A 144179-nucleotide genomic window follows, 5' to 3' on the forward strand; every position below is an offset into this window, starting at 1 on the left:
AGCCCGGCGTCCGCGTCGTAGAGCCCGGAGCGTTCTCTCAGAATGGCGCATTGGCGCGTGGTCTGTGCAAGCTGCGAAAGGTCCTGGAGGAGCCTGGGCCTGGTCACCTGCTACTGGATGCACCACTGGCCTCCGTGGTGTGGCACTGCCTGCGTCTAGCCGCCTGCTCCGCGCCACAGGACAGGATGCACCTGGTGTCCCGCTGCCGGCAGCTGATGCAGCTCCGACCCGGGGTGCACAGTCTTCCCCGGTCCAGCCCAGGGACCGACTGCGAAGCTCTGCGAGCCGCGACTGATGCGCTCTTTCGAGCAGTTCGTGCTGGGTTACTGCGCCAGATTCTGGACACGTTCACAGACACCCAAAGTCCTCTAGAGAGACTGGTTCAGGCTGCCTTGGCGACGTCCACTATCAGGTCCCTCTGTGATAGCGAAGCCTTGGCAGAGACTCTCCAGATACTTCTCGATGCTTTCCACAACCAGGCTAAGCAGATGATACGGGTGGCGCACTTGGTTTGGGTCTGCTGCCCACAGCAGCAAACTGGCAGAGACTTGGAAGCTGCCGTGGCAGGTCTTCAGAGGCTTGTGATCAAAGTGAAAGAACTCTTTTCACAAAATCCCCAGACGCTTGGCCTGGACTGGAGCCCTGCCACTCTCCAGGGCCTGCTTGAGGCCTGGGCCAGGGAATCCGAACACCTCCTGTCATGCTTTGATGTCGTTCTCAACATTCCAGAATTCCTGAGTGTGTCCATCCAGGAAATGACGAAACACTTGGACTTGTGCACAATTGCTCTGAGGAGCGGAGCGTCCAGAGAGTTTTCCAGATCTGTGGCATTCTTACGCGGAAGAGCCACCCACATAGTACAGGTGATGAGCAGATATGTGGGTCAAGACCCTGATCCTATTTTCCGGAACGGGATGAGAGTCGTGGTTCAACAGCTGGCACAGTCTTCCGTGACCCTAGGTGCAGTCACTGAAGGCAGCAGAGCTGAGGACAGCGCTCAGGACACAGATGTCTTTTTAACCATGGCAAAGCACCTCATCCATGCAGCCCAGCAAGTCCGCGAGGGGCTGGATGGGACCAACCATCCAGACATCCTCAGCCCACTTCGAGTCCAGGTCCAAAGGTTTGATATGGCCAAGGGATGGTCTTATTTTATTCTCCCCAGCCCCCAGCATCCCACAGCTTCTGAAATGAAATACCAGCGGGTACCTGGGTTATGGAAAAGTGGCCCAAACACCTCTTTCCTACCAGTAGAGCAACTTTCCTACACAGTGGTCCCTGGCACCTGCATACATGGGTGGAGATATCCACTCCCTGATGTCAGCAAAGGTGTCACTACTATGGAGAACAGGAACCACCAAATAGTGACCTTACCACGCACCAACACGCCAGAGCAGGGTTCTACTGTGGACACAGTCCAAGAGACCCAGGCTGGGGAAGAAACTCTGGGGCCAGAGAGGATGACAAGACTACAAGAAATCTCAACACTGGCACCCTCGATTATTGATCTAGCCAGGAAGGAAGTCCATAACGCAAACACTGGAAGCGAGGAGCTTCTGGGGGTAGCTTTTCAGCAATATCAGGGTACCAGGGAAGACAGGCAGGGCTTGGTAGCCAGGGCTGGGGACTGGTACCCTCTGTGTCAACAACTATTTTGCCATAACCTAGAGACTGAGTTACCTGGGAGCATGGCAGCATTTGTGGAGCTCCAGCGGGACTTGGCCTTGATGGTTCAAGTAGCAGCTAAAAGTGGCCCTGGGAATGTGGACAAAAAGAGCCCTGACTTAATGGGGCACCCAGGACTGTTTTTAGAGCTACAAGACAGATCAGAAAAGACAGAGATCCACGCTAAACAGCTGTTGGACCAAGTTCTGTCCTCTGATGGTCTCCAAGAGCCCACCCTGAGGGAAGAGAACATTGACAATGGGTGCCTTCTATGGGCAGTAGCTGTCCAAGACCTGATGCAGTGCATGGAGAGACTCAGCAGGAGACAGGGCCTGTTCCTACTGCCCCTGCGACAGGCAGTGAAGAACCAGCAGGGGTTACAGAAAGGATTAGGTCAGGCAGCAGAGATTTCTCAAAGGTTACAAGAGGCTGCCAAGCTGTCTAGTGTTCTGTGTGGGGATGCACAGGTGAAGGGTGAGATCTCCTTTCTGTGCAGGGAAGTTCATGTACTCACAGATGCCTTGCTAGAGGTGGCACACATCTTGGTCTCCTCCCCCAAGCCATGTCCCAGCCTCTCTACACGTTTTGAACTTCTCTGCTTGGAACTCAGCCTTCGGGCCAAGGCCCTGACTGACTGCCTGACCAGCATCAACGCAGCCTATGAGCATATGTTCCAAGATGTCATCAGCAAGAGCTCCCAGAACAGGATAGAAGGAATGTTGTCTACTATCCAAGCTGTGCAGGGAATCATAGCGGGAGGTCAAGAGTCTGAAACCTTCCAGAAAGATCTTCTTGTGTCTCTAGAGAGCATTCTCCTGCTCACTAAGGAAGTGGTCAGGAAGGCCCCTGTGCTCCGGGAGGAACAGAGTTTGCATACGCTGGACTGGCTTCAGTGGGAATGGGCAGCTAAAGTCCACCATGCAGTGACCCAGCTCCAGGCTTTGGAGGGTAGTCATATGGAGGCCTGGAGACTCCTGGTCCAATACTTGAAGCCCAGAGGGGAGCAAGCAAAGCCCCTAGAAGAGGATCCTGTTCAGCCCCCACTCCACTGTAAAGAGGGTACAGCAGGAACCACTTCAGGGGTCAGTGTGGATTCTCAGGGTGCTGTTCCCAAAGACACCCCAGAAAGCTCAGTGGGGACCTGTGCTGATGAGCCAGCTACCACCAGGACCACCACAGCAGACAGGAGCATGGTAGGCTACTTGGCATCATTAATCTACCTCTGCCTGGACCTGCTTGTAGTAACTACAGATCCTAGCACATTCCAGGGACTTGATGCCCACATGTATAATTCACACAGGGCAGACAGGGCAAGCAGCCTATAAAAGCTGAAGCATGGGGATCTGAAACTCTGGCTCACAGCTCCCTCTGCCATGCCCTTAACAAAATCAGAGAAGTCTCGGTGTCATTTAGATTCCAGCATTCTAGTCCTACAGAGGACTAATGAATCCATGAAAAAAAAATTTCCTTCCTTTAGTATCTAGTCTGTGTCCTAAAACTCAAGCCTAAGCTTCTCGTGCACTTTAATGGAATTTTTCCTTATCACTTTGGCCAAACTTTGCTCTGAATGGCAGTACCCAGGTTGCTTATCCACTTTGACCTCTGCAGATGTCACCTACCTGCTCAAGGGACAAGAATACAACTAGAATCACTGTAGTAGAGGAGAAAGGAATTAGAAAGATGCTAGGTATGCTAACTTCTCTCTTACACACCTGTTTCCTTCTAGGGCAACACAGGGACACTTAGCCATTAAGGATTTGAAAGATTTTGTGTATTTCTTCTGACCATAACCAAAGTCATAAAGTCTCAGGCACTAGCCAACATTATTTAGAGCATCAGACAGTTTATACTCTGAGGGCTAGGAAGGTCACATGAGTAAGTCCTCATGTGCTCTACTTTTATACAAGTACAAGGACAAGCTACAGGGGGCACAATCATGTTTTTTCATAGAGGCATGTAAACCTGTAACAGTGGCCACTTGTAATGAATAATTCTTGCCTCTCCACTGAGGAGCAAAAAAATCACATTCCAAGGACAATTCTGTGTTTTTGAAGAAACCAAGGCCACAAGACTCTTGTTTTGCTTTTCTTGGGGTTTTCTCGCAAGCACTCAGAATTCTCTTCACATGACAATCCAGGATTTTATAGATGAGTTACATCATCTACAGAAGATTCCAAAACTCTATAGGGTGTTTCCCAAGATAAATCTGACCACACCACACCATGCTTTATCCTTGCCCTTATTATCCTTTCTTACTTCTTTCTCACCAAAATGTCACTTCCACAAAAGGGGACCCTGTCACCAAAGTAACAGAGAGAATAACATACCGTTCCCCAGTGCTCTAGGCTCGTCTGCTCATCTCTCAGTCTTATAAATGTGAATAGCCTGCAGGCTCCTTCTCCTCATCTCTAGTTCTCCATAGAGTCTCAAGCACACACTTAGAGTCACCCACTCACTTACTTGCCTTCTGTTTCTAACAATGCACCAGAAGCGTCTCCCATAGCTGTAAGGAGGGTTACAGGGCAGGGTGATGTTGGCCACTCAGGTCAGAAACTCTGAGAACAAAAGAACACCACTCTCTTTAAGCCCCATTCTCACTCCTGAAAGGACACCAGCAGGAAGTGCTTCACTTCTGGAGTCTCTAACACAAAGGTTGCTGTCATGGCTAGATCTGGATGCTTAGACTCTCCAGTAGTTGTCTAAAAGGCCATTTCCTAGTTTCCTCACCATATTAGTTGGGGTTTGTATTGCTGAGATAAACATCGTGACCAAATCAACTTGAGAAAGTATTTAATTGGCCTTATGGTTTTAGAGGGTTAGGATCCATGAGTGAAGGTATGGTGACAAAAACCTTGGAGAGCTCATTTCTTTTTTTTTTTTAATTTTTAATATTTTTATTACATATTTTCCTCAATTACATTTCCAATGCTATCCCAAAAGTCCCCCATAGCGCCCCCCACTTCCCTACCCACCCATTCCCATTCTTTTGGCCCTGGCATTCCCCTATATTGGGGCATATAAAGTTTGCAAGTCCAATGGGCCTCTCTTTCCAGTGATGGCCGACTAGGCCATCTTTCGATACATATGCAGCTAGAGACAAGAGCTCTGGGGTTCTGGTTAGTACATCATGTTGTTCCGACAATAGGGTTGCAGATCCCTTTAGCTCCTTGGGTACTTTCTCTAGCTTCTCCATTGGGAGCCCTGTGATACGAGAGCTCATTTCTTGATCTGCAAGTAGGAGGCAGAGAGCATGCTAGGAATGTTTTGAAACCTCAGAAGTGACACATTTAGTGACACATACACATCTTCAACAAGCCCACACCTCCTCACCCTTCCCCACAAGTTCTATTAACTGGGGACCAAGTATTCAAACATATGAGCTTATGGAGGCCAGCCTCATTCTCACCTGCATACTCACTCCTAACTCCAGACCACCATGTCCCTTCTCCATGGTCATTAGTCACTGCTGTTAAATTCTTGGTCAACAACTCTCGATTATTTTCTTCTTCTTCTTCTTCTTCTTCTTCTTCTTCTTCTTCTTCTTCTTCTTCTTCTTCTTCTTCTTCTTCTTCTTCTTCCTCCTCCTCCTCTTCTTCCTCCTCCTCCTCCTCCTCCTCCTCCTCCTCCCCCTTCTTTTAACCTATCCTGTCTCCTCAACTCCTGACAGGCTGGCCAGTGGTGCTATCTAGAAAAAGCCTCTGCCCACCACCATCTGATTCCCTGCATCTTTCTTTTAAAATGATTTTAAAACCCATTAAGAGACTAGGGGACGGCTCAGTTGATAAAGTACCTACTGCACAAGCAGATTTAAAACCCGGATTCACAGATGTGTTACACACTTGCAATCCTGGCACAGGGGAGGGAGAAATGGTCAAATCCCTAGTTGGCTAGCCTAACCTTATCAGAGAGTTCCAGCCCAATGGCAGGTCCTGTCTCAAAAAACAAACAGCTCCTGAGGAACACTGGCCTCCACCTGTGCGAGAACACAGACAGACAGACAGACAGACACAGATACACACACACACACACACACACACACACACACACACACACACACAGAGGGGCAATTAACATCCTCACTGCAGTTTAGAGGCCTTGGTATTAGGAATTGTGTTGCTCTAAACCTCTAACCCAATGCTTTCTTTCAGCACCAGAGTGGCAGCCTATCTCTGCCTCCTGCTCAGATGGACCAGACTGCTCCAGAGGACAGCAGTGCAGACAGTGAGAACAGAATCACCCAGATCACACAAGAGATGGCCACTGAGGTGCTCCTGATGGCTCGGAGCTTGAGGAAGAGTGGACAAGTCTTGGTACTTGATCTTCTTCAGGTCATGGTAGTGGGAGGTTGGTCATCACTGTCATCCCTAGACAGTGCTGAAAGGAAAGGTCACACTGGAGATCTGATCAGTACCCCATCTCTGTAGAGCTCATCTCTTCTCACCTCTCTTCTCCTCCTCTTCTTGGCTTGGCTACTATAGTTTTATCAGTTATGACAGGAAAGATAATTTTGCCAAATTTGGAATGTAGTAAAATTAGTAAATCAAGGAGTCCTTCATTCCCCAGAGCGTAGTGGTGAATTGGTTAAACCACTTTGGCTCCTGGCAGGTCGCATGCGTTCTGCACCCACCCAAGAGCTCTCTGGATTTGAGAATGAAAGACAATCATATGCCAGCTAATTTTGATATGGCTTGAGTGTTCAATAACTGGGCAGTTAATTAGTGATATGGCTTGAGTGTTCAATAACTGGGCAGTTAATTAGTCATTAACTGATTCGCTACAGATGGTGCCAACATGGTAGGCAAGAACTCACTTTTAAAAATTAATTGGTGAATCCCAAATGGGCTACACATGCACCATGATATAAGTTTAGAAGGAGGGGAGAACTGATTTCTTAACAAGCTGAGCCGAATCACATGGTTCCCACACAAAGACTACAACAAAGGAACACAGCTGCTGGTGGGGATTTACTCTGGGCCCTTCTCAAGGTTCCTAGCTGCCCCAGAGAGCTTAACCTCAGGTTCTGGGAGTCCCTGCTGTCCAGACAGACAGGCTGCTCAGGAGACAGAGATTCAGACAGTGGACACTGCCTGCTGCCTACAAGCAAATAATCAAAGGCTAGGGAGAAATAAATTTTGATTTAATTGTTTTTAAGGATAGAAGGGAGTATAACGGTAATTGCTTAAATGTTCTTAAGTATGAAATAAAGAAATTCAGGCTTTTGATCTCAAATGTAGGAAATAAAGGCAAGGAGGGAGAATAAAAGGAATGAGGAAAATATATTATAAGAAATTTGAAAACGTCTATGCCAAGGCAAATACTCAGATTCTGCACAGGAATTCTGGGATTGTTCAACTTGGTATGACAAAAATAGAGTCTGAAACTAGGCTTATACAGTAAGTAGAAGGGAATTTAATTAAAGCTGAGTGCATAGATGAATAGACTATGAAGGATTTTGATCTTAAATTATAGGTCAAAGAGCAGGGGATAAGTGGAAAAAATTATCTCAGACAGATAAAGAAATTTATGTTAACTTGTTACATAAAGAGAAGGGGACATATGTACCCACACAAATATTTACCTCCATAGAAGGAAGGATTTAAATATACTTAGAGGAATAAATAATTGAGGCTTTTGATTATAGATTGAAAAGCAGGGGGTAGGGAGCCTAACCTATCTCAGACATAGAAACGTGGGCCTTGATCTCACTATTAAAAAATAATCATATAAAAAAAACAAATCCAGGAGATAGTGGAGGAGCGCTATCTGAACAGATAATATTTGTTTAATTGCTTTAGTTGCTTTGAGTCGTTTAATTATCAAGATGAAGATGATTATAAGTTTGATGGTATTTATGATATTAAAAATCCTTTGGGTCAGAGGCCATGCTATTAATTTCATTCTATACCTTTAATGATTTTCAGTTACTAGACCAAGAACATGCTTTTTTGGGAGAGAGGCTCTGTATTTGTGTTGACAGGAAATGAGATAAGACTTTGGATCCCTTCCAGAGTGATATGGATCGGATATGACGGGGGTGGGGGAAGACCCCCTGAAGATCTTGGCTACAGAAAAGAAACATTTGAGAAAATCCAACATGATGGGTAATTTGATCTGCTGAGTCCTCCACATGGGAACAGACCAGTAACTGGCTTAGACATAAAAATGTCTCTAGCCAAAACTTCAGCTAAAATGAGACAATAAATCTTGTTGGCTATGGAATCCTTAGATTCATCACACCCTTCTTCATATGACATGAAGATTTATTACAATTGGTTATTGATAAAATTAACTCATAAAAAGACAGTTGTCTTACACCTGCTTAAACAAAGAGCAAAATTTCATCCTTCGCTGATCTATGCATCTTGTACAATCCACATGAATATCTTAACAGTACTAAAATTTTGGTACTAAATGGAAGCTGGGTGTTTTCCTCAGCCCCCACACAAGGAAGGAGATTGTTTCTTGTTCAGCCAGGTTTTTTCCAATGCAAGAGAAAAAGCTCTTAGAGCTGGCTCAAGCTAAAATGAGTACACTTTCATGCAGAAGTAGGTTGAGCCAAGAAAGCTTGGGGCAAGCATTGTGATTTGTCCCTGATGTCTCAGGAGAAACTTATGAAGCAGGGTTTTCCTACTTTTAACATTTTTATCTCTGATATAGACCAAAGATCAGCTCATTGCCTCTGCCAGGAAAGTCTCAGCTTCTGGAAAGGACTTCACCAGACTCATTCACATCATTGCTAAGAACTGCATAGATCAGAGATGCTCTCAGGAGCTTCTGTGTATGGTGGAACAGATTCAAACCATGAGCAGCCAGCTCAGCATCATCTCCAGGTAGGAAGCCGCTTGGGGATGCATAGGGATGGAAGGGGAGTCATGTGTATATGTTTAATGATTTACCGCCCTAGAGTGGACACTGGTCCCTCCCCTATTCAGAACACGGGTCCTTACTTCAGTGGCCCTACTATGCTCACAACACTTCAGAGGTAGCTAGCATTCTGCACAAGTGACTGACACCCTTTCTTTATAAGTGTGTAAATTTTGATAATCTCCTCTGTTTTTATATTAATCATATCTAATGAAAAAACCAACTATTTTTTAAAAACATGGTGCGCAGTGACATTTTGGACAGTGACAGACTTCGTATGTGATTGTGGTTCCATAAGAGCAATCATGTAATGACAGTACAGACATCTTAGTTTGTGGAGATACACTCTGTAATGTTCACAGAAAGACAAAATCAGCTGACAACTCAGTTCTTAGATGGATTCCTATCACTAATTTCTGGGCTGTACATTAATAGCAATCAATCAGGCTGGGCATGGAGGCCATATAATCTCAGCACTTGGAAGTAGAGACAGGAGGATCAGGAGTCCAAGGTCTGCTTTGGCTCCATAGTAAGTTCAAGTCTATTCAGGCTACACAAGACCCTATCTCAACAAAGATACAATGGGTGAAAACAGGAAAACCACCAGCAGGAAGCATGTGCTAAGGTCAGCCCATCTATCAACTGGAGTGGCAGTACACACCTATAATCCCAGAATTTAAGAGCTACCTTAAGGCAGAAGTTCAAGGCCATCCTTGGTTACATAATGAGCTTGAGGTCTGCTTGGGCTAAATGAGACTGTCTCATAGCATCATCCCAAAATATTAATTATGAGGCATTTAATATGCCTCAATTCTGGAGATGAGTCATTTTCGTTAATTGCCTTCTTATAACAGCTCTTCTGTAGATATACATTACACATCATAAAAGAGTTATAAAAGTTTTAGTTCAACCTGAGTCCATCAGACCCTGCAGTGGCACACTGACTAATAATAAGGTCTCACTGTGACAGTCTTACCTATGGTAAAGCTTGGATGTTAAAACTACTGTCAATTGTGAATGAAAGGTCTTAGATATGATACTGGATACCAAGACAGACATGATTCCTTGAGGCTGTAAGTTTTATTACCATGGACAGACAACAGCATAACAGGGGCTGTGAAGACAGAAATAAGAGCCCGAAGGGCAGAAAATGGGAGTCTCTTCTTACACATTTCACAGCATGAGCCTACAGCCGGGCTGGTTCTCAGGCAGGGGCAGGGAAGGGAGTTCAGAGCAGGATGGGTGGTGCCAATACTCACTTTGATATAAGCTCACTTCCCCAATGAATGATCCTAGATCTAGCATCCGGAAGTCTTTTAGCAAGGGACCCATACAGCTGCATTACATTCTCATGGGTGAAAAATAAAAATAACATGCTCAAGCCAATATGCATTTTTTACATTTTGTTTATTCACTCATTCATTTATTTAGTGTACATACACATGCACGTCCGTGCCAGGGAGCACATGTGGAAGTCATAGAACAACTTGCAGGGTGGCTCCGAGGGTAAGAGCGCAGGCTGCTCTTCCAGAGGATCCAGCTTTGATTCCCAACACCTACCTGGTGGCCCACAACTGTAACTCCAGATCTAGATTATTGGCACCTTCTTGGATACCAGGCACACACGTGGCATATGTGTATACATGCAGGCCAAATGCCCACACATATATAAATAAATCTTTTAAAAACAGTAATAAAACTTGGAAACTGTTCGCTAGGAAATATTTCAGATACATAATCATCTCAAGATTATATACCAATATTTTTTTCTATTTAAGACATAGACATAAAAATGACCACCACAGTAAATTAGCTTTTATACTTAAAATGAGACACACACACACATACCCCAGACACAAGAGGCACAGTGCCAAGCAGGGAGGGCTACACAAGAAAACTTACCTGTGTCAAATGGCAGGAGCTGGGGAAACAGGCAGAAGCCTTCCCCGTGGTTCTCATGGGAATGAATGCACAAGGCCAAATGAGCAGGCCGGGCATATGCAGGAAGGATGGTTGACTATGGAAGGTCTGTTTGCAGGTAAGCCATTCATTCACAAATTCTGGGAACTGCTGAGTCATAAGGAAGGCAGTCCCTCCAGTATCAGCCAAGTCCTGAATACAGCGTGTACCGATTTTATCCATGCTTCCATCACAGTTGGCGTCTGTCCTGCGACCTCTCTCTAGTTATTACCATTAGCAGCACACTCTTTGTTTTTGCTAGAGATGCTGTATGACTCTGGTGTCTGTTCTGTGACTTCTTTCCAGGTGTCTCTATTAGCAACATACTTTTTTTTTTTTTGCTATAGATGCTGTGTGACTCACCTTTTCTTGGCATTAAAAGACTTATCTTGGCATTAAAATAAGATTTTCATTTAAAAATGCTAAATTAAGCCCTCAGAACAGTCTTCCTGTGGAATAGAAAGGTAACTCAGTTGGTAACAGGCTTTGCCCCACGTGTGCAGGAGCAGGACTTGATCTTGGTTCCCAGCACTCATTTAAAAGCTGGGTGTGCTGGTGCATACTTCTAACCCAGGGCTGAGGAGGTAGACATGCTGTTCTTCACACCTTGCAACTCTAGCCAAACCTGTAAGCCGCTCCAGGCCCAGCCAGAGGTGCTGTCTCAAAAAAAAAAAAAAAAAAAAAAAAAAGAAAAGAAAAGAAAAGAAAAAGAAAAAAAGAAAAAAGAAAAAAGAAAAAAAAAGTGGAAATCAACTGAGGAAAACACCGTACACTGATCTCTGATGCAAGTGTACACACACACACACACACACACACACACACACACACACACCTGAATATTCTCATCAAAGCAACCCAGCTTTCTATATGGGGCTTACATTGTGAATTCTGGTATTTATTGGCGACTGTCTTTTAACCTGGGATAAAGACTTCTTTCTTCCCAATTCTCCCAGTGTAAAGGCCTCCTTGACGAGAAGCAAGTCCTCAGAGGAGCTCCTTGTTGACAATGCACAGAGGCTCCTCCAGGCTGTCTCCAAGACTGTGAGCGCTGTGGAAGCTGCGTGTCTTCGGGTGAGCGCCACAGGGACCTGTCAAATGGCAGGCTGTCAGGAGGGTACATTCTCTTAGCTTTTCAACTCTGTCACTTTAGCTGTCTCCAATCCTCAGATGAGCCTACCACAGCATTCTGTGCAGCCTTCGCTGTTTTCTTCTGTCTCCAGTGCTCCCCTTTGTTTCATTAGCTGAACACATTCTTTTTGGTTTTGAGATAACATCATAGATAGCCTAATGCTGGCTTCGCACCTAATAGCTCAGTCTGACTTTAACTCAGGATTTTTTGCCTCAGCCTTCTGAGTGCTGAGATTATGAGAATACACTACCAAGCCTGGATCCATGTATGCATGTATGTATTATGTATGTATGATGTATGAATGTATGTATGTATGTATGATGTATTATGTATGTATGATCTTTTTGTCTTTTGTAGGATTTGTCATTTACCTGTGGATTTTTGTCCGCATTTCAATTAAAGTCACAAAGATATTAATTGTAGGTGTTTTAAAAAAATCTTCTTTTCTGATAACATGGCTCAGATATGACTCTAGTTGATTTGGGAGATTTGATTTTTATCTTATTTCTTGACAGTGGGTCAAAAACATCGGGGTGTTTTGTCTCATTAACTTTCCACTGGAAACCTGACATTACATGTAGATTTGTAGATACCAGGTAAGATATCTGTCTCTCTCTCTCTCTGTCTGCCTGTCTGTCTGCCTGTCCGTCTGTCTGTCTCTTCCAGGCCTAGAGTAGGAGTGAGGCCATCTTGTCAGCTTGAGCTGGGGTCTATTGTTGAGATCACTATGAGGGTGTCAGCTTGCTAGCCTTAACTAACTTGTGTTGAGTTTACTGTCCTTTCCTCAGTGGCTGGAGGCTTTCATTCAATAAACAGACAGATTTTGGGAGGGGTTGCTCCTGTCCCCAAAGCCTGCATCTTAGACAGATGTTCTCAGTCGTCTGATCCAGACTGAGCCTTTCTCAGGAGCATCAAGGAGAGGCCTTGACAGCAGACCCTGAGTGTACAGGGACCTTCCTTGTGAATGGGTGCTATGCTCACACGAATCTACATTTGGACCTTAGCGATTTGTTAATTTTATCTTTCAGTCCTGGAGGTCAAAGCCAGTGCCCTCAAGATGCTAGACAGGTACTCTGCTACTGAGTTACATCCATGTCCCCTTTAAAATGATTCCCTAAATCTCTTATTCAATTACATAGCTGCCCTGTCTCCCTCCCATGCTGAGTCTCAATGTAAACCAGTGCTATTCCCATCTTTCCTCAGAGTTAACTGCTTTCCAATACATCTGAGCCTGGACAACTTCACGCTCAGATCTCCATTAGATTAAAAACAGCATAACTTTGTGTATTGTCTGACTTTGTCTCACTGTTTCTGGCTTCCCATATCTTAAATGACAGCTGCAGATAGACAGTGTTTGAATGCCTAAAAGAATACCTCCTCTGGGTGTTAACACTAAGACTCTGGATATGGAAGCAGGCAGATTTGAAGTTCAAGATTATTTTTAGGTACACAATGAATGGGAGGCCAGCCTGAGCTACTTGAGACCTTGTCTCAAAGGAAGTACACGTACACACACACACACACACACTTCTTAGGCCGTTCTGTGTGAGGCCTACCTCTGTCCTTATCACTCTCCCATGCCTGGCTGCTTCTCCTTCAGCCCTGAACTTAATCCTCTGAAGGATGAAACACTTCCACTGTATGGATGCCTCTCTATTTATGATGGATGTATGCCCCCTACAAATCCCATGAATTGAAAATACAGTTAAGTCACAAATACATTCGCCAACATGGTAACCCACACCTGTAATACCATTGTCTCCAGGCTGAGGGAGGAGGATTGGAAGTTGAAGGCCAGACTGGGACACAGAGTGATGAGACCTTTTCTAAAAAAGGAAACAAAGAAGGGGAAAAACAGCTTAATAAAAAATAGACAATGCATTAATAGTTTACCCTAATTTTAAAAAAATAGCTTTTTATTTTATGAGTATGAATGCTTTGCCTGCAGGCATGTCTATGCACCACATGTGTGCTTTCCCCTCAAAGGTCATAAGATGGCATCAGATCCCCAGGAACTGGAGCTACAAATAACTGAGCCAGCATGTGGGTGCTGGGAATCTACCTCAGGTACTCTAGAAGAGCAGCCACTTCTCTTAACTGCAGAGTCATGGCTCCAAGCCCTCACCTAATAGGAACAGCTTAAGACATAATTGTATTTCAAAAGCTGAAATATTGTGAATAAGCCAAGAACCATCTGTAATATAGACTAAATCATACCCAGCTTCCTGCTTTAGTTCTTTGTGTGCAAGATGCAAACAGCAGAAGAATTTAGATGGGATTATTTTTTAACGTGTGTAGGTGCTTTGGCCTGTCTGTATGTCTGTGCACCACATGCTTGCCCGGTGCCCGCGGAAGCCAGCGGAGAGCACTGGATCCCCTGGACCAGGAGTTAGAGGTGTTTGTGAGCCGTCAGATGGGTGCTGGGTCCTCAGGAAGAGCAACCAGTGTTCTTAACTGCTGAGAAGCAAATTTAGGCTGTTTTCAGAACATTTCAGTGGGATAAATATAAAATCTTTTCTACTTCTCATTGCTTTTCCAGGTGGGCGGCCTCCACTTGCCTTCAAACACAATAGTTTGATGGTGTAAAACAAGAGCTGTCATACCAGAAAGGCAGCCCTAACACTCTAGAAGGAACCTTGTAAGAGCAAGTTCCAACTGGTGACCCTGAGAACATGTGTTCAGCATCCCCAGCCACTAGTGAGTATCGACTTCAGCTCTGAGCTGCAGAATCTTTTCACTCTTGCAGGGATTGAGATGGCCTTCCTCAGATCCAGAGGAGCTGGAGGTCGCTGCCTTCTGCACTCAGTGGAAGAGGAAACTACTACAACACCGACTTCAAGAAGCCTCAAATGAAGACTGTGATGAGCTGGGTTTACGAAAAAGAAGCACAAGGAAACTCCCAGCCTTGGCAGCCCTGGTCCAAGAAGCATTGTAAAGCTGAGGAGTCGTCTCCCAGTCGACCTGTCTTGAGCAGGACTTTGGCAGCTTGTGAGGCCTGCCTCTTGGGCTGAATCGGAGACATAGGTATGTGAGGCCAAGGCCTGCTCTTACAGAGCTTCCCTGACAGCATTCCTGGTTAGACTTAACGGGGAATGCTCCTGTCTGTCTGTGATACAGAGAGATTTAAAAAAGAACAGCAGACACTGGAGTGAAGGTGCTCAGAAGAGAGGCCTGTTGGTTTCCTGTTTGGCCCATCTGTTCTTTCACTCTTCTGCTCACCGTCTTTTAAGCCACTTTGCTAATTCCCATATCATTCATACACTTAAAGTATATATATCCCTTAACGGTTTTTAATGCTCATACAGTTATGCAAGCATCAACACAATAAGGCAGTTCTAGAATATTCTAGTCATGCCCAAGAACATCTGTCCAGTGGTCTTCTCCTCTTACCCTGGCCTAGTAGCTGTTAATAACTTTCTGTACTTTTATTTTATAGATTTATTTTATAGATTTATAGACTGGACACTTCCTATAAGTAGAATAGTAAAGTACTTTTCTGGGCTGGTTTACATGCTTCGAATAGATTCTGAAAGTGCATTTGTATTGGCACTTCTTTTCTTCCTAGTTTAGGGACACACCACATCTTACCTACTCAGCAATGGCTGGACATTTGGGTTCTTCCCAATTTTGACTATTCTGAATAAAATTACTATGAACGTAAGTTATTGAACGTACTTGAATGGTGCTGTGGATAATACTTCTGCATTATTCTTTTTTCTGTCAAACATATAATTAATTACATTATGTCTTTCAGTTCTTATATAGTTAGTTTATACACTGATTCTCTCCCACATTATTGTGGCTAGTGGTTCATTAACTTTAATAAACTTCTTAAACAAGCATATTTTGATTTCATAGGCTTTCTTGTATTGTTTTTTATTGCCTACCTCACTCATAGCTGTTTAAGGAAGAAAGACAAGCTGTGTTACTTTATTATAGCCAGAGCAAAAATCCCATTGGGTGGCTTTAATGTGTAGGAAGCAAGTGCAGACCTGAACCTGGGCAGAACAGGAATGCCTGGAGAAGAAAACCCTTAGAGGGAAGAGGAAACAAATTAAGATTCAATAGTGAGAAATTAGACAGACTCATTACTATAACATAAAAAGTATAAAATATAACAAATGATACAGGTAGTTGCCATTGCTACCAACCAGGAGGACACAAATACGGACGCAGAGAACCAAGCTGGAATTGACTTGGAAGCTTCCTGCTGGCTAGAACTCACAATGCCTGATGGTGCTATGCAGCCACCAGAATCACACTCAGATCCTAAGAGCTTCAATATTGATCTCCTGGCAAGATTTGTTTACTGGTGCAATAGTGACATGAATGTTTAGGCAGTAACCAATTGTTTCCTGACTGGATCTGAGAAGTGTCCCACAAGATAAAGTCTGTACCTGGTATTGTAGAACTGGTTAAAACTTTATGTTTATGTGGGTCACTGGCCCTATAAGGAATCTACCACTGATGTTTTGTCAACATGTACTTAAACTACCTTATAAATATTTGTGTTTACACCCATAGATTATTAATATAGATCTTAGCCTTGGTTAGAGAAGCCTATTCTGGCAGAGGTCAATGGTCAAAGCAGGGACTCATAACTAGCCAAAGTGTTGGAATAAGTGTCTGATGAGTGCTTGGCATGGAGGGGACATCTGTGTCACCTCCTCTGAGGCTCAAGGAACATCAAGAAAGATGGGTAGGACTGTGAAAATGAAGCATGGAGAAAAACATAGTGGGGGTACTGAATATGACACAGCCATTACACCAACTCAGCAAGACCAGCTGACCAGTGAGCTCCAGAAGTCCTCATGTCTCTTCATTGAACATGAGCATTGAACAGACTAGGACAGAAACCAGAAACCATCTTAGCATGTTCCCGGACCTTGAAGGGCTACTGAGCATCCCTGCTGCAATGAGATCCCATTTTGACCCTAGAGAGTTCCTACAGTTCATTTCCTAGCAATCCATCAGATTCACATCTTCTAGGCTGAATTAACCTATACCCTGTACACGGCACACATCCAAGGACAGCAATGGATAAAGTTCAAACAAACCCATCAACTTAACATTGTTTAGTTGTGTAGTTCTCCACTGCAAACTCTGTAGATGACATGATGTCACAATGTCAAAAGAATGGACGTTTCTGAAAGCTAATGTTAATAGAGGCTTCCTAGAGTGAAATCAGAGGCAGGAAGTGGCCTTAAGTGCTGCTAATCTATACAGTTACATAAGGCATAATTTCTCTGATTTGCTCAAGAGCAATGTACTGTGCCTCAAGGAAGGCTTGAGATGAGCCCCTTTAATAAATGCTTGCATGTGCACCCGGCTCCACTTGAAATGCTGGAATTAGAGCAAAACAACACACTTCCAGACATACACTATTGGGAATGCTTCTAATTTAAACTGGGCAAATAGAGATTCCAGTACAAAAACACTACAGAAACTTGCAACCGTGCCATGGCAGAAAATCCCAGTTAGAAAACTAATTACTAAATTAAAAAAAAATCAGAATTCTGCCTTTTCCCAAGTGATTTGTTAGCCCTTAATGTTATAGTTGATCGGTTCAGCAAAGTGTACCCTTGGTTGTATTCTTTGGACAAATGAACAGTTTAGTTATTCTAGTAAATTGGTGTAAATAAACCTTCCCAAATGAAACAGTATAAGCAGAATTTCTCCAAAACTTGATATACAATTTGGGGAAATTAAATAACAACACTGGAAACTTCCAACAAAATGCTTTGTCCTGAATAGGGACAGCCTGGGTTTCAGGCCAGATGGATGGTGTTTGTGGGTCTGATAGCAAGCAGGTTGCCAAGTCTGGACATCTTGTCCCCTGCAGCAGAGCCCTTGTGAACAGGGGCCACCAGACACCCTACTCTTATGCACGCTTGAAACTCCATGTGACCCCTGAACCTTGGGTCTATGCTGAGCCCCTTTCTGAATGAGGTGGCTGGGGCAGCAAGCATAGCATAAGCAATGTAAAATTGTCTTAAAATTTGACAGGTTAATATACAAATAACTACTTCTTTTAAAAATATTTTAAATTTATTTACTTATTTATATTTTATGTACATTGATGTTTTGCTTGTATATCTATGTGAGGATGTCAGATCCTGGAATTACAGACAATTGTGAGCTGCCATGTAGATGCTGGGAATTGAACCCTGGTCCTCTGAAAGAGCAGCCAGTCCTCTCAATTGCTGAGCCATCTCTCCAGCCCCCAAATGACTATTTCTTGACTGTAATATATAAAAGAAAATATTATACTGTTTCTTGAAAACACATTATCCTATTTTAAATGCCCCCCCACACACACACACACAAGTGCCTTGAGGAAAAGCTGTACAATGAAGGTAGGTGACATTTTACCTGAACTGAGTGGGTGGCCACACGCTCCTTCTTGCATGTAAATGTGCATCACTGACAACTCCAAGGCATGATGGCAATGGAAGGCTAGGAAAAAACATTCGTTTAAACATTCAGCCTCTGCATGTTCATTTCTTTATAATAAATTACAGATCAACCTCCTTTGATAAGACACTAACAAAATGCAAATGTCACCATTTCTTCCAACCTTAATGTCCTTATAAGGGTACTTGGATCCACAGGGAAGGCTGGGGAGTGCAGTGCAGTGCAGTGGCAGCTATTGCTTGGCATGCTGAGGCTCTAGGCTCCATCTCCAGCACTGAAGGAAAACAAAAACTGTTTATATCAAATCAAGAGTGAGTCACAAGTGTGGCGACTGATCACTTGAAGAGCTAATATTTTTAAGCATTAGTAGTATATATTCATTTTTTTAAAAAAATGCTTCACAACATGAATAACTCTTGTGTATAGCCAGTGTGGTCCCCTGCCCACCTCAGTCAGTATCTCTGTTGTTTCTAAGAACCAATGGCTTTAACACTGAATAGATGTCTGTCCACTCCACCCTCACATGCTATCTAAGCAGACATACAACATGGCCCAGCAACACACCAACTGGTGGCTTCCATCAACATCCATCCAATGTAAAGCAGACTGATCAGATCATTATGACCAACTACAAATCATGTACTTCTATGGTAGAAAGTTCTGTGTCTCTTACACACTAACACTTGCTAACCTGGTGGGTTAATATTCTATAAGACAATTTCTCAGACAATTTTCATCTTGTGATCTTAGTGCGCATCTGAAGCTTCGGAACCCTGGAAGCACGCAGATGTATTATGAACTCTACATAACTTAATGACTCTGATAGGAATGTAAGAACATGTCTGTGACTTACATATAGAAGTCAAATTTGTATTTTCAAGTACTTTACCAAAACAATTCCCTCCCTACCTCAAACCTCTGAACTACCGAAATTATTTATATCTCACAGATAACAAATTAGACGTTGAGATGATGTTTAGAAATCAACCAGAACAAGAATGTGAATTTGCTGTCTTTAAACTTTGAGTCACTCAAAAGTTCTCTGTTCTTCCCCTCCTGTGACTTTTCCATTTAAACAAGACTTTTCCACTCAACTGCTCTCCCACTTTTAAAATAAATAGGACTACCAGGAGCACTAAGGTCTCAAGTCCTAGGGAAAGTGAAAAGTCAAAAACCTAAGTACACATCACTGCATAATGTGCCTCCTTTCACGTCTTCAAAGACAAGCACAAAAACAAGCAAACTCAAAGTAAGTTCTGTTTACTCTCGAGGCCAGCCACAAATGGCACACTTCCAGCAAGGCCACATTCCTAACCCTCCCCTAAGCCAACAGTGGCTCCAACTGGACTAACTATTCAACTATCTAAGCCTTTGGGGAAAGTTTGCACCAGTCCATCTGAATGAAGAACTTACTAACTGGGAGAAGTAGGTATTTGTTACATTCTTGTGAGAAAGTCAGAAAGGGGGTTTGAAGATTTCTATGTTGACAGGTTCTGAGCAATATACCCTAAGCTAATATTTCAATCCCAAATAATTGTGTAAGCCAAAAGCATTATTTTAAACATTGCTTTCATATAAAATGTAGTATCCAAAAGCATTATTTTAAACATTGCTTTCATATAAAATGTAGTATCAGCTTATAAGATAAAATTGGCTTAGTGAAACAGCCTTTAGGACACTAGCTAATAGACTCCTAAGTATGGTGGTTTGAATAATAGCCCCCATAGGCTCATATATTTGAATGCTTAGTCATCCTCATCGAGTGGCACTATTTGAGAAGAATAAGGAGGGTTAGGAACCGTGGCCTTGTGGGAAGAAATGTGTCACTGGGGATGGGCTTTGAGGTTTTAAGAGCCCATGCCAAGCAAGCCCACTTTCTCTCCTTGGCCTACGGACCAGAATGTATTTCTCAACTACTGCTCCAAGGCCCTGAGTGCTGCCTTGCTCCGACCATGCTTCCCACCAGGCTGATAATGAGCTAAACCTCCGAAACTGTAAGCAAGCCCCCAATTAAATGTCTTATTTTGTAAGAGTAGCCTTGGTCACGGCACCTCTTCACAACAATAGAACAGGAACTAAAACAATGAAATGAGTAAACAAATATCCCATCACTGGAATTAATTTTTAAAAGTAGGGTTTAAAAGTTATTAAAAAGAGCTTTTGTTAAGAGAGTTTTGTGTTTAATAAGGTAAATTATCTTCTTGTGTTTTTAGAAGTATTACTAATTCAGCAATAAGGATAAATGCATGAATGGAACTAAAAATTTGTTACAATTTTTGATTCACTAAAATTTAGCCATTTTATTGATTTTTCAAAAATTCTGATAAAAGAGAAAATTTTACTACTTTGGAATATTTTTTATTCTGTCCATTTTATCTACTTTATTGACTTTTTATTTAACAGTAATGTTCATTTGGACAATAAGTCAGAAAATAGTTTCTATTTATTTGACTTTAAACAGTATCTCTGACCCAACCCTGTTGTCCAGAGCCATTTTAGACAACAAATAGAAACAAAACCATTTGTTGCGAACTGTCAAAATTGCTTGTGAGAGCTCTCTCTAACCAAGGATGCCCTGTTACTTCCTTTGTCTTACAGCAAATTCTCTTTTTCAGCGATTTACTGGAACCATCCCAGCAAACACTGCCATAAACCAGAAGTTCAAGAGACTGTGCCAGTGTAACACTGAGTTTGAGTCACTCCATAAAACACAGGTGCCGTTACCTAAGCGCTGCAATGAATATACAAGAATGCATACAAGTTACGTTTCATAAAATACAGCTTCTCATCAGAGTTCTAAACTATGGGGACATTAAATAATTAAAACACATGTGATCCCTGTTATAGAACCAGTCGTGTGAGATCTAAAATGTTGTTTATTGGAACCATATACATTGGAATATACCTGCCATCTCAGTGGGGTGATTTGTTTTGTTTTTGCTATGCAAGAGAAAATATAGAATCTAGACATTTAAAACATTATCAGCATAATAATTACTACAGGCTCACCTTGAAAATTCTGTTAAAAATTACCACAGTCATGATGAGCACAATTATTGCAGTTACATCATTTGAAAGAGATAAAAATTATGTTGCTAAAGACAAAACACTGAAATACATAAACATCACAATGTGATACAGCAATAAACTCATAACTATTTAATATGAAAACTTAAAATTTAAAAGTTCTGTTAGAGAACCTGGAAAAATTTTACTATAGCAAAACATTTATATTCCTTCAGCTTCTATGATACAGTGTACAATAAAATACTTTTAAAAGATACAACATTCAAGTGCTTCATATACACAAACAGTATTGCCAATGCTAATAAAGTAAGCTAATTATGGTTTTAAATGTTTTCACCTTGCATTTTATGTAGCAGTTGGCATTACTCACTAATCAGTTTTGTGCTGACAGAAAGGATCCTAGTTAAAATACTGATTTTCAAAAGTAACATATCATATTGCTTGAAACTAAACAACCATATAAAAGTGGTCATTGTTAACCTAAACAACGATTAAGAAAGACAACTGGCATATACTCAGGCTGAGTGTCGAGTTCATGATGGTTCACTTTTAACAATAAAAATACTTTTACTAAACCTAACATGATATGTATTTCTATACTACAGTCTCCTAAAGTTATAAAAATATTATATAAAATACCAGACTTTAGAGGATAGAAGTTCGTGTGGTTCTGATACTAGCAGCTGAAAAATGTTTATAATTTAAAAAATAAATAAACTATAGAGGTAAACAAGTTACAAAACAGCAGAGATCTGTGATAGTCAGCGTGAGAACAGCTTAATTACACAACAGCTAACAAAACGGTGATGCCGTTGGATCAAACGTCTTAAAAACCTCTTTCAGAGGTTTGTCATCTGTTTCTTCATCTGGGGTTGGGCTTGCCTGTCCTGATTCTCTTGCCTGCCTTGGATCACTGTATGGAGGTCTAAGTAAGCCTGTTAAGGCCTGAATAGGAAGACTGTGCACAGCAGGGACCTGAACCTTATCAGCACTCCTGAGACTATCTGCCTGCATGTCTACTGGCCCATCAACAGGGACTTCCATGTCTGCAGTAGTGTTCTGTGGTACGGTCACTTCTCCAGGGGAAGGCTGGTCTTTATCACTATTGTTTAAGCCACTTTTTTTCTGGCTCTCTGTATTTTCTCCTGAAGAAATGGTTGACGGCTCCATGGCAGAGAATGAACCTTTATCCCTAGGATCATACAAACTAATGGCACTAAGGACTGAACTTGAAGTTCCGGGTGGGAGGCCTTCTGAAGAGAGTCTGGGGGCATACGGGGGAGGAGTCACAGAAGCGACATTAACAGGTGCTGCTGCTGAGGGCTGTGACAAAGCAGGGTTCCATCTGCCTAAGGGCAGGGCACTCCTTGATGAATGTGAGTCCTTTACAGTCACTTGATGAGACTCTGTATTGGGCAGTCTATGAAGCCTAGGATCAAAACTCTTTTGCAGCCTAGGGTCTCCTAGTTTACCTCCTGAAGTGTGTAAGTCTCCAGACTGCTCTAAGCAGCCCTCTCTGTGTGTTAGACTCAGTTTCGCTTTGGCTGCTGATGTTGGATCAAGGCTCAGGGCACCCTGATGATCACTCTTTGTATTCCATAATCTATTGAGCCTCTGGTCAGCTATAAGTGGGGGCAGAGGTAAGTTGATTGAAGATACTGGATCAGGTTTAGGTAAAGGTACTGGAAGTAAGTCTTCTGGAGCCCACACAATGTGTTTTGCAAAGTTGGGTTTGTTTAGAATAATGTCCATTTTAATATGACTGAATTGTCTTAACTGTGACCTTGGATCCTGGAGGACCATGCCAGGTGAAGAATCCAAAGGTATCAAGAAGGCCTTTTCTCTCAGTTCTCTTTCTGAATCTTCATCATCATCCTCTCTTCTTTTGGATTTGTGATTTGCACCAGCATTTGTATGATGTAAATCAAACTTTGCTCCCCTAGCTGAAGAGCCCCCAGGAGCACCTCCATTTCCTTTTAATTTCTTGGGGTCCCACACAAGTCTGAGGTCCACTGGGACAGACTCATGCGGCCTTGGGACAGTCCGAAGTCTTGGGTCAACCACTTGATTTCTTTTCCTTTTCTCTTTAGCGAGTCTTGGATCAGTAGGAATGCTGAGCTCTGTGGGAGGGAGTTGCTGGTTTCTCAGAGTTCCCGTTTGTTTCTGTAATGTCCTCAGTATTGACTTGACACCACTTCCTTCTTCCTCTTCACTACTGGAATACCAGTTAACTGTATCATCTAAATAGAGACAGAAGCTTATGGTTAAAAACAAAGCACTTATATTTTACCTTTATTAAGATTACAAACACAGTATTTCTGAACTTAGTAGAATCACTAAAAGGGACCCCATCTACTTGGCTACATGTACTTTCACCCTCAAACAAGAGTACTAATTTTTCCACTCCCTAGTAACAATAAATGTTAAAAAGTTTCTATTCAAGTGTATTCTCAATGTTTAGATGAAACATAGAAGAGCTAATCTTTCACCAACTGGTTTTAGGTACACTCACAGTTAAGGTAAATTGTATTGTTCACATAAGTTTTAGGACGAGTACTCTATTTACTGTCTTATTTATGCTTATGTATAAACATAACCTTCACCACCATTGTTTGAAGCCTATAACTACAGTCAGGAAGAACTCTGAGCTACAAGGTCTACTGGACACGGATGGGGTGGAGGAACTCATTTTCACATTTGAACCAATTTAAAGAGCTACTAAACCTTCTTCCTTGCTTGATGCCCTATGAGGCTGGCTGCCAGCTGGTTCTTCATCTTCTTGGTATCTCTGAGTCAACGGGATGAAAAGAGCTCTCTGCACTGCAGGAGGGAGCCCTGAAGCAGACAGAGGGCAGTGACTTGTCATACTGCTGCTGGAATTGGGCCCACTCCCGAGGTGTGCTGTGTCATGAGCAATGGGAGGCTGCTGCTGTGCAAACTCTTCATGCCACATCTCATCTAAGACACAACAGAAAGGACACTGTACGCTCAAACTCCACCAAAGTGTAAGAGTCAGGATCGCCTAGTGACCACATTGGACTTCTAAATTGTATAATTAAATATTTTTTTAAACTTAAATTCTGCCGGGGAATGGTGGCGCACGCCTTTAATCCCAGCACTTGGGAGACAGAGGCAGGCGGATTTCTGAGTTCAAGCCCAGCCTAGTCTCAGAGAGTGAGTTCCAGGACAGCCAGGGCTACACAGAGAAGCCCAGTCCCAGAAAAACAAAAAACAAACAACAACAACAAAAACCCAAAAGAAACAAACCTTAAATTCTATTGTTTTAAATTTTTTAAAAAAATATTATTGAAAACTATATTGCTTAAAAAGCTTGCTAAAGTTTCGTTTCTATAGTTTTGAAAAAACTGAAAACATTTCAAGGTTTCAATTTCATCAATTTTACTTAATTTAAAAATGCATGCTTTTAATGAAAAGAAAGCCTTAGTATTTTAAGAGATTAGTTGCTTCCATCAGTAATCTTACCAGCAGAGTTATCAGGTGGTGGAAAATTATGTGCAGCATGCTGTGGGTAGTAATCATCGTAAAATTCAGCTGAGCCTTGCATGGATTCAGAGTCGGCACTGCGTTGCATCTCACTAGGCATTTGCTGGTACAATGAAGCTGGAGAGCTGTGACTCTCTCTAGGGACTTTCATCGCGTGTCCTGGAAAGCCTGGGGAATGGTAAGCTCCACCCATGCTTGGTAGTGTGTCCAGCTGAACAAGCCCTCCAGCTTGACTATGAGGGCCTACAATTTCAGATGAACCGGGTGGCAAAGATGGGTTCTCTTGCATTGGTGGACCAGGAGGTCCTACACAAGGGTGGTGTCCAGGGGAGCCTGGGTGCCTCACAGGACTATCACATCCTTGAGAAACATTAGATCCTGGACCTGGACTTGACTCAGAACTGTACATATGCTGTGGACAGTGACTGCTTTCCTCAAACTGTGGTCCTGGTGGTGAGGTACTGTTGTAAAATGCTGGTGGTCTATAGATACAAAACAAACAAACAAACAAATGAACAAAACCCAGCAATTTTCAGTTCAAAATGAAGACACAAAATATTATATTTGTAAATACTATCTGTCTTACTCAGGGTTTCTATTCCTGCACAAACATCATTACTAAGAAGCAAGTTGGGGAGGAAAGGGTTTATTCAGCTTACACTTCCACATTGCTGTTCATCACTAAAGGAAGTCAGGATTGGAACTCAAGCAGGTCAGAAAGCAGGAGCTGATGCAGAGGCCATGGAGGGATGTTCTTTACTGGCTTGCCTCCCCTGGCTTGCTCAGCCTGCTCTCTTATAAAACCAAGACAACCAGGCCAGAGATGGCACCACCCACAAGGGGCCTCCCCCCTTGATCACTAATTGAGAAAATGCCTTACAGCTGGATCTTGAGGAGGCATTTCCTCAACTGAAGCTCCTTTCTCTGTGATAACTCCAGCTGTGTCAAGTTGACACAAAACTAGACAATAAAATTGACCCCTTGTCAACTTGACACAAAAACATCACTAGTAAGCCTCAACCCTTAGTTTCTTATTCATCCCCAAGATCTAAACAACTTTAAAAGTCCCACAGTCTTTACATATTAAAAGTTCAATCCTTTTAAAATATCCAATATTTTTTAAAATCCAAAGTCTCTTAAATGTGGGCTCCACCAAAGTACTTTCTTCCTTCAAGAGGGAAAATTATCAGGGCACAGTCACAATCAAAAGCAAAAATCAATCTCCAACCGTCCAATGTCTGGGATCTAACTCGTGATCTTCTGGGCTCCTCCAAGGGCTTGGGTCACTTCTCCAGCCATGCCCTTTGTAGCACACGCGTTGTCCTCTAGGCTCTAGATGCCTGTACTCCACTGCTGCTGCTGCTCTTGGTGGTCATCTCGTGGTACTGGCATCTCCAAAACACTGCGTGACCCCTACAGTCCTGGACCGTCAACTGCAACTGAGGCTGTACCTTCACCAATGGCCTTCCATGGCCTCTCACAGTGCCAAGCCTCAGCTACTCTGCGTGACCCCTTCATGCCTTCAAAACCAGTACCACCTGGGTGATCCTTACACATTACCAAGACCTGCTGCAGCAGGAGTACAACCTTGGCTATCTCTGAAACACAGCCTCTTTGTGTTTTCAGAAAACACTTTCCAGAAGATGTCACCTCAGCAATGTTGGTCTTTTCTTAATCATAGCTAATTTCTTAGCTCCAGCTAACCAGCATCAATGGTCCCAGTAATGCAAAGTTTTTGCTTCAGTAGTTCTGGTATCTTGTTAATCACAGCTGATTCTTCAGCCCCAGCTAACCAGAACTACAGAATCTTCACAATCAAAACAGCAATGGCCCTGAAAAGAGTCTTTAATCTTCCCTCTGAAATTTCACAAGCCAGGCCTCCATCTTCTGCACTGTTCTCAACATTATCTTCCAAGCTCCTACACAACATCCCACAGAGTTCTTAACACCTAATGGATCTTCTAGCCCAAAGTTCCAAAGTCTTTCCACAGTCCTCCCCAAATCATGGTCAAGTTGTCACAGGAATACCCCACTATGCTGGTACTAATTTGTCTTAGTCAGGGTTTCTATTCCTGCACAAACATCATTACTAAGAAGCAAGTTAGGGAGGAAAGGGTTTATTCGGCTTACACTTCCATACTGCTGTTCATCAATAAAGGAGGTCAGGACTGGAACTCAACCAGGTCAGGAAGCAGGAGTTGATGCAGAGGCCACGGAAGGATCTTCTTTACTGGCTTGCTTCTCCCGGCTTGCTCAGCCTGCTCTCTTATCCCAAGTCTTATAGCCAAGACTACCAGCCCAGAGATGTCACCACCCACAAGAGGACTTCCCCGCCTTGATCACTAATTGAGAAAATGCCTTACAGCTGGATCTCGAGGAGGCACTTCCCCAACTGAAGCTCCTTTCTCTGTGATAACTCCAGCTGGGTCAAGTTGACACAAAACTAGCCAGTACATTATCTATGTATGATATTTTATGTCCATTTAGAAACCTGTGTATTTAAGAAATTAATTATTTCATGTCATTGGCAGGTAGAAACACATGTGTCTCCTGCTTTTATTTCAGACAGGGTTTCTTAATTGCTGCTCACTACTGGCTCAATAAAAGTCACCTGGAATCCCAGCACTAGGAGTCCCTCTTTTCTGGGTCATTGACTTCTCTACAACCACATTAAATCCTGCTATCTAAACATACAACTCTGATCATGATCTCCAATACTGCTGGCATATATAATACTTCCTTTATTACTGACTTATTTATCATATCTACTAATTTTATCAATTCATTTTTGGTTTTATTGAGAGAAACTGTCCAGTGATGAGTCTCCCACTATATCTGTAATGAAGTATTAAATTTTTCTCTTAGTTCACTAATTAGAATATGATATGTAATATTAGCAAAATGGTGGGTATTCCCGTCCTCTTAAAATTTGCAACAGAGTCTCATTATATAGCCCAGAGTTCCCTTAAACTCACAACCCTCCCATTTCCGTCGACTATCTCAGTTCTGTCCTAGTTTGCCTTTTTGTTTGTTTGTTTGTTTGTTTGTTTTTTCGAGACAGGGTTTCTCTGTGTAGCCCTGGCTGTCCTGGAACTCACTCTGTAGACCAGGCTGGCCTCGAACTCAGAAATCTGCCTGCCTCTGCCACCCAAGTGCTGGGATTAAAGGTGTGCGCCATCGCGCCCGGTGTGTTTGCTTTTTGGTGTGTTTGCTTTTTATTGCTGTGATAAACACTGCAACCGAAAGCAACCTGGGGAGGAAAAGGTTTACTGTATCTTATAGCTCATTCCATAATGAAGGAAGCTGGGGTAGAGACTCAAGGCAGGACCTCAAATGGTTTGCCCCATAGCTTCCTCTGCCTGCTTTCTTATACAGCCCAGGTCCACCTGCCCAAGGGTACCATGAGCCTCAGTGGAATGGATTCTCCCATATCAATCATTAATCAAGAAAATGTAGCCGGGCGGTGGTAGTGCATGCCTTTAATCCTAGCACTCGGGAGGCAGAGGCAGGCGGATTTCTGAGTTCGAGGCCAGTCTGGTCTACAAAGTGAGTTCCAGGACAGCCAGGGCTATACAGAGAAACCCTGTCTCAAAACAAAACAAAACAAAACAAAACAAAACAAACAAACAAAAAAAACAAACAAACAAAAAAAAACAACAAAAAAAGAAAATGTTCCTCCAGTTTTGCCTCCAGTTTTGTCAGTGTGATGGAGGCCTTTTCTCTAAGGTTTCCTGTTCCCAGATGACTCTAGGTTGTATCAAATTGACCAAAACCTAAGCAGCACATCCCACAGTCTCCACGTGCTGACATCACAAGCACATTTACTACCATATCTGCTTTTCCTCTTAACTTTAACTGAAATACTCTTACGGCTCACACTAGTTGTGGTGTTCTCTCTGGGCATGGAATACCCTCAGAAAGAACCAAATGTACTGGAGACAGTACCAACCATTTGAAAATGCAAGCTCACAACTAGGGGCAAGAAATGTCAAATTCACCCCCCACCACCACCACAGTGCCCCTCGAGTTACTATTTGACAGAGCGTCTAAAGTTGTGTAAAGATTCTGCAGAGAAAATCACTGGGACCGGAAAGAAGGGTAAGCACAAAGAGAAAAGCGATGGGGCAACCTCATGCCAGGCGGCACTGCTGCTCTGCCTGTGTCCAACCATGCGGAGATTTAGGGAAAGGGCTGCTGCCATTTTGAGGGCTTAACTTACTTCTTTCCAACTTTATGTGCTAAATCCACAGTAGGTTTTACAACTATTTCAAAAAGAGATGGAATTTTCTTCATATCATCAGAAAGATCCGTCTCAAAATCATCTTCAGGATCAGAAAACGGAAAATGCTCTGATGGGGTCGGGAGAAGGCCGACTCCCGGGGGTGGTTTGGGGAGAGGAGTTATGCCACGCTTCCTAAGTTCTTCTAATTCTCTTTCGTCTTCATTTGCAAGTTCTTCATCCGCATTCAACACCTGAACAATTGCAAAGGGTAGTGCTTCAGAACACGCTTCCCTCCTCACAGTTCAAATTAAACACCTCAGCATGCTACTTTTGTTAAAAAGAGAATTAACATTAAGTTTAAATCAATCAGAAATAGGTAACTCTTCAATATACAGAACAAATTTCAGAATGGTTTTACAGCAATCAAACATAGGATATAATTTAGTGTAGACCCCTTCTGTCTCTCTCTTTCTCTCTCTCTCTGTAATAAAGCACCTGGCCTAGCTCCTTTATCTGCATGCATTACATGTACACACCCATCTCCAAATAAGAAACTTACAACCTCAGAAACCCCTAGGATTCCCATCTGCGTGGCCACATATACTCTCATCTCTGAACAATATATAAATTTCTCCACTCCTAGTAACAATGAAATTTAGACAGCTTTTATTCAACTGTATTCTAAATGTTTAATATAAAAAATAGAAGGGGTGATTCTGTATCAACTGGTTTTGGGTACATGCAAATCAAAGCAATTTGTCTTCCAAGTAAACTTTTAGGGAGAATTCTGTTTACCATCTTATTTATTCTTATGCATTATTAGGTATATACATGATTGAAATCTGATGTATTATGGGAAGAGATATAAGCAATAAAAAGCTATTATATGAACTAAGCAAAATAGAGAACTAAGGGCTGGACCAATGGCCAGTAGTTAAGGGCACTGGCTACTCTTCCAAAGGACCCATCATCCACGTGGCAGCTCACACATCTGTAACTCTACTGTAGGGGATCTGACACACTCTTTTTGACCCTCCAAGGACACATGCATCAGCACTTATTTTCAATCTTTGGATAAAATCCCAGTTTTTTTTTTTTTAATCCTGATCCCTTGTAACAGTTTGGAGTATTGGTCAAAGTAATTTTTTTTTTTTTAGTGTCAGAATAAAATAGATTCTGATCAGATTAAAATATTCTCAAATTCCTAGATCAATAATTCTATTTTACAATAAACTGTATCAATAGGACAAAACCTACAATAGTTCAATTTCTAGCCAATTAATAAAATACTCTTTATAAGATATGATTTAAGTAAAATATGAGAAAAGTTCTAACAAACTTCTAATCAATGATATAAAAACACTACTCACTTTGTCCAAAAGTTTCCTTGTTTCTTTAGTCAGATCATCGTGGGAAAACTTACACTTGTCTCCTTGGTAGCACTTTGCTCCACTATGATAGAACTTGCAAGGAAATTCACATAAACAAAAATATTAAGGAACAAATCAAGTAAAACCAAGGCCGATTGTGTGTGTGTGGATCTGTGTATCCACCAGGCTGTACATGTGGCAGTCAGAGTTCAACCTTAATCTTTGAGACAGACTTTATCATAGACCCCGGGGCTCCTCACTCAGCTACACTGGCTATCAGTGACTTCTAGGGATCAGTGTGTCTCTGTCTGACCCCTAGCACTAGGGTTCCACACACATGACACTGCACCCAACTTGTGCATGGGCGCTTGGGCTCTGAACTCAGCTCCCTCATGCTTGCACAAGTACTTTACTGAGCCATCATCCCCAGTCCAAAAGAGGAACTGCAGCAAAGATGATTCACTTCCAGGAATCTGGTATGCAACATTGTGCCTAGAATCAACGTTTATATGTTATACCTTCTTAAAAATTGTTGAGATTGTATCTCACTTAAGACTTACCACAATTTAAAAAGAAGCTAAATCAATCCAACTCTACTAGTATCCACTGTACTGAAGATTTTGTAATCAAACCTAATAACTTATTATAGATCACTATTATAATAATGTAAAGCATTTAAAAATTAAACTCTTATTCTACAACTACATACTTTTACTTTTCTCATTCATTTCATTCAGAATGTTTTGATAATATTCACCCCTCAAGTCTCCTCAGATACACTCCCTTCTCTATCCACCCAACTTGGTGCTCCTCCTCTAAATAACCAGAAACAGCAATATATTCTTGGGGTGTAGCCTTCTACTGGAGCATAGTTGACCCACCAAGAAAAACACTTTTAAATAAAACTGACTTTTCCTCTCCTACCTGTTATCAATTGCCCATAGCTTCAGCTAGGGGTGGTACTTCCTGTCCACCTCCCCTCTCCATGGCTTGAGGTACCACATCTTGGACTTGCTGTCACAACTGTCCTGTGCTAATACATACAGCAGTCCTGCTATGTCTGGGAAACACTGTTTCCTTATAGTCATCTCTTGCCTTTGGCTCTTAATACTGTTCCGCCCACTCTTCCAGAATTCCCGAGCCTTGGGTGGGAAGGGGACATGTATGCCCCACTTAGGACTAGTCTTCCAGTCTCTCTCTCTGCACCTAGACTCATGTGCCTGTATTAACCACCATCTACTACAAATAGAAGCTTTTCCAATGAGGGTTAAGAGTTGTACTAAAACACATGTATTTTAAAACAATTACAATAGTTATAGAAAGTACTGTTGGGGCTAGAGAGGTGGCTCAGTGGTTAAGTGCACTGACTGCTCTTCTGAAGGTCCTGAGTTCAAATCCCAGCAACCACATGGTGGCTCACAACCATCAGTAATGAGATCTGATGCCCCCTTGTGGTGAGTCAGAAGACAGTTACAGTGTATTTACATGTAATAAATAAAAAAAAAAAAAAAAAAAAAAAAAAAAAGCCAGGCAGTGGTGGCGCATGCCTTTAATCCCAGCACTTGGGAGGCAGAGGCAGGTGGATTTCTGAGTTCAAGGCCAGCCTGATTTACAGAGTGAGTTCCTGGACAGCTAGGGCTATACAGAGAAACCCTATCTCGGAAAAAAAAAAAAAAAAAAAAAAGAAAGAGAAAAGAAAAAGAAAATACTGTTGTCTTTTAATAGATAGGTACCATTTTTTTCCAATAATTAAATATTACAGAGAACAAAATATTGTATAGAAAGAATTTTTATATCTGCAAGAGAAATAAAGAGGTTTGGATATATCATGTTAAAAATAAAAAACACAGCTGAAGAGGATTGCAACTCCATAGAAAGAAGAACAGGACCTAGACCCCTCAGAGCTCCTAGAGACTAAGCCACCAACCTGCTATATATGTAACAGAGGCCTTGTCTGGCATCAGTGGGAAAAGATGTGCTTAATCCTGTAGAAATTTGAGGCCCCAGGGAAGGGGGATGCTAGCAGGGTGAGGTGGGAGTGGGTGGGTGGATGGGGTGGCAGGGGAGGGAGACATAGGGTGAAGAACTCATGGAGGGGGGGATCAGGAAGGAAGACAACATTTGGAATGTAAATAAAATAAAATAAAACAAAAAAAAAACCCCACAACAATTAAAGCCACAGACTAATTTTACTTGAACTTTTTTTTTTTTTTTTTTTTTTTTTTGGTTTTTCGAGACAGGGTTTCTCTGTGTAGCCCTGGCTGTCCTGGCACTCACTTTGTAGACCAGGCTTGCCTCGAACTCAGAAATCCGGCTGCCTCTGCCTCCTGAGTGCTGGGATTAAAGGCGTGCGCCACCACGCCCGGCTTACTTGAACTTTTAGAGAAAGTTTTCTAAAGAAAAAAATCTAGATGTAGTAAAAATGTACTATTTTGGTGTGGCATGCATTTGGGAAATATCTGTGTGATTTTTAAAGATGTCTGATAGGTTGGGCATGATGGTTCAAGTCTTTAGTCCCAGTCCTTTGGGAGGCAGAGACCAGTGGGTCTCTGTTAGCTCAAGGCTGGCTTGGTGCCCATATCTTCTGGAATTCTAGGGAAACACAGTGTCTCAAAAAAAAAAAAAAAAAAAAAGAAAAGAAAAGAAAGAAAAAAGACAATAACAACATCAACACCCAAACGAAAAACAGAATGACAAACTCAAGGGAGGAAAACCATCTGATTCATCCTGCCTAATGCAAAAATAAAAACTAATACATTCAAAATCTTTTGGAACATTTAATAAAAATCTTAGTAAAACACACTTACTTTTATTTTTAAAAAATGTTAAGGCAAATATTATGCCTGCCCCAATCACTATTACTTAACATTACTGTAGAGGTTTGCTGAGAATAATTAAAATTATAAAAGTCATGTGGCATACATTTATAATCCTATAAGGCCAAGAAATTCAAGGCAGCCTTAGACAATACAGTGGGTATAAGGCCAGTGAGGACTATACAGTGAAACTCTGTCTCACAAACAAAAACCATACAAACAAGCAACCAGAACAGACAGCAACAGCCTATAATAAAACATAATGAAATTAAATGAAATAAAGTATCATTTATTTACACATGACATGAAGCCCTAAGAACAGAACAGAAACCTTTAAAAACAGAATTTAGTACCTGGTTTTTAAAGAATGATATCAGATTTTAAAACAATGCATTTGCATTTTCCTGGCTAAGACCAATTATATTTTAACAAAGACATGCAGTATACTACCAGATATGTAGATATCTAAATATCATAGAGATCTTTTAGAGGACAAACAGCACAGCAGATAAAGGTGTGCCACTGTGACCTCCCCATCAAGAAAAGTTAAATGTGTCTCTCTTCTCACAGCCTTTGTTAGCAAACGAGGCTTTGGAGAATCTGATGGCCATTATCTTGGTACAGCTTTAATTATATTCCTCTTACTATGAATGACATAAAGTATCTTTCCGTTTTATTTTTAATTAGTTAATTCTCTTTCTGTGAATCATCTTTCTCTCCTGTTCCCAGTCTTCTTAATCTTTAGGAAATTCTTACAGCAATGGCATTTCTTCTTTCTAAGTTATATAAATAAATAATTTTCCTGCATTTAAAATTTTATTTAGTTTGTAGGTTTTTGTTATAAAAATTTAAACTTGAATGTAGTCAAATTTTTAGTCCTTTCCTTTATTGATTCTGTTTTTTTCATCAAAATATGGTTTTCCATTCTCTTGGGTTATAAAAAAAATGCATTCCTGTGTTCCTGGGCACTTTGCCCATTTTAAGCACAGAGACTGTCAAGACTGGGTTTATATGTGTGCGTCACTCTTAATTTAAAACTAATCTAGGGTTTCTAGATTGTATTTATAACTTTTTAAAAGACCACAATGACAAAATATCAGTATATTGGTTTATACACAATTTCTATAAAGGATATTATGCATGTAAATGCAGTTCTCTCCTTTGGTACAATATCCCTGTAAATAATATTTGCAGACCTCCTTTTTCTTCTCCAATTCTGCATCATGATTAAATTTACAATGATCTCCCTGTTTAAACAAACACACAAAAAAGCAGAAAGAATTTAGTTATACTCATCCCATGTGTTCCTTCTGGTCATTATCTTTAATTTCAGATACTGAGCTACGCACAATACAAATGATCCCTCCGCCATCCTCCCCAAGCATGCACGCAGCCTCAGGATTCTGCCAGTGCCCCACCATTTTTAGCTGTAGCATGGGAATTTATTTAACCTCTTGATGTCATGTCTAGCAACAACTCATTAGTAGGCCAGCTATAAAGATTAAACTACCATGCACCAGCTAGACCATGAAGATACATGCTGCATTGTCAGAAGCCAAAACTTTATCTGTCACAAATGTTAGCATATCTTTCAACCACACTGTCAGATAACCACAACTGTATTTGTCACAAATGTTAACATATCTGTCAAGTAAGATCTGTTTTCTTCCAATTGTTGCCGTCTCAGAATACAATTAAATGAGCTTGTATATATAGTAATTTCACACAAAGTACATTTTTAAAACCTAGCACTATTGCAACTATGAGCAATGAAAGGAAAACACCACTCCCCAAAGAACTAAATTCTGAAGATTACTTTGAAAATTAGAATAATCTATTATACCCTTTACTTTAACATTTACCTTAATACATCTCCCTTCCAGGAAGTATTTACAGATCTGTTTTCCTTTGTGTTCCACTGTGTGCTGGTTAATAAACTCCTGAGTCATAACTTTCCACTTTTTCCCTGGTTTGCTGTACTGCAAGAAAAAATTCATTTCAATGTAAGATATGAAATATAAATAGGTATTAAGACATAGTTACATAGATCTGGAAAGTAGTATAAGTTGGCTATTAATAGTAATCAAGATTAGACATACTGACTCTATTCACTTAGCTGGGGATATATGCTTCTGGTAATCTTGTTTATTATTACTACTGGCTGCAAGGGAGTCTTTTTTCTTTTGGTTATATTTTAAAAATAAAATTATAAAAGGCTTTAAATTTCATAAAAGAACTTAGTTTGGCAAAGGCACTATAAAATATAGGCTCTCATGTATTGTTGACAGATGTGTCATAAGCTTTAAAACTTTAAAGCACCCACCCTGACACCAGGGCTCCAGCTCAGTGTTCCAAAGCCCACCTAGTATTGTGCAAGGTCCAAGGGATCAATCCCCAACACCACAAAAATAGGCAGCTATATCACTGTGAAATACAGAATTTAGACTTTTCAGAATTAGTCTAAGAACAAGGAAGCATACACAAAAATTTATTTATAAAAATTACCGCAAAATCACTTAGAATGGAAAACTCTGAATATATACAAAACTAGGAAATCAATAAACGATGCTATGATGCATTAAGGCAGTAGAATACTACACAGACATAATGAAATCATGTTACAGAAAAACAACCTTAGGATACAAGAAATGTTTGTAGTACTTCATGGAACAAAAACCTGGCCCAATTTATAGTAGTAAGTAAAGGCAAAGGTAATGACTAAGATTATTTTGTTCCCCATTTCAGTGCATGTAGCATTATTTATTTTGAGTGCCTTGCCCTTTAAAGGACCCTATGCCCTTCAGTGTTGATCACCTCTTGAAATTGTGGAAACAGGAGAGAATATAAAAGCCAGCAGAGGCTGAGATTAGAGAAGGGGATAGGACTCAGGGGTAGTAAAGAGGAAGTTACGGGAGAAAGAAGAGTAGGCCAGACAGCAGGGTGACAAGAGAAGACAGCTGCTAACAATTAAGACAGGAGAAGCTGAGCTGAGCCAGACAAGATATTGTTAGGAGACAGGAGAAGAACCCAGGAAGAACACACACAAAGCAATAAAAAGAGAAAAAAATAGGCCAGAAAAGCTACACGCATATGTTTCTGGATGGTGGTGGGGATGAGAGGTTTTGGACATTGTGATGTCTATGAACTTTCTTAGGAGAAGAAAGCACAGAACTCACAAGTTATCAAATTTAAAAGGTAAGAGAAAGAAGGGTAGGTGGAGGAGGAGGAGAAGCAGGAGGAGGAAGAACAAAGGAAGAAAGAAAGGAAGAAAGAAGAAAGGAGGAAGGAAGAAGAGGGATGAAGGAAGAAAGTAAGAGGAGGAGGAGGAAGAAGAGGAGGAGGAGGAGGAAGAAGAAAAGGAAGAATAAAGAAGAGGAGGAGGAGAAAGGAGGAGGAAGAGAAGGAGGAGGAGGAGGGGAGGAGGGGGAGGAGGGGGAGGAGGAGAAGAAGAAGAAGAAGAAGAAGAAGAAGAAGAAGAAGAAGAAGAAGAAGAAGAAGAAGAAGAAGAAGAAAAGAAGAAGAAGAAGGAGAAGAAAAGAAGAAGAAGAAGAAAAGAAGAAGAAGAAGAAGAAGAAGAAGAAGAAGAAGAAGCAGCAGCAGTAGCAACTTCACAGCACGACTTGTTTCAGTAGTTTCCACTTCCTATTCAACTTCTGCCTTAAGTGAAAGATGGAATAAGGAGGCAGAATATATCATTGAAGCAGGCTCTTGCATGCTCCTGGAATCATAAGAAATTCTCAGGGCTGGAGAGATGCTTAGTCAGTAAAGTGAATGAGGCATTAGGCACTGGGACTACGTTTGAGTCCCAATGGGACTCATAGAGTCCCAGAACCTATGTAAAAAGTCAGACATAGTGGTTTGTGCCTACAATTCTACTGTTGGAGAGGTGGACTTGGGACTCTCTGGCCAGCTAGCTAGCCTAATCAAGAGGCTGTAGGCCAAATGAGATAGATACCCTGTCTTAAAGAAGTTGCAGAGCTCTTGAGAAACAGTTCGCATGCATACATATGTGTACCATACATGAATACACACTGACATACATGCTTGTATACATACAAGTTTCTCTCATTACAGCCAGTTAACTGACATAGTTGATAATATAGTTTAATCTTGATTTTCCTATTGAATAATAAACTTTTGGTTATAGCCTGTGTCCACAGACATTTAAGATGTTAGTGCATACAGGCATCTTCAAGAGGCAGCATTATATACTATCATTTTACAGATTAAAGTATAAGACAGACAGTAATTTGTTTGAAAGCACTTTCTTGATAACTAATTATTTCTGAGTATATTATGTAAGCATCAGGAAGGGAGCAGAGTTCCTCAGAAAGTGAGCAAGGTTACTTTACTACAAGCAGCACATCCTAGAAATCCTCACTATGTAGGAAAATGAACAGGTAGCAATACGAAAGCTCTTGTCATAGAGCAGCAGCAGCTGGGTGCACATTAGCAGGTGAGGAGAGGAGGAGGGCTGAGATGACAGATGACAAAGGAAGCGAGGCCTCTGCAGCCCAGTCTGCTCACAACTTCTCAAACACAAATGTTGGCTGATACTCCCCAAGGCAAGGTGGCATTACTGAATCGTACAAACTAATCTGGGCATAAACTTTAGTAATTTTTAGATTGGTTTGTTTTTGTGTATGACTGTTTTATCTGTATGGATGTCTGCATATCATGTGAGTGTCTGGAGCCCTTAGGGATCAGAAAAGGGGTCAGGTTCCATGGAACTAGAGTTTTGAATGGTTATGAGCCACTAAGTGGGATCTGGGAATTGAACCAAAGCCCCCTGCAAAAACACGTTCTCTTAATCACTGAGCCATTTCTTCAGCCCCAACTTTTAATTTTAAAATTTTACTATAAAAATTTGCAAATAAAAAAATTACACACTGAAAATAACCAGACCCAAAGTCTTTACATCTCAATAAACTTCTAAACCAGTGGTTTTCAACAGGTGGACCAGACCCCTTTGGCAAACTTCTGTCCCCCCAAATATTTACATTGTGATTTATTTTTTTTAATATTTATTTATTTATTATATGTAAGCACACTGTAGCTGTCTTCAGACACTCCAGAAGAAGGCATCAGCTCTCATTATGGATGGTGACGAGTCACCATGTGGTTGCTGGGATTTGAACTCAGGGCCTTCAGAAGAGCAGTCAGTGCTCTTAACTGCTGAGCCATCTCTCCAGCCCCTACATTGTGATTTATAACAGTAGCAATTTTACAGTCATGAAGTAACAACAAAAGTAATCTTATGGTTGTGGGTCACCACAACATGAGGGACTGTGTTACAGAGTTGCAGCATTAGGGAGGCTGAGAACCACTGTTCTAAACAGTTAGCATTAGCCACCTGAAAGAGAAGTTGTGGGCCTTCATATTGGATTTTACACCTTCACAATCAAATACATTTTATGCACTATCTATCATGTAAACTGAAAGTCATTCCTGTACTCAGCCCTTCCTCTTCCCCTAGTAAGTGTCCTTTCTTATTCTCTTTTCTACACACACACACACACACACACACACACATACATATACATATACATATATATATATACACACATACATGCATGTTTGTTTTCATAGATGTAGATATTATTGGCTAAATTCCACATGAGGGTGAATGCAGTTTTTTTTCTGGGATTTTCGTGGGATAGTTTCACATTGCATAGTCTACACATTCTACTTTCCGGCAATTTTTTTTTTATTAAATTTCTTTAGAACTGGAGGCTGGAGAGATGGCTCCATGGTTAAGGACACTGACTGCTCTTCCAGAGGTCTTGAGTTCAATTCCCAGTAACCACATGGTGGCTCAGTAAAGGAGGAATACAGAATATGGTTTTACTCAGAAACACATCAATTTTATCTTGAGGTTTTTCACATACACTCATTTAATTTCTAAGTCTCTTAAGTGTGTACCTATATACTAATAACATGACATATTGAAAAAATTCTTTTGGGAGAATTTTATTTATATTCATATGATCTTAGCTGAAATTTTTTCATTTATTAAGATAACAGCATTACAATCACAATGCTCTCTTTGCAATCAAATGATTTAAAATGAAAAAGTTCTTTTCCTTCTTACACATAAATTCTCAGTACCTCTTGAAAGTCATCCATTCCTGAAAAGACATGAGGCCCTTTAATGACTCGTGCCCCACAGTGTTCTTTTCTTCTGATTTTCTTCGGCAAATGATGTCCATGACTAACATCAAAACTTTTAATCCGATATTCAGTTCCTAGAAAAGTTAAAATGTACTTCAAATATTATAGAAAAGTAAATGCAACTAACATCTATTAGCTTACAAGAACCAATACATTTTTTTAAGGTTTTATTTTCTCTTACATAGTTTACCATTAGGAAAGGTCAGAACAGGAACTCACAGCAGGAATATGGTGCGGGCAGAAACTGAAGCAGAGTCCATGGGTACCTATAGAATATTGATTACGGCTCGCTCTCTCTGGATTGCTTAGTTACGCTTTTTAAAGAGGACGATGAGAAGGAGAAGAAGAAAGTTGGTTTTTCCTGGATGTTATCGTGGATGCTGGGAAGTTCTTGCTGATGGAAGCCTGATAAGGCTGTCTCCTGAGAGGCTCTGCCAGAGCCTGACAAATACAGAGGAGGAAGCTCACAGCCAACCACTGGACTGAGCTTGGGGGTCCCAGATGGAGTAGTAGAAGGGTCTAAAGAAGCTGAGAGGACTTGCAGTCCCATGGAGGGAGCAACAGTGTCAACAGGCCAGACCTCCCTCAGAGCTCCTGGGGACTGGACCACCAACCAAAGAATACACATGGAGTGACCCATGGTGCTGGCCACATATGTGTCAGAGGATGGACTTGTTGGACATCAGTGGGAGAAGAGGACCTTGGGCCTAAGGGTGTTCAATGTGTTTAGTGTAGGGGAATGCCAGGGCAGGAGGATGGGAGTGGGTAGGTGGGGGAACATCCTCATAGAGGCAGAGGGGTGGGGGGATGGGATAGGAGGGTTTCTGAAGGGGAGACCTGGAAAGGGGAAAGCATTTGAAATATAAATAAAGAAAATATCCAATAAAAAAGAAAATTTTTAGAAGGTTTATTTATTTTATATATGTGAGTACATTGTAGCTGTCTTCAGACATCCCAGAAGAGGACACTGGATTCCATTACAGATAGCTGTGAGCCACCACGTGGTGGCTGGGAATTGAACTCAGGACCTCTGGAAGAGCTCTTGACCACTGAGCCAGCTACTAATACATTTGTTTTTTGTTTTTTTAACAGTTTATAGTGAATCATCCTTCCCCATAAGAGCCAGTTAGAGAGTTAACTCAGCTCTACCTTTTGAGTACTGCTTCCTGCTCAGAAGATGGAAGTGTGAAGTGTCTGCTACACAGGACATGAGGCTTAAAAGTATCCATGCCTAGAGAAGCCACTCTTGTCTCTCTCCTCACCCTCTTGGGATAAGATGATTAACAAGCTCTCTGTTTTTAAAAAAACTAATCATTATATTCATATTGTGAGAAAGATTTAGATACCGCTGCTATCAGTATCTTTTTTATCTATAGCAAGGCAGACTTCTACTAACAATTTCCATATATACACATATATCGTCACTAGTTGTTTATTTTTGAAAATATTATTTTAAAGCATCTTTCTAGCATCACAGAGTTGACACTATAGCACTTTAGAGGCTGAGGCAAGAGGAACACAAGTTTTAGACTACACAGTGGGCTACACAGTGAGATACTGTACTCTAAAAGTATCGAAAAGGGTGCTCCAGGGATACATCACCATAATTGAGTGCTTGCCTGCCACACATGAGACCTTCGGTTCAATCTCTAGCACTACAAAAAATAAAGCATGAAAAGATGTCCAATTTAAAAAACTTGGGAGGCTGAGGCAAGAGGACAACCATGAGTTCCAAGGTAGCTAGGGCTACACAACGAGACCCTGTCTCAAAACAAACAACTTACACAGGGTAATCAATTAAAACACAACATAATTTTTTTATATTTTATCAGTTATACAGACTTCTTAAACTTTTCTAATGACCTATGATATAAACAATAAATGTGTGAAAAGTTTCACTTTATTAGAAGAAATCAAAGAGGGCTAGAAAAATGGCTCAGAAGTTAAGAGCACACATTGCTCTTGTAGAAGGCCTGAACTCAGTTCCCAGCACCCAATTAGGTAACTCACAGCCATCCTTAACTCCAGCTCTAGGAGATCTGATACCCTCTTCTGGCCTCTGTGGGCACCCGAACTCATATGCACATATCCACATGCAGATACACATACACAAACACACACTTAAAAATAACAAGTCTAAAAATGAAGAAATTGCCAAAAAAGACATACTAATTTCTAGCTCAAAAAAAAAAAAAAAACCTTAAGAAACGATGCTGATAGGGACTTAGAGAATGCAGCACTTTTATATGTACAGTTATAAATATTGTACAGTCTATTATCTTTTCCGGTGATATATGGCTAAAAATGTATGTGTGTGTGACTATGTCTTTAAATTGTAGAAATTTGCTTCTCATAATTAATTCTGTTTGCTTGTCTTTGTTTTGAGGCAAGGTATCACCCTATAGCCCAGGCTGCCCTAGAACTCCTAGTGATCTTCTCATCTATGTTTTCCAAGTGCTGGGATTACAAGCATTAAATCACCACCACATCTGGTTAACAATTCACTCTTTTTGTTTTGTTTTGTTGTTTTGTTTTGAGATTGAGTCTCTATGTAGTCCTTGTTTGTTCTGGAGCTCACTATATAGACCAGGCTGACACTGAATTCACAGGTATTCTCTTGCCTTTGCCTCCCTGCTGCTGGTATTAAAAGTGTGCACAACCATCCCCCTTTAAAACCTATTCTTTTTAAAATAAGATTTATTCATTTTATTTTTTGACTGTTTTGCCTATATGTATGCATATGCACCACATGATTGTGTGGTGCCCTCAAAGGTCAGATGTAGGCAATGGATCCCCTGGAACTGAAGTTACAGACAGTTGTGAGCTGCCATATGGGAGCTGAGAATGGAACCTGGGTCCTCTGCAGAAGCAAGTAGTGCCTCATAATTCATTCTTAAGTAAAAATATGATTGATAAATTCTTTCTAAGATCTGTATAAATACAGTTTTTGCAGGATCAAACACAAAATTTGGGAGAAACTGCGTGAAAAATTCCCAAATAGTTACCATCCTACCAAACCAGTCAAATGATTTGCTTAAATTGTGGTAGAGCTACTAATTTGGCACATCTACTAATTTAATAGAATGTGGGTGTTAAAAGCTACTTGTTAATTCAGGAATAACTGGAATATTGTTCATAGCTAAGAAGAAAAATAAGTTATAAAGTATAATTTTGTTGTTGCTAAGAATACTGATGGGGGATGGAGAGATGGTCCAGTGGTTAAGAGCACTGGTTGCTTTTCCAGAGGACTCAGGTTCAATTTCCAGCATCCACGTGGTAGCATTATAACCTTCTATAAAATCCAGTTCCAGAAAGACCAATATCCTCTTTTGGCCTCCAAGGGCACTGTACACATTTGGTATATAATACATGTAGGTAAAACATATAAAATAAATATAAGTATTTTAAAATATGATTGGAGTATGGTGTGTATGTCTTCAATCCCAGCATTCAGGAGGCAGAGGCAGGCAGATCTTTAAGTTCAAGGGCAGCCTGATGTTCAGAGCAAGTTCCAAGACAGCCAGGGCTATACAGAGAAACTGTCTCAAATAAATAAAGAGGAAAAAAGAAACAGATTGGAAAAATTATGGAGAGTATATACCCATAATACTACAGCATTAAGGTTATAGTAGTAGTGTCCTCATTTACTATTATCAACTGGTAACCTGGCCTGGTCTCTCCAGGGACCACACACTCCAATACAGGAGATACAATGTAGAACTTTTTAAAAATTATACTCTTATTGGGGGATGGAGACATGGCTTAGTGGTTAAGACCACTTGCTGCTTTTATAAAGGACCAGAGTCCTATCCCAGCACCCACAGAGTAGTTCACAGCCATCTGTAATTTCAACTCTGGGCATCCAATGCTCTCTTTTGGCCTGTAAGGGTAAGCATACATATACATGTAGAAAAATACTTATATGCATAAAATATAAATCTTTGGGAAAATTATATTCTAATTTTAATTCTTAAAGGATGTCCATGCCTCTATGTTCATGGCAAAGGTGACTGCCATATTTTAAAGACTAAATAAGAACAACTTCTAAATACTCTGTCTTTTATCAGTCAAAAATATAAGTTAATAAACAGCATAATAGAGAAAACTGTGTGCTGGCATTAAATTTATTTTATTGTAATGCTATATACATCTGTAAATATTAAAATTACCTTTCTAGTTGAAATATTAAGACATCATACAGACTGAAACATTTGCATATGTTTAGCCTCAAGGTCTATACAGTACAGAAACATGAATTTAGAAGCCACAAGATGAGCTAATTTTAAAGAGGAGCTAGAAACATGTATTACTATAAACCTACATGGCTCTTGCATTCTCAGACAGACTGACAATCTACATGGCTCTCGCATTCTCAGACAGACTGACAATCTACATGGCTCTCGCATTCTCAGACAGACGGACAATCTATATGGCTCTCGCATTCTCAGACAGACTGACAATCTATATGGCTCTCGCATTCTCAGACAGACTGACAATCTATATGGCTCTCGCATTCTCAGACAGACTGACTTAACTCACCTGGTGGGCTTCCTTTACTTCTCAGTTTCTTCCCTGATTCCTTAGAGAATGATGACCCTGAGGACTCCTGGGACTGTCGATAGTATTTCAGCTGACTGGAGAAATCTTCTTCTCCTTCCTGGTTACCATAGTTACCAAAGTTGTCATCACTGTAGTTACCAAAGTAGTCATCACTGTAGAAACTGGACTCAGCATATTCTTTACTATTAGTTTTTTTGTTATGTTGACTCTTCTTTGATGTCATGTAACTTCCTGATATACGTCTATGCTAGGGGAAAATGGACAATCATTATCAGAAATGTTCAACTAATGATAGCAACATAGAGTAACTTTCCCCCCAAAAGCTGGAAAATAAAGGATAGAAAACAGTTATTAGTCCAGACTACATTAGTATTTCCATATGACCATATTTAATACTAAATTCAGTACATTAAATGCCACTTATATTATCAAATATTATACTGTTACTTCTTAGCTTTTGTTTTCCACGTTCTGTATGTCAATAGTCATAAGCGCACAGATACTTTAAAATTCATGTCATCGCATATAAATTCCTTTTCCAAAGGAAAAGGTATAAGACCCTCGAGACACAGCACATGAAGGCCAGGCCCTGACTCTAGGACCTTCAACAATCAGGCTCTGCCCACAGAACACTATATTAGTTCTAGAGGACAAACCCAGCCCCTCCAGACACAAGTAGCTAAGCTCTACCCTACAGAATAAATAGCCTGCGCTCTATTCCAGGGCTTGAATCCCACCAATCTCCACTCTGGGAAGCCCTGCCTCTAAGAAATGCTACATCATAAAGCTGCCTCCCACTCAGTTCTTTGCTGCTTCTCCCTAAGCAGAGGCAACCAACCCTCAAGTGTCTTTCCCAGCAAATCTTTTGAATGAGGTTTGTTGTGCAGTGTGATTTTGTGATATTATTCTCTGGTAACCCGGATACAGGTTACCTTTCCCCTCAGACCTGTGACACTTACAAAAGGCCTTTCTAAGAATAAAAGGAAATAGTAAAGGGACTTAGGGAGAATACAGAAAATATGCATATATCAAACACTGAAAGTTCAAATAGGAGAGGGGTGCACTGGAGGTGGGTGGGGAGGGAGAGGAAAGATAGGGTTGAGGGTGGGAATGTGCAGAGAGACATCTGGAATTGAGGACTGTTTGAAGAATGATTTGAAAACGTAGTGCAGTGGAAACGCCCTAAAACATGTGAAGGTGATCCTGAGGAGATCTTCTAATAGTGGAGAGGGCAGAACCCCGACTGTCCATCTCTTGTCACTAAAGAAGTTCCACTACTGGGGCTGGGTTGCACTCAGCTGAGTTATTGGACAAGGGGGTCCAATGGAAATCCCCAAACAACGCAGGCTGGTGCTAGGACAGAGGCTGCTCTCCACAAACTGACAGCAGGGTCTACTGCTGAAGACAACACTCACACAACTCACTGACCATGAAGAAGCCACGCTGGTGCCCACATGGAGCTTTACCCCTAGTCCTAGTGCCTTTGGTGCAGAAAGACACTCTGAAGGCAAGCAAAAGATAAACATAAACACTCCCCTAGCCACACAACTTTTGGCCTATAATCCTGAGTGCTGGGATTAAAGGCCTATGCCACCACACCTAGCCCAAGAATCCATTTTCAATAGATCAAAATAAATGGGAAAAATTTTTTTATTATGTACAAATTTTGTAAAAGAAAAACAAGTCAAGCCAGGTGTGGTGACACACGCCTTTAATCCCAGCACTCAGGAGGCAGAGGCAGGCGGACTTGAGTTTGAGACCAGCCTGGTCTACAGAGTAAGTTCCAGGACAGCCAGGGCTACACAGAGAAACCCTGTCTTGAAAAACAAAACAAAACAAAACCAAGAACAAAAACAAACAAAAAAAAAAAAAAAAAAAGAAAAGAAAAACAGGTCATAGACATGTACAATCTTAGAGTAAAAGAATTAAAAAGATATTCCAAGAAAATAGAAATAAGAAATACAAAGGTAGCACTGTTCTAATATCTGACCAAATAGACTTTTTACACAAAAATTAGAAAAAGAAAAAAATAGAATCGGATGGTAGTGGCACAACCTTTGAATGGCAGCACCTGGGAGGTAAAGGCAGGTAAACCTCTGAGCTTGAGGCCTCCTGGTCCACAGAGTGAGTTCAGCCAGGGAGAAAAAAAAAGATACTGATTAAGGGACAGGCTGTCAAAAGGACATGACAACTCTAAACAAATGCACACCAAGCACAAGTGACCCTAATCTCATAAAACAAATGCTAATAGATGTAAACATTGACCTCAACACAGGGGTGACTTCCATACCCTACTGTCGCTAGTGGTTAACAACTGCACACTGCCCTTCCAGAGGCTTGAGTCTGATTCTGAGAATTCACAGCAGGCAGTTCCAGGGGAGCGAATACCTCTAGCCTCCACAGCACTAATGTGCACACACCTTCCCCACATCTACACATCATTAAAAAATAAATCTGCAAAGAAAAACAAAAAAAGCAAGGTGATAGTGACTGAGAAATGATAGTCAAAGTTGTCTTCTGGCTTTCGTGGGTACACACAAAGGTACAAATGCATCTGCCACACATATACCTCTGTGCCCACATAGACAAAGAATGGGGAAGAGAGAGAGATGGCTTAGCAGTTAATACCACTCGCTGCTCTTCCAGAGGACAAGTGTTCAGTCTCCAGCACCCAGATGGAATCTTGTAACAATCTGTAACTCCAGCCCCAGGGGATCCAATGTCCCTTCTAGCCCCTGGGGGCACTGCATGTACATGGTGTTAAAATGTACACACAAAATAACAAAATCAAAAAATTTAAAAAGATAACAAAAAGATGAAACATATAATTTTATCTCTAAACTCAGAAGAAATTGATACTTTTAAATTAAGAAAAAGAATAAAGTTCTTGTAGATAAGGATAGTGCTTTTCTAATAATAAATTAGTTAATTATTAATTAATATTAAATTAATTAATATTTATATAAGAACTTTGGTCACATAATGCACATACTTAAGAAACAAGCAAAGTGTTGTCTTATGGCTGTTTTCTTTTCTAGAGCTGGGGATAGTACCTACAGAGTATGCTAAACAAGTGCTCTACCATTCGTTTTTAAAACATTCCAAATGAGTTTTGCATTTAAAGAAGCCAATGTCCATATATTCACAATTCACATTTGAATTCATGCTGAATAAAGTGCTTTGGTGCACTAGAGATTGAAGTGTATCCCTCCCAAATTCCTGTGCACAAGTCATAACCCCTAGTAGCTCAGAATGTGACTTCATTTTGAAACAAGGCCTTAAAAATAAGCTCTAGCCGGGCGTGGTGGTGCACGCCTTTAATCCTAGCACTCGGGAGGCAGAGGCAGGTGGATTTCTGAGTTCGAGGCCAGCCTGGTCTACAGAGTGAGTTCCAGGACAGCCAAGGCTATATAAAGAAACCCTGTCTTGAAAAACCAAACAAACAAACAAACAAACAAAAAGCTCTAATACAATTTAACTGGTGTTTTTATAAAGAGGGATGATCTGTGTCTTCAAAGACACCAGGGGTTGCAGTGCACAGCAGCATGGCCAGGCGAAGGCAACGCTGTGAGAAGGCACCTATCTATAATCTGAGAGTGGGGCCTAAACAGATTCTTCCAGAGAGCTGCCACTGGAAACCAACCCTACCAGCATCTTCAACGGGGACTTCTAGCCTTCAGACTCTGAAAATGTCTATTACGTGCTCCACACAAACACCAGCTCTAGTAAACCTGATATATAACGCATTCTTTATTCTCAAAGAGTTGGAAATTTGTAGCATGTATCCAACAAACACACGATAACATGAAAAACACATTTTCTGGTTATTTCTAAACAGTGTACAATTTAAACTTGTAATTTCCACCTTTAAAAGGCAATGCTAAAAACAAACAAACAAAAAACCCATGAATGCCCTTGGACACTCCTTTTTTACTCCCCACTGCCAATGAAAACAGAAAGAGCAAGCACTGTCAAGGACACAGGGAAGCTGCCTCAGCACTCCTAATGGGATGTAAAATGGTGCAGTCTATGGAAAACAGCCTGGAGTTCCCCAGGAAGCTAGAAAAACCACCAACCATTTCACTATTAGGCATATGTTCTAAGGAAATGCAGACAATGCAAGGTTTTAAAGACAATTTTACATCGATTTTAATCAGCCCAAAGTGCAAGCAATGCAAGGGCCCCTCAGGAGATGAACATATAAACAAAAATGTATCAAATACAACAATGGAGTATTGTTTAGTCTTAAAAAGAATGAAATTTTAATTTAGTCTGCAACATGAATGAATCCTGAAAACATGGTGAGTAACACAGCCATATCCAAAAGGAGAAATAGCATGTGATCCGAGGGCCCTGGAGTTCATAGACTGAAAGTAAGCACAGCAGTCAGAGGGCTGCGGAGCAGGACTGCCTCTGAGGTACAGAATTTCTGTGTCAGGTGGACACGATTCTGGAGATGAACCACAGTGATGGCTGAATTCTGCAGATAAATTTAATGCCACTAAATCGCACGCTGGAATGCAATTACGAGGTATATTTTATATTATACATGTTCCATCACAATAAAACAGCAATACCTGAGAAAATGGAACATCATAATCCCTGTAGGAGCTAGTTCTTTTCTTACGGGAACTTTGCATCCGTTCAACATCTGAATCCAGGCTGTAGTCAGAACTGTCATCACCAGATGGAGAGTTATGCTGAAAGGAAACAGAAAGTGTGACACTCACAAGAAGGAAATTAGTGCATACCCTTACATAAGCTTGTTTTAGCCAGTGGCTCTATTATTCCATTAGATTCTTGGATGACATTGAGAAATTCTTGCTCTAAGGCCACCACTTCTTCTAGGCTCAAGTATTTTTTCCCTTTTGCTGAGGGACTTTATGGAAATATGATTTCATCAACCCTATGCCAAGAGCTTAAAACAAATCACTTGGCTCTAAAATGATCTGATGTTTACACATTTACGCCTCTCTGCCGCAGTCTCCCCAGGACTGGGATAAGGGGCGTCTGCACTAAGTTCAGTTTTAAGCTAATATTAAAGGAAATAAAATTGGTTCCTCATCACCAAATTGGGGTCCCAGAACATAAATAGAATATGTATTCATTGAATTTTTCCTAAAGCTGCTTTGGAGTTATTTATTGGCATAAAAATCCTAAAAGTAAATTACCTACGTGAAATGTACCTAGCCCGTGAAACTGAACACAAGTGAACAGAAACCCCAAGTGGCTGATGATAGTTGGCAAATAGCCAGAGAAAGTTTATTTGCCAACTTGTCAATAAGTCTTTTTTTTTTTTGTTTGTATATTTTGAGACAAAGTCTCATTACATAATCCTGGCTGGCCTGGCACTCTCTATGTATACAAGACTAGACCCAAGCTCACAGATATCCACCCGCCTCTACCTCCTGCATACAGCTTTATTTATTTATTTATCTATTTATTTATTTAATTTTGGTCTGGCCAAAATAATTACTGTGCGTTCTTTAAGCACCTCTTAATATTCCTGGCAACAAACACACTGCCTTAGACTTTTATTATCTGTGCAGCCCCAGCTTCTAAGCATAGCACAAACTAAGTAAAATTCTATTTAATTGAACTGAACCCTAAGATTCCTATGGAGGCCAGTCTGTTTCCCTCCATTCCATTAAGTGTTCCTTTAAAGAAGAAAAACTGCTTCTAAAATGTTTTGAGTTTGGTTTTCTGTTTTCTATTGATTTGATAGGTGAACAATCTTTTCCCACTTATGCTAGCAAATGCTTCAAATACACAGTCATTGTTAGCTAGGATTTGAAATAAACACTCTCCATTACAAGGTAAGTTTGCTCAGTCACTACCAGATTGCTCTCTCTGGACCAGGAGAGATAGACGAGCCTGTCGACTACTACTATGCTCTATTTCTTTTCAGAGTCATTACCAGTTCCTGCTTTATGACAGTTGTTACTTTGAAGAATATAAAATATTAATAATGAAGCAGGAGTGGCACATGCCTTTAATTTCAGCACTAGGAAGACATATCTCTCTGAGTTCAAGGCCAGACTGGAATACAGAGTGAGTTTCAGCATAGCCAGGGCTACACAGACAAACCAAGTCTCAAAAAATCAAACAAAATAAATAAAAATATATTAATAATATATCTTTATTTTGAATTGTAGCTTTTATCACTATAAACCCCCCCCCCTTTTTTTAAGACAGGGTTTCTGTAAGTAATCCTGGCCAAACACAGTAGCCTTGTACTTGAGAAGAGGAGGTAGAGGATCAGGGTTCAAGGTCCCTTTTGGGTATACAATGAATTCAAGGCCAGCATGGGCTACATAAGGCACTGTCTCAAACAAACAAGCAAACAAACAATGAAAAAGAAAGGAAAGCTGATGTTAACTTAACTAACCTTGTGTTTCTCATGTTTCCTCCTTTTGGATTTTTTCTTTTCTCTTTCTTTCTTGTGTTTTTTCCTTGATTTTCTGTAGGCTTTCTCATTTTTCTGCTTTTCATTTTCTTTTGCTTCCTGATCTTGTGATTCTTCAAATCCTGCATCATCTATTTCTCCATCTTCTAATTCACCATCTTCTCTGTAGAAAACAACAAAAATTTTACACTTCAAATATCAGTTCTAAAACAAATTTTAAATAAATATTTTGAAAAAAAAAAAAAGCAAACGCCAAGAACTTAAATTGTATTCATATAGATAAAGGGTTGGATTTTTTTTCATAAGGGGCCAATAAGTAAATATTTTACTTTTTAAGAAAGTCTTTGGTTTCTGTTACAATTCTTCTCTTTAAAAAAAATGAAAAAGTAACAATCATCCCCACCAGAGCAGTTCACCAACCTCTCACTCACTCAGTCACTGCTTCTCCACAGTGAGTGAACGACTACAATGTCATCGTGAATTATTACAACCATCGCCAGTGACCAAACTTCTTTCAAGGAAAACTAAACTAACCGAGTTAAGGAAATACTATAATGACAAGAAAGACTTTTAAATTTTGGCTTAATTAGCTTTAAAATAAAGGCAATTTATAGTATTTTTACCATCAGAGTACATTTCAGCAAATAGATATATAGATTTAATATAAAGATAAAATCCCAAATTCCTCAATTTTTACTTGTAAAACACACAAAATTATACATTTAGTTCAACTTTCCAGTCATTAGTGTCATTAGTTAATATCATAGCTCAATCCTGGAAACTAACTTTAGTACTGTTATATTTTTAGTCATAGAAACCACAGTTTTCTTTAATTCTATTTTTAAATTTAAACCAAATATAAACACCAAATAGGAATATTTAATAAAAGTAAGTTGGTCATGTCATTCTCCTGTTAAAATTCTTCAATAATAGTAGCTCAAAATTGCCTCAAGTTATCTACTTATGAGAGAGGTTGTAGCCTCAAGAGGACTGTGAATTGGTAGCTGGTCAAACTGTGGTTTGTACAGGTCAAGACTCCTTCTACTTTTTCTTTGTGTATTCAATGTCTTCTTTAATAAACAGTCTTCAATGGCTCCCCTTCTGGCCTAAGACTGATATCAAATCTCTTTGCTATTTATTATTCAAAGGCCCTTAATTATTGAGTCCCCATTTTGCTATCTAATTTTACTATCTTGAGTCTCCAAGACTTAAACATCATCTATAATTTCTCATTAACCTACTCACCTCAATAACGACTCCTGCATCTGTCACGTAGCTAATTTCAATATATTTAGAATAAAAATGAGATGCTATTTCCTCCACGATGCCTCTTGTTACTACCTGTGATGGTTTGTATATCCTTAGACCAGGGAGTGGCACCATCTGAAGGTGTGGCCTTGTTGGAATAGGTGTGACCTGGTTGGAATGGGTGTGTCACTGTGGGTGTGGGTATAAGATCCTCACCCTAGTTGCCTGGAAGTCAGTCTTCCACTAGCTGCCTTTGGATGAAGACATAGAACTCTCAGCTCCTCCTGTACCATGCCTGCCTGGATACTGCATGCTCCCACCTTGATGATAATGGACTGAACCTCTGAACCTGTAAGCCAGCCCCAATTAAATGTTGTTTTTTATAAGACTTGCCTTGGTCATGGTGTCTGTTCACAGCAGTAAAACCCTAACTAAGACAGAAGTTGGTACCGGGAGTGGGGTATTGCTGTGATAGGCCTTACTATGCTTTTATTTGAAAGAATGTGGATTTTGGGACTTTGGATTTGGAAAGCAGTGGAATGCTTTAAATGGGGCTTAATGGGTCATTCTAGTAGGAATATGGAAGACTTTGTTGCTGGGAGTAATTTGAACTGTGTTGACCTGGCCCAAGAGATTTCAAAGGAGAAGAATTTCAGAATGTGGCATAAAGACTGGTTTTGTGGTATTTTGGTGAAGAATGTGGCTACTTTTTGCCCTTGTCTGAAAAGTTTGCCTGAGGCTAAGGTGAAGAGACTTGGATTAATTGCATTGACAAAAGAAGTTTCAAAAAAGCCCAGCAGAGACTTTGTTCTCTGGTTAAGTCTTATGAAGAAAAGTTTGAACAAGCATAGCAAGCTTAGAAAGGAAAAATATAAAATATATGGTTTGAGTATTAAAGGAGTACCAGGAAGTGAAATGGAGCAAAATCTTGTGTTCTAAGAGATAAAGATTAAGGGAGTGGGACCTTGGGGCAAGATTCTACCCAGCTAAATTAGATCCAGGCATGGTGTTACACACCTTTAATCCCATGAGACAAGCATGCTGATCTCTACATTCAAGGTCAATCTACAGAGCAAGAACCAGGATAGCCAAGCTTAGGCAGTGAAGGATTTAGAAAACATAAAGCTAGTGATAATGTAATAATACAAGGGGATCATGTTCTAGTTCCTGTAAGCAGCAGAACTCGGCAGCTTCAGCCATGTGCCTCTGGCTCTAGAGTTAAGAATGGAAGGAACTACTGGGAAAATTGATGCTGGTTAGCTGGAGCTAAGGAATTAGCGGTGATTAAGAAGAGACCAGCATCGTTGAGGTGAAATCTTCTGGAAATTGTTTTCTGGGAGCACAAAGAAGCTGTGTTCCAGAGATACCCAAGGTTGTACCTCATGCTGCGGCTAGACTTGGTAATGTGTAAGAATCACTCAGGTGGTACTGCTTGTGAAGGAATGAAGGGATCATGGAGAGAAGCTGAGGCTTAGCACTGTGAGAGGCCAGGGAAGCCCATTGGAGAAGGTGAAGCCTCAGCTGTAGTTGATGGCCCAGGATTGAAGGGGTCATGCAAAGGATTTGAGGCTTGGCACCCTTAAGAGAGACTATGAGAGGCTATTGGTGAAGCCTAGTTGGAGTGGAACACCCCAGTGTATTGGAGATGTCAGTACCATGGGATGATCACCAAGAACAGCAGCCGTAATGGAGTGTATCAACCTGAGCATAGAGTGCTACAGAGGACAGAGATGGAGAAGTGATGCCAGTCCTTAGGAGGAGTCCAAAAGATCAAGTGGAATCCCAGACACTGAAAGAAGAAGCTGTAACATTGAAATTGCCTTGGAGACTCAAAGATGTCAAAGATGCCAGAGCCATGGGATACATGCTGAGGAAAGCTGCTAACAGGGAGTGCAAGCAGCCCAGGAGGAAGCAGTTTGTTGCAGTCAAAAAAGATGAAAAAGGAGTGGAGATCTGAAGACCACTTTGACATCAGCCATGGAGATGCAGAGTTTGGAGTTTGCCCAGCTAGTTTCCTGCCTTGCTTTGGGGATTACAGTTAATTAAGTTGAATGAATCTCAGAAGAGACCTTGAACTTTGGACTTTTAACATTCTTGCAACTGCTATAGACTATGAGGACTTTGAAAGTTGCACTAAATGCATTTTGCATTATTCTATGTTTAAGTATGGCCCCCATAGACTCATGTTTTTGAACAGTCTATGGGGACCAGGGAGTGGAATGTGATGGTTTGTATATCCTTAGACCAGGGAGTGGCACCATCTGAAGGTGTGGCCTTGTTGGAATAGGTGTGACCTGGTTGGAATGGGTGTGTCACTGTGGGTGTGGGTATAAGATCCTCACCCTAGTTGCCTGGAAGTCAGTCTTCCACTAGCTGCCTTTGGATGAAGACATAGAACTCTCAGCTCCTCCTGTACCATGCCTGCCTGGATACTGCATGCTCCCACCTTGATGATAATGGACTGAACCTCTGAACCTGTAAGCCAGCCCCAATTAAATGTTGTTTTTTATAAGACTTGCCTTGGTCATGGTGTCTGTTCACAGCAGTAAAACCCTAACTAAGACACTACCCCTCCTTCAGAGGAGATATCTGTTCTAAGTGCTGCTCTACTTCTCCTAATGCTCTTTAAACACTGTGTTCTGATCACTTGTCTCTTGCTTGGTGAGTGCAGGGTTTGACTGTCTTTCATAGATCTACCCTTAGCATCTAGCACAATACCTACTCTTCCTGAATCTCTGAGCATGTAATACCCAGGTAGAGCAAGTATAGGAAACCATCCTTAATGGTCAACATTATTTTTTCAAGCTCTATTAAAATTGAAATGGTGTAGTATTTGAAAAAATAAATGGCTCCCGCAGACTCATATATTTGAATTCTTGTTCAACAGTTGGTGAAATTGTTTGGGAAGGATTAAATGATGTGTCCCTGTTGGAGGAGGTATAACACTGCGGGTGGGCTTTGAGTTTTAAAAAGCCCATGTCATTCCTAGTGAGCTCCTCTCTCTATCTTCACCCCCACCCCCCCCCCACCCCCCGTCCCTGCCTCTCTCTGCTCTGTGGTTATTGTCTCAACATGTAAGCTTTCAGCTACTGCTCCAGAGTCATTCTGCCATGCTCCCCACCATAATGGCCATGGACTCACCCTCTGAAACTGTAAGTGAGCTCCCAATTACATGCTTATTTTTATAAGTTGCCTTGGTCATGGTGTCTATTCACAGCAATAGAAAAGTAACTAAGACAAATGGTGTGTATTTTCACTTATATGGACTTAAAATTATCTGTGAGACAGGCTTGGCATTCTGCTATTTTAATGATGGTGGCAATAATGTATTTATTGTCATTGTCGTTGGGGTGTGTGTGTGTATGATTCGGAGAGAGATGGTGTATGCTGCAGCATGTATGTAGAGATCAGAGGATTACTTTGTAGAATCAATTCTGCCCATACACTCTTGAATGGGTTCCAGTCACAGTTATGTTGTAGGCAGCACAGCAACAACCTTCACCTACTGAGTGTCTCACTGACCCTATTCTGTTTGAATTAACTTTTTTTTCTCTTGAAAATAACTGTAGAATTCTTTAGCCCAATAAATTAATGAGCATACTCATTACAAGGCAAGTCAAGTATTAATGTGTTTTTAACAAGTTTTTTTTTTTAAAAACCTGGTGAACACACAAACTCTATCAATGTGTGGACAGAGATATAAACTGATTTATGTAATTCAGTAAAGAGAAACTTGCTGATAGAAAACAACAACATGGCTGAATCTTATAGACATGGTGTTTACTGAAGAAGACAGATACAAAACACTACTGTGTCACTCCATCTATACACATTTACTTCAAGAACAGACAAAATCTGTAGTGACAAGAGCCAGAAGTGTCCTCTTAAAGGAGTGTAAATGACCAAAGGGGGCACTGAGAAACTTCAAGGTGCTGAAATAGAATACTGATCTGTGATCACATGTAAGTGTAAATAATATATGTATATGTGTATATTATGTGTGTATGTTTATAATATACATATATACATGTGTAAACAATATATGTATATATTATATACCTATATACAAATTTACCACATTATATACTTGACAGTAAGTACTTTCTATTAAAATATTCCCCCAACTCCATGGGTTTTTATCCTTTTTCACTAGCTTTCTCTCCCAATTTAATTGAATGCTCTTTAAAATTTACATACATGGGGTCCAGTAATTCCTATTTGGCATTTTGACTACAGGTATTTACATAAATTCTGTACCTGAGCCGGGCGTGGTGGTGCACGCCTTTAATCCCAGCACTCGGGAGGCAGAGGCAGGCGGATTTCTGAGTTCGAGGCCAGCCTGGTCTACAAAGTGAGTGCCAGGACAGCCAGGGCTACACAGAGAAACCCTGTCTCGAAAAACCAAAAAAAAAAAAAAAAAAAAAAAATTCTGTACCTGTAAAACATGAGCTACTGAAGTCACTACAAGTTTTTTTTCTCTTTGCTCCCTAAGCCTATTTATGATTTCAGCTTTCACATTAGTACAGATAAAAAGATTTTGCACATTTCTGTTTGGTTATACAAATGAGAGGAAGTCATTCCTATGACCTGCTTCCAAGTACTTTAAAAGTCATCATTGGACACATATGACAAATGTGTAGCATACTGCAGAGGAGAGACTACATGGGACTCTAGTTTCTCCCCATCATAGAAATAACGTTTCCCTGGCTGAGCACCTAGTCAGGCACTGCCCCATTTCCATGGCCTTGAGAAAACCAATAGCTGAAAAGAGAAGCAATTAGGAGTGTTTGACACACTATCTTGAACTATGTGAGCACTTGTATAAGAGCTGATTTGTTTACTAAATTCAACTTTTAAATCTTGAATTTAACACAGTAACTCTAAGGGACAGTAGTGGCATGCATGCCTAGTGGTAACCAACAACTGTCTAATTGGACTTATGATCTGCTTAACAAGAAGGAAACTTGCCTAGTACTGGAAACCTAGCCAATTATTCAGCGCTAGTGAAGTCATGGATCCTAGAGAAGGACCAACTAAACTAACACTAAACAAGAATAATCCCTAAATACATCTAAATATTCATCCTTATACTCAAAGATAACTGTAGTCCTTAACACTCATAAGGATTGCAACAGACAGAGACTATTCCATAAAACAACTAATTAAAGTGAAGAGCTGTAGAGCCCTGTTCCAAAGACTAACCTACAAAACAACTCAGGAGACACTGCTGAACAGGGGGAGGAAAGATTTTAAGAGCCAGAGAATCAGGGAGCTTCTGTGAGACTATGTCTCCTCCATAAATTTTCACCAACATGACTGCCTAAAGATGAGGTAAATGGGAATAGCAGACACATCAACGTGGATGGAGAAAAGCCCAAAGAACTACAAGTAACTAAGGAATGCTGAGGGTGGGAGAAATTCTTCCTCAGGGGCACACCAATTAATTGGTCATCTAATACCAAATGGTCCACCTGAAAACACATATATGAATAACATTATACAGACTGAGCAGGTACATTTAGGAATGTATATACTATACATACATATATGCATTAACAACAATTAGTGAGGAGATGTGAATTTGTCAGAGAAAAGAGATCATAATGGAAGGGGTTCGAGGAGGAATAAGAAGGAGAGATAATAATCCTAAGGATAAAAGAAAAAGATATTTTTAAGAATTAATAAATACATAGGTGACTTCTTACTAATATAAAAGAATTAGCATTACAAAGTTATTTTCAGCAAAATGGCATATTCATGTATAAAAGCTTGGTAAATAACTGTCCAGTCTTTAAGAGTCTATCTCTTAGGCAAATTCACAAGGACAGAAAAAAAAGAGGGGGTTGTCAGGAGGATTAGAGGGGAAAATAAAAAGAAATTACCAATGGGCCTAAAGTTTCTCTGTGGACTGATGAAAATGCTCTGAAATTACACAGTGGTGCTGGTTATACAGCCTTGAAAAATCTTTAAAATCAGTTGAACTTATCTCACTAAAATTCTCTTTTAAAGGTTACAGTATTTGGTTCTGGTTCACCCTTTCCACTCCTCATCAAAGAAACATCTTTTTACAGCTGACGAAGGCCACCTCAGAAAACTGCATCTGTACATAAGCATTGATCAATGAACCCTAGGGATCCCTGCCCCAACAGATACATCGACAGCTCCTGCATTTATGGCTCAGCAGATATTCTGGAAGAACAAATGGAAAGGGAACGGAAAGACTGTAAGAACCAGAAGTCTGGGTCTGAAACAGTCTCTTCTAGAAATGGCTATGTCAACATTTGTGCATATATATACATACATATACATTTATATGACAATAATAATCAAAGAAAAGAAGCTAACAACTTGAGAGTGGGACATGGTAAGGGGTTGGAGGGAGAGGACCTGAGAGGAGCTGTAGAGAGGAAGGGAAAGGGCAAAGGGATGAAACTGTTTTAACTAAGAATGTATTAAAACTAAAATATTTTTCATTATATTTAAATATCTTAGGTCTGGGAACACAAATATTATGGAGAACTTTCCCAGAATGTGTCAAGTTCTAGGTCAGACTCCCATCAAGAGGATGTTTAAATATCTAAATTGGAAACAAGAGGAGAATTTGTAATAAACTATCGTGTAAACTACAGACTCAGATGCCCGCTATGTCCTCATTCTGAAGCTAACTGCTCAGAAACTAGACATGACAATGCACCCCAATAACTTGACACCTGTGCCTCAACACTTCTACCTTCCTCCATCCTTAATTTTTACTACTAAGATAAAGAAACCTGAATCACTTCCCTTAACTCCACTTCTGTCTATTCGATGACTGTTTAAAGCAGTGTTTCCCAACCTTCCCAATTCTGTGATCCTTTAATACAGTTCCTCATGTTGTGGTGACCTGCCAACCATAAGACTGTTTTTGTTGCTACTTCATAACTATAATTTTGCTACTGTTATGAATTGTAATGTAAATATCTGATATATGACCCCAAAGTGGTAGTGACCTATAGGTTGCCCATCACTGGTTTAAAGGCTCATTTGTTACAAACTTGAATCTTCTAAAAATCAGAAGTTGAATCTTCTAAAAGAAACACAAAATCCTCAATAGAAGACTAGCTGAGCACTCCTAATGGACTTTACCAACATTACTCATGAATACACACATTCACTGATCACCACAAAACAGACATTTTAAAACCCTACCAAGTGACTGCCAGGGTTTCTTTACATTTCAGGAGCAGACAGAGACTGGATCCTCCCCCAAACAATGTAAATCGTCTCGATATTTGAAACTTGTACTTAACCAATACATTCCTTTCATGGTCTGTATTAGTTCATGCTGTCATTTCTCCCTATCCAGAATGGCATGGTAGGACAATGCTCTGTGCTGGTGTTTCTGACCTTCCATGACTGCACAGACTACATAAGAAAGGATGAACCATAGGCAGCCTGAACCTCAACAACATGGCCTGTGATCCCCTAAAATACAGCAAGATAGGCAGTAGGAGATGATGCCAGAAAGTTCTTTCTCATCCATCTTCAGATTCTGCTGGAGGTTCCTATGAGGCAGTTTCTCATCTACCTTCCCAGGTCCAATAAGGGTGGATTACGTTCCCTGATCCTCAGAGTATAGCTTCAGGTTAAGAAAAACTGCTTAGCATATGTAAACAGTTCCTCAGCTACAGAATGTCCCCACCCCTGTGCTGTTTACCATTGGGCTCCTTTAGTCTGAGCGTTATCCTGGGAACAAGCTGCTGAACAGATGGTGCTAAGCTGCTCTCCATGTAGTAAGTTGGTTCTACTGACTCAATCTGTCAGCACGCTTGACACATTTATTTGGGTCTACTCTCACCTTTTGCCTCAATGCAGACAAACTCTCGATCAAGCCATAGGTTAACTCGCTGTGTTACATACCTAAACCAGTTATCTCCACTCAGATAAAACCACTGACAGGTCATCCTGAGGCTGTACTACCTAGCCAGAGTTCTTGTTGTATTATCCTAGATTTGGATCTTGGAAATTTATATCCTGGATAGTTCATCTTTTTATTTATTTGAAAGAGAGCTTCACTATGTTACCCTGGCTGGGATGGAACTCATTATGTAGAATAGGCTGGCACTGAACTAACAGATCTGCCTGCCTCTGTCTCCTGAGTGCTAGGATTAAAAGTGTGTGCCACCATGCCTATCTTTAATTATGTGTGTCTGTGTGGGGGTAAATGAATATTTAAGTGCAGGCACTGTGAGTCGAGAAGAGGATGTTAGGCCAAACATAGGTCCTCTACAAGAGCAGTATACATACACTCTTTACTACTGATGCATCTCTCCAGCTCTCATTTTCCTAAAACAGTAAAAACAAGCAAAACAACAACAGAAACAAAAACAACTTGGTGTATGAGTGTGTAGTAGTATAAGGAGATTAGAAGGCACTTTTCAGGAGTTGGTCCATTCCTTCTTTTCACCACATGGGTCTCAAGCATTGAATTCTCTCTCTTTACAAAATTACCAGAGGAGAGCTCTAAGGACCACCTCCAGTCTTCAAAGTGACCATCCCCATCCTCTATCTAGTATGTTCTTATACCTTTTCTTTTCTTTTTTTTTTTTTTTTGGTTTTTCGAGACAGGGTTTCTCTGTGTAGCCTTGGCTGTCCTGGAACTCACTTTGTAGACCAGGCTGGCCTCGAACTCAGAAATCCGCCTGCCTCTGCCTCCCAAGTGCTGGGATTAAAGGCGTGCGCCACCACGCCCGGCTCTTATACCTTTTCAAAGCCACTTAGTTTGCAGGAACTTCCTTTATTACTTTTCAAACTATGTCTATGGGGATTTGTTATCTTAAAAACTTTTATTCAAGATTTAATTTTATATATAGGTATTTTGCCTACATGTATGTATTGCACAAGCAGGGTCTGGTGCCCTTGGGAGAGCAGAAGAGGGTGTTTGATCCTATAAACTGGAGTTATAGACAGTTGTGAACTGTTATATGGGTGCTAGGAGTTGAACCCAGGACCTCTGGAAGAACAGTAAGACACTCCTAAGCCTTGAGTATTTCTACAGTGCCCAGTGGCTTTGTTTAATTTATTCCTCAAGCCAATCTCAGAATCTGTTAAAGCCTAAATCAGTCCAAATAAATATTCTTTTATGAATGAAACTTAGTACAAATACATGGTCTATATAATGAATTTTCAATAATCCTAACACTTTCCATCCACAGTCCCATGACAAGTTTTGAAAACTTCCCTTAACTTTATGTAAAAAGCATTTCTATACCATAAATAACTGAGAATTTCTTTTTTTCTGTTACTTTTACTTGCTCAGTCAGTAACATATTTACTCAATCCCTAGCTTGAACAGTAATTGTTAAATATAAACATTATGTAACAATTCAATAATTGGGGGCTGGAGAGATGGCTCAGTGGTTAAGAGCAGTGACTGCTCTTCCAGAGGTCATGAGTTCAATTCCCAGCAACCACATAGTGGCTCACAATCATCTGTAATGGGATCCGATGCCCTCTTCTGGTGTGTCTGAAGACTGTAACAGTGTACTCACATATAAAATTAATAAATCTTCACCATTTTAAATATTTTCTCCTCAATTCAGAGACCACATGTTTCTGGGAGTATCTGAAAGGATGTTTATCTTTTTGGATGAGATCCTGTAACTTGAAAAGCTTTATTAACTAAAACTTTACTGACTAAAAATGGGAATAGAAACTGTGAGGCCCCCAAAATACAACAAACCAATCAGATGCAACTGATCTAATGCTTACAGGAAAACAGTGGAGCCCTAGGGCTCTTGTCTGCAATGCAGCTAGTGAATTTTGCTGTATAGGTTACCAACACAGAGAAGTTACTGTTGTAAATCCATACAGCAATAGTATCCATAGTCAAACTGTTCTAGCCAGGGTTTCTAACTGCACAAACGTCATGACCAAGAAACAAGTTGGGGAGGAAAGGATTTATTCAGCTTAAACCTCCACATTGCTGTTCACCACCAAAGGAAGTCAGGACTGGAACTTACACAGGGCAGGAAGCAGGAGCTGATGCAGAAGCAATGAAGGGATGTTACTTACTGGATTCTTCCCCTGGCTTGCTCAGCTTGCTTTCTTATAGAGCCCAGGACTACCAGCCCAGGGATGGCACCACCTACAGTGGGCCCTCCCACCCTTGATCACTAATTGAGAAAATGCCTTACAGCTGGATCTCATGGAGGCATTTCTTCAAGGGAGGCTCCTTTCTCTGTGGTAACTCCAGCTGTGTCAAGATGACACACAAAACCAGCCAGTACACAAACCAAAAGACGACAATATGCCTATAAAAGCAGACCTAGAACAAATTCTGACATCTGACCTGTACTCAAGAACTCTTCCTTTGAGCCTCCATTTAAATGCCTTCTAGTGTCTCCATATGACAGTTGGGGTTATTTTTAATATTTATTAATTTTTATTGTCTTTATGTATGTGTATCTGTGCGAGTGACCTGGGGTCACACCTGTGGAGATCGAAACAGGGTGTCAGACCCCAGCTAGGACCCAAGTCTGCTCTTCTGCAACAGCAGCAAGTACCCCTGACTGTGAGAGCCAGCTCTCCAAGCCCCACTCAGTTATTTTTGTCTTATACTTTGCCAATACCTGCTCTCCAGGGTCACATTATGTTACTGCAAGCTTTTATTTCTTTTGTGATAGAAAAAATTGTTTTTGCGGGGAAGGTGGCTCATCAGTTAAGAACACTGACTGCCCTTCCAAAGGAATGGGGTTCAATTCCCAGCACCCACACAGCATCTAACAATCATCTGTAATTGCAGTTCCAAGGGTATCTGGCACCTTCTTTTGGACTCTGAGAGCACTGCATATGTATGGTGCACAGACATGCGGACAAAAAACACACAGAAAAAAATGAAAATAACTAGCACTCAAAAAGTTACAGGAAAACAAAAGGATGGAGCTGGAGAGATGGCTCAGTGGTTGAGAGCAGTGACTGTTCTTCCAGAGGTTCTGAGTTCAATTCCCAGCAACCACATGGTGGCTCACAACCATCTTTAATGGGATCCGATGCCCTCTTCTGGTGTGTTTTATGTATATGTGTACTCATATACATAAAACAAATAAATCTTAACAAAACAAAACAAAGTGCTGCTGCTACCTAGTCAGGGTAAAGCAAGGCTTTAAGTCAGAATTCCTACAAAGGTCCCTATGTTATAAACCAGTGGGTATGTAATTTTCTGTTCTGTATCTATATGAGTGAGGATCAAAGAGGGTGAGACTATTCATACCTGTGGGGCATTGGGCTATGCACAGACAGGCTCGACTCCAGTCGAGCTGAGATGCTGAACCCCGGGACCCACCCGGTTGTCATAATTTACCTACACAGGACGAAAGTTCTCTCATGTCTCCTGGAACTCTGGCTCCTGTCTAAGTTACTGCCCCCCACAGCCTCCACAAGAGAAGCATGACTAGAAGTCACATAGGCAATGTCCCAAGCTTCCTCCCCAGTCCAACAGAAAAAATAGCAGCCCACTTTAAAAGGGGCTGTTTGGCCCCTCCTCACTCTCACTCCTTTGTTCTCTTGCTCTTACTCTCCTCTCCTCTCACTCTGTCCCTCTTACTCTCTCTTTCTCTCTAGCCTTCCCCCCCTTTCCACTTCCTCTCTTTCCCCCTGACTTTCTACAATAAAGCTCTAAAACCATAGACAGTCTCTGTTCATCAAGGCTGCCCTCACTCTCATATGCGTGGGACCCTCTCTTCCCTCTCTCCCATAACCTCGGCGTTACATGGTATGGCCCCGGGGCCCCCAGGTTGGGCTGCCCCTTGTCCACCCCCCACCCCCACCCCCCGTCAAGTGGGTCAGAGGCTTGGATGCCCACCCGAGGCTGAGTGGAAAGCGTCTGGCAGCCTCCCCATGTCCGCCTGACCGGAGCATAGGTGGAACTCTGGCCAAATGTGGGTCCTCCCTGCCCCTCTTCCCCAAGGTCCCTTTTTAGTTCCCACACAAACCAATTCTGATGTGTGTATCTTAGATCTCCTTGTTAAGCCAAACTTGTGGGTTTTAAAAATAAACCAAAGAAAGTAACAATTTTGTAATACCTAAGTGAACCAATTTGGAGTTTAATACCTAAACTCTTTCTTATTTTTTTATTAAAGCTCTAGTGACATTTGTATTATTGCCATTTATAAAGTTTTATTAAACAAACTATAAAATGTGCACATAAATTACAGTTAAAATTCCAAAGTTTAAGATGAGGCTGAGCGATCTTACTTTACATTGAGGCTAAGGGTAAGGTTAATTATCTGATAGACTTGTAGTCCCAGTTACTTGGGAGGCTGAGGTAGGAGTTTTGCAAATACAATGCCCCTCAGAACTAGAGTTAGTCTACGAATGTCTTCGTTAATGGAACAAAACCAAACCCCCTACTTTTTTTTTTTTTTTTAAATTAGAGTTTTTCTGTGTAACCAACCACCCTGACTGTTCTGGACCTTGCTCGATTTGTAGACCAAGATGGCTTCAAACTCACAGAGATTAAAGTAATGTACCACAATGCCTGGCCAATTACTTTTTTAATTATGTTGAAGTTTTATTTTTAGAATATTTTTTAAAGGTTTGTTATTTTTGAGTGTGTGTGCATATGAGTATAGGTGTCCAAAGAAGCCAGAGGTGTCAGATCCCCTCGAGCTAGAGCTACAGGCTGTTGGGAACTGCCATATGGGTGCAGGCAAACTAACTGGATCTTCCAGAGGAGCAGCCAGTGCTCGCTGTAGCTGCTGAGTCATCTCTCTAGCCCATTTTAGAGTAATTTTGTTAATGGTTGGAAACATCACCCAGTAGTAGAACACTTGCAGGGCATGGCAGGTTCAATCACCAGTACCACAGGAGAGAGAAATTTGCAACAAATATATGAGGAAAAAACCAACTAAGTTTAGCTGCCAATTCAGTCCTTATATTAAAAAAACAAGGATCAAGCATAAGATAGCAATGCTTCCAAGACAAAAACAGATTTGCTGTTCGAGAAAGCCACTGTTTTCTTTTTTGAGGGCTAAGATCAGAGAAGTGCATTTCGTGCAGTAATGAACACTGCTCAGTACAATGGACACTGTTCTCAGGGTATTCATAAAACCAGCATCACAGCTTATTGCTTACAGCATCATAGTCTAACCTGACAAGGACCAGCTGCCAAAATTCAATTAAGTAAAAACAATTACATTGGGGGGAAAAGTAAATTTGTCTAAATATAAAAACTGTCTAATGTTCTGAGTTAACTGAAGGATAAAATACTCAAAATCTGGAGCAACAATTTTTAGAAACTATATACATTTTTTTTCTCTCCAACTTAATAAAAGCTGTTTGACCGTTGAACATGTGTTTACTCAGTATCTTCTCAAGTTAGGGATACAACAGAAAACAAGATGCAGTTTTTCCCCTCTAGAAGTTCTCTCTCTCTCTCTCTCTCTCTCTCTCTCTCTCTCTCTCTCTCTGTGTGTGTGTGTGTGTGTGTGTGTGTGTGTGTGGTGTGCATATTCGTGTGTGTGTGTGGGTGAGTCTTCTCCCATGACTTATTTCCTTAAATATTGAGGCAAGATATGACCTGAATTCAAAGCTTGCCAGATTTAGTTAATCTTCATTAGTCAGTTTGCTCTAAGGACTCTGTCTCTGTCTCTTGAGCACAGCTATTCCATGCAGGTGGCTAGCCCCCTGAGCGTTTTCTGGGATGCTGGGGATTACAACTATGGTCCTCAGACTTACATGACACTTACTTTACCTTTCTCGTGAAGTTTTTAATCTGGTGATGGGTTAGACAGGCAATTTAAAAAAAATCATACAATAAATAAAACGACCTAAATACGTGGCAAAGATAAAGCAACTATGAGAATGTTGCTCTTCACAGGATCAGGGCGATCTAGGTGACACAGCCTGAGAGAGAGCCACAGGAAGGGATCTCTGCAGGCAAAAAAATAAGCAAAACTTCTGTATAAAGCATGCAATACACTATAGAACTGAAGCCAGCTTAGTGTCACTGGGTCACATGTTATACAAAATCCTCTGGTTATTTCAGTGTTTGTTAGGAAACGGAGGCCACCAAGGCAGAATATTTGGTCTGATGATAAAGGACTGAGTTATAGGATCCTATGGAGTTGTCTTTATATTTGTTGTGATTTCTCTGAAATATACATATCTGAATAGAATGTCAGGAGAAATTATAAATCTGAGTGCAAGGATTCTAACAAGAAATTTCCCTTATTTCCCTTCTGAAAATAATAATGAAAAATTATCTGGTACAGGTAAAGCGCAATAAAGCTGAGACAGACCAAGTTCAGAGTCTGAACCTGAACATATTCCATTTTATTCTACACAACTTCAGTAGCAGTCTGCCTAAATGATTATATTCCCAGAGTCTCCCCCAAGTAATAAAACTGAAGATGGGTTGTTCATCAGAACTATAAGGATGTTTATGAAGACCCAAAGTAACAAAAAGAGATAAAAGGACCTTCAGTAAAACAGGGATACAAGGCACACACTTTATTCAAATGTATTTCCAAAAACTGGCTTCTGGATAATAAAGTATCTATTAATGCCAAATTCCCTGACTCATTTCATTTTCCAAGAAAGTAGAGGGGACATACTGCTGTACCATTATCCTAGAAAAATATATTTTTATTCTACAAAGCTTTATCTGTATTTACTTTGGAATACTCTGTGTTTGTGTCAGAATGGGATATGCACACACATGTACACATGGGTACACATGGGTGTGAAGACTGCAAGACACCCTCCAATGTCACTCCTCAGCTACCACCCACTTTTTCTTTTTGAGACAGGGTCTCACTGGTCACCAAGTAGGCCAGGCTGACTAGTAAGCTATCCCTCTGTCTCTGTCTCCTAGCACTAAGATTATAACAATGCTATTGCATTCATCCTGTCCCAATGCTTCCCCAAATCTCTTCATCCTTTTATTGTTTTGGTTTTTGTTTTTAAAAGTCCATGTTGTCCTGGCTGGCCTGGTACTTGCTCTGTGGCTTAGGCTAGTCTCAAATGCACAGCAGTCCTCTTGCCTCAGCTGGATTCTGAGATCAGTTCTGTGTCACCACCTAGCAAGCCTTTAAATATATACCTGAACTTACATCTCTAACAAAATGAGGGAAGTAGAGGGAAATGCTGCTGTGCCTTTATTCTAGAAAATTTTTTTATTCTTCAAAGTTACACTCCTCAAATGTTAGAGGTTTTTGTTTGGTTGGTTTTGGTTTTCTGAGACAGGGTTTCTTGGCTGGCCTAGAAGTCTCTATGTAGACCAGCCTAGCCTCAAATTCAGGGAGATCTACTGCCTCTACCTCCTAAGTGCTGAGATTAAGGTGTGAAACACTACCACCCAGCCTTAACTATTTTTGTATAACCAAAACTAGGGTAGTATGTGAATAAGTCAAAATTGTGAATTACCTTGCTAACTTCTTTGATACTTTTTTTTTTTATTAGATAGTTTCTTTATATACATTTCAAATGCTATCCTGAAAGTTCCCTATACCCTCCCTCCGCCCTGCTCCCCTACCCACCCACTCCCGCTTCTTGGCCCTGGCATTCCCCTGTACTGGGGCATATAAAGTTTGCAATACCAAGAGGCCTCTCTTCCCAGTGATGGTCGACTAGGTCATCTTCTACTACAAATGCAGCTAGAGGTATGAGCTCTGGGGGTACTGGTTAGTTCATATTGTTGTTCCACCTATAGGGTTGCAGACCCCTTCAGCTCCTTGGGTGCTTTCTCTAGCTTCTCCATTGGGAGCCCTGTGTTCCATCTTATAGATGACTGTGAGCATCCACTTCTGTATTTGCCAGGCACTGGCATAGCCTCATATGAGACAGCTATAACAGGGCCCCTTCAGCAAAATCTTTCTGGCATATGCAATTGTGTCTGGGTTTGGTGGCTGATTATGGGATGGATCCCCAGGTGGGGTAGTCTCTGGATAGTCCATCCTTTATTCTTAGCTCCAAACTTTGTCTTTGTAACTCCTTTCATGGGTATTTTGTTCCCTATTCTAAGGAGGAATGAAGTATCCACCCATTGGTCTTCCCTCTTCTTGATTTTCTTGTGTTAACTTCTTTGATACTTAATAGTTTCGTATATTTTTTAGTATTTTAAAATTTAACTCAATATCAAATTAAACTAGATTTAATTTATTTTCATTCTTCATTAGACTCTCTGTTCATTTAGAATCTCTGGTACAAACTGAAAAAGGTAGAAATCCACAGAAATTTTCCATCAAATAATTTTCCCTACATTTTCACATAGCCATTTTCCAAAAATCTTTGTTGGATGGCTCTAACAATGATCCAGAGTGGACTGTCATCTACAAACACACCCAGAGGCCATTAGTTCTCTAAGTATTCAGTATCTCCACCCACCATCTGATGCTAGATTAACTGTAAATTTGAGGCAGAGACCATAGGATTTGAAGATATGACAGGAATCCTTTTTTGTTTGTTTAAAAAAAAGTTCTACTTTGTATTTTGGCTTAAGTTTGCAATTAAAATGTACTTTTTAAAAATAATTCTGCTTTGGTCAAGGAGTTTCTGATAGTCCTCCAAGTCACATGATCAGAAACTGCCCGATCATTTGCTTACCATTTTAATTGATCAGTATAGTAAGGTAAATATAAACATGTATGACATTTAGATTTGTTATTATTATCTGAATATTCCAAACTAAGAAGTTGTTTTAGGTACAAGTTGGAATGAAAATCTTTCTTATTAACTGAAAATTTACCAATTAAATTAAATGTAAATGTACATTAATGAAAGTGAAAAACATTATAAGTAATGTTTATGAAAGCTATTCTGCATAAAAAGAAATTAACCACTAGATAATGACTTTACTACCTCAAAACTTCATTAGGAAAACTTCCAAAATTTTTTCACAACTGTTTTTGTTTTGTATGTGTGGGTATATACATATACAAGACCAGGTTTTAAGAAACAGGTTCTAGCTGGGCAGTAGTAGTACAAGCCTTTAATCCCAGCATTCAGAAGGCAGAAGAAGGCAGATCTTTGAGTCTGAGCCAGCCTGGTCTACAGAGTGAGTTTCAGGACAGCCAGGGCTACACAGAGAACCTGTCACAAAAAAAAATAAACAAGCAAGCAAGCAAACAAACAACAAAATGAAACAAGTTCTCCCAACTGTCTGGTGTCCTACCACCTCAAATAAAATGACCCTGGTGTATGTATTCAAAACATCCACTGGGCTAATTTAGCAATGAGCAGTGCTGGGAAAAAAGAAATCCTTCCCGTACTATAATGACTTCCTTTTTACAACTTTCTCATTACAACTTCTAATGAGAAAGTGGAACTGGTCCTACTTTTTAAAAAATGCTGGAGATCTGTTTATACTCCAGTAATGATGATGGCTTCAGTCCCTGCTTTGGCTGACTATTGTTTTTCACACTTTGTCATTCAGAAAAAATAAAGAGGCATTCGCTGCAATATATGTACAACCAAACCACAAAGGTGTTTCTTATGACAATGGAGTATTCATTTGTGCTTGACTTGCTTATACAAAATAAAAATTTAAGTAGAAGTATATATTTTAAGGACATAGCAAGTCACAATATAGGACTAACTCCCACATAGAAGTGCAAGTGTTGTTCCAAGACATTTCTCAACTGCCTGTGGAGATTAAAAACTTAAGCGTAAGGGGAATTAAAATTTTTTGTGAATTTTCAGTTAATTCCCATAAGAAGATGAAACTTTCATACAATAGCAGAATTTCTATTTTCTATACCTAAAAATGCAGCTTTGCTGGCTATACATAGTTGATTTGACTTTCTTTAAAATGTATTATGAAAATAATTAGTCTAATTAACTGGAAGTTTTACTAATTTAGTATTTAGACAAAGAATGATTAGGGAGGAATTTATAAATAATTACAACAGAATTATCTATAATTAAGTAATTTCCATATATGATACCAGAGTAATCATAATTTTAAAGCAGTGGAAAAGGTTGTGAAACTGAATGCCACAGACAGACCCTGCTTCTCAGTCAGCCATACAGACTTTGAAATGAAGTGAAATATGAATTATGAATTATGATTCCTATAAAATTTTGAGGAGCGTTAGAATTCAAATCTTGATTGTTTTACATCAACTTTTTAGGAAAAAAAGCTGTGCTGTGGTTTTATGGTATATTTCTAATGATAATTTTCTTAAAACTCTTTAAAAGCTACATGGGACTTGCTTTAGTTATTTATTTTTCACACAAAATATACAAATGATTAATGAAAGTTTAAGTATTAAAACAGTATCATTATCTCTAGTATTAATGTTACGCCCAAACATTAAAAAGAAAGCATATATAAAGTCAGTTATAGTAGAAGCCTATTCTGCCAAGAGTAAATACTGTTTTTGTTAAAGTCATGTAATTATAATAATCTTGGTTGATATGTATTCACACCAGTAAAGTAATATCTCCCAGAACCCAACCATCCCTCCAATGTACCTATGTGTGTGTGTTTAGAATAAGAATATCCAGAAAGAAAGAAAGAGAGAGAGAGAGAGAGAGACAGAGAGAGAGAAAACCAACCATAAAGCCAAAATATTAAACCACAGCTGATTAAGTTGGACCAAGTTAAAAATGAGAACTAAATTTAAGATATTAGCATGCATCGCAAAGAATTGCTCTTAGGAGAAAGAGGGACTGTCGACAATGACAGCAATGAAGAAGAACTGCAAAGGCAAATGTGGAGTACACAGTGCCATACTTATGCCTGGGAGGAAAGACATCCTTTATGCAAGTGTGTAAGTGACAGGTACATTATGGAGATGTGAATATAACTTCATTAGAGACTAATGTCACTAAATTATCACTCACGTACAACTAATCCTCTTGCTCTAATATCACACTCTTACTCATCAGGTAATTTTATATTAAATTTTCTAAATAGCATTCTATATGGAGAACATACTCTTCGATGCAAACATCTAGTCTTCACAGGAATAAATTAATATTCTTATGTATATACATTCTCCTGATAATGTGGATAAAAGTGCAGGCTCTGTAGTTAAGATTATTGAAGTTCCTGCTGATTTGTTTAGTGCTTTTGGGAACTTTAAATCTTCATATTTGCCAGCCAGGGCTATACAAAAAACACTGTCTTCAAAAACCAAAACCAAAGCAAATAACAACAAAACCCTTCATGTTTGCTTTCTCAACTTTAAAAAGGAGGACCTTTTTCTTAGGTTGTTGTGAGATTAAATGACTCATATGAAGCAATTAAGACACGAGTTTTCACACAGTAAGTAATTAATGTTATTGACAATGTTGGCATTTCTGAATCTAAACAGCTCTGAAGTGAGTCAGCTTCTGACCCTGAATAACTGATAATGCAGGGTCACTCTGAAAGGTAACTCTGGGAGAAAGTAAAAAAGCAATGTGCTGGCAGTCCTGGCTTGAAGGCTTGATCTGGTCAGCTATCCCTATGAGATAGGCAGCTCATATATCCAGGAGAAACCTTGGTTCAATACATAACAAAGGGTTAGACTTCAGTTGTCAGCGCATGCCTTTAATTACAACACTAGGGAGGCAAAGGCAGGCTGATCTCTATGAATGTGAGTCCAGACTGGTCTACACAGTGAGTTCCAGGCCAGCCAGGGCTATATAGTGAAGCCTTGTCTCAAAAAACAAACAAACAACTCCAGTTATAACTAAAGATGCTAACCAGGTTACCCACATGCACAAAGCACATCTTGGGCAGTACTGATAAAGGACTACAGAGAGTAGAAAACATTAAGTCAAATGTTAAATGTATTCAAACAAAGCTATTTTAAAACAAGCTGGGCATTAACTCTGGGAGAGCACATTCCTAGCATGTAAAAGGCTGTTGGTTTAATCTTCAATACACGGGGAAAACTCATCTAATCAAACAACCACTCAAACTTTCTGGCTGAAGGCCATCAGTTTACAGCACCTTTAATTCCGTACGAAAAGGTTTCAATTTAGAACAATGTTTATCAAAGGACTTTTAGGAACTTCTTTCTTTCCTTTAGGGCTGTGATCTTCATCTTCACATCCTTGAAAGGTTTTTACCCCCCTTTGGTTTTTAAAACACTGTGTTCTTTTCTCCATGGTCTACAACAATTTTATCTCAGTTGGTCTTGATCATTTCAACTAACATTTCAGACATCTCTAACTCTACCAAGAATTTCCTAAGAAATAACTCATGACTCTTGCTGTGTGTCTGCATCACTGCCATTGATCGAGTCTTTACTGGACAATTACTAATGTCTATCCTAGCTCTGGGCTCGTTGTTTCTTATGCTCCATTTTCAACCAGCAGATATTTACTTAGTTCTATCCTATCCTAACACAGATCTGTCACCTATTACTGCAGGAGCTGCTTTTTCCTCTTTCCCATAGCAAGATCCTAGTCGTCCTCTGTCCAATACCACAGTGCGTTACAAATCACTGAAGAGGAAAAGTCAAGGTCCTTACAATGTCCTGAGGGCTCTAGACAGCAACAAAGGATGCACTTCTCGTGCTACCTCCCATGTATTCTAACCCTTCTGGCCACACTGCTTCCACTTCCTAATTCTTCCCTTAATCCTACCAGGCTCATCCTGAGTCCTGGCTTTTTTTTACCTATCATTCCCGTCTAGAAAGCTTTTTCACAAGTGTTCTGAGTCTGAACTCCTCTCCTATTTTGTAATTTTGACAAATACTTTTTTTAGTAAGTGGTTACCTAATAACCCTACTGAAAATAGAAACATCCCACAGAACTCACCTCACTCTCAAATGCTTATCTAATATTTAACTTCTTTATATTATTTCTCTCCAAATAAAATATTAGTAATGCTTTATTGCTGCATATTCATGTGTAGAGGAGTAATTATTAAATATTACATTCATAATGTTTACCAAAAACAACTCCAAAGCCTTCTCACTTTCCTGTAACTTGCTTTTCCTGGCCCTCAGGCAGCATACCAGCAACACACAGCTGAGCACTACTGTCCTGCTTACAAATTCTGATGTGTTCTCCATATCCCATTAGGGATGGGTTTGGCCCTAAGTTTATTCAAAACTCTTCCTCATTTTTCCAAATAGATCCCAGTGTCTATGCATTAACACCTTCCTCGTGTCTGAACCTACTGTGTCACTTCATTTCCCTGTGCTTTCTCCACACACACCTCTGATGGTACTTGGCCAAACTCTGGTGCAGTCTCTGGTCAAGTTTTCAACCCATTAGGAGATTAGGAAACTTGTTAAATTACTACCCTTCTGGCCAGCTGGAGTCTTGTTACTGCTTAAGAGGAAAAAAGCTAAAAGGGAGGGAAGTAAAAGATGAAATTGTTCATGAAGAACAAAGAATAACCTCCAACTCAAGGAAAATATTCATGTCTTATCAAGTAATAAATACGCTCTAAAGTCTTATACTAGGTTCATATTAAAATCTTTTCCTCCAGTGCAGACCCTGAGTAACTTTTTACCATGAACATATTTTAGAAAACTCTTAATAGTTACTAGGGTTTCGTTTATCTTTCCATTCTGCTGTAGAAGTGTCTGAGGCAGGAACTAGTATTTAACCTTCAGCAATTGCTTGCAGGATTGGGATTACAGCTCAAAGGTAGAGAGAGCTCTTGTCTAAAGGCATGAGGCCATAGATTTGATATCAAGCATCATATCAAACTTGTTTTAATTGGGTTAACATCCAGCTGAAGGATAAAGTTAGATGGGTGAAGTTAGGCCTGAAAGAAGTAAATGAAGGACTGTAGAAATGGCTCAGCGGTTAAGAGCACTGCTCTTCCAGAGGTGCTGAGTTCAACTCCTAGCAACCACATGGTGGCTCACAACCACCTGCAATGGGATCTGATACCCTTTTCTGTTGTGTCTGAAGACAGCTACAGTGTACTCATATAAATAAAATAAATAAATCTTAAAAAAAAAAAAGAAGTGAATGAAAAAGAACTGAGTGAAAGGGAGATTATACCTTTAACTTTCTCAATTCTTTCTGCTTTATTTATGTTTAGAAACTAGGCTCCAGACTTACACACAAGAATCTAACATTCTACCTATCTACAAGTTTATAGGTATTATTATATTTATAATATCTTATAAAAATACTTTTTGCTCCAGGCATAAAAATATTAAATGAAAGCATACCGACTAGATAGTTGTGTTTGTTTGTTTTGGGGGATTATTGGCTGTTTGGAGACAGGGTCTCACTACAGAGCTCAGGTTGGCCTTATACTCATGCCAGTGCTCCTCCTTTCAGTGTCCAGAGAGCTGAGATATAGGTGTGCACCGACAACACCGACTTCCAAGTAGATAGTTTCAAAAGGTGATTTTACATATATATATTATAGTAAACAAACTCACACAAAGCACTCACCATATAAAACATGTACAAGAAAATAATTTTAAAGCAGTAACATATTTTATGAATTTCATTTACATTTAGAACTTCTCCCTTTTGTACATTCTATTTTAATTTGTATAAAGTCAAAGCAGTTATAAATATGAGATTTCACTATTTTCCTGAATGCATATTTTAGTTTTTAAAAGTGCTAGAAAATAATCTTTGTAAAAATACCTAGACTATGCAAAACTTTATATACTCTTCACATATAATTTGTATAAACATTACAGTATAACAGTTATAATGTAGAAACATGGAATACTTGAGGAATCCATAGATTATTTTCTCCCAAGTTTCTTTAGAGACCTATAAAAATACAGGTAGTCACAAACCTACCTACAGATTTCTATATGAGCTGTTCTTCATTTTGTATCAAACAGGTCTGATTAGATAAGACTGAGAAACATTTACCTAACAGCTCATAACTACTTGGGAAGTTTCTAAAATTTATGGGCCCCAGTCACATCAGTGGAACTGCCCTGCCCTTAAGCACCCCTGTCCAGACTGAAAACCACTGCTTTGGTAAGGTTTAAACACTTCTGTTATCCACTAAGAAACTCAAGTTCACAAAGCTAACTGGTTATAGTCCTGGAGCAAGGGCCATTTCTGTAGACTCCCTGCTCTGTGGGGTTTCTTCCTTCTTTCCTTTAGCCCAGGCTCAAATAGCAATTCTCCTTTGCCTCCAGAGTGTTGGAATTATACATATAATTCACCACATACAGATAGTGCAGTTTCTTGATGTAGTTCTTTCCACATAAGTGGTTTTATATATACATCTATATCTATATTTATGATTCACAACACCACCTAACACTGGCTAAGTTAAAACTGAGTTAACTTGAGATACTTTTGGGCCTAATTTAAAACAAAACTATTGCTACTTATCATTTGCTCCTCCTCCTAATCTATATCTTTCAAACTAAATTTTCATTTTAACTTCTAAGTCAGTATTTTAAAACTTCAAATTCTACTTTCTAAAAAAACCCAGGGTTTGTTGTGTAGGGCAGGCTGCCATGAACATGCCACCTTCTTGTCTCAACCTGAGTGTTGGATTACGGGTATGTGTTACCACACTGGGCCTCAGATTCTTTTCAAAGTCGGATAGCAGCCAGGCATGGTAGTGTACACCTTTAGTCCAGCACTCTGTAGGCATAGACAGGCTGATCTTTTTGAGTTCTAAGACAGACTGGTCTACATATCAAGTTCTAGGCCAGCTAAGGCTAATGAGACCACATCTCAAAAGGGGTGGGGGTAAGAGAAAACCATGGTGTCATTGTTCTGTAGAAGCATTATTTTGATTTCTAAACTTGGTGACACGTTTTATTATGTAAAATACATATTTCTACTATCCACTAACATGAGATTTCCTTTCATATTAATGAATTTTAAGTACATTAACAAGTCACTGGCTTATCAATAGACTTCTCAACATGATTAGTTAATTCTAGGACCTTCACTTTTAAACTTTTTTTAACAGGGTAATATTGGGCTATGAGTGTTGCCAAGTGTTAGAGTACTTGCCTATCACACAAGAGTCCGTAGGTCCATTTGACAGCACTGAAACTACAAAGGTATCATTTAAAAAAAAAATCATTAGAAATGTCCAGGGCAAGTTTCTGCATTTATGTAAGAGCACATTTTACTATCTAACCCTTGCTACATGCTTCATTGATGTCTTTCTAGAGAATTATCATTACATTATTGAAGTTGTTAGGATTTTTTAAATCCCTTTCAAGGTTGCCATATATTTTGGCATTTAAAATTTCAATGATTTTTGTTGGTTTTTGTTGTTGTTTTGTTTTGCTTCTGTATTTAGTGAAGGAAGGTGTGTGTAATGCTTTATCAAAAGCATACGACATTACTCAGGAATTCTTAAGTCTTATGGGCCACACTAGAACACAATGTATCTCTGAGACTAGTCACAAAGCAATGTGAGGTTGTCCATTTTCAAGTTAATATTCTAAGTAGGAATCAGATGAATGAGACTTGGCACCAGGAGTTTTAATAAAAGTCCTCCTCTGACCCCTTTAAAAATTTGGTTATCAATGTCAATTTGAAATTTAAAACTTAAGAGTATATTCTGTAAATGCCACCAAACCTTTGAATGGTGCTAAGAATGTGCCTCTCAGAGCACAACAAAACTAAAACTGGAAAATGAGAATCTCAGCTAAATAGTCAAATGTTATTTAGCACCTAGGAAATCAGGTAAAGCTAAATTTCTGCAGTCTACTTGTGTTAACATATTTAATATGAAAAACTGCCATTTCACTTTCCTGGAGGTTATAGGACTGCCGCAGACACATGGCCTGGGAGTGGGGGATGGGAGGGAAAGAGGCTCCCCAACCCCCTCCAAAAAAAAAAAAAAAAAAAAAAGGAAAACAAAAAACCAAAAAAAAACTAAACATGTTTATTTTCAGAGGTGGACATCCACTAGGCCTACTACTGAGCTTTTGGGGCCGGTTCCAACGGGGCTGCCAACGCAGGTCACTGGCCTGGCGGGCAGCCGCCGCAGCCGCAGCCGCCGCCCGCGTGGCGCCGACGACAGAGCCGGGCCAGGGGCGGGGGGCTCGCACGTGCCCGGCGGGGGCGGGGCGGCGAGAGCGACGGCGACCCCGGCTCCGGGAGGCGGGCGCGGCCGCTTCGGCCTCCCCCGCGGCGGCCGGCAGGCAGCGGCGGTGGACGAAGGTGCGCGTCACGGAACCGATGGAGCCACACAGAGACGTCTAAGTCATGCAGGAGGCGCCCGGCCCCGGCCCGCTCCCGCCGCCCCGACCCCTCCTCTCATCCGACAGAAAGACAGACAAGAAGGGTTCCCGACCTGTCGTGCCCTGCATGTTCAGAGTCTGTCATGTTTGGTCAAGAACGGGGCGGGGCTGGAGGGCAGGTCTGGAGGCCGGCGGCGGCGGTGGCGGCGGCAGCCGGGCGCGGGGAGGACCCCTGCGCCGCCTGCGGGCAACCCTGTCCCCGGCCGCCGCCGACAGGTGACGAAGTGGTAAAAACTCACGGTTACTAGTGAGCGACACAGACACAGACTTTCCAGTCTATTAACAACCAACGCCAGAGAGATGGGGCTCTAACTGCAAAGACTGGGCAACGGCCCCGCGCTGCCGGCGCTGCCGCTCTAGTCTGTATTCGCCGCCGGAGGCTGAGGCGTGGGAGCCGGCGGGCGGCGTGCAGAGACGCGGGGATTTGGACAGTGGCCGTAACGGTGATTTCTCCTCACCAACATGGCGGCACCCGAAACAGGCGGCTCAGAAAATGGTGCCGGCCGCAACACCTTGCCCGGGACTAAAGGGCAAGTGGAATTCCTCCGCGAGCCGCGGCCCTCTCCCAGCCCGCCGGGGCCGAGCGCACTAGCCATTGGAGGAAACTGCCCGTCAATCACTTCCAGGGGCGGGCCTTTAATGCGCTCGCTGCGGCAGCGGAGGCAGCAATCTGATGGCTGCGAAGCCAGGGATGCGGTTCGGTGGCGTGTGGAGTTATATCGGGCGGGGCAGGTCACCCCGCCAGGCCTGCTATGTCCACCAGGTCCTCTGTGCCCATTTCTCGATGTTCCTGCAAGACTCGTCGTCTAAGGCCGGAGTTCCGGACCCATCACACTGTCCCCCTCCACCCCGCCACCGTTAACTGCGCGACAAAGAAAGGAACCCAGGACTGGCGGTTTTCTTTGTAAAAAAAAAAAAAAAAAAAAAAGAAAGAAAGAGAGAGAGAGAGAAAGAAAAGAAAGAAAGAGAAAAGCTTTCTTTGTTGCCGAAAGAACTCGGAATCATCCTTAAGTCCTTAAACTTGTAGCTGTTATGTCTCCATAATGTGAGGAAGACTGCCTGCCATGCAACTTTTTCTGATACTAAATTCACCCAGTCCTTACTTGACGATTAAAAATAGCTATTGAGGTAATTAAAACATGATCTTATGTCTGTTAGCGGTTTAGATGTGGAATTCATTCGAGTATTTCATAAGAACAAGACTGCATTTCTTCGTATGTCCATGGCCTTCAGACATATTTCCATAGCCTTCAGAAATGGTCTTGAAATGATGAGTAATGTATACTTAGTTCTGAAGGAAAGTTAATTTTTTTTATTAAAATGATGAGCTTAGATGTCCAATATTTCTAAATACACGACGTCTTTTGTCTTTGAGTGTTCTGATGTGTAAATAACGTGCATTCAAAGAGCAATTGCGATTAGATAAATGAAAAGAGAAAAAAAAACAGTTATTTAGTTGAATGCAGCTATTGACAAGACTTGAACCCTGACAGGCCTTCAGGCCGCGGCCTATTATAGGAAACTTTCAAAAGGCACATCTATTTTAACTAGAGAAGCAATAGTAGTTTTTGGAACTAAAATGTAAAGCCTCTTCATTTAATTAACCGTTTTTACTAAGAACAGTGAGAGGCTTTTGAGGTGTAACAGCTGCTCTTCACAACTGCATTTTCTGCTTAGACATTAAAATAAGGATTTAGGATTTGAATTTGATTTTTTTTTTAATAAAAAGAAAATCTTTGAACTGGTACACATTTGAGTATCGCTGTTTTCAAATTCGTTTGGAAGTTTAAACGCACACCAAAATAAATTCTGGGCATTAGCTTACTCAGAAAAACAACTTTTGAAATGTTGCCTCCAGACAAAATTAACAGACTGACACACTTGGAAGGTCCCATTGTTGGCTATTTAGGCCAACTCAAGCAGCAAGGAAAGGATTCCCTGTGGTGTACTCTATTTGTAAACTTTGTATACTTTATAAACCCTCAAGGCAGGAAAGCCACAGCTCTCAGTTGGCTGAGCACAAAGCAGCCAGGCCCCGCCCCCAGACTTCCCTAACAGCCCTTAAAGGTCATTTTCTAAGGGCTACTGCAGTCATTCAACCTGAGCTATGAGAGTAGCCAGGCACTGCCCTACAAGAAAAAAAAAAAAAAAAATCCCACCATCCCCTGAAAAGGAAGTCTCATTAGTCCCTGGGCTTGTCACAGAAACCAGTTCCTGAGCAGAGCATGAAAACCAACAAATCCCTGAACAGAAAAATTCACCAATCCCTGAAAATACCAAACTCAGGACTTGAAATCCCAACAGTCCTCAGGCTGGAAAACTGGACAGCTCTGCCCCCTAAGAAATCCCATGGAATGCCTGCCTTCAGCTCATTCAGGGGCTGTTTTCTCACCTGAGCAGAGGCAGCAGTCCTGCGGTTTTCTCTCCCAATAAATCCCTTGTATGAGGTTTGTTGTACTGTGTCACTTTGTGACTCCCAACTGCCAGGATACCTTTCCTTTCAGACCTACGACATTTCCATCATCCGCAAAGAATATTTCCTCGCCATTTGTTACCCTCTGTTGACCTCAAAATAGAAGATACCTGGAATCTGCTCAGTCCTTTACTCTTAAAAAGAAATCTCTTGTAGATTTTAGAATTTAATTCACCTCTGAGATTACTAAGTCTGTGACCAGAGCTCATTGATATTTTTTAAAACCATCCCTGTACTTAAAACTGAGCATTGCACTCTTTTATATTTAATTTTCTGACTATATAATAGCCACTCGTTCTGTGTATGTTGGGGCAGCTGTGTGGAAGTACAAGGACAGCTTGCAGGAGGCCATTCTCTCCTCCCGCCATTTTCTCACCCAGGCAGAGGCAGCCACCCTTCTGGGTGATTGACCTCAAGACATTCAGAGCTTGGTGGCAGGCAGCAGCTGGGTTCTCAGCAGCCCTGGAACTGATATCGTAATGGAACTTTATGGCTTTCCCTATAGATACCTTACACCTTTGATAGACTCCTCACAATCGGATACTTCTGCTTTCATTGCTGGGTAACAAACTATAATAATACATTGTTTTAACTTATAGTTTGGAATAGGAAATAGTCCTAGAATCCTACACATATTCCACCCATGCTCTAACAAGAGCTAAACTCCCAACACAAGGGTTTGGGGTGTTTGTTTATTTTCCCAGTCTAATCCTTGGATTCCAGGTTCTCATTCTACACTCACTGAGATTTCCAGTACTAGTGTGTGGGAACCACAGAAGTCCTTGAGCTCTCAGATAAGCGCTAGGGAAAGCAGGACTGTTAAACACACAGGGTTGTCCCTTCAAAGGGAGGGGTGCATAACCTGTTATCTGCCCAAAAAGCTGGAATTAGATGAGGTTAATAGTCAGTCTGGTTACTTTTGAGCTAACTGTATGGCCAAGATCACACCAGATTCTCCTCTCCCAAGACCTTACCATAGGCTTGTCAATCTATAGAAAGTGTATTTATGGAAGATGTCACATGTAGTCAATCTATAGAACCTAACTTTATGGAAGATATCATATGTACTTTACAAAGAGTTCAGTGTAGTCATGTTTTAAGCTTTATTGTATACATGGGATTGAATTAATTATCACCAGTAAAGTTTTCACCAAATTGTGGTGTGCTTAAATATGCCTAAAATAAACTCCTTGGGCTTAGACTCTCAAAGTTTGGACACTGGCTACTTAGTCATGTGGAGCTGAACTACCTTCTCGCCTCTCTTGGATCAACACTCTCCTGGCTATGGTGGTCCCAGAGATCCTTGAACTAGGGCACCCAGTGCAACGTTGATAGACACAGTCCAGGAGGATGTTCTTGTCCTGTTTCCCAGGTTTCTATGGGATGACAAAGTTTTCTCTTTAGAGAAACATGTTTTCTTCCAATAATTTACTATGAATTCTGTAGCTAGTTTGTTCTTTCATCTCTTGAGATGCTAAGTATTTTCTCTTGTCCTCGTGTACTATTTAGATTGTACCCTAAAGCATATTCAAAGGTATGGTTGTGGTGAGTTTAGCTTTTGAAGCTATTGGCAACGGTGTGTTGGAATATATGAAGTGGGAGAATGGTAAAGGCACCTTTCAATGGGATGTATCTGAGCAGCCTGTAGAGACTGCAGGATGGAGTCATTAGAACCTGGAGAAACTTACAGCAGAAAAGCGTCTGTCAAGATCTGTGATGCTGGGTAAAGACACTAAGCCATAGGCTGGGCCATCTTGCTGCTGACCTGCAGTGCCAACTGTTCAGGAGGCTGAGGCAGAAAGATCCTTGAAGCTCAGGCATTCAGGGGCAGCCTGAAGAATACAAGAAAGTCCTTGACTCACAAAAACGTTTTTTAAACTAAAAAATTTTAAGTTTGGACTGGGAGATATAGGTCATAGAATAGATATCTAGTATGGATGAAGCTTTGGTTTGACTCCTTACACCAGACAATCAATCAGTCAATCAATCAATCAGTATTAAAAGGTAAGCAGCCATTGCTGAAGCAAGGCTTTGCAGGAGATAGAGGCTAATGTAGAGATCTCTCCCTCTCTCCAACCTCTGTCCTTCCACCATTGGCTGCATCTGGGAGTCAAGAGCAAAGGAACACAGAGCCAGTCTCCATCAAAGTGGGATAGAGAAGTAGGGGACGATCTGACAGGTGAATGGAGAGTGTCCCATTAACATTATACTTAACGGATTTATCAATACCAAGACTGTAAAAAATAGTGCTTATGTGTTTGGGGAGATAGGGCAATTAGTTAAGAGCTTGTCATTCAAGCATGAGGGCCTGAATTGAACCCCTAGAAGTCACATGAAAAGGAGCTGGCACACACTCTTAATCCCAGCACTGGAGAGGCAGAGACAGGTGAATTCCCACTATCCTACCACCTGAACTTGTCAACCTCCAGGCTAGTGACAGACCTTGTCAAAAAACAACAACAAAAAACCACCACTCAAGAACCAGCAATGTCTAAAGCACGTACACGCATGCGTGTGTGTGTGTGTGCGCGCGCACACACACACACACACCACAATTGTGTTTGTGAAATAATCCCAATTTGACAATACTATGTTATATATTTAGTAAATTTGTTGGATTTTTTTATTTCTTATTACTAATGCTGACCTCATAAATATAACTTGGGAGTGTTCCTTTTTCTATTTTCTGTATGTGAGTATATAGAAGTAATATTTCTTAACAATTTACCCACAGTAAACTATCTTGACCTTGTGTGTATTAGAAATGATTTCTCATTTCTAATACAGAGGGCTTCTGAGGTTTTGAATTATTTGTTCTTGTGCTGGATATTTGGACCCAGACCTTTGGGACTGTTCAGTAGTGTGCTCTACAGCTGAGCCAGGAGTCTAACCCTGCAGCATCTGAGTATCCATGAGCAAGCTCCCACTATTTGTGGCTGAAGATTTCAAGTGCACAGAGCCATTATGCTGACTGGGCATCCTCTGTACTGTTTGTAAAGTCGATAGTAAAATCCTGTTTCAATTTTGATTGGTAATTTTTTTTATCCTTTATCTTTTCAGTTTTGGCAGATATTTATTGCTTTTATGAACATTTCAAAGTGTTTGTGATATATCTACTTTTCTTGATTCTTGTTCTGTTAACTTTCATCAGCTTTATACTTTAATATTTCTTTCTTTCTGCTTGTTTCTCTTTCTAATTTCTTTTTTGGAGGAGGGAGAAGGTAGCAGGGGTGCTTGAGACAAGGTTTTTCTTTGTAGTCATGGATGACCTGAAACTTACTCTATAGACCAGAATAGAATCTCTCTAACTCACACAGATTTGCGTGCCTCTGCCTCCCAAGTGCTGGGGATAAAGATGTGTGCACCATGCCTGGCCTTCTTTTCTAATTTCTTAAGGTTGCAGCTTGGGTTAGTATTTGAAATCTTCTTTTCTAATGTATTTCAGGATTGGAAGTGTTGGTGAGCACTACTTCAGCAGCGTCTCACAGATTCTATTATGTTCCATTTGCTTTTCACTTTCTTGACATGGTTTTAATACAGCTACACTGAATACACCAAAAATCTAGTCATAGTGGGTTAATTTTTGCTTTCAACCACACAAATACATGCACAAAATAAATAAATATAAAAAAAAATCTCATTGCTAGATTTCTTGTTTGGAGTTTCTTAAATAATAAACTTATAATGGCTATTGACTTTTCTGTTTTTGTTTCCAAAAAAGGTATTACAGCTTTTCCCTCTTATTATTTATATATTCATTAATTGATTCATGGGAAGTTGGCCTGAATCCAAGGCCTTCCACATGCACACTGTCATTTGCCTGCTGGTTCACCTGGCTGATGTGGTACAATGTACAATGTCCAGGCTAGCACTGATGTAGCTACAGGAATCCTGGAAGACATGGCTCAGCTTGCCAAATGGCATGTTGCAAATCACCAAGTATATACTTTCATCTAGGTATACATGTGCCCTTTATAAGGTGTATTAGTCAGGGTTCTCTAGAGTCACAGAGCTTATGGGTAGTCTCTATATGGTAAGGAAATTTGTTGATTACTTAGTCTGTAGTCCAACTCCCCAACAATGGTCAGCAGCAGCTGTGAATGGAAGTCCCAGGATCTAGCAGTTGCTCAGTCCCACAAGGCAAGCAGGCAAAGAAGAGAGAGCGAGTCTTCCTTCTTCCAATGTCCTTATGTAGGTCTCCAGCAGAAGGTGTGGCCCAGATTAAAGGTGTGTGCCACCACACCTGGATCTGGGACTTGCTTTGTCCCAGATGACCTTGAACTCAGAGATCTCCTTGCCTTAGTCTCCTGGGATTCGTAGCCACTATGCCTCAAGATCTCCATGCCAAGATCCAGGTCAGAAACTTGTATCTCCCAGCCTCCAGATTAGGATCACAGGTGAGCCTTCCAATTCTGGATTGTAGTTCATTCCAGATATAGTCAATTTGACAATGAAGAATTGCCACTGCATAAAGGTATATTCATAAAAACAATCAAGTCATATTTCTGCCTAAGGGGATATGTTTGTCCTATGTTCAACCAAAAGCATGCTAACATTTCCCCAAATAGAATAAAAAATCCCATCCCTTTCCCATCCTTTATTATAATGGACACAGTGAGATATCAACTTAACTGCTATGAAAACATCTGCTAGATATCAAGGGGATGGGGAGAAAAATAGGAAAGAGATAGGGTAATGGGAAAAAGTTCTTTTTTATTATTTTATCAGAAGTATATTTTAAAAATTTCAAAATAGCAAAAGCTCTTTGATGTTAAACATTAAGAAAATGCTAATTTCTGCTTTTGAGACAGGGATCTCGGGAGATGAAGATGTAGATAGATAGTGGAAATCCTGTTTCAGGTGGCAGATGCGGTTGGATTCGCTACCGGAGGATTTAACTTAGTATGACTTATAGTTTGGATGTTAATTGTTGCTCCCAGCAACTGAGTTACCATTGATTCTGAACTAAGTTTATGTGGTGGTTATCTTCTCACAACGGCTCGACTGGGTTGCAGAGAGAAAGAAAATTGTTCAAAGCCCACGTAGGCACAGCCTGTGTGCAGTCAGTTCCTGGCGACAGGGACCCAGGTAGCCAACGACCTGTGGAGCAGCATGCCTAAGTTTTATTGTGACTACTGTGATATGCATCTTACCCATGATTCTCCATCTGTGAGAAAGACACACTGCAGTGGTCAGAAACATAAAGAGAACGTGAAAGACAATTCCTAGAGATGGATGAAAGAGCAGGCCAGAGCCTGACTGACAAAACAACAGCTGAATTTCAACACGGAAAGATCCCTCCAGCTCTGTTCTCTGCTCCTTCACCTGCAAGGGCCATGATCCCACCTCCCTCAAGTCTCCCAGGTCCTCCTTGGCCTGGCGTGATGCCTGCATCCCACATGGGAGGCCCTCCTATGATGCCAATCTGTGCCCCCCTCTTCCTGGCATGATGTCTCTGGGACCACCTCCTGGGATGAGACCACCCATGGGAAGCCACATTCCCATGATGCTCGGGCCTCCAATGATGAGACCTCCTGCTCACCCTATGATGGTGCCCACACGGCCTGGCACGACATGGCCAGACAGATAAGAGCAGAAGTGCTCTTTATCATTTTGTATTTCTTGTTCTGATTCACCAGGAGATCTTGGTGCTGAGCCTGAGTGTTTACTAGATGCATGGAAAGGAAACTTCCCTTCCTAACAGAATACTTTTGGAGGGAGAGGTGATAACAAAAAAAAAAAAAATGTGGTTTTCACTTATATTGTGAAATGTGAAAATAAAATTATCAGCTCTTTTAGTTTAAAAAAAAAAGAAAATGCTAATTTCAAGCACAGTGAGAAAAATTGTCAATAATATTTCCATGATGTTTGTAGAACATAATTTTAATATTTTCAACTGTTAGTATTCAACAAACAGAATAATTATTTTAAGATATATTTCATTGTTATCTTTCCCTTTTCATTTCTGATTTTATTAATTTGGATACTGTCTCTGTGCCCTCTGGTTAGTCTGGATAAGGATTTATCTATCTTGTTGATTTTCTCAAAGAACCAGCTCTTGGTTTTGTTGATTCTTTGTATAGTTCTTTTTGTTTCTATTTGGTTGATTTCAGTCCTGAGTTTGATTATTTCCGGCTATCTACCCCTCTTGGGTGTATTTGTTTCTTTTTGTCCTAGAGCTTTCAGGTGTGCTGTCAAGCTGCTAGTGTAAGCTCTCCCAGTTTCTTTTTGGAGGCACTTAGAGCTGTGAGTTTTCCTCTGACCACTGCTTTTATTGTGTCCCATAAGGTTTGGTATGATGTATCTTTATTTTCATTAAATTCTAAAGAGGCTTTAATTTTTTTCTTTATTTCTTCCTTGACCAAGTTATCCATTGAGTAGAGTATTGCTCAGCTTCCATGTGTTTGTGTGCTTTCCGTTGTTTTTGTTGGTATTTAAGACCAGCCTTAGTCTGTGGTCATCTGATAGGGTGCATGGAATTATTTCAATCTTCTTGTATCTGTTGAGACCTGTTTTGTGACCGATTATATGGTCAATTTTCGAGAAGGTACTATGAGGTGCTAAAAAGAAGGTTTATTCTTTTGCTTTAGGATGAAATGTTCTACAGACATCTGTTAGTTTCACTGTGTCTCTGTTTAGGTTCTGTTTCCATGATCTGTCCATTGCTGAGAGTGGGGTGTTGAAGTCTCCCACTATTATTGTATGGGGTGTAATGTGTGCTTTGAGCTTTACTAAAGTTTCTTTTATGTATGTGGGTACCCTTGCATTTGGAGCATAGATGTTCAGAATTGAGAGTTCATCTTGGTAGATTTTTTTTCCTTTCACGGGTATGAAGTGTCCTTCCTTATCTTTTTTGATAACTTTAGGTTGAAAGTTGGTTTTATTCGGTATTAGAATAGCTACTCTAGCAATCTTGGGACCATTTGCTTGGAAAATTGTTTTCCAACCTTTTACTCTGAGGTAGTGTCTGTCTTTGTCACTGAAGTGCATTTCCTGTATGCAGCAAAGTGCTGGATCCTCTTTATGTATCCAGACTGTTATTCTATGTCTTTTTATTGGGGAGTTGAGTCCATTGATGTTGAAAGATATTAAGGAAATGTGATTGTTACTTCCTGTTATTTTTGTTGTTAGGGTGGAATTATGTTTGTGTGGCTATCTTCTTTTGGGTTTGTTGAAAGATAACTTTCTTGCTTTTTTCTAGGGCATAGTTTCCCTCCTTGTGTTGGCGTTTTCCATCTACTAACCTTTGTAGAGCTGGATTTGTGGAAAGATACTGTGTAAATTTGGTTTTGTCATGGAATATCTTGGTTTCTTCATCTATGGTAATTGAGAATTTATCTGGGTATAGTAGCCTGAGCTGGCATTTGTGTTCTCTTAGGGTCTGTATGACATCTGTCCTGGATCTTCTAGCTTTCATAGTCTCTGGTGAGAAGTCTGGTGTAATTCTGATAGGTCTGCCTTTATATGTTACTTGACATTTTCCCTTACTGCTTTTAATATTCTTTCTTTTTTAGTGCATTTGGTGTTTTGATTATTATGTGACAGGAGGAATTTCTTTTCTGGTCCAGTCCAGTCTATTTGGAGTTCGTAGGCTTCTTGTATGTTCATGGGCATCTCTTTCTTTAGGTTAGGGAGGTTTTCTTCTATAATTTTGTTAAAGATATTTACTGGCCCTTCCTACCTAGGATAATCTACCCATTATCCTTAAATTTCATCTTCTCATTGTGTCCTGGATTTCCTGGATGTTTTTGGTTAGGAGCCTTTTGCTTTTGCATTTTCTTTGACTGTTGTGTCAATGTTTTCTATGGACTCTTCTGCCTCTGAGATTCTCTCTTTTATCTCTTGTATTCTGTTGGTGATGCTTGCATCTATGACACCTGATCTCTTTCCTAGGTTTTCTATCTCCAGGGTTGTCTCCTTTTGTGATTTCTTTATTGTTTCTATTTCCATTTTTAGATCTTGGATGGTTTTGTTCCTTTCCTTGCCTGTTTGATTGTGTTTTCCTGTAATTCTTTAAGGGAATTTTGTGTTTCCTGTTTAAGGGCTTCTAGCTGTTTACCTGTGTTCTCCTGTATTTCTTTAAGGGAGTTATTTATGTCCTTCTTAAAGTCCTCTATCATCATCATGAGAAGTGGGTTTAGATCCAAATCTTGCCATCTGATTATCTCTAGTGCTACCTGCCCTCACTATATCTGACTGGAGCCTGTCCTTCCTGCAATCCTGGTTGTGTCAGAACTCCTCAGAGTTCAGCTGTCTCTGTGATCCTGTGATTCTGTGATCTTGTGATCCTGAGATCTTGGGTGTGTCAGAGCTCCTGGGAGTCAAGCTGCCTCTGGAACCCCGAGATCCTGGTGTGACCAAGGTTCTGGGATCCTGTGATCCTGTGATCCTATAATACTGGGTGTGTTAGAGCTCCTTTGAGTGGAGCTTCTTCTGGGTGTTGTGGGACTGTCTGAGGCGTTTGTGCCTAAGGTCTGCTCAGGGCACCATCCCAGACTGGAAGGAATTGTGCCACTGGTGGGGCAGAGTTCCTGGTTGCCTGGGTCCCGCTGGTCTCAGTTACTTCTGATGTTGGGGCAGATGTTTTGTCCTCCTCACCTCTGATCCTATGATCCTGGGGTGTGTTAGAGCGTCTGGGAATAGAGCTTCCTCTGGGTGTTGTGGGACCGACTGCAGTGTTAGCGCTCAAGGTCTGGAAAGTTCTTAGATAGTGACAGAGGTATCTGGTGACATGAGGCAGTTTCGTTGCCAATTAAACATCATCATCCAAGTGTTGCAGAAACCTCAAAGTTTGGGGCCAGTCAAGGTGACCCTCAGTGCAATCCAGAGACTCAAAGTGAGATATATGAAGCTGCTGCCAGTCTAGCATGACACACTGCTTTAGGTTTAACTTTTCAAATAGAAGTATGTATATATGGATTCAGAGTATAGCAGATCCATAAAGCAACAACGCTGTCTTCTTTTTGTGAAGTGCCATGTTGCACACATAACTGCCCTTGCCGTGCTTTCGTACAATTAGCAGCACAGTCACTGACTTTCCACGTCGCCATCATCACCCAGAAATAATGTGTCTACTCTGATGCTGCCGCAGCTTCGATGTCACGAACGTAATAGGAGTTTTCGTCTTCACTGTAAGCCAGTCGGACCAGTCGATTGCGCAGTCTGTCACTGATTAAAGCATCATTACACAATACACAATTGTACTAACACAAACACACATGTTCCTCGTCCAATAATTTTTTTACTGATGGCCTGTGCTTATGGTTGGTATTGTTATACCTTTTTTCTCTGCCCTTTGTCGCATTCCCATTGTCCTAAGTTGATCTGGACTCCTTGGCTAGTGTAGTGGGTAGCCCTTGGGGCACAAGCATTGTTGCTTGTGGTAGTGGTTTTTCTGTTTAATCTTAGAACACAAGATTGTTTAGCCCCCACCCTGCCTAAGAAATTGTCCTTCTTTCTAGATACCTTTTTACTAGACCTCATTGTGTGGCTGGGATAACTCAATATTGGGGCTCCACCAGTCACCAGTGTTCCCCTTTGAAACTGTATTTATGAAACACTGTCATGGCTTTTAATAGAAGTCTTCCTGCTTTGGGAATTGATTACTCTAGATTCAATGCCTTTGGATTAGGAATGGTTCTCCTCCAACCCCTCTCCCTCCAGATTTGTCACAGGGACATTTTTGCTTCTCACAGCTGACATATTGTATTTGATTAATGTATAAAGTTGTAAATTGATATGCTTCATTGATTCTGGCAAAGTTTTAGACTCTTTGGAAAGATATCTATCTTTTATTTTTGCCCTTCCTCAATCTTTCTCTTCTTAGCCTATGATTTTCTTGTTTGTTTGTTTGTTTTTTATTTATTTGTTTGTTTTATGTAAGTACACTGTTGCTCTCTTCAAACACACCAGAAGTGGGAATTGGATCCCATTACAGATGGTTGTGAGCCATCGTGTGGTTGCCAGGATTTGAACTCAGGACCTTTAGAAAATCAGTCAGTGCTCTTAACCTGAGCCATCTCTCCAGCCCCTCAGCTTGGGACTTTTGATGTCTGGAGCAAGTACTACTGCCATCTAGTGGTAGAAACAGCTTAATGTCTGTTAATTGTAATGCAGAACTGTCCTCCAAGGCAAATAGTCCAATCCCAATGACAGGTGTGCTGAAGTCGAAAAGACCACTCTAAAATCTGCAGCTGGGAGAAGGAAAACCAATTGTTTTCTGGGGCATCACAAGGGTCCATGAAAAGCATCAACTCCTGTTTATACCCCAGACTCCCACAACAGTGAGAAATGCGGCAAGCTTTGTTGGCAATTGCAGGGAACCTCACGACAGAACCTGGCAAACCCTGGGACAAAGTCTTCAAGAGGTTGTCTACCCTCTCATCATGCCAGGCACTTCCTTTTCTCTCATTTTGTAAAATGTCATAAAACTTGACATTTGAACCACACAAGTCAGTGTCATTAGTCACACCCAGACTATTGTGCACCAGTCACTTGTACTGGTTTCCAGACTTTTCCACCGCCCAGACAGAGACTGTCCCACTCTTCAGCATCTGCTATGCCCATTTTACTATCTCTAAAGATCAGAAATTATAGACATCTGCCCTTTTGAGTATGTTTATTTCATTTATTGAACTGGTTAATTTGAGTATGTGTGTGATGGTTTGAGACAGGGTTTCATGTAGCTCAGGTTGATCGCTCTCTCTCTCTCTCTGATTTATTTTATGTGTACAGATGTTTTGATTGAATATGTATTTGTGCACTACATTTACACCCAGTGCCCTCAGAAGTCAGAAGTCAGAAAGGGCATCGGATCCCCCAGAATCCAGAGTACAGAAGCTTGTGAGCTACCATGTGGATGCTGGGAATCCAACCTAAGTCCTCTGGAAGAGCAGCCAGCTCTTTGGGATAAATCTACTACATATATATGTACCCTTTTATAATCTTTATTTGAGAATACTAATTTCTTATGCATTTGCATGTCAACTTTTTTGCCCTGCCCAATCTGATTTCCTGTGTCTGCATATCTTTCACTCTATTATGAGCATTTATTTTTACTTTTTATTTTTACTTTTTTGAGAGAAGGTCTCTCTACATAGCCCTGGCTGTCCTGAAACTCACTAAGTGTAAGCTCCTGATACACACGAGTCGCCAGGCCCCTCCCCTGAGCACCTCCAACCACCAGGTTCCACCCACACAACACTTCAACTGCTCTAACTGCTGGACCCAATGCCTGCCCGCCCTGCAGACTAAAAAGCCCAAGCTCTGGACTGGAAACCCCACCAATCTTTACCCTGGAAATCTCCATCCTGGAACGCTCCTGCTCACTCAATCCACAGAAACCCAATCTTCTGCTTAGATCTCTGCTGCTTCTCACCCATGCAGAGGCAGCAGCCTTCCTGGGGTTTTCCCTCTCAAAAAATCTCTTGTCTAAGGTTTGTTGTGCAGTGTGACTTTGTGGTGTTCCTTGGCTCTGGACTGCCGGGATATCTTTCCCCTCAGAGCTGCAACACTTTGGGAAAGCTTTTCCTCTCAAAGATGTAATATCTTCATCTGAAGGCTGCTAGAAGACTGGCTTCCACGCAGCTAGGACTAGGGTATTAAAGTCCACGCCCACAGAGACACATTTACTTCAATGAGGCCACACCTCCTAAGAGTGCCACTCCCTAGCCCAAGCATATATAAACCATCACATTCCACTTCCCCCATAGGTTTGTTCAAATATATGAGTCTATGGGGGCCATATCCATACATAGTATAATGCAAAATACATTTAGTTCAACTTCCAAGTCCCCATAGTCTATAGCAGTCTCAACAGTGTTAAAAGTCCAAAGTTCAAGGTCTCTTCTGAGATTCATTCAATCACTTTGAAAGAGGAAAATTACTGACCACCAGAACTCTCACCCCAGAGTACATTCTGAACTCTCACACCAGAGTCAGACCCCCTCTCAAATGAAAACTGTTCCGGGGACATTTCTGAGATAAGGGTTTCCTGGAACGAACCCAGTCCTACCCCTCCCAACTAAGGACTGTGCCAGGGACATTTTTGAGATAAGGGTGTGAGTAAAAACCTCAGTTCTAATGAATCAAGTACATGGCCAAAGTGTGGGACGCGGTTGCAAAAGCACTTTGGAAAAACCCTTGGTTGAATCACTTAGTGACGTAAAACCTGTATTTTTCCCTGCCCTGCTCCCCCCTTACCTCCTACCTATAAAAGCTTGTGAAAAGTTTGGGCTAATGGCCGGATCTCCTCTGCACCTTGCAGGCTGCATGAGGTCCGACCCCAGATATCTGGTATATGTGCTTTTTGTTTGTTTTGTTTGCTTCCTTGTCGTTGCTGAATTAAATCTTACTCTATACATCTTAAGTACCGGTCTCAGTGTCTTCTTGGGTGCGCGGCTGACCCGAGGCTTGAGTAAGTGCCTCCCTTTGGGAGTTTTGGACTCTTTCATTTGGTGCATTGGCCGGGAATCAGCGCGTTTACCCAGAAGTCCTGGACCCGCTCAGAAGTAAGATTTACTGTTTTGCTTTGGTCTAGTGTCTGTGTTCTGTTTACTGTGGGCCTGGGAGAGGCCATCTGAATCTGTATCTGGTGCGATCGCTGTTTTGGGTTTGCGTGACGCTCTGTGCTCAGTACGAGCACCAGAGACCGTGCTCCGGGACTGTGGGCCTGGGAGAGGCCATCTGACTGGAGACCAAGCAGGTCTCAATAGAGAGCACGGGGTGAGTAGAGACAGACGTGTCTGGTGCTCACCGTCCGATCGCCCTGGGGGACGCCCCAGGAAGACAAGGGGAGGGCCAAGGATGCTTGGCGGACCCCTCTGAAGGCCGAGAGACCATCACTTAGGTGGAAGGTCTAAGCTGGCCGGCCTTGGAAAGGCCATCTGAATCTGTGAGTTGCCTGTGGGCGACGGGAAGTCGCCGCTGTTTTTGGTTTCTTTTGTCTCAAGTCTTGTGTCTGCTTTTGTCGTGTCTGCTATTAATCTAGAAATGGGACAATCTGCTGGGTGTGTAGGTGTGGAACTGCTGCATTTGTGTATTCTGAGATTGTGGGTTTATTCTGGCAGTGGCTGTGAGAGGACGACTGTCTATGGCCTCACAATCTGCACCCCAAAAAAAAAGATGTTCCAAGGGAGACCCTGGAAGGAGTGCCCAGGGTACAGAACAGTCAAAAAGACCTGGCTGTTGCCTGGCAGAGTGAAAGAGAGAGAGAGTGTTCTGCCAGAGCGGGAGTGAATGTGGAATCCCACCCCTATCAGAAAAAAAGAGTCAATGTGAAATCCGACCCCGTCAGAAAAAAGTGTTTGGCTGGTTGTGTAAGTCCAGGCGTGGACGAGTGTGCTTGTTTGTGGCCACATGACAAGACTGTGTGTGTGTGTGTGTGTGTTAACCCTTTGTCGACTGTAGACTTGGACTGACGTCAGGACAGAATTTGTCAGCAACAGTTTTAAAAAAGAAAGGGAAAAAAACTCAGTGCTGGTGAGTCCCAGACTGCTCAAAAGAGCTCTGAAATGCAGAGCTGGGCTAAGAATTTCCGGCTTTGGCAGCGCGGGTAGGGCTTTGATAGCAGCAGTGGCGCTGAGGTTCTGGCTTCTGCAGGCACGGCAGAAGCAGAGGCTGTCTGTGCCCCGAGTTGTGAAATGCTGATAGTGAGTGCAGCGGCCTGCCGGCCCCCGCCTGCCAGTCCCGGAGTGGCCGTGAAGCCTGCCACAGCTGGGGAGGGGCCGACTACAGCGTCCCTCTTTTGCCCCCCCAGAGTCTACCCGCACTCCCTTGTGCCGGCCCGGCTGCGTGCTCCCTCCCCAAAGACAGTGCAGAGAGCACAGGGTGTCTAACAGGTAGTTAAATAGTTAAATTGCAGCCTCTGCCTGCCAGCGTTTGTTTGCCACTCCCAGAAGTTTACGCCGCATTCCGGTGCGCAGCGGGGAGACTCGGGCGCTGAGCTCTTCACATCAAAGGATTTGTTTTCAGCCTTTGCCTGCCTCTTGGGTGGGAGAAAGGCTCATTCTCCTGCCCCCTGTATCCTGTCTCTTGTAAACAGAAAAAATTGTGTTCATTTTGAGATATCAGTGGTCTGATGTGAGAACTGCACTCCCTTCTCTGCCCCATGTGTTTTCTCTTCTCAGGCACTGCCCTGAGCTGTGTGAGTTTGTTCTAAGCTCCGGTGAGGGAGACATACAAGGTAAGGAGCACCTGACTGCCAGGCTCTGATAAAGGTCTCGTCTCTGTGGGACTAAAAAGTGCCCCAACGATCTGGTTAAGAAAAGGATAGAGGTCTGCAAAAAAAAAAAAAGAGCTAAGAGCAAAGCTTCAGCAGACTCAAAAGAAATAGGTTAACAGTAAAAAGAGGTAAACTATGAAAAAAGTTAAGTGACAGAATATAGATGTAATAATTAGATAACATTCAAAGTAAGCAAGGACAGGGAAGAGACACAAAGAGATATATATATAGATAGAAAGAGAAACAAAAAGATGAGATCTCCATTGCAGTTAAGAAACAGGAGCAAAGAGAGATAAATGACAAAGACTAGAACCTAGCAAAGTGACACTTGCTAATAATACTAGCACTTAGAGATGATCTGTAAGAAATAAGGAGCCAGAAAATTTTTAAAAAAAAAGATAAGAGAAATGAAATGCCGGCCACAAAAGTCAGGGAAGCTAGAAAACTTAGTACCCGGCAACAAAAAAAGAAAGCTTTTGGCTAAAGATCAGAGTGTTTGCTGTTGAAAAAGAAGAACACTGGGTGAGAGACTGTCCTAAAAAAAAAAAAGAGGAGCCCCCCCTCATGACCAAACCCTTCACCTGTTTGTGGCTGAAAGTAAAGAAAAAGCAGAAGGGGTGCTAACACAGAAGCTGAGTCCTTAAAAGAGACTGGTGGTCTACCTGTTAAAAGCAGCTAAAAAGAGACTGTGTTTCATATTCCTCCACTGACCAATGCAAAGCAAGTTTAAGAGGTTCTTACTCAGAAATTGGGACCCTGAAAAAGACCCACGGTGGCATACTTGTGAAAATTAGACCTGGTGACTGTAAGATGACCTGCTTGTCTGCACATAGTGGCTTCTGGTCAAGGACGCAGATAAACTGACTCTGAGACAAAACTTGGCACATGCCCTAAAAGTGTGGTTCAGCCCCCTGACCGATGGCTGACTAATGCTCTGGAAAACATGAACTCTTGGCACTAACCCAAGCCCTGCGGTTGGCTGGGGGCAAAGAAAAAATTCTGGCCCTCCTAGAAGCTCCTGAATGAACTGGGTGAGTTGGAACACCGGGTATCAGCCAAGAAAGCTCAGTTATGTCGTACCGAGGTGCCGAGACGACGAAAAGCAGTGGCTCACCGAGGCCAGAAAAAAATACTGTGATGCTGATCCCAACCCCCACCACCCCGCGCCAAGTACGTGAGTTTCTGGGGACGGCGGGCTTTTGCAGAAAGAAAAAGTCCCATTCACCTGGACTGAGGAACACCAAAAAGCCTTTGACAGCATAAAGGCAGCCCTGCTTGTTAAAGACGCTGACAAGCTTACTCTGGGTCAGCATGTGACTATACCCACTACCAGAGTTTACTGCTCCTTGGCGGATGACTCCACTCCTGTACATCAATGTGCTGATGTCCTGGCTGAGGAAACTGGAACAAGGAGAGATCTGACTGATCAGCCTTGGCCAGGTGTGCCTGCCTGGTACACAGATGGCAGCAGCTTTGTCACAGGAGCAGCAGTAGTTGATGAAAAGCAGCTCATATCCATGGGGCCATCTACCAACAGAGGGGGCTACTTACCTCGGCAAGTAAAGATCAGATCAGCCTTGGCCTGAGAGTTTGAGCTGGTACACGGATAGCAGTAGCCTCACGATTGAAGGTAAGCGGGAGGCGGGGACAGCAGTGCAGTGGTGGACAAAAAGCAAAGAAAATTTTTCCAAGGTTCAGAGTGCCAAAAGCAATAGTGTCAGATAATAGCCCTGCTTTGTTGCCCAGGTAAGTCAGGGTGTGGCCAAGTATTCAGAGGTCAAAAATTACATTGTGTGTATAGACCTCAGAGCTCAGGATAGATAAAAATTAGTTTAAAACTCTATGACAGACCTTGACAAAATTAATCGTGGAGACTGGCATGGACTTGGTGTTCCTTCCCTATGCCCTATTCAAACGTATTCAGTTTTACTCTGTTTAAGATCCTTTATGAGTCTCCTATGGCCATTACTGTTTCAAATGATGTGTTTAAACCTATGTTGTTATAATAATGATCTGTATGCTAAGTTAAAAGGCTTGCAGGTGGTCTGGTCACAACTGGGAAGAATTGGACTGAGTACATGGACGACATTGCTCCAGGGATCCCAACAGCTGAGACAGTAAACGAGCTGGGTACCCCAAGGACATCTCACCAGTTCCAGCCAGAGATCTGATCTACGTGCACCTACATCATGCCCAGACCCTCAAGCCTCGCTAAAAGGGCCCCTGCCTAGTTCTGTTTACTAATGCTTCTTGTTCTGTTTTTGTTCCCATGTTAAAATAGAGTCTTTCATTTGGTGCATTATGCAGTATCTGAAATTCTAAGATTAGAATTATTTACTAAAAGAAGGGGGGAATGAAAGAGGAAAATTACTGACCACCAGAACTCTCACCCCAGAGTACATTCTGAACTCTCACACCAGAGTCAGACCCCCTCTCAAATGAAAACTGTTCCGGGGACATTTCTGAGATAAGGGTTTCCTGGAACGAACCCAGTCCTACCCCTCCCAACTAAGGACTGTGCCAGGGACATTTTTGAGATAAGGGTGTGAGTAAAAACCTCAGTTCTAATGAATCAAGTACATGGCCAAAGTGTGGGACGCGGTTGCAAAAGCACTTTGGAAAAACCCTTGGTTGAATCACTTAGTGACGTAAAACCTGTATTTTCCCTGCCCTGCTCCCCCCCTTGCCCTCCTCTTATAAAAGCCTGTGAAAATTTGGGCTAGGGGCCGGATCTCCTCTGCACCTTGCAGGCTGCATGAGGTCCGACCCCAGATATCTGGTATATGTGCTTTTTGTTTGTTTTGTTTGCTTCCTTGTCGTTGTTGTATTAAATCTTACTCCCTATACATCTTAAGTACCGGTCTCAGTGTCTTCTTGGGTGCGCGGCTGACCCGAGGCTTGAGTAAGTGCCCCCCTTTGGGAGTTTTGGAGTCTTTCAACTTAACTATAATCCCCAAAGCAAGACAGGAAACCAACTGGGCAAACTCCAAACTCTGCATCTCCATGTCTGATGCCAAAGCGGTCTTCAGATCTCCAACTCCTTTTTTATCTTTGTTGACAGCAATAAACTTCTTCTCCTGGGCTGCTTCCACTCCCTGTTAGCAGCTTTTCTCAGCAGAAAACCCACGGCTCTGGCATCTCCAACATCTTGAAGTCTCCAAAGCAACTTCAATGTTACAGCTTCTTGTTCCAATGTCTGGGATCCACACACAATCTTCTGGGCTCCTCCAAAGGGTTGACCTCACTTCTCTAGCTCTGCCCTCTGTAGCACTCTCCAGCTTGATCCACTCCACTGCTGTTGCTGTTCTTGGTGATCATCCCATGGTACTGGTATCTCTAATACATTGAGGTCTCCTGCTGCAATGAGGCTTCATCAAGAGCCTCTCATAGGCACTTCATAGTGCCAAACCTCAACTCCTTTGCATGACCCCTTCAGTCATGGGCCATAAAATGCAACTGAAGCTGCACCATCACCAATGGCCTTCCATGGCCTCACAGTGCCAAGACTCAACTGTTTTTCATGACCCCTTCATGCCTTCAAAACCAGTACTACCTTGGTGACTCTTACACATTACCAAGTACAGCTGCAGCATGAGGTACAACCTTGGCTATCTCTGGAACACAGCTTCTTTGTGCTCTCAGAAAACACTTCCTGGAAGATTTCACCTCAGTGATGCTGGTTTCTTCTTAATCAGCACTAATTTTTAGCTCCAGCTAACCAGCATCAATTGTCCCAGTAATCCCTTCTATTCTGGACTCTAAAGCTAGAGCCACATGGCTGAAACTGCAGAGTTCTGCTGCTTGCAGGAGCTGAAGCATGACCCCCTTGTTCTATGACATTATCACCAGCTTTCTGTTTCCCAACTCCTTCACTGCCTATGCTTGGCTGTCCTGGATCTTGCTCTGTAGACTGATCTTGAACTCAGAGATCTGTATGGCTCTGTCTCCTGTAATGCTGGGATTGAAGATATGTATCACCATGCCTGGACTTAAAACTTTTCTTCACCTAGAACCTGCTCTGTTTAAGGCTGGACATAAAGTCAGAGATCTGCTTGCCTTTGCCTCCTGGGATTAAAGACCTGTACTTTGCTGTGTGGATCTTGGCCTAAGGTCACCACTTCCTTAATTCAATTTAATCTCCTTGAACATAAGATTCAGTTCCATTTCACTTCCTGGTACCCCTTTAATGTCAAACCACATATTTTGTATTTTTCCTTTCAAAGCCTGCTACACTTGTTCAAAAAACAAACAAACAAACAAACAAACAAAAACTCTTCATGAGATTTAACCAGAGAACAAAGTCTATGTTGGGCTTTTTTGAGACTTCCTTTGTCAATGCAGTTAATATATATTGTCTTAGTCAGGGTTTCTATTCCTGCACAAACATCATGACCAAGAAGCAAGTTGGGGAGGAAAGGGTTTATTCGGCTTACACTTCCATATTGCTGTTCATCACCAAAGGAAGTATGGACTGGAACTCAAGCAGGTCAGAAAGCAGGAGCTGATGCAGAGGCCATGGAGGGATGTTCTTTACTGGCTTGCCTCCCCTAGCTTTCTCAGCCTACTCTCTTATAGAACCCAAGACTACCAGCCCAGGGATGGTCCCACCCACAAGGGGCCTTTCCCCCTTGATCACTAATTGAGAAAATGCCTTACAGTTGGATCTCATGGAGGCATTTCCTCAACTGAAGCTCCTTTCTCTGTGATAACTCCAGCTGTGTCAAGTTGACACAAAAATATCCAGTACAATTGACTCCTTGTCAACTTGACACACAAACACATCACTAGTAAGCCTCAACCCTTACATTCTTATTCATCCCCAAGATCTAAATAACTTTAAAAGTCCCACAGTCTTTACATATTCTTAAATTTTCAATCTCTTTAAAATATCCATCTCTTTTAAAATCCAAAGTCTCTTTACAATTAAAAGTCTCTTAACTGTGGGCTCCACTAAAACAGTGTCTTCCTTCAAGAGGGAAAATATCAGGGCATAGTCACAATCAAAGCAAAAATCAATCTCCAACTGTCCAACGTCTGGGATCCAACTCACGATCTTCTGGGCTCCTCCAAGGACTTGGGTCACTTCTCCAGCCATGCCCTTTGTAGCACACACATCGTCCTCTGGGCTCCAGATGCCTGTACTCCACTGCTGCTGCTGCTCTTGGTGGTCATCTCATGGTACTGGCATCTCCAAAACACTGCATGACCCCTTCAGTCCTGGGCCTTCAATTACAACTGAGGCTGCACCTTCACCAATGGCCTTCCATGGCCTCTCACAGTGCCGAGCCTCAGCTGCTCTGCATGACCCCTTCATGCCTTCAAAACCAGTACCACCTGGGTGACCCTTACACATTACCAAGTCCCGCTGCAGAAGGAGTACAACCTTGCCTATCTCTGGAACACAGCCTCTTTGTGCTTTCAGAAAACACTTCCCAGAAGATGTCACCTTAATGATGCTGGTCTCTTCTTAATCACCGCTAATTTCTTAGCTCCAGCTAACCAGCATCAATAGTCCCAGTAATACAAAGTTTTTGCTTTAGTAGTTCTAGTATCTTGTTAATCACAGCTGATTCTTCAGCCCCAGCTAACCAGAACCACAAAATCTTCACAACCAAAGTAACAATGGCCCTGAAAAGAGTCTTTAATTTTCCCTCTGAAATTTCACAAACCAGGCCTCCATCTTCTGCACTATTCTCAACATTATCTTCCAAGCTCCTACACATCTGACAGAGCTCTTAAAAACAAATGGATTTTCAAGCCCAAAGTTCCAAAGTCCTTCCACAGTCCTCCCCAAAACATGGTCAGGTTGTCACAGGAAAACCCCACTCCCAGTACCAATTTGTCTTAGTCAGGGTTTCTATTCCTGCACAAACATCATGACCAAGAAGCAAGTTGGGGAGGAAAGGGTTTATTCGGCTTACACTTCCATATTGCTGTTCATCACCAAAGGAAGTATGGACTGGAACTCAAGCAGGTCAGAAAGCAGGAGCTGATGCAGAGGCCATGGAGGGATGCTCTTTACTGGCTTGCCTCCCCTAGCTTTCTCAGCCTACTCTCTTATAGAACCCAAGACTACCAGCCCAGGGATGGTCCCACCCACAAGGGGCCTTTCCCCCTTGATCACTAATTGAGAAAATGCCTTACAGTTGGATCTCATGGAGGCATTTCCTCAACTGAAGCTCCTTTCTCTGTGATAACTCCAGCTGTGTCAAGTTGACACAAAAATAGCCAGTACATATATATATATATATATATGTATATATATATATCTTTACCTTATATATATATATAAAGATATATATATCTTTATATATATATATATTAAGATATATATCTTTATATATATATATATATATATATCTTTACCTTAGCCCCACATAGACTCTCAGACATGGGCAAAAAGCAGCCACATTCTTCACCAAAATACCACAAAAACAGTCTCTATGCCACATACTGAAAATTCTTCTCTGAAACCTCTTGGGCCTGGTCTGCACAGTTATTCTCAGCAAGTCTTCCATATTCCTACTAGGATGGTCCATTAAGCCCCATTTAAAACATTCCACCACTTTCCAAATCCAAAGTCCTGAAATCAACATTCTTCCAAACAAAAGCATGGTCAGACCTATCACAGCAATACCCCAGTCCCTGGTACCAGCTTCCATCTTATTTAGGGTTTTACTGCTGTGAACAGACATCATGACCAAGGCAACTCTTATAAGGACAACATTTAATTGGGGCCGGCTTACAGATTCAAAGGTTCAGTCCATTATCATCAAGGCAGGAGCATGGCATCATCCAGGTAAGCATGGTGCAGCAGTAGCTGAGCATCTGCAGGTCTCTAAGACTGCCCCCCCGCCCCCGCCCAAATAGTCTTAGTACTTTCTATTGAATTTGCCTGCTTTAAATATATTTATGTGTTTACTCAGAAGAGACCGTCTAGGTTCCTTTCTGTGCAATTAATTTTGCTTGGTCACCTGTCAATTTTAAAGGGGATGGAAGAGATATATGGCTTAATAGTTAAAACGTAAAGGTCTTGCGTAAAGGACCCACCAACACTCCTGTCAGGTGGGTCACAATAATTGGCCTCCGCGGGCATCTGTACTCATTCTCTCTGTCTCTCTCGTACATATAAAAATAGCACAGCTTTCTAAAGAAGAATTCTAAAGATTATTTTAATTTTTTTAACGGCATTGTATTGCTGCACTAAGGGACGAATCGGACATAACAAGTACAGAGAGTTGCGCGTGCGCAGCTCAGGCACCGAAAGACACCCCACCAACGCCGAGAACTGCGCATGCGTGGTAGGACTGGCCAGGTCGCGCGGAGTCGCGCCCAAGCGACAAGAGCGCGAGCGCTTACGCGTGCGCGGGGCGGAGCGTGTGGCCCTTGGCGCGACAGTAGGTTACTTAGCCTCCGCTTCGCTGGTTGTTCAGTACCTGCTCGGCGTGGAGAGGAACGGTCCCTGTCTGAGTTATGGATTTTGAAAATCTCTTTTCAAAGCCCCCCAATCCGGCCCTCGGCAAAAAACCGGCCGCCGACCCTGAGGAAAGGTGATCCCCATGTTCTGGTCCTTTGCAGGGACACCGCTTGGGCTCCGCCCCCTCGCTCCTGGGAACCGGCGAGCCCGGGCTGGCGCGTGGGCCGGGACCGGAGCGGGGAGGTCGGAAGGGGAAGTGGGGTGGAAGTCAGAGTAGGGACTGAGGGCGAGGGCAGTGGCCGGTTGGCGGGAGGAGGCCCCAGCCCCTGAATCTGCCCCCAGGGGCTGGCTGCTCCCCTTGCACGTGCGCTTAACGTGTTTGCTGTCAGTCACCCCCGAGGTGGCTTTGCCTCGGAGTTGAAGGACTGCTCTGCCAGTGATCCTGAACCAGAACTCCCAGAATAAAGCAGCAAGCTTCATTTCGACTTAGTTTTTCTGTTAAATTGGAAAAGCGTGTTGTTAATCTCGTACTTAGTGCAGAGTGTGGGATTTCTGTGCAGATACCCATTCACTTTTTTGTTTTTTTGTTTTTTTTTTTTTAATTTTTAATTGTTCGAGACAGGGTTTCTCTGTATAGTTCTGGCTGTCCTGGAACTCACTCAGAAACCCGACTGACTTTACCTCCCGAGTATGGGATTAAAGACATGCGCCACCACTGCCCGGCCCACTTTTTAGTTTTTTGAGTTGATAATGCCCTCAAACTCCATCTCTCCTAAATCCTTGTCTTCTATATTCTCTCTTTGGAACCCTTGACACATCCTTCATGAGTTTTTTTCCACCCTCATTAAGATAACATTACAGCCGGGCGTGGTGGCGCACGCCTTTAATCCCAGCACTCGGGAAGCAGAGGCAGGTGGATTTCTGAGTTCAAAGCCAGCCTGGTCTACAAAGTGAGTTCCAGGACAGCCAGGGCTACACAGAGAAACCCTGTCTCAAAAAACCAAAAAAAAAAAAGAAAAAAAAAGATAACACCACAGTGTTGGGCTGGGCCTATTAATCTCAGCATTTAAAAGGCAGGCAGATCTTGGGAGACTGGGAACAGCCTGGTCTAAATAGCAGGTTCCAAGCCAACCTCAGCTACATAGGCGAAACACTGTCTCATGGGGAAAGGATATATGTATACATTCACTGCTCAGTCTCAAATACCTTAGTGGAAACTGTTAGCCTAATTGGGCTACCATAGCTTTGCTGTGTACTTAATGTGAAACTTTTTAAAAAAAGATTTATTTGTTTTATGTATGTGAGTACACTGTAGCTGTACAGATGATTGTGAGCCTTCATGTGTTGTTGGGAGTTGAATTTTTTTAAGGACCTCTGCTCACTCTGGTCAACCCCTCTCAATCCTGTTGACCTTGCTCGCTCAGTCCCTGCTCGCTCCAGCCCAAAGATTTATTTATTATTATACATAAGTACACTGTAGCTGACTTCAGACACCAGAAGAGGGCGTCAGATCTCTTTACGGTGGTTATGAGCCACTGTGTGGTTGCTGGGATTTGAACTTAGGACCTTCAGAAGAGCAGTCAGCGCTCTTAGCTGCTGAGCCATCTCGCCAACCCTAATGTGAAACTTTTAGTTTCAAATCAACCTTAAGAAGAAAGTGATGGTCTCGCTTTACAGATGATAAAATTGAGGCATAGAGGATTAAGGTGCTCAAGTTACTTCATTACATATCAGTTCATCACCCAGCTTCTAAAGCAGAATCATTCATGGAAATTAAGTCCTGTTGATACTGTGAAGAAATGGACACATTGCTTGCAGGTGATAACATGTAAGAACAGCAAAAGAAATGAATTATAATTTTTAACATGTATGAGAACTGAGTAAGGTTAAAAAAATAGTTAACACTTTAAACATATACTAAACAATATACCCGTTTACTAAAGTTTGGCTGAAATGTGTAAGGGATACTTGGATTGGCCAAAAGATAGGTGAAGATGGGTCTGAAAGTAAGGTGTCTATTTGTATGCCTGCTTTTCACTTTGCCTTTAGGTCTTTTTCAAGGTTTTAGATTTCTGTATTTTTCTCTTAGTTTGTCTCTTGATTTTGCCTATAAACTTTTTTCAGTGCACTAAAACATGTTTTGTTTGTTTAATTTATTTTATATGTATGAATGTTTTGTCTGCACCAGGTGTGTCCATTGTCCTTGGAGGCCAGAAGAGGAAAGTTAGCCACCAAATAGGTGATGGAAATCAAGCTAGGTCCTCTGGAAGAGCAGCCAGTGCCCTTGACTACTAAGCCATGTCTCCAGCTTGAAGCAGGGGTGACTTTGTTCCTAATAGGAATATTCATTTATTTAAAACAACCTCTACTGGCAGAAGACATGTCATTCTGGGCCATGGTGATAGAACAGTAAATGAATAAAATACAGAGAAATACAGGTGGTCATGAATTGTGTATTATTGAGGTGGACCACAGATATGTAGTGTTTTAGATGATAATGAAAGCCATGGAGGAAATGAAACCGTGGGTGAGGAGTTAGGAGGTATTTGTGGAATAATAAGGATAGCGTGGTAAAGTAGTTAAGGAAGAGTCTTACGCAAGGGTGGTTTTCATGGTGGGTATCCAAGTAAATCATTTGAATGGGAAGTTGGCTGTTTGGTTGTTAAGGGCTTGGATTTGGAGACTAGGATATTGGAATTAGCTGTATAAGATGATATTAGAAGCTGGAGGATTGAAAGATATCACAGAGAATGAAAGCTTAGAAAAAAGAAAGGCAAGGACTGGCTTTGTTGAGAGTTGCAAAGTGAAGAGCCAACCAAGGAGTTTAAGAAGTAGCAACGGGGCATAGTGGCATACTTTACTCTCAATACCAGGGAGGCAGAAGCTGGTGGATCTCTGAGTTTGAGACCAACGTGGTCTGCATTTCAAGACCCTTTTTTTTTTTTTTTTTTTTTTGCCACAATAGGGGAAATAAAAACCCAGGATGGCTCAGTGTTGCTAGAGTTGGCTTGCTGGCTTATGAGTGGGTTAAGGTCTGAGGATCATGGTTCCTGATGGAAGCAGAGGGAGCAGTAGAATGACAGCCTGTGGTTTAAGGCACAATTCTCCCAACTGTTATTTCCTATCCCTTCATCTTGGGTTCATTTTGAGTTCTGCTACAACAGTGGTTCTCAACCTTCCTAATGCTGGAACCCTTTAATGCAGTTCCTCATGGTGTGGTGACCCCCAACCACAAAATTATTTTTGTTGCTCCTTTATAACTGTAATTTTGCTGCTGTTATGAATTATAATGTAAATTTCTGATATGTGACCCCTATGAAAGGGTTGTTCAACACCCCTCCTGCAAAGGGGTGCAGACTCACAGGTTGAGAACTGCTGTGCTAGAATATGCTCAGGAATTACCTCACATACTATCTATGCTTGGTCAACCTCTCATGCCTGAGTTTTTCATCTTCTTGTTTAGGTGTTTGTCTCCTAACCTCTGAAGGCATCCTGCATTGTATCCGACACACCTTCTCTTTTACACCCCTCTTCCATATCTTTTCTGTTTAGAAAATCCCAAATCTAACTTAAGTGTTCCTTATATGTGTACCTGTATTAATTTTCTCCGAGAAGATAGGAAACTCTCAGAAGGCAAAGGCACAGCTTGTCATTTTCCTTGTTGTACCTTTAGACATGAGGCCGCAGCCTGACGCGTGGTGACTATTTGGTATGCATTGAGTGACTGGATTGAGGAATGACTGGTGATTTATGTACAAGCTACTTCTTATGCATTAAGATAATATAATACAAAGTTCCCGTTTTACAGCTTATTCACATACATATTAACATTTATTGGTCCACGCCATCATTGTTATTTTGAGACAGTGTGTAGTCCTGGCTGGCTTAGAACTTGCTATGTTATACTATACTCCCTGAAAGTCACAGAGATCACCGGCCTCTGCCTCCTGAGTGTTGGATTACAGGACTGCACCATCATACCTGGCCTACGTTGCTGTTTTTATTAATGTTGTTGTTACTGTTATAGAGAATTTAGAGTAGACTTCAAATTTCAGATTTAAGACAAACCCGAGTGATGAATTTTAATACTGTGCAATAAACCCTTTTGTGTTATTTGCTATTTTTGCTGCAGAATTGATGGAATAGATGGTACTGAAGTTGAAGAAACACAGACAGAGAAAGTCAAATGGAAAGTAAAACGGGACTGTGAACAAATTCCCAAGAAAGTAAGATTCAGCCGGCTGGGTGCACAGACGGCTCTGGGTGGATGTGAGAGCATGAGGGACCCTGTTTGTCTCACTGTATTCGCAGTCAGGGCCAGTTGCTCAGGTCAGGAAACTCAGTCATCTTCCAGTAACTTTCTCGCCCTTACCATCAGATGGAGGATGTGCCAGTATTGTAACAAGGTCAGTCTCCTTGTTCCTGAGATGGATCATAAACTCTTTTCAAGAAGCTTCTTTCCTGTCAACTTCGATGTAACATTTAAGGTCTGACTCACTAACTCAACCTGCCTTAGTAATCACTCACTAACTAACTCAACCTGCCTTACTAATCACTCACTAACTCAACCTGCCTTAGTAATCACTCACTAACTAACTCAACCTGCCTTAGTAATCACTCACTAACTCAACCTGCCTTAGTAATCACTCACTAACTCAACCTGCCTTAGTAATCACTCACTAACTCAACCTGCCTTAGTAATCACTCACTAACTCAACCTGCCTTAGTAATCACTCACTAACTAACTCAACCTGCCTTAGTAATCACTCACTAACTCAACCTGCCTTAGTAATCACTCACTAACTAACTCAACCTGCCTTACTAATCACTCACTAACTAACTCAACCTGCCTTAGTAATCACTCACTAACTCAACCTGCCTTACTAATCACTCACTAACTCAACCTGCCTTACTAATCACTCACTAACTAACTCAACCTGCCTTACTAATCACTCACTAACTCAACCTGCCTTAGTAATCACTCACTAACTAACTCAACCTGTCTTAGTAATCACTCACTAACTCAACCTGCCTTAGTAATCACTCACTAACTCAACCTGCCTTAGTAATCACTCACTAACTAACTCAACCTGCCTTAGTAATCACTCACTAACTCAACCTGCCTTACTAATCACTCACTAACTCAACCTGCCTTAGTAATCACTCACTAACTCAACCTGCCTTAGTAATCACTCACTAACTCAACCTGCCTTAGTAATCACTCACTAACTCAACCTGCCTTAGTAATCACTCACTAACTCAACCTGCCTTACTAATCACTCACTAACTCAACCTGCCTTAGTAATCACTCACTAACTCAACCTGCCTTAGTAATCACTCACTAACTCAACCTGCCTTAGTAATCACTCACTAACTCAACCTGCCTTAGTAATCACTCACTAACTCAACCTGCCTTAGTAATCACTCACTAACTCAACCTGCCTTAGTAATCACTCACTAACTCAACCTGCCTTAGTAATCACTCACTAACTCAACCTGCCTTAGTAATCACTCACTAACTCAACCTGCCTTAGTAATCACTCACTAACTCAACCTGCCTTAGTAATCACTCACTAACTCAACCTGCCTTAGTAATCACTCACTAACTAACTCAACCTGCCTTACTAATCACTCACTAACTCAACCTGCCTTAGTAATCACTCACTAACTCAACCTACCTTAGTAATCACTCACTAACTCAACCTGCCTTAGTAATCACTCACTAACTCAACCTGCCTTACTAATCACTCACTAACTCAACCTGCCTTAGTAATCACTCACTAACTAACTCAACCTGTCTTAGTAATCACTCACTAACTCAACCTGCCTTAGTAATCACTCACTAACTCAACCTGCCTTAGTAATCACTCACTAACTCAACCTGCCTTAGTAATCACTCACTAACTCAACCTGCCTTAGTAATCACTCACTAACTCAACCTGCCTTAGTAATCACTCACTAACTCAACCTGCCTTAGTAATCACTCACTAACTCAACCTGCCTTAGTAATCACTCACTAACTCAACCTGCCTTACTAATCACTCACTAACTCAACCTGCCTTAGTAATCACTCACTAACTCAACCTGCCTTAGTAATCACTCACTAACTCAACCTGCCTTAGTAATCACTCACTAACTCAACCTGCCTTAGTAATCACTCACTAACTCAACCTGCCTTAGTAATCACTCACTAACTCAACCTGCCTTAGTAATCACTCACTAACTCAACCTGCCTTAGTAATCACTCACTAACTCAACCTGCCTTAGTAATCACTCACTAACTAACTCAACCTGCCTTACTAATCACTCACTAACTCAACCTGCCTTAGTAATCACTCACTAACTCAACCTGCCTTACTAATCACTCACTAACTCAACCTGCCTTACTAATCACTCACTAACTAACTCAACCTGCCTTACTAATCACTCACTAACTCAACCTGCCTTAGTAATCACTCACTAACTAACTCAACCTGCCTTAGTAATCACTCACTAACTCAACCTGCCTTACTAATCACTCACTAACTCAACCTGCCTTAGTAATCACTCACTAACTCAACCTGCCTTAGTAATCACTCACTAACTCAACCTGCCTTAGTAATCACTCACTAACTCAACCTGCCTTAGTAATCACTCACTAACTCAACCTGCCTTAGTAATCACTCACTAACTAACTCAACCTGCCTTAGTAATCACTCACTAACTCAACCTGCCTTAGTAATCACTCACTAACTCAACCTGCCTTAGTAATCACTCACTAACTCAACCTGCCTTAGTAATCACTCACTAACTCAACCTGCCTTAGTAATCACTCACTAACTAACTCAACCTGCCTTACTAATCACTCACTAACTCAACCTGCCTTAGTAATCACTCACTAACTCAACCTACCTTAGTAATCACTCACTAACTCAACCTGCCTTAGTAATCACTCACTAACTCAACCTGCCTTACTAATCACTCACTAACTCAACCTGCCTTAGTAATCACTCACTAACTAACTCAACCTGTCTAGTAATCACTCACTAACTCAACCTGCCTTAGTAATCACTCACTAACTCAACCTGCCTTAGTAATCACTCACTAACTCAACCTGCCTTAGTAATCACTCACTAACTCAACCTGCCTTAGTAATCACTCACTAACTCAACCTGCCTTAGTAATCACTCACTAACTCAACCTGCCTTAGTAATCACTCACTAACTCAACCTGCCTTACTAATCACTCACTAACTCAACCTGCCTTAGTAATCACTCACTAACTCAACCTGCCTTAGTAATCACTCACTAACTCAACCTGCCTTAGTAATCACTCACTAACTCAACCTGCCTTACTAATCACTCACTAACTCAACCTGCCTTAGTAATCACTCACTAACTCAACCTGCCTTAGTAATCACTCACTAACTCAACCTGCCTTACTAATCACTCACTAACTCAACCTGCCTTAGTAATCACTCACTAACTCAACCTGCCTTAGTAATTACTGGTTGAAAACCCAGATCATTGTGCTGGGGCTGCCATACCAGGACACAACATGGCAGTAAGAGCAGCACAAATGCAGTGACCTGTAGTTCTTGGGCTGGAGTCACGTCTGAGAGCAAGGTGTTAGCAAGATGGCTCTTTCTCGGATGTGTGAGGAAAGATCTGTTCCAGACCCCTCTGGTGCTCTTTGGTTTTCCATGACTGGGAAACATCCTGACCTCATCTGCCATGACCTGATTTCCATACTCCAAAATGCTAAGCATTAAGACGTATGCATAAGAACTTAGAATTGGGGGAGACTCGAGTTCAGTCCATCACAAAGTCAGTATCTGCTCCTCTTTCTTTGTAAAATTTTTGGGGGATGCTGTAAATGTTGACATATTTCATAAGAATGTGTTCATATTGGCAATAAAGCTTGTAAGGCACAAATTGACTGTATAAAAAGATCCAGGAGAGATGATACAGTTGGCACACTTTCATCTCCCGGGGAAGCCTCTGAGCTACCCCATTAATACTGTCTTTGCATGTATAGCTGTCATGACAAAGAACCAAGGCTCACATCCAGCAACTGCCCTTTATTATCCCTCACGGGTAGTCCCACAGGCCTCACTCCTTCATGCCTACAGTTCATAATCTCTGTACTATTCCCCAGCACTTAGGCAGGTAGCATCTTAAATTAAGTCTTAAAAGTAATTTCCAAGAAGATCATATGAAAAGATGGACAGCCAGCTTTTCCCCAAGCAGAGTCGCTTGAACCCAGGCACTTCAGTCACTAATGCAAACATGTTGGGTGAGGACTAACTTCAGGTACTCAGGTAAGCACTGCAGCTCCAGACGAAGCATAGCTGTTTCCTTCCTCTCAGTTAGCCCTGACATGAGCAGTTCTGACTCGGATACTGATCGCTTCCTTGTTGTTTATAGTCTTGCTGCTTGTGTGGTCATCCCTAAGGATACAGTTTAAAAATTTTAAATCTAGCGTGTGCTCCTTCATCTCTGTTGCAGTACACATCATTTGAACACAGGACATCCTATTGTAGGTAGGCCCTCGGGTTGCTTTCGTTAGCAGTGCTCTCACGTCTTCCACTTGTATCCTGCACATGCACTGTGTCTCGCCCTAGGAGAGGAGCAACTGGGTCCTCATGTGAGCAGGGCTGCCCTTGTGTTGATTCTTAATATATTAGGAAGGGCTCGTGCCAGTTTTTATTCCCACCATGATGACAGAGACACTGTTGTTCCGCTTGAGGAGGATGCCATGACATCCCAGTTGTGACATCCCATTGTGACATCCCAGTTGTGTCCCATGTGCTGCTGTGTTTTCAGAATCTAACTGTTACTTAACTGTTCAAATTTTCCCATCTGCCTTACCTTCATTGAGGTTATCTATGGGGTGTTTGGTGGTGGTGGTGATGGTGATTTTGTTTTTTTGTTTTCTTAATTTATAGTTCTTTAGGAGTAGTTTTTGGTCATCATAGAATATGTTATGTGTTGCAGACACCTGCTTACTTGAGCTTTCCATCAAGTGATATAAATGGCAAGGTTTTAAAGTAGTTGGCTTTGAGAATATGTTCTCATATATTTAGTCCTTTGTGTATTGAATCTGTTGTCTTACATTACCTTCTAAAGCTTTATTTTACCTTCTCACCTTGGAATTTATAATCTCTATGGTGTGCAGGCAACCCATCTCCCCATTCATCTGGCTATTATCATTGCCTAATTGTTCCAGGACCATTAGTTTATCAGTAAGGGGCTGTCTTGTCCCTGTGGTTTTACATTGTCACTCTTGTTAAAATCAAGTGTTTATGTTTAGTCTTCTCAACTCTCTGTCTTGTCCTCTGAATTATTTTATCCTTCCTCAGCAAGTCCTGGCACCTTTGTTTATTTATTCTTTAAAGTATCTTGGTTATCTCTCTCTTTTTTTTTTTTTTTTTTTTCAAGACAGGTTTCTCTGTGTAACCCTAAATATTCTGGAACTTTCTCTGTAGACCAGGCTGGCCTCAAATTTAGGAACCTACCTGTCTCTGCCTCTCGAGTGCTGTGATTGAAGATGTGTACCACCACACTACCCAGCTTGTCTTGGCTATTCTTATATATAGGTCCATCTATATAAATTTAAAATTAATTTGTCAGGTAGTCCTGGTAGGCTTTTCATTGGAAATATATAAAATTTATAGATTATTTAGAGGGGAATTAGAATCTTTAGAATATTGTATAGTTTTTGTCTTAAATCTTTCTAAGCATTTTATGTGTGTGATTGTTGGCAGAAGCTCATGTGTGTGGAAGTGTGTGTCTGTATCTGTCTGCATTACCGAAAGCACCAGAGGACAACTTTGGGTGTTGTTCCTCAGGCATTATTCACTTGTGGGGTGTGTGTGTGTGTGTGTGTTTATGTAAGTAATATATTTATTGAGACAGGGTCTCTGACCTGGAGCTCACCAAGTGAGCTAGTCTTGCTATCAGGTGAGCCCCATGGATTCTCTTATTTCTTATGTTCTGCTTTTTTCTTAAGGTGGGTTCTGTGGCTTAAACTCAGGTCCTGTGTTTGTAAAACAAGCTCCTTGCTTACAGAGCCCTCAAGTGTCCCATAGTTTTTCTTTGCAAAGTCTTACATCTTAGCATACCTCTTTGCCCACTAAATAAATTATAGACTAAAACCATGGTCTGTTGATAGGAGTAGGCTAACTTCTTTGTAAAGCATTTTAGTGAATCTTGGTGACTTTGTGGGTTATAGTCTTGTCACAGCTAAGCACAGCAGAAACAGCTTCTAAACGAATGGGCATGACGGTTTCCAGTGGAACTTAACTTTATAAATTTATAAAGACGGGTGGCTAAGGGAAAAAGGCTGCAGCGGCTCACTCCTACACTTGAGAGGTTGGGGTGGGAGGATTGCTGGGAGTTTTAAGCCAGGGTGGGCTATATAGCAAGAGCCTAACTTGGTTAAATGAAAAAACAAAAGAACTTTATGTCTAAAATGCATTATATGTACCCATGTTGCTAAGTACAGACATCTTAATAACCAGAGCTTATAAACATATTTTTTAAGACAAGATTTTGTATAATTCAGTCTGGCCTTGAGCTATGTAATTGAACCTCTCCTTAAATTTTGATCTTCCTGCCTTCCCTCATGCTGGGATTACAGACAAGTAAATACATTTGTGCAAATTCACAATCTTTCTTCAAATTATCATTAAAGGCAAATGTCATTGTAGTTTATTTGTTGTAAGTTTTGTTTTCTGTGTGTGTGTACACATTCATGTACATGTATGTGCATATGTGTAGAGGCCAGAGGTTGATGCTAGGTAGCTTCCTTGATTGTTCTCTACTTTGAGACAGGTTCTCTCTCTCTCTCTCTCTCTCTCTCTCTCTCTCTCTCTCTCTCTCTCTCACTGGTGCACTTGATGCACTGTCCAGTGAACTCCTGGATCTGTCTGTCTCCATTCATCTACTTCTGTCTCCTAGGGACAGCTATGAGGTCACCACACCCAGCTTTTACATGGGTGCTAGGGGTCTGAACTTGCGTTCTCATGCCTGTGTAAGAGAGATACTTGATGACTGAGCCATCTTCCTTGGCCTCCTTGTGGTTGGCTGGTTGTTTTTTGTGTATGTGTTTTAAAATTTATACTAACTATTTTTTTTTATTGTGTGTATGTGTGTGCCCTTGAGTGCTGGTTTGCCTTTCAAGGCCAGAAGCATCAGATTCTTCTCGAGCTACACCTGCAGGTGTGAGCGGTGGACGTGGTACTGGGAACCAAACTTGGGTCCTTTGGAAGAGTAGTGCTATGTGCTCCTAAGCACAGAGTGTAGAGAATGCGATATGAAACCCATGTATGCAAATGCAATAATGGTCAATTAATGACCATTATTCCTTATATATCTTAAGTTTTGAAATTTCAATTTTCATCTTTACCTAGTTTAAGCACCTTGGAAACGCTGCAACATCACCAAAGAGTTTACCACGTAAAAAATCAAGAAGTAAGGACTATGACCCATACAGTGATGGTGAGACATGCAGCCAGGGGTCAGAAGATAACTTTGACAAAGAGCTTCAGCAGTACATACAAGCCAAAGAAATGGCAAACGCAACTCAACCCTCAGTGCTTCCTGAGGAGTCTGTGAAGAAAGCCGGAGCGGAAGGGACCCAGCAGAGTAAGCGCTGAGCTGTTTACCACTCACTTAAAGCTCGCTTGTAGCACTTGGTGTGGTTGTCTGTACGTGTACGTGCATGAGTGCTTATCACCTGCTCTTTCTCTTACGACGAAAAGGTGACTTTTGTTGTTCTTTATTTATGTCAGATGCGAGATTGCTTGATGTGAGACATAATCCAAGGCTTGGTTGCTTGTCATGTAAATGCTTATTTTGTAGGAGACACTAGGCAGCTGCTAGTGAGTTATCAAAGGCTGTGTCTCTATCAGAAGAAATTTGAATCCTCAGCTTCTGCATGTATGAAAGATGAGGCTGTGTCTGTTTGTATGACTTTTATTTAAAGAATTGACTGACTGGATGATCGTGCTTGTCTGTGTTCATATATTTTTAATTGCTGGGGATTGATCACCCAGTCCTCATATGTACTAAGGAAATATGCCACCACAGAACCATATCCGTAGCATGGAAATGTATTTCTTTTTCATTTTTTTAAATTTTTATTTTTTATATTGAAATTATTATTTTATTTTATTTTTTTGGGGGGGGGGTTAAGACAGGGTTTCTCTGTATAGCCCTGACTGTCCTGGAACTCACTTTATAGACCAGGCTGGCCTCGAACTCAGAAATCCACCTGCCTCTGCCTCCCGAGTGCTGGGATTAAAGGCGTGCGCCACAACCGCCCAGCTAGAAATTATTATTTTAAATTGCTAAAATGGGATTTGGCCATAGACATTCATTTCTTTCATTCCTCTCTCTCTCTCTCTCTCTCTCTCTCTCTCTCTCTCTCTCTCTCTCTCTCTCTCTCTCTCTCTCTCTCTCTCTTTTTGAGACAGGGTTTCTCTGTGTAGCCCTGCCTGTCGTGGAACTCGCTTTGTAGACTAGGCTGGCCTTGAATTCAGAGATCCTCCTGACTCTGCCTCTCAAGTTCTAGGGTTAAAGATGTGTACGGCAAGCACCCAGTTTAAATGAAATTCTTAATGTTTTTCATTTACTGTGTCTCCTCCAAGTGTTTCTTCTATTCAAAGTACATCTCTAGGTAAACTTAGTGTATATGGAACATCTTTTTTTTTTTCTTTATTGCAGGGGTTGTGATATGTTGAGACAGGGTCTCATCTAGCCCAGGTAGTCTAAATCTTGCTGTGTACCTGAAGTTCTCTGTGAACTCCTGATCCTCCCACCTCAGTGTCCTCAGTGCTGGGCTTACAGTTGTCCTAGTTTGCTGTATATTGCTATGATAAACCACTGTGCAGCCCTCGAGGAGGAAAGGGATGGAGTCATGTTACATACTTCTGAGTGATAAACAGTCCATCACTGAAAGAAGCCACGCATGGCAAGAAGTGAAGCAGAGGCCGTGGAGGAGCGCTGCTTACTGACTTGCTCCTCATGGCTTTCTCAGCCTGCTTTCTTAAACCATCCAGGTCCACCTGTCCAGAGTGGTATCACCCACAGAGAGCTGGACCCTCCACATCAGTCATTAACCAACAGCATGCCCTACAAACTTCTCTGCAGGCAGTTTGGTGGAGTTATACTGACTTCCCAGATAATTAAACTTTGTGTCAAGTTGACAAAAAAACCAGCCAGCACCAAGTATTTACCACCATCCTCAGATTTATGGCATATCTTCAAGAGAAAAAAAAAATCTAATATGTGAGATCCTAAACCTCTGTAGTTTTTTCTTTTGTAAAACTGTAGTCATTCTAATTATATCAGTCAGTTGCTGATATCTTCAAAATATTCTGGTCTGTGGCTGGCAAGATTGATTTAATTGTTTTGATTTTGTCTCTCATCAAACTCTTCTTTTCAAAAACAATGTATTTGAAATTGGGATGTTAGAATTCTCTTTTTTTTTTTTTTTTTTGCCTCATATAGCAAAGCTCCTAGACAGTCAGGGCGCTGCTGTCACACCAGTTTTCCTTCGCTGAGCTCCAGAGTTCCCATGCGTTATTATAAGGCATATTTCTGAAGGTTAAACTGATGTCATACCTTTATGCTGTTTTAAAAAATGAACTTGCTTGTTTTTAGCTGCCAAACAAAAAAATAAAAAATCTAAAGCTGGTCACAAGAAAGTTAAACAGAAGAAAATGAAGCGAAAGTGGCCTGGCACTGGAGACAAAGGGTCAAGTGCCTTGCTGAAGAACAGTGGCTCCCGAGCACAGGTACAGGAGTTGCCTTTAGGAGGATGTCTTCAGGGTGCTTATCTTTCACTTCAGCTTCTGGAAGTGCTCAGTGATGTGGGGAGGCAGGAACATCCCACATAGCAGGGTTCTGTGGAGACTTGTACCTGTGAAGACTTGACCAGAAGTTGACTCTGGTCGTCCTTCTACCACTGCCTCCTCCCTCTTAGCACTGGCTACCAGCACCCATTTTCAGCCTCTGTGATTTCCCTGTTGGCCTAAAACATGAGTGCATCAGCCCTTTGGTCTCTGAGTGTTAGACCATCACTATCTATAGAAAACTGGGAGGCAAAAGGAAACAGCCTTAGAGACAGTTGGAAGGCCATGGAGTCCTGCACAGTTTATATACTTCAGTCCTTCAGCCTCTGGACTGCTTACTTCTGGAAGTTAAAACAGCTGTTTCTGAGCTTTGGCCTTACCAAGTCTCACAGTCCTGTTCCTGGTGCTTGGATTTTGCTTTGTAACTATCCTTCCTTAACATGCATCTGCACTTCAGCATAGGACAGCAGATGACTTCTCTAGACTCTGACTTTCTGAAGACTTTTAAACTGAATGGCAAGCTTCTCACTCAGCTTAGACACAGGGTCAGTAGTCTGGGGAGGTTAAAATACTAGAAATACCAAGTGTTAGCTGAGCATGGCTGTGAGTGCCTTGTAGTCCCAGCTGCTTAGGAGTGGAAGTAGGAGTTCAAGACTATCCTGGGTAACAGTGAGCTCTCATAGCAAAAGGGGTGGGGGATGGGAGATACCAAATATTAAAGATTGAAATAAACTTCTATAATATAAAAGCAGTCCTTGTTCTCACATTTTACAAGTAGGGAATCTGAACTCAGAGTTTAGATGGCTGACTGTCCCACACAGAGCTAAGCCAGGGCTGGACTTGGTTTCCTAACCTCTCTTCTATGACTTAAGAGTGACTCAAATGATTCTTCACGCAGAACTGACAGCCCTTCTATATGAAAAGCAAGTTCTAAACCTCTGTTAGACTTTCATGGCAGAATCATTTAAAACCAAAGATTAGAACTGAGATACATGTATGATTTTTATGGTCTTAATAAATTAATTCTTGCAAAGCAGGTGATTAGGACACACACTAGCTCCTTAATTGCACATACCATGTTGCTAAAACCATATTTACTACTTAGACATGCAGAAGTTCTAAGCTGTCACAAGTTGACACATTAAAAATAGTTTTTATTTCTAAAGTGCTAAAATTGATTTTATCATTCTTACTTCTTTTTTAAATATTAAACTGTGAACATATTATCAATGGAGCTAGAGATTTCCCACTGCTTCTTGTTAGTTGTGATTCCCAGCCTCGTTTCCATAATTCTGAAGCTCTTTCTAGTTTAGATTTCTTTTTATCACAAGAAATATATTTTCGGGCTGGTGAGATGGCTCAGTGGGTAAGAGCACCCGACTGCTCTCCCAAAGGTCCAGAGTTCAAATCCCAGCAACCACATGGTGGCTCACAACCATCCGTAATGAGATCTGACTCCCTCTTCTGGAGTGTCTGAAGACAGCTACAGTGCACTTACATATAATAAATAAATCTTAAAAAAAAAAAAAAGAAATATATTTTCATTTTTTTAGTTTTCTTGAATTCGTTTTTACAGAATGAGGTTTTGTAAAAGTACAATAAGATAATCAAGTTTTATCAGTACTAATATTCAGTGGCTGAATGCTATTGAAAGTGATGAGCATTCATTTTATAAACTGATATACCAAAGTTCAGCTCTTGAAGGCCCTTTTAGAAGAGGCGCTTTTTTGAGCCAGAGACTTGTTGTATGTATAGCCCAGGCTGGCCTTGAACTTGAACCCTGCTTCAGCCTTGGTACGCTGAGACAGTGCATTGGTCACCATGTGCAGCTCTCAGAGAGACATTCTAATGTAGTAAAAATAGTTTAAAACAGTTTTGTAGAACAAAGTGAGATTCTTAATTTTCTTTTTCTCTTGGTTTTTTTTTTTTTTTTTTGTATTATATATAGACTGATGAACCTGAAGAGAAGCAGCCACGTGTGAGGATGAGCCAAGGCTTTATCAACCAGCACACAGTGGAACGCAAAGGGAAGCAAGTTTGCAAATATTTCCTTGAAAGGAAATGTATTAAGGTATGAAAGTGTGTAAGCAAACAGACACTACAGTGTCGTCACGGCAGGAGTGTTCTAGAACTGCTGTCTTTGTGTGACAGTCTTAAAACATACCTGGAAGTTTTAAAACCTCTTTGCTCTTAGAAAAAGTCTAGTTTGAAAATTAGTGCACTGCTTTACGTTTTTAAAGATTATTTATTAAGGATACTATGCATTGAAAATGTTTTAGGGAGTTTTAGAAGTGCAGCAGCTGAGCCATGCGCTACCCCAGATGCTTACCGGGCTTGCTTGCCCATTGAAGTTTAGGAGGAGTTAAGTTTGTTAAGGTGCAAAGGTCTAGTTGTGAGACATAACTTGTCCTTATCTTTACACTCAGGGAGACCAGTGTAAGTTTGATCATGATGCAGAGATAGAGAAGAAAAAGGAAATGTGTAAGTATTATGTACAAGGATATTGTACCAAAGGAGAGAACTGCCTGTATTTACATAATATCCTTTATCACAAGATTTCCCTGCACTCTTCGTAGAACATGAAAGATACAGACTTTGATAAACTACAATTGTTGCTGTAACAAAGCTGTCCTGTTTAAGCCTAACTCACTATCAGAGTGATTATATTCTATATGCTTTTGAATGGACCTTTCAGAAAAATCTCTTAACATATAGGTCTGTTCTGCTGTTGATGGGTGGTAGAAGGTTTAAGAGACCTAGTCAGACCCAGGAGAATAATGTTATTTCTGCTGTGATAGTGTCTAATTGAGTCCATATTCATATAGAAAAGTAGAGATGTTTTATGGAGGTTCCTTTAACCTGCTGGCAGCCTTAGTTCCAATGGCCAAATTTGTTATGATATCACGAAATGCAAGCATTTACAGTAATGACACCATCAGTCACACAGAAGTTGTTTCTTTTTGTCACATACTATAGAAGTCTTAGATTTAACTTGACACTTCCTAGATAATAATGTTTTATGAATTGGTTCTACTTTAACAAACCTAATACATAAAGGATCCAAATTTGTAAAACTTGCTGCTGTCATTGAGTTTACTTCACCTCGTTCTCAAAAACATTTTACAATAACCACATCTCAAAGTAATTAAAATACATTTCTTTCATCTGTGAGTGAAACTTACCTGTGGTCCATTGAGACTTTATGTGACAGAGAAAAGATTGTCTTTCTGAAATGAGACTTTTTATTGTCTCATATTTTAAATAGAAAATTCAGTGAATATACTGGTAGGAAAGATTTCGAGGAAATAGTTATTAAATTAATAATGAATCATTTCGATTAGATAAAATTACTATTTTCCTTAACACTGTGCTACGTGAATACCCTTGCAAGTTTTATCACACAGGAACCAAATGTTATCAGGGCGATCACTGTAATTTTTCTCATGCCCCTCTGACTGCAGAAACACAAGAACTATTGGCTAAAGTAAGTACAGTGGTAATCTTGTTTTTCTTTTTAAAAAGAGTATATTTGGATGGAGGGTGACATTTGAAAAGACACTTTTGTTTAAGAAGAGAGCCTTGTAGGCTGCTGTATGATAATTTGAGTTTACTTAGGTTTAGAAGTCACTTTATTCTTTTATTGTCACTAAAAGAAAGAGTAATATTCATTGATAGTATGAATTAGGATGGTCTTAAACCCTTCAATAGAGTCAGCAGTTTACATTTTTATTTACTCATTGTGTGTGTGTGCAGGCTGTGGCAGTCAGAAGAGACACCATCAGTTGCTTCTCTCCTCATGCGGGCCCTGGGATCAAGCTCAGGTTGTTGGGCCAGGCAGCAGCTGCTTTACACCCTGAGCTGGCTCTTCACTCTAGTTAGCAACTTTTCATGCCTATTTTAATCAAGAAAAGGAAATAGAGAGTACACGAGTGCAGAAGGGAAGTCAAGAGTCATGGCTGACACCATTTTAGTTACGTTGAAGACTGGTTAGATGTCTTCTTCAGAAGTTCTTAGTCTATGAGAAAGGTTATTGTGACGTTCTGCTATTGACACTCGATTTCCTTAGATTAGTTGGGAGTAGTCTCTCCCAATGTAGACTTAAGTAAATGTGAAAATAAGCTACCGTGACCAAAGCTGCTTGAGCATAGACAAATATGAGAAAGTCAGAGGTGTGTCTGCAGTGCCTCATCTCTAAAGAGGGAGGGTCCATGGAACTACAAATCATACCAGATTCTTATTTATGAAAAATTTGTTTTTTATTTCTTTTTGTAATACCAAATACTGTTATAGTTGGATGTTATTAGGACCATTTGAGAAGTATAAGCTAGGACAGTGTACCCAGTAGATATTAGTGAATGAAAAATCACATAGGGTTTTATATTGTTTCCTTTTTCTGTATTAGGTTTTGGATACTGACAAGAAGTCGTGTAAATAGACTAAAAAGGTAAAGATGATGCTACTAATTTTTTTATTCTTTGAACCATCTCTTGGAATTTGGATAAAAGCCTTAATAGAACTTTTTCTGTCTTCAAGTTAAAGTATTTTTTTCCCTTCTTTCCTCAATAAAAATATGTGCATGTGTTGCTCCTCTATCTGGGCTTGCCTGCCATGTGGTTTTCTTTTCTTTTTTTTTTTGGTTGTATTTGGGGGGGGGGGGTGACACGTGTGTGTGTGTGTGTGTGTGTGTGTGTGTGTGTAATTCTCTTTCTTTAGTTCTGTCTGTTTGACTTTTGAAATAGGATCTCTCTTTGTAGTGCTGGCATGTAGTGCCTGGAACTTGGTGGCATTGAATGCACAGAGATCCACCTGTTTCTGCCTTTTGAGTGTAAGGATTAAAGATGCGCAGTATCACGTCTACCCTTATGTAGCACTTTATTCTGTGACTGTGTTATAATTAAGTGTCAGGAATAGGGGTTTAGATAAGTTTCACTTTTTTGAATGCACATTGCTACTGTAATTCTTTATAAATGTTTCTTGCTATAAATCTGCAGCAGTTACTCGGGGTCTGTACCAGGGAGTAAAAGTGTTTTATAACACTTGTTTATAAGTGTTTTATAACACTTGTGTTTATAAGTGTTTTATAACACTTTTATAACACATTCCTGTAAGCTATAGAATTTCTGTTCTAACCTTGTTAATACTTTGGCGTCTTGTGGCTTATTTGAAGGAAATCCAGTATCTTGGGCCTACAGGCCCTTCAGTTTCCTTGTTAGTGTAATACAGTTTTCTGTCTTTTGTCAAGGTTTTTATTCACCTGGTTGTCTGTTTGCATTGCTTTTATATATCCCTCATATTCCTTTGTGTCTTCCCAGTTTGTAGGCTCCCACCACCCCCTGCCATGCATTAATCTTCTCCAGCGTTGCTTTGAGTACTTAGGGTCTCTTAGATTCTATATATGAATTTTTAGGAAACTGATTTCATTGAACATGTTGATTACTTTGGGTAGTAGTAACAGCTTAACAATATTGTCTTCATATCTGTGAGGTTTGTGTTGTTTATAATGTTATAAGTGTTTTCCTTAAATGTGTGTCTGTACCACAGTCAGGCCTGATGCCCGCAGAGGGCAAAGGAGGATATTGGATCCTCTAGAACTGGAGTTACATGTGGTTGTGAGCTGCAGTGTTGGTGGTAGGAAGCAAGCCTGGGTCCTCAGTCAAGAACAAGGATTTTTCATTGCTGAGCCAACTCACTAGCCTACATAACTGTGAACTTTTCATGAGAAGTGATTTTAGATCCGAATCTTGCTTTTCCACTGTGATGGTGTATCCAGGACTTGCTATGGTTTCTGTTGCTTATGTTCTTATGCTTGCCTCCCACCATCTGGTTATCTCTAGTGCTACCTGCCCTCACTATATCTGATTGGACCCTGTTCTTCCTGTGATCCTAATTGTATCAGAACTCCTCAGAGTTCAGCTCTCTGTGTGATCCAGTGATCCTGAAATCCTGGGTGTGTCAGAACTCCTGGGAGTCAAGCTGCCTCTGGGACCCTGAGATCCTTGTGTGAGCAAGCTCCTGGGATCCTGGGATCCTCTGATCCTCTGATCCTCTGATCCTCTGATCCTGGGTGTGTTAGAGTGCCTGGGAGTGGAGCTTCCTCTGGGTGTTGTGGGATTGGATGCAGGGTTCACACCCAAGGTCTGCCTCTGTGAACTTTTCGATGTGCTCATAAAGGAGTTGTTATATTTCCATCCAACTCTATTGTTATTAATATAGTCTTTTTATTTTTATTGTTTTTACTTTTTTGGTTGAGATGGGGTCTTTCTATGTAGTCCTAGCTCTCCTGGCACTTGCTGTGTAGACTAGGCTGGCCTAGAACTCACACAAACCCCCATGTTCTCCCCCCCCCCCCCACCAAGTGCAGGGATTAAAGGATCAATACAGTTTTGGGGTTTGTTTGTTCTTTACATCATTTTAGCTTTGTGTTTTCTGGATTTGTGTTTAGTTCTTTCTAGCTTTAGATTTTGTGTTTTAATTCAAGGTGTTCCTTCCATTTTCCCCAAGAGGGATATTTAGCTCATTTTGGATTTTGTTTTTGTCTGCTGCATGGATGTGTCTGAGGGGTGGTGGTGATTAAGTTGGTAATTTTCACAAGCTGATGTGTTTCTTTTCTTCTGCAGCATGTAGAGGACAAAACTCTTCCCGCTCAGGACTTTTGAAGACTGGTGGTTTGGAATAGTTCATAAGGTTCCTCGGTTAATGGGCCTTCCTGTGTCATCATGATCGTGTGCAGCTCCCGTTCGACACGCACAGTGGTGGATCAAGTGCTCAATCGAAGGCTGGTTCTGCACTGGGCCAGGAGAGGAGCACGTGCGTGCTGCCTGGAGCTCAGTGCTGTGCTGGGCTAGGTTGCAGAAGTCTCCTCCAGTTGAGAGCTACGATGGAGCAAGCACAAAACAGGCCAAGAGCGGTTAAGGGAGGATGGGAGGACTATCAGGAAGGGTGATGACAGAGCTGCTAGGGGATTATTTATTGGGGTAATAAATAAGTCACACCTCTACGTGTCAGTAAATACTTTGCACAATGTTTTTAACAGTAATTCGAGTTCCACTTTATGGTTTAGCCCAGAATGTGGTTCTATGGTCTCTTGAAAAAAACATATTTCCTGTTGGATATTTATTTCTAATTATTACTGTTATAAATAAAGTGAGATGATATTTCTTGCTATGGTGTTTTCATACTTTATTCTCTTAACCCTTGTGTTGATAAAATATAAGAGTATTTACCTTGGGCCAGTGAGAGATGTGTTCAGTGGGTAAAAGTGATTGTTGTGCAAGTTTGACAACCAGTGTGATCCCCAGGTGCCATGGCAGGAGGAGGGAACTAGCTTCAGAAAGTTGTCCTCTGACCTCCACATGCATGTCATCACACATGTATGCCTGTGCTCACATGTATGGTGTTTGTGTGTAACACATACACAAATAATTGTATGTGAGCACTCTATCTACATGTATAACTCAAGACCAACAATATTAAAATATTGTTTAAAGAATGTCTTTCTCATTGGCTCAAACAGTGATCAAATTATATACTTGTATAAAATATAAATGTGGAGGCTGGAGAGATGACTCAGCGGTTAAGGTCATTATCTCCCTTCCAGAGGTCTAGAGTCCGGTTCCCACAACCATCGTTAGTGGGGTCTGATGCCCTCTTCTGTTGTGTCTGAAGACAGCGACAGTGTACTCGTGTGTGTGTGTGTGTGTGTGTGTGTGTGTGTGTGTGTGTGTGTATACATATATATGGGGAGGGGGGCTGGAAAAATGCGTCAGTGGTTAAGAGCACTGTCTGTTCTTCCATTGGTCTTGAGTTCAATTCCCAGCAACCACATTGTGGCTTACAACCATTTATACTGGGATCTGATGCCCTCTTCTGGCTTGCAGTTAGTTATACATGTAGATAGAGCGCTCACATACATGAATAAATCTTAAAAATAAAAACATAAATGTGTGTTTCAGGATGTCTTGAGCACAGCATACAACAATACTTTCCAAATATAGATAAGATTCTAAATATACCATGACACTGTTATATTGTTTTTAAAGGAAAAATAATAGCACCCTTCTGATAGACAGAGTTCATCATTCTAGAGACTGTACTTAGCAGAGTCTTGCTGGAAATACGAGCCAAGATGATTTTGTAATTGGAGCCTACCAAGTCACAGGTAAAGTGCTCATGCTCCGACTCTCAGGTGACTTAAGAAAGGATATCGGACTAGATCCCTGGGAGTGCAGACTAGATCCCTGGGAGTGCAGACTAGATCCCTGGGAGTGCAGACTAGATCCCTGGGAGTGCAGACTAGATCCCTGGGAGTGCAGACTAGATCCCTGGGAGTGCAGACTAGATCCCTGGGAGTGCAGGAGGTTGTCTGAGGCTTAGCCTCTGCACAGTGGCCTGTAACTGCTTGCTGGGTTGACTGCTCTCCTCCCCAGCTGTGGCTAAAGAACGTGACCAGTCAGTGCCCTAGAAGCTACTCAAGAAAATTCCAGAGGAAACCTGGCCCTTTCAGAGGAGCTGTTAGAGAACCCTTAGGTAGAAAATCGTGCAAAGGAGTGTTGCTACTACTACACACATTTTATCTTCTCTGAAGATCATTTTCAATTTTAAGGAGCGAAAGTAATGACCCACCCAGTGGTTTATTTAAGACCAAGAGGAGTGTATAGGAGCTCTGAAGTCAAATAGAAGTTTGTCACCATGTCCCTTTTCAGTGAGGTGTTTTGAAGCGGTAAGCTTGTCAGCGAGATCTGTTGACTTGGTTTCAGTCAGTGTGACACTTTCTTAGATACGCCCAGCACACCCGCACTAGGCTTTGTGCCTCTGACCTGGGTTACTGCAGCTCCTTCAAAGTTACTGTTTTTTCCTTTTCTTGCCTACGGTTAACTGTGGTTCCCGAGGGAGTCGTTTCCTAATGTATTCTTTCAGCCAAACCTTCACCATGTCGCATCCACCCTAGGTCAAGATACACCCGTCTGCCTGGTTTTAGAGTATTCTGTGAGTAGTTTGACCATTACAGCCATAATCATAGAAGAACTGGTTCATTAAAAATTGTAGTCTAAGGCTACAGAGAAGAAGCCCAGCAGTTCAGATTTTCATCTACATGGTGACCCACAACCATCTACGACTCCAGTTTCAAGGTATCCAATGGCTTCTCTGGGTACCAGACACACATATGGCAGACACACAGATATACATGCAGGCAAAACACCCATACATATAAAATATAATAAAATTGTTGGATAATATTTTTTTTGTTTTTTTTTGTTTTTTTTTAAATTTTTAATATTTTTATTACATATTTTCCTCAGTTACATTTCCAATGCTATCCCAAAAGTCCCCCATAGCGCCCCCCACTTCCCTACCCACCCATTCCCATTCTTTTGGCCCTGGCATTCCCCTATATTGGGGCATATAAAGTTTGCAAGTCCAATGGGCCTCTCTTTCCAATGATGGCCGACTAGGCCATCTTTCGATACATATGCAGCTAGAGACAAGAGCTCCAGGGTTCTGGTTAGTACATCATGTTGTTCCAACAATAGGGTTGCAGATGCCTTTAGCTCCTTGGGTACTTTCTCTAGCTTCTGCATAGGGAGCCCTGTGATACATCCAATAGCTGACTGTGAACATCCACTCCTGTGTTTGCTAGGCCCCGGCATCGTCTCACAAGAGACAGCTATATTTGGGTCCTTTCAGCAAAATCTTGCTAGTGTATGCAATGATGTCAGCGTTTAGAAGCTGCTTATGGGAAGGATCCCTGGATACGGCAGTCTCTAAATGGTCCATCCTTTCATCACAGCTACGAACTTTGTCTCTGTAACTCCTTCCCTGGGTGTTTTGTTCCCAATTCTAAGAAGGGGCACAGTGTCCACACTTTGGTCTTCATTCTTCTTGAGTTTCATGCATTTAGTAAATTGTATCTTATATCTTGGGTATCCTAAGTTTTAGGCTAATATCCACTTATCAGTGAATACATATTGTGTGAGTTCTTTTGTGATTGTGTTACTTCACTCAAGATGATGCCCTCCAGGTCCATCCATTTGGCTATGAATTTCATAAATTCATTCTTTTTAATAGCTGAGTAGTACTCCATTGTTTAAATGTACCATAATTTCTGTATCCATTCCTCTGTTGAGGGACATCTGGGTTCTTTCCAGCTTCTGGCTATTATAAATAGGGCTGCTATGAACATAGTGGAGCATGTGTCCTTTTTACCGGTTGGGACATCTTCTGGATATATGCCCAGGAGAGGTATTGCTGGATCCTCCGGTAGTACTATGTCCAATTTTCTGAGGAACCGCCAGACTGATTTCCAGAGTGGTTGTACAAGCTTGCAATCCCACCAACAATGGAGGAGTGTTCCTCTTTCTCCACATCCTCGCCAGCATCTGCTGTCACCTGAAGTTTTGATCTTAGCCATTCTGACTGGTGTGAGGTGGAATCTCAGGGTTGTTTTGATTTGCATTTCCCTGATGATTAAGGATGTTGAACATTTTTTCAGGTGTTTCTCTGCCATTCGGTATTCCTCAGGTGAGAATTCTTTGTTCAGTTCTGAGCCCCATTTTTTAATGGGGTTATTTGACTTTCTGGAGTCCACCTTCTTGAGTTCTTTATATATATTGGATATTAGTCCCTTATCTGATTTAGGATAGGTGAAGATCCTTTCCCAATCTGTTGGTGGTTTTTTTGTCTTATTGATGGTGTCTTTAGCCTTGCAGAAGCTTTGCAGTTTCATGAGGTCCCACTTGTCAATTCTCGATCTTACAGCACAAGCCATTACTGTTCTATTCAAGAATTTTTTCCCTGTGCCCATATCTTCAAGGCTTTTCCCCACTTTCTCCTCTATAAGTTTCAGTGTCTCTGGTTTTATGTGGAGTTCCTTGATCCACTTAGACTTGACCTTAGTACAAGGAGATAGGAATGGATCGATTCACATTCTTCTACATGTTAACAACCAGTTGTGCCAGCACCATTTGTTGAAAATGCTGTCTTTCTTCCACTGGATGTTTTTAGCTCCCTTGTCGAAGATCAAGTGACCGTAGGTGTGTGGGTTCATTTCTGGGTCTTCAATTCTATTCCATTGGTCTATTTGTCTGTCACTATACCAGTACCATGCAGTTTTTATCACAATTGCTCTGTAGTAAAGCTTTAGGTCCGGCATGGTGATTCCACCAGAGGTTCTTTTATCCTTGAGAAGAGTTTTTGCTATCCTAGGTTTTTTGTTATTCCAGATGAATTTGCAGATTGCACTTTCTAATTTGTTGAAGAATTGAGTTGGAATTTTGATGGGGATTGCATTGAATCTGTAGATTGCTTTTGGCAAGATAGCCATTTTTACAATGTTGATCCTGCCAATCCATGAGCATGGGAGATCTTTCCATCTTCTGAGATCTTCTATAATTTATTTCTTCAGAGACTTGAAGTTTTTATTATACAGATCTTTCACTTCCTTAGTTAGAGTCACGCCAAGATATTTTATATTATTTGTGACTATTGAGAAGGGTGTTGTTTCCCTAATTTCTTTCTCAGCCTGTTTATTCTTTGTGTAGAGAAAGGCCATTGATTTGTTTGAGTTAATTTTATATCCAGCTACTTCACCGAAGCTGTTTATCAGGCTTAGGAGTTCTCTGGTGGAATTTTTAGGGTCACTTATATATACTATCATATCATCTGCAAAAAGTGATATTTTGACTTCATCTTTTCCAATTTGTATCCCTTTGATCTCCTTTTGTTGTCGAATTGCTCTGGCTAGGACTTCAAGTACAATGTTGAATAGGTATGGAGAAAGTGGACAGCCTTGTCTAGTCCCTGATTTTAGAGGGATTGCTTCAAGCTTCTCACCATTTACTTTGATGTTGGCTACTGGTTTGCTGTAGATTGCTTTTATCATGTTTAGGTATGGGCCTTGAATTCCTGATCTTTCCAAGACTTTTATCATGAATGGGTGTTGAATCTTGTCAAATGCTTTTTCCGCATCTAACGAGATGACCATGTAGTTTTTGTCTTTGAGTTTGTTTATATACTGGATTACGTTGATGGATTTCCGTATATTGAACCATCCCTGCATCCCTGAGATGAAACCTACTTGGTCAGGATGGATGATTGTTTTGATGTGTTCTTGGATTCGGTTAGCAAGAACTTTATTGAGGATTTTTGCATCAATATTCATAAGGGATATTGGTCTGAAGTTTTCTATCTTTGTTGGGTCTTTTTGTGGTTTAGGTATCAGAGTAATTGTGGCTTCATAGAATGAGTTGGGTAGAGTACCTTCTGTTTCTATTTTGTGGAATAGTTTGTGAAGAACTGGGATTAGATCTTCTTTGAAGGTCTGATAGAACTCTGCACTAAACCCGTCTGGTCCTGGGCTTTTTTTAGTTGGGAGACTATCAATGACTGCTTCTATTTCTTTGGGGGATATAGGGCTGTTTAGATCATTAACCTGATCTTGATTCAACTTTGGTACCTGATATCTGTCTAGGAACTTCTCCATTTCATCCAGGTTCTCCAGTTTTGTTGAGTATAGCCTTTGGTAGAAGGATCTGATGGTGTTTTGGATGTCTTCAGGATCTGTTGTTATGTCTCCTTTTTCATTTCTGATTTTGTTAATTAGGATGCTTTCCCTGTGCCCTCTAGTGAGTCTGGCTAAGGGTTTATCTATCTTGTTGATTTTCTCAAAGAACCAGCTCCTTGATTGGTTGATTCTTTGAATAGTTCTTCTTGTTTCCACTTGGTTGATTTCGCCCCTGAGTTTGATTATTTCCTGCCGCCTACTCCTCTTGGGTGAATTTGCTTCCTTTTGTTCTAGTGCTTTTAGGTATGTTGTCAAGCTGCTAATGTGTGCTCTCTCTAGTTTCCTTTTGGAGGCACTCAGAGCTATGAGCTTTCCTCTTAGAAATGCTTTCATGGCGTCCCATAAGTTTGGGTATGTTGTGGCTTCATTTTCATTGAACTCTAAAAAGTCCTTAATTTCTTTCTTCATTCCTTCCTTGACCAAGGTATCATTGAGAAGAGTGTTGTTCAGTTTCCACGTGAAGGTTGGCTTTCTATTATTTATTTTGTTATTGAAGATCAGCCTTAGTCCATGGTGATCTGATAGGATGCATGGGACAATTTCAATATTTTTGTATCTGTTGAGGCCTGTTTTGTGACCAATTATGTGGTCAATTTTGGAGAAGGTACCATGAGGTGCTGAAAAGAAGGTATATCCTTTTGTTTTAGGATAGAATGTTCTGCAGATATCTGCCAGATCCATTTGATTCATAATTTCTGTTAGTTTCACTGTGTCCCTGTTTAGTTTCTGTTTCCATGATCTGTCCATTGGTGAAAGTGGTGTGTTGAAGTCTCCCACTATTATTGTATGAGGTGCAATGTGTGCTTTGAGATTTACTAAAGTTTCTTTAATGAATGTGGCTGCCTTTGTATTTGGAGCATAGATATTCAGGATTGATAGTTCCTCTTGGAGGATTTTACCTTTGATGAGTATGAAGTGTCCCTCCCTGTCTTTTTTAATGACTTTGGGTTGGAAGTCAATCTTATCAGATATTAGAATGGCTACTCCAACTTGTTTCTTCATACCATTTGCTTGGAAAATTGTTTTCCAGCCTTTCATTCTGAGGTAGTGTCTATCTTTTTCTCTGAGATGAGTTTCCTGTAAGCAGCAAAATGTTGGGTCTTGTTTGTGTAGCCAGTTTGTTAGTCTATGTCTTTTTATCGGGGAGTTGAGTCCATTGATATTAAGAGATATTAAGGAAAAGTAATTGTTGTTTCCTGTTATTTTTGTTGTTAAAGTTGGCATTTTGTTCTTGTGGCTGTCTTCTTTTAGGTTTGTTGAGGGATTACCTTCTTGTTGTTTCTAGGGCGTGGTTCCTGTCCTTGTATTGGTTTTTTTCTGTTATTATCCTTTGAAGGGCTGGATTCGTGGAGAGATAATGTGTGAATTTGGTTTTGTCGTGGAATACTTTGGTTTCTCCATCTATGTTAATTGAGAGTTTGGCTGGGTATAGTAGCCTGGGCTGGAGTTTGTGTTCTTTTAGTGTCTGTATAACATCCGTCCAGGATCTTCTGGCTTTCATAGTCTCTGGTGAAAAATCTGGTGTAATTCTGATAGGCTTGCCTTTATATGTTACTTGGCCTTTTTCTCTTACTGCTTTTAGTATTCTGTCTTTATTTAGAGCATTTGTTGTTCTGATTATTATGTGTCGGGAGGTATTTCTTTTCTGGTCCAGTCTATTTGGAGTTCTGTAGGCTTCTTGTATATTCATGGGCATCTCTTTAGATTTGGGAAGTTTTCTTCTATAATTTTGTTGAAGATGTTTGCTGGTCCTTTGAGTTGAAAATCTTCATTCTCATCCACTCCTATTATCCGTAGGTTTGGTCTTCTCATTGTGTCCTGTATTTCTTGGATGTTTTGAGTTAGGATCTTTTTGCATTTTACATTTTCCTTGATTGTTGTGCCGATGTTCTCTATGGAATCTTCTGCACCTGAGATTCTCTCTTCCATCTCTTGTATTCTGTTGCTGATGCTCGTATCTATGGTTCCAGATTTCTTTCCTAGGGTTTCTATCTCCAGTGTTGCCTCATTTTGGGTTTTCTTTATTGTGTCTACTTCCCTTTTTAGGTCTAGTATGGTTTTGTTCAATTCCATCATCTGTTTGGATGTGTTTTCCTGTTTTTCTGTAAGGACTTCTACCCATTTGATTATGTTATCCTGTTTTTCTTTAAGGATTTGTAACTCTTTAGCAGTGTTCTCCTGCAATTCTTTAAGGGATTTTTGTGCTTCCTCTTTAATGTCTTCTACCTGTTTACCAGTGTTCCTTTGTATTTCTTTAAGTGTGTTATTAAAGTCCTTCTTGAAGTCCTCTACCATCATCATGAGATATGCTTTTAGATCCATGTCTAGCTTTTCCGGTGTGTTGGGGGTGCCCTGGACTGGGCGAAGTGGGAGTGCTGGGTTCTGATGATGGTGAGTGGTCTTGGTTTCTGTTAGTAAGATTATTACGTTTACCTTTCGCCATCTGGTAATCTCTGGGGTTAGTTGTTGTCTTTGTCACTGTTTAAAGATTGGAGCAGAAGCTGTGTTCCACTCACCAGCAGTCTCAAAATCCTGTGGCGGGGGTCGTGGGTAGCTGGCGGGTGTCAGCCGACCCTGCGCTCTAGCTACCCCGTGCTGGTCCGGCCGGAAGTGGCCTGTGGTCCTACTCAGGCTGTTTTTCTGCTTCCCTAACTAATGCAGTCTCAGGTCCCGCGCACAATTGGATTGGAGCAGAAGCTGTGTTCCACTCACCAGAAGTCTTAAGATCCTGTGGCGGGTGTTGTGGGTAACTGGCGAGTGTCAGCTGACCCTGCGCCCTAGCTACCCCGGCGCTTTTCTGACCGGAGAGGCTTGTGGCCCTACTGAGGCCGGATTTCTGCCTCCCCAACCAAAGCAGTCTCAGGTCCCACGCAATTGGACTGGAGCAGAAGCTGTGTTCCACTCACCAGAAGTCTTAAGATCCTGTGGCGGGGGTCGTGGGTAGCTGGCGGGTGTCAGCCGACCCTGCGCTCTAGCTACCCCGGCGCTTTTCTGACCAGAGAGTGGATAATATTTTAAATTGCTGTCTAAAATGTATATTTTCCTTCACTGATCTGTTTGCTGCAATAAAGCCCGAGGCAGTGTACTTTATCAACTCAGAGTTGGTGGCTGTCATAATTGAATGAAAGTGGGCCCCCATGACTCATAAGGAGCAGCATTATTGGGCGTATGGCCTTGTTGAAGGAGGTGTGTCACTGGGCGTGGGCTTTGAGGTTTCAGAAGATCCAGCTAGGCCTAGCGTCTCGCTGTCTCTTCCTGGTGCTTACTGATCCTGATGTAGAACTCTTAGCTACCTCTTCAGCACCAAAAGAGTTGCTGTGGTCATAGTGTATCTCTTTACAGCAATAGAAACCCTAATTAAGACTGGCTGAAAGCCTATTTTTTTGGCCCCTGGTGAGGGTGTTAGCATCACATCTCTCCCGTCCCCCACCCTCCCAGCTGTGTCTCAATGTGGCAGAAAGGCAGAAAGGGAATAATCTATAGGAAAAAATGTATAGGCCTGGCCAGTGTGCAAGGAGGCCTTGCTTATTTTATGTGTGTGCTGAGTGAGTGTATGTATTTTGTATGTATGTGGGAGTCCATGGAGGTCAGCAGAGGTATATGGAATTGGAGTTACAGATGGTTGTGAGCCTGCAAGAGCAAGTCCTCTTAACTCCTAAGCCACTGCTCCAATCCCCAAAACCTACTTTTGTAGACGCTAACTACTTAAGAATGGCAGTATGTCAAACTCCTTCAATCCAAGCACTCGGGGAACACAAGCAAGCAGGTCCCTGTGAGTACCAGGCCAGCCAGGGCTATGTAGTATGAGCAGTGAAACTGTCTCAATACTGTCCCCACCACCACCACCACCAAACTCAGGGGGTATGGCTACCTGCTGCTTTTAGCCAGATGTGGGAAATGAAGTTTCTTTAAAGCAAAGCGGAAGACGGTGAAAAAAAGGTTCAAAACTCATTTAAGGTTTAAGCAGCTGTAATTGTTATGGCAAAGTTGTGCATTTTGTGTTGAGTCAACAGAAAAAGTGCCTTATGGGGAAAACTCCTCCCATTGAAGACTCCAACATGTAAGCCTGTAGATGCTTTCGAAATATCTTCAAATAAAAAAGCTGAGAATGTAGGCCCTGAAGGACTGCTGTAGTCATGGTCCAAGAGGGCCCGACAGTGTAGCTCCACACTGGACTTGGCATCATCTTTATGATACTGACTTTGTAAATGGGCAGAGGATAAGAGTTCTGGGGCTGTAGAGGCTTTGTACCGCCATAGGTAAGTGGAGTGTGTAGTAGGCTCAGATTCCCTGCAAAGAGTCTTGGTCAGGGTAGCGCACCAAGCTGTAAATGTGAGTCAGAGTGGAGAAGGTCAGGTGGTGGAGATCCTAGCAGCATGCTGAGGAAAGAAAGTTGCAAGCTCCAAATGGAGCTGGCCACAAAGAGGCTACATTTGCTGCAAATGTTAAAAGGACATGGAGTGGAGCTGCCGAAGCCTGCTGGTGCCCAGGTGTCATGTGTTTTGGATGCAGGCATGGAAGTGTGAGTTTCAGCACTTTCCCCTGTGCTGTGGCTTTGCCTGATCTTACTCTTTCCTTGTTGTGTATTGGAAGTCTGTAACTTACTTCTTTGGCTTTGTGGTGCTTAGGGCTAAGCGGTTCCCTTGCATCCCAATAAAGACTTTGGACACCTGAAGAGCGTTGTGACTCTCAAGACTGTGAACTTCAATCTGGAATGAGTGCATGCAGTTTTTGTGTTATCAGCTGGCCATGGGCCTTTGGATGGCAGAGGCCGAATGTTATGGTTTGGATCTGGAATGTTCCCCACGGGCTCAGAGTGCTCAGTTCCCAGCTTGTGGTGTTTGTTTTTGTTTTGGAGGCTGTAGAACCTGACAGAAGTAGATCACTGGTTCAGGCCTGTGAGTGTTCTATTGGTCTCTGGTTTCTACCCAAGTTCTCTTCTTTCTGTCTGCTGCCTTGTGAGTGAGTTTCTGCCACATACTCCTATCACTGGACGGAACTGCCTTCCTCACCATAACAGAGCCTCTGAAGTTGTGAGCCAAGAAAGGCTTTCCTCCTTTAAATTGCTTCAGTAGGGTATCTTGTTGCACCCATTAGAAAAGTAATTAATATATTCTCCAATTCCTGTAAACCCACTGGGTATAATACATAAAGAAATGTGGCAGTTAATGCCTTTGAGATCAAGAGGCTGAGGCAGGGGGATAACAAGTTCAAGACCAACCTAGCCTACATCTAAGTGTTGTTTCAGAAATGGGGGTGTGTAGAGAGGGAAGGAAGAGGAAGAAAGAACAGAGAGGAGTGTGGAGTGGGCGTGTCCATCCCTCAGTGGTGAAGCACTTGCCTGGTATTCACAAAGGCCTTCGTGCATTAGTTCTCAGAACTACTAAAGTTATTAGATTTGTACTTAAAGATTCCATAGATGTCTCTGCGTCCACGTTCTGTCACAAAATGTAAGGAAGCAACACCAGTACTATGATCTCAACTCTGGAGTTCTTGCTTTACTCCAGGTTGATCTGGACTTAACCTTCTCCTATAGAACTCCCAGTAGAACTCTTTGTGGATGGAGACAAGCTTATTCTAAAATGCACATGAGAGGACAGTGGAAACAGAGTAGCCAAAGCAACCTTAAAAGTAATACGTTTGGGATCGAGGGTCTGGCACAGTGGTAGAGGGCCTGGCTAGCATGCACGAGGCCCTGGGTGTCACCTCAATTATCAACCTGATGTCGACTAGAGTCATCAGAGGAGATCCTCAACTGAGGAATTGCCTGAATCAGACTGGGGAGAGGACACATATGAGGGGCAACCAAGTGTCTTAATTGTTAATAATGCAGAAAAACTCAGCCAACTGTAGTTGGCACCATCTCTGGGCAGGTAACTCTGGTCTCTATAAGAAAACTAGCCAGATATGAGCCTGTGGACAAGCCAGCAAGCGATATTCCTTCATGTTTTCTGCTTCAAGTAACTGTCTGAGTTTCTACCTGACTCTCCTCAATTGTGAACTGTGACCAAATAAACCCTTTCCTCTCCAAGTTGCTTTTGGCCCGTGTTTATCACAACAACAGAAATGTAACTAGAACACTGGAATCTTTATTTCTTCTTTGGGGTTTAGTACACTAGCTAGTCCTTTTGTGTCTGCCCGAGGGGTACCTTTAATATCTCTTATAGGGTGGTTGTTTGTACATGGAATGTCTCTATTTCTTTTTCCTTGAAGAACAGTCTTGCTTAGTTGGCAGATTTCTTTTTTCTTTGATTTCTGAATATGTCAGTCAACTGTCCTTAGGTCTTCATGGCTTCTGATATGAACTGATCTGTCAACCGTCCTTAGGCCTTCATGGCCTCTGATATGATCTGTCAATTTTACTGAGGCTCCCTTCACCTTGAAGACCTTTCCCAGTTTGAAACTTGTTTGGTTCTGTCTGCATCTGTGTCTAGGTGTGAGTCTCTGAGTTTAGCTTCTTGGATGTACAGGTTCGGGTGTGTTACCAGATTTGGAAACTTTCCAGTCATTTCTTCAAATATCTTTTCTCCCCTTCCTCTTTCTTCTCTTCCTAGAACCTTCGGTGTTAGCAGTCAGATGCCTGGAATCTTCTGGCTCTACTGGGATAGGCAGGGAGTTCTCCAAGTGCCAGCACACTGGGGTTTCTGAGTGCAAGATGCTAGCTTTGGATCTGTAGACCCAGAAGCTCACAGCCCCAAACCCTGAGAGCTAGGTCCTATTGCTTCTGCCTTAGAAGCTGATATTTAAAGCTTTGCATGCTCACGTTGGAGAGGCTGGGCTTTCATCAGCAATGGCCTTCTTCCTGTGTCAGTTATTCTCTGTGCCTCTCAACTCTGAGCAGCATGGGTGACAGCAGTTACAGTGTGAAGCTGTCATACAGACGTAGGCGCTGACACCGTTAGGCCCACGGCAGAGTGTTGCAGCTCTTAGACATAGGATGGCAAGATCCAGTGTGTCAGGCATTTCAGGCATGGCAGCTCTCTTGCGGCAAGCAGGACCCCCAGTTTCCCTTGTTACTTCTGCCTCCCAGTTATGATCTCAGAAACTCTAGCTGCCCTCTCAGTGCTCTGCCACTTGACTGCTGCTCTGCGACCGATTCTCTTTAGGAAAGAAAGGTTTGTTTGGTTCACAGTTCAAGGGCACGGTGTTTCATTTCTCCCTAGAATAAAGGATTCTGAGGTTCTGGAGAGGGCAGCTCAGGGGAGAAATTTTAGGCAGGTGAGATTGGTTGGTACTCATAAAACCTGGTGAATCCAAGCCCGTATGGATGAAAAGGAGTAGGGGACATGAGCATCCCTAGACTCAGCAGGTAGAGGAAAGGGAGCCGACTCCAGTCAGGGCAAATGCCTGACCTAGGCAGAGAGAGCAGCAGTAAGGGTGGAGGCAAGCGGAGCCTCCCACGGGGCAATTCTTCTCAATAACACTTCTCTCCCAGGTTTCAGCTCCAGATACAAGGATTTAGAGATGAAGAAGAGAGAAGACTTGAGTAGGAAAGGCGCTGAGTCAGATGTCCTCCAAGGAGACTTTATTAATGTCAATGGCACATCAGGGGTCTGAGGTAAAAAGCTCTAGCTTGCAAAGACAAAACAAAGTGTCTACTTTTAATCCCCCCTCCCCCCATAAGGAGGCTGGGGAGATGGCTCAAGGGTTAAGAGCACTGACTATTCTTGCAGAGAGCCTAGAGTTCATTCCAAATTCCCACATTGGCGGCTAACAATCGTCTGTATCTCTAGTCCCAAGGAATCCAACATCTTCTAACCTCCACAGGCACTAGGCATACGCATGAAATACAGACACATGCAGACAAAAATGTCCCTACATACAAAAAAATTAATTAAAAATATATTTAGGGCTGGAGAGATGGCTCAGCCCTTAAAGGCTAGCTCACAACCAAAAAGTATATATGTGTATGTTTATGTGTATATGTATATATAATGTTTCCCCAGGAAAGAGATCCTGCAATGCAAAGGAGACTTAATTAATAAGTACCTTATGTAACCGATCACACTTCCTCTGAGGAGGTGTGTGAGCCCAGGTGACATGTCAGCCATGAGACATGACAGAGATGGGCAAACAGGGCATATGTGACTTAAGCTATGCGACCAGTCATTCTTTTTCTGGGTAGGGGTGTGGACCTTGCTCAGTGTGAGACAGGGAGACCTGATGTCATCAGGCTGCCTTCTACTCCTTGAATGGGTTATTCTTGTTGGCCCTCTCCACGAAGGCCTCTCATGTTGACCTGGCTATCTGGATGGCCTGATTCCTACCCGTGTGACATGACATAGACATCACCTTCAATGTGACCAAATAGGCAGTTACATCTCTGTTTTACTTTGGTGCTTAAGCAGTCTCCAAGCTGCTGCAGGTGAGAGGTCACGGTCTTCATGGACCAGTCCTCTTAATTCTCAAGAATGCAGCGCCGTTTTTCAAAACATGTCTAAATGAGTATCTCATTGTCTGAGTTTTCATTTTAATTTATAAATTTTAAAAAAAGATTTATTTATATGTATGAATGTTCTGCTTGCATTTATGTATGTGCATTTGTTCCAGGTGCCCATGGGGGCCAGAAGAATGCACCAGTCCCCTGGAACTGGAGTTCAGATGGCTGTGAGCTGCCATGTTGGTACTGGGAATTGAACCTGGTACTCTGGAAGAACAGCTAGTGCTGTTGACCACTGAGCCATCTCTTCAGCCTTTATGATTATGTCTTAAAACAGCCTGACCTCGATTCCCACTGATAACATCAGCACCAGGAGTTAAGATTGTTAAACAGTTGCTGTTGGTTGTTTTGACCAAATAACCCTACCAGTGAATGCATTTGTACAACCTTGTTTTGTTTTTCAGTGTTGGGTTCCAACCCAGGAACATGTGTCTGTTAGATGTCAGGCCAGTTTACACCTGCAGCCTCCAGGACTAGTCACACAGAGTGAGACTGGTGAGATGAAGTCAGTCCCTACATGTGCAGCTTTTTCAGTAAGTCAAACAGACCAAGCAGTGGCACTCTGAGAGTGGTGGGATGCTTGAAGTGTGGGCTAGCCACTCCAGCCCCTGCTACTAGGTGTTTTCACAGCCATGAACGGCTGGACTGGGGGATTAGAGAAAGGAGAGTAAGAGAAAGTTTCACCAACTTTCATCTGTTTTGCTTGAGTACATTCTCTCCAAATTCTTCTTTTTTAAAAGAGATTTATTTCCTTTATTTATGTGAATAAACTGTTGCTTTCTTCAGACACACCAGAAAAGGGCATCAGATCCCATTAGAGATGGTTGTGAGCCACCATGTAGTTGCTGGGAATTGACCTCAGGACCTCTGGAAGAGCAGTCAGTGCTCTTAACCACTGAGCCATCTCTCCAGCCCATTCTCTTCAAATTTTTATAAGCTATTGGTTCATTTTCAGAATTCTGGAAAACATTATTTTGATCACTTTACCAGTTCTCGAGCCTTTCATTGACAAGTCAGAGTTTTATATATCCCCCCTTTTTGCCATTCCAGAAATAGAAAGCCTTATTCATTTTTTCAGTATTATCTGACTTTACCAGAAAATTCAGATGTCTGTGATGACATCTGATTTTTTTAACATATTTATAAATATATTTTGCATAAAGAAATATGTATAAAATACATAGAAAAGAAGTGTGTGGGGTGTGTGTGTGTGTGTGTGTGTGTGTTTCTGGATAAAGACTGATTGTATGATGTACTCCAGCACTTTAATCTCAGAAGCCTCCTTCCCTTCCTGGCATGGTCAGGCTCATCTCATGGGTATTGCAATCCTACACAGAAGCATGAGACAGTAAACAGTCACCAGCCTGCATGTGACTGTTGGCAGGAAGCTCTTGTCTCCTGTGTCTTTCAGATCTTTATACTTTTCTTGGATCCAAGATTTTAAAACTATCTTTTAAAGAGACTCCATAAATAAGAAATGGTTTTATAATCCCCGTGATTCTTAAATAAACATATACTTTACATCCCAGATATATCCTATGCAAAAATATCCTACATGTAGTCCTTGGGATGTGTTGCTTGGCAGGTAGATTTTTCATATATTAATATACACTAGACTTTAATCTTGGACTTCTTGAATGAATCTCTGATTCCTGACCTGTGTCTGCTGACACACCAGCTCATTCCAGTCTCCCATATGTCTCCAGATTGCAAGCCAATTTAAACTTCCTCATGTAGCTGAACTCAGTTAGGTAAACCTAGAATCAACAGAAATGATCCTAATTTTAGCCAAATGTACATTGAAGCAGTCACTGCAGTTCACGGAGGAGGAAAGCCTGGTCACTGTGAATTCCTCATTGTCTCTGAGACTGAATGCCTATCCTTATGCAGCTGTGAAGGCTTCTGTGTTCTTGAACACTGGAGAGATGATGTGAACAGCCCCTCAGGAAACAAGCTTGCCCAGTCTCTCTGGCTCCCACCAATTCTTGCTTCCAGGAGTTCTAGAGAGCTGTGCTCCTTGGAATGCATCCCTCAGCTAAATCTGAACCAGGAAAAAGAACCAGGAGGGAGAAGCACTCCTTTCAAGTATGATGTGCAGGTATTTTCACCAGAGGCCAAGGCAATGGCCAGTTCCCTGGAAGAAACAGAGAGATCTGGGAGATACTCAGCTGGAAAGATGGATCCATGGCCTTGTTAAATCTTGGGAAGAATGCCATAACTGTGAGGACCAGGGAGATGGTTCAGTGATTAAGAATATCAACCGGGCGTGGTGGCGCACGCCTTTAATCCCAGCACTCGGGAGGCAGAGGCAGGCGGATTTCTGAGTTCGAGGCCAGCCTGGTCTACAAAGTGAGCTCCAGGACAGCCAGGGCTACACAGAGAAACCCTGTCTCGTAAAACCAAAAAAAAAAAAAAAGAATATCACTGGCTGTCATTCCAAAGGACCCAGGTTAGATTCCTAGCACCTACACGGCAGCTCACAACTGTCTGTAACTTTGTTCCATGGGGTCCAGTGGTATAGTCATACATGCAGGCAAAACACCTGTATACATAAAAGAATTATAAAAAAGAATTCCATAGCTGTGGTGAATTGCCGTGTGGATGCTGCATGAAAGCTAGATAAACGAGGCCTCTCGTGCCCAGCCAGGAGTTAACAACGTTTGGTGTTCACCAATCTTGCTACTGAGCCACACCCCTGTCTCTGTGCCCCCACCTACATTTGCTAGGTTATTGAGTTCCTCGTTTGTCTGTGGAGCTGCTCCTAACCCTCCACCCTCCTGGGACCCTTGTGTTAAATTGTCTTGTTTGATATTCTGGAATATGAAGGACAAAAGAGCTGTTATAGTCCCTGTAAGAGGTCCAGAGAAGGTACGTGTTCAGTATCCACTGAATCAATAAGATGTAAAGTATTTTTAAGGGGTTTTCTTTCCACTATAAGAAAAATTATTTTTTTAAAATATGAATGAATAAAAAGGTTTTTTGTTTGTTTGTTTGTTTGTTTGTTTTTTGTAGCCGGGCATGGTGGCACACGCCTTTAATCCCAGCACTTGGGAGGCAGAGGCAGGTAGATTTCTGAGTTCGAGGCCAGCCTGGTCTACAAAGTGAGTTCCAGGACAGCCAGGGCTACAGAGAAACCCTGTCTCAGAAAAAAAAAAAAAAAAAAAAAAAAAGGTTATTTTGTACTGTTCAAACCTTGCTGTGGTGAGGTCACTTCATGAATGAGCACATGTAGGAATAATGTATTCTTATACCCAGGCAATTCAAGAATTCCCCAGAGGCAGAAATGAAGGGGACATAAGAATGCAGTCTAGTTGTTCCCTATGCATGGACCAGGCACATATGACAGTCACAAGTACACATATGGTGTCTCCCACCGCATTGCACAGTTAGTTCCCGTGTGAGCCATGTTCTTTTCTCATCTCCAAACTTGAGGTTCTTTATTTATACTAGACACCAACGACCCTGGCACTTCACTTTAAGGCTTATCACTCCGTACTGGTCAATCTAGGGACAGCTGCAGAGACTATTGGCTGCTCAAATTGGGAGTTGATACCCATCAGTCAGAGACCAGAATCCCCAACTGTCGATGTCATGAGGTTATAGGGTGAAGTTGGGGACATCTCAACAGGAGGAAGTTAAAGACAGTAACAGGGTGTTTGAGACCTTAGGATGGTCCTGGAAGAAAAAGGCCAGCATTCAGAGCCAGAAAGTTGCTAGAGGAGTCTCAGTGATGTTCGGTTGGCTGTGGGCAGCAGGGTTAGGCGAGTGTTTGTGGTGCTCTTGCTCTGAACAGGCACTGTCTGTGTGCGTTGGGAGCCCTAGAACAGCGTGCTTTGAGGAGCTGTGGCTTCTAAGTCAATTCTTAGTTTTCCCCAGCAGCCTCATGTCTGGTGATCTCTTCTCTCTACTGTGAGGAGAGTGTAGCAAATGAGAGAGAGGAAGAGGCTGAGTAATAACCTTTCTACTTCACATCGTCTTCCATCAGCATGGTGTGTGTAGGGGACATCCACAGGCAGGAATGCCAGAGGGCACTGAGGTGCCTTCTCAGGTGTGAGGGAGACCACCCTGGGAAGAATTCCTGTGCAATTCTGTGGGAAGCCACATGTGCCGTTGCAGGGTGGCGCTGGCTTCTGCTGGCCACCACGCATACATAGGCAGTAAAGTTTTTTTTGCCAAGATGAGGTTTTGAGAATTAACCAAAATTAACCAATCAGATGAGAGAGAAGTTGACCAATCAGATGAGAGAGAAGTTAACCAATCACATGAGAGAGAAATTAACCAATCAGATGTAGGCATGCAAATGAGGTGGTAAGCATCAACCAAGCACAACCAATCCGGGTGTGAGACACGCCTCTCCTAGGCCTATATAAAGCAGCACCAGTTCTGGGCTCGGGGTCTATTCACCTCTACAATCAAGCTCTCCCAATAAACATGTGCAGAAGGATCCTGTTGCAGCGTTGTTCTTGCTGGTCGAGTCGGACGCGTGCAAGACAATTCTCTCCTATGTGTCATTTGATTCTTAGAGCCTCACTGAATAGCCCTGGCTGGCCTGGAACTATGTAGAGCAAGCAGGCCTCAAATTCACAAAGATGCATTTGCCTCTGCTTCCCCAGTGTTGGGATGGAAAGAATGCAGTTCCGTGGCCTGGTGTGATTCGTGCACAGTCCTTCACTTGTTCTGAACTGTCACCTGAAGTTAAAAGATGAGGTCTTGGTAGGAAAATTAGACTGATTCTTTCCCTGGGTAGCTGTTATCCTTTCTCAAGGGAATGCCCAACTAGCTTAGACTGGATAAGTTATAACAACAGAAATACAATTCTCACCATTTTGAGGACTGAGAAGTGCAAGATAAAAGCACCAGAAGGTTCAGGGTGTGGTGGGGCCCACTTCCTGGTTCACGGATGCTGCATCTTGCAATGGTGAGAGAGCACATTCTCCGGGTTTCTTTTGTAGGGACACTCACCCACAGGCACAGATGGACTCCTGACCTGATCACTCCCTGTGTCAGTCAGCGTTTCTTCACTAGGACGAGAAACCTCAGAAAGACTGACGTAAAGGAGGAACGGTGTATTTTGACTCACGGTTTCAGAGTTTTCAAACGGTGTTACGAGTTTGGAAAGGCAGAAAGGAAGTCCGTGGTGCAGGAAAGCTGTTCACCCCATGGCATCTAGAAAGCTGTGAGGGGAGGAGCCTCAGAAAGGAGGCCTCTTCAGTTACTTCCTGGTTTTCATCGCCTCGGAAGATCTCAGTATAAACCTGCCATGTGGCGTGCTGTGTACGGTTGTAAACTGGACAGGATCTAGAATGATCTAGGAGATGGACCTCAGAACTTTGCCTGTGACAGAGTTTCTAGACTGGGTAGGAAGTTTCTAACTGAAGTGGGAAGCCCTCTCCTAAATGTGGGCGTCATCATTCCATGGCCTCTGGTGCTGGGTTTTCAAATACAAAAGAGAACATGAGCTTGGCACCAGCTTCCATCTCTCTCTCTCCTTCCTGACGTTTGAACACAGTATGACTAGAGGCTTCACAGGTCTGCTGCAAGCCCTTACCTGCCAAGATGAATTGTACCTTACCTTTGTAAGGTATCTTTTTACTTATGTTGAAACAGTTCTTTGGCAGACCTGGGTCAGTGGATTCAATTTCCAATCCCAGCACTCATAGCAGGTGGCTCACAACTGTTACACCAGTTCCAATGGGTCTGGCCACCTCTTCTGACCTCGGTGGGTACTGTGCTCACAAGCACCTTCCCTCCCCTCACAGACACACATATAACTAAAACTTAAAAAGAAAGAAAGAAAGAAAGAAAGAAAAACCAACAAATCTTAGAATTTTCCTTGGCATATATGTACACCTATAATTTATTAAAGATGAAAGCAATTTTACATGCTATAAAATGAATGTGTATATTTTTACATAAAGAGCTAGATATTGGGTCTGGAGAAGGCTCAGTCAGGAAAGTGCTTCCAAGGCAAGCCTGAGGGCCCAAGTTTACCTCCAGCACCCGTGTATAAGCCAGGTGTAGTGGAATACACGGGTGTAATCCCAGTGCTGTGGGGAGCATAGAGTGTCCTGGGCTTGTTGACCATCTAGCTGCACTGGTGAACCCCAAGTCCATGAAAGACCCTGTCTCAATAGAGATGGTGGAGAGTAATTAAGGAAGATACTCAGTGTTAATCTTTGGCTTCCACACACACTTGCACACATGTACATGCACATATATGACAAGATTAGGTATCAGTTGTCTACTTGACAAAGTAGGACATGTCACCTTTCACAGTTTTCAGTGTTGATTAATGTTTTGATTCAATCGCCACCTCAGTTCACATGAATACATAATATGGTGATGCAATGTGATTAAAAAAAAAAAAACCCTTACATTCTAAGAGGAGAACTTTTGCCGGACCTCACAGCCACAGTTAATAATATACCTTGAAGTCACATAAGACTTGAGGCTGAATAAAATAATTAGCACAAAAAAATAAAGACTTGAGGCTGCTATCCTACACTCACCCTGTTTAACTTGATTTTAAGAGAACAATGTAACAACCTAACTCACTTTGGATTTTCCATTTAATCAACGTTTACAGCCTAAGCTAATGCATAGCTGTAATCTTACATTGCATACTCTTCCACACCCTGACCCAGAGTAATGCAGCTGCGCTCTAACACCCGTCTGCAATGCAGCTGTGCTCTAACACCCATCTGCAATGCAGCTGTGCTCTAACACTCATCTGTAATGCAGCTGTGCTCTAACACTCATCTGTAATGCAGCTGTACTCTAACACCCATCTGCAATGCAGCTGTGCTCTAACACTCATCTGCAATGCAGCTGTGCTCTAATGTAAGGAGCCGCCTTCACATTTGCCATTACAAGATGGCGCTGATGGCACTGACACCCGTGTTCTAAGTAGTAAACAAGCAAGCTGAGCATGTGCCGGGGTAGCTTTCCACGCCATGTGCATTGCCTTTCCCGTGACGACAACTCTGGCTGATGGGCTGCAGCCAATCAGGGAGTGACACGTCCGAGGCGGAGGACAGTCCTCCATAAAAGGGAGGGGGCTCCGCCATCTCTCTCTCTCTCTGGCTCTCTCTCTGGCTCCTTTCTCCACTGGCTCCTGATGGGGTAAGCAATAAAGTTTGTACTGCAGAAGATTCCGGTTGCCCTGAGCGTGTTCTTACCAGGGGGACACACAAAAGCGCGGGCAATAAATGGTGCCGAAACCCGGGAGCTACTGCATCACGGAGAAGGAGCGGTTAATGAAGTGTTCCCGGAAACAGACTGTTGAGAAGGACCCGGTGTAGGTTCAGAACTCATCAGCTGGGGAACTGTGGTTAATGAAGTGTTCCCGGAAACAGACTGTTGAGAAGGATCCGACGTAGATTCAGAACTCTTCAGCTGGGGAACGGATTCCGTTTGTTACAGCTTTACAAGGTATGTCTGGTCTTGAACTTTCTCTAGTGTTAAAAGCCCTTTTATTTCTTTTCATATGTCAACAAGTGGTTAAGACAGGGTGGAGAATTCTGAACGAAATTCAAGACAGTCTATCAGAAGTAAAGCGGGGAGAGAGAGCAGGAAAAAAGAGAAAGCATGGCGTGTGAAATAAGTATACAGGCCTTTCCACGGGTCTTGAACCCGAGGAAAAGTTAATGTCAGGGAAGAATACCTGGGGAGAGATTAGAAGGAAAGAGGAGAAAAAACAAAGGAAAAAAGAAAAGTTAATGTCAGGGAAAAATACCTGGGGAGAGATTAGAAGGAAAGAGGAGAAAAGAGATGAGTTTAAAGAGCCAGTTCTTAGTAGCTGTGAATCGGATAAAGAAATTAGCCCTTCTGAGGAAACAGACTTGGAGGAGGGAGCAGCTCGTTATGAGAGAGAAATTCGAGCTTTTAAGTCAAGAAAAAAGCCAAAAGCGGCTGGCAAAGGCCAGCTTGCTGCTTGGCCTCAGGGCAGTCGGCTTCAGGGTCATAGTGCACCTCCGCCCTATGCGGAGCCCCCGCCCTATGCGGAGCCCCCGCCCTGCGTAGTGCGTCAGCCCTGGGCAGAGAGGCAGTGCGCAGACTCGTTCATTCCAAGAGAGGAACAAAGGAAGATGCAACAGGCATTTCCGGTCTTTGAAGGAGCCGAGGGTGGGCGTGTCCACGCTCCAGTAGAGTATATACAGATGAAAGAGCTTGCTGAATCGGTCCGTAAATATGGAGCCAATGCTAATTTTACTTTGGTGCAGTTAGACAGGCTTGCCGGCATGGCACTAACTCCTGCCGACTGGCAAATGATTGCAAAAGCCGCTCTCCCCAATGCGGGCAAATATATGGAATGGAGAGCTCTATGGCAAGAGGCTGCACAAACGCAGGCCCGAGCAAACGCTGCTGCTTTGACTCCAGAGCAGAGAGATTGGACTTTTGACAGGTTCAAACCTTGGCAGCCACATCCAATGATTGGGCAGTTTTAGTTACCTCCTTTTCAGGACAAATAGATAACCATTATCCAAAACATCCAATTTTACAGTTTGCCCAAAATCAATCTGTTGTGTTTCCACAAATAACAGTAAGAAACCCACTTAAAAATGGGGTTGTGGTATATACTGATGGATCAAAAACTGGCATAGGTGCCTATGTGGCTAGTGGTAAAGTAGTATCCAAACAATATAATAAAAATTCACCTCAAGTGGTAAAATGTTTAGTGGTTTTAGAAGTTTTAAAAACCTTTTTAGAACCCCTTAATTTTTTAGAAATGGCTGGAGTGATTAAGC

At 41.6% G+C, this 144179-nt stretch overlaps 3 protein-coding genes and 1 pseudogene across 6 annotated transcripts in view; 3 read left to right on the forward strand and 1 right to left on the reverse strand.

Annotated features, from left to right (window-relative positions):
- LOC147005819 (uncharacterized) overlaps window positions 1-14552 on the forward strand; it is a 20164-nt gene extending 5612 nt beyond the window's left edge. The window contains exons 4-8 of the mRNA XM_085828240.1: window positions 1-2858; window positions 5814-5975; window positions 8323-8495; window positions 11442-11559; window positions 14364-14552. The exon at window positions 1-2858 is cut by the window's left edge and continues 352 nt beyond it. Coding sequence (XP_085684366.1) covers window positions 1-2858; window positions 5814-5975; window positions 8323-8495; window positions 11442-11559; window positions 14364-14552 — 3500 coding nt within the window. The remainder of the gene's footprint in view (window positions 2859-5813; window positions 5976-8322; window positions 8496-11441; window positions 11560-14363) is intronic.
- A 6351-nt stretch (window positions 14553-20903) lies between these two features.
- Zc3h6 (zinc finger CCCH-type containing 6) lies at window positions 20904-77003 on the reverse strand. Of its 3 annotated transcripts, none has more exons than XM_029473222.2 (12): window positions 76539-77003; window positions 50090-50270; window positions 48279-48401; window positions 43681-43943; window positions 39079-39215; window positions 34833-34949; window positions 34106-34217; window positions 30155-30264; window positions 28782-29035; window positions 24542-25044; window positions 23783-24016; window positions 20904-23298 (listed from the first exon to the last, which is right to left on the reverse strand). In XM_029473222.2, the coding sequence occupies exons 2-12, from the start codon at window positions 50236-50238 to the stop codon at window positions 21851-21853; spliced, it is 3450 nt and encodes a 1149-aa protein (XP_029329082.1). In that variant the 5' UTR covers window positions 50239-50270; window positions 76539-77003; the 3' UTR covers window positions 20904-21850. The 3 variants fall into 3 exon arrangements, with proteins under 3 accessions (XP_029329082.1, XP_021012605.2, XP_085690375.1); XM_021156946.3 differs by having other exon boundaries at window positions 43681-43948; XM_085834249.1 differs by lacking the exon at window positions 76539-77003 and adding an exon at window positions 50528-50741.
- A 7186-nt stretch (window positions 77004-84189) lies between these two features.
- LOC110290556 (U1 small nuclear ribonucleoprotein C pseudogene) lies at window positions 84190-84548 on the forward strand (annotated as a pseudogene).
- Window positions 84549-100533: 15985 nt separating this feature from the next.
- On the forward strand, window positions 100534-121570 carry Zc3h8 (zinc finger CCCH-type containing 8). Of its 2 annotated transcripts, XM_021156231.3 has the most exons (9): window positions 100534-100729; window positions 104729-104822; window positions 111989-112223; window positions 114243-114376; window positions 116382-116504; window positions 116860-116971; window positions 117808-117917; window positions 118836-118877; window positions 121051-121570. In XM_021156231.3, exons 1-8 carry the CDS (start codon window positions 100653-100655, stop codon window positions 118866-118868), a joined length of 918 nt encoding a protein of 305 aa, XP_021011890.1. In that variant the 5' UTR covers window positions 100534-100652; the 3' UTR covers window positions 118869-118877; window positions 121051-121570. The 2 variants fall into 2 exon arrangements, with proteins under 2 accessions (XP_021011890.1, XP_029326024.1); XM_029470164.1 differs by lacking the exons at window positions 100534-100729; window positions 104729-104822 and adding an exon at window positions 104837-105002.
- Window positions 121571-144179: the final 22609 nt, after the last annotated feature.

Source organism: Mus caroli, unplaced genomic scaffold, assembly GCF_978045245.1.
Source record: "Mus caroli unplaced genomic scaffold, Mus_caroli_1 scaffold_2, whole genome shotgun sequence".
NCBI classification, from domain to species: Eukaryota; Metazoa; Chordata; class Mammalia; order Rodentia; family Muridae; genus Mus; species Mus caroli.

Bases quoted from the DNA above. Each gene is read 5' to 3' on its own strand.
- Zc3h6 (XM_021156946.3), bottom strand. From the start codon at position 76,570: ATGACAGACTCTGAACATGCAGGGCACGACAG. The intron at 50,271-76,538 runs GTCGGGAACCCT...TGTTTTCTACAG, and splicing joins GAACATGCAGGGCACGACAG to AGAAGATGGTGAATTAGAAG. The intron at 48,402-50,089 runs GTTAGTTAAGTT...GTTTCCTTTCAG, and splicing joins GGAAACATGAGAAACACAAG to CATAACTCTCCATCTGGTGA.
- Zc3h8 (XM_021156231.3), top strand. From the start codon at position 100,653: ATGGATTTTGAAAATCTCTTTTCAAAGCCCCCCAATCCGGCCCTCGGC. The intron at 112,224-114,242 runs GTAAGCGCTGAG...GCTTGTTTTTAG, and splicing joins AGCGGAAGGGACCCAGCAGA to CTGCCAAACAAAAAAATAAA. The intron at 117,918-118,835 runs GTAAGTACAGTG...TTTCTGTATTAG, and splicing joins CACAAGAACTATTGGCTAAA to GTTTTGGATACTGACAAGAA.